Source organism: Budorcas taxicolor, chromosome 7 (genome assembly GCF_023091745.1).
Source record: "Budorcas taxicolor isolate Tak-1 chromosome 7, Takin1.1, whole genome shotgun sequence".
In the NCBI taxonomy this organism is placed as follows: Eukaryota; Metazoa; Chordata; class Mammalia; order Artiodactyla; family Bovidae; genus Budorcas; species Budorcas taxicolor.
In genome coordinates this window covers 100,426,067-100,570,245 of record NC_068916.1, presented here as the reverse complement: position 1 = coordinate 100,570,245, position 144,179 = coordinate 100,426,067, and the positions used below count along the sequence as shown (strand labels likewise).

The window sequence follows — 144,179 nt, the reverse complement described above, 5'->3', positions numbered from 1 at the left end:
CAGTCCAGCGTTTCTCATGATGTACTCTGAATGTAAGTTAAACAAGCAGGGTGACAATATACAGCCTTGACATATTCCTTTGGGGGGGTGTTTCCCTGACAGCTCAGTTGGTAAAGAATCCGCCTGCAATCCAGGAGACCCTGCTACAATTCCTGGGTCAGGAAGATCCCCTGGAGAAGGGATAGGCTACCCACTCCAGTATTCTTGGGCTTCCCTTGTGGCTCAGCTGGTAAAGACTCTGCCTGCAATGCTGGAGATCTGGGTTCAAACCCTGGGTTGGGAAGATCCCCTGGAGAAGGGAAAGACTACCCACTCCAGTATTCTGGCCTCGAGAATGGGGTCACAAAGAGCTGGACAAAACTAAGCGACTTCCATCTTTTACTGGATTTAAATTAGTGTTGCTCTGACGTGGCATTTGAGCAGAGATCTAAATAGACTGAGATGTGAAACCCAGGACTATCTAATTAGAGTGTCTCAGACAATTTACACAAAGGATACAAGGCAGATGAGTTGGGTTTATTGAAGGAACAGAGAAAGCAGGGGTGAAGTTGACCATGGAGGGAAGCTTATGACTCAATCACTTCAACACTTTTGGATTTTTAAATATATCATGTGATCATATGGGCTTCCCTGGTGGCTCAGATGGTAAAGAATCTGCCTGCAATGTGGGACACCCAGGTTCAATCCCTGGGTCAGGAAGATCCCCTGGAGGAGGGCATGGCTACCAACTCGAGTTATGCCTGGAGAATTCCATGGACAGAGGAACCTGGTGGGCTACTAGTCCATGGGGTTGCAAACAGTCAGACAAAACTGAGCAACTAATGCACACACACACACACTCACCACACACGATCCTTAATAATTATTGTATTGGTCAAGTTCATTGTTTCTTATTTGTGTTAAGGGATAAAGAAGGTGTCAAATGAGGCAAAGGTAATGTTGATAATATGTAATTGAGGAGTCCAGCACCACACCAAAATCCTACTTGTGATCTCTCAGGTCCAACCATTCATAATTAAAAGGCTTTACCTGGAAGGTGTCATGGGTCAAATCTGCCCTCTGCACCAGGGTTGGTACCAAGTCTGGAGGGAGTTACTTTCAAGGACTCAGCCCCTCGGTTGGCCAGCATGCTCTTCTTTGTACCTTATGGGTACCTGTATTCCCAGCCCAAACACCTCAGTTTGGAGATGTCTGTATCAGGAGACTTTGGTCAATGCCACCCTCAGATGCCTCTGCTCAGGTCACATTATTGAAAGGTCTTGAAAATATTTTTCTTCATCCTAACTCAATATTTAGTACTTCTCGACTCCCAGCCATCTCTTGAAAGCGAAAGTCACTCAGTTGTGTCCAACTCTTTGCAACCCCATGGATATACAGTCTGGGGAATTCTCCAAGCCAGAATACTGGAGTGGGTAGCTGTTCCCTTCTCCAAGGGACCTTCCCAACCCAGGGATTGAACCCAGGTCTCCTGCATTGCAGGTGGATTCTTTGGAAGACCAGCTGAGTTACAAGTGAAGCCCCATCCTCCCCTGCAAACCCCTGGTCTGTATAAGTGGCAGGAGCCCTTTTTCTGGGTTTTTATCTATTTAAATTTAGTAAAATCTAAAACGTTAAAATAAAGAACTTCTGCTCTGCAAAAGAACAGGAAAAGACAAGCTACAAACTGGAGGAAAATATTTGAAACAGACACATCTGATAAATGGCTGTTCTCCAAAATATAAGAGAATTCTTAAAACTCAATGAGAAAGCAAACTGATTTTTTCCCCAAACCTTTTAAACTTTTTATTTTGTATTAGGGTATATCTGATTAGCAATGTTGTGGTAGTTTCAGGTGTATAGCTAAGGGACTCAGCCATACATATACTTGTATCCATTCTCCCCCAAACCTCCCTCCCATCCAGGCTGGCACATTTTAACATCCAGCAGAGTTCCATGTGCTATACAGTAGAAAACAAACTGATTTAAAAATGAGTCAAAGACCTAAACAGGTATGTAACCAAAAAAGATATACGATCAACAAATAAGCATGTGAAAAGATGCTCAATATCATATGTCATCAAGAAAATGCAAATGAAAACAACAATGAAACAGAATCATGGAGATAGAGAACAAACTTGTGGTTTCCAGGGGAAGAGGGTGGTGGTTGAGGAAGTGTGGATTGGTAGTTTGGGATTAGCCAACGCAATCTATTATATAGAAAATGGATAAACTATGTCCTACTGTATAGAACAGGGAACTACAATTACTATCCTATAATAAACCATTAATGGAAAAGTATTTGAAAAACAATGTATATATAGATATGTATAACTAAATCACTTTGCTGTTCAACATAAATTAACATAACATTGTAAATCAACCATGATTCCATAAAATACATTTTAAAAAATGAGATACTACCGTACAGCCTGTTAGAATGGCTGAAATCTGGAATAGCAACAGCAAGAAGTCCTGGGAAGAATGTGGAACAGCAGGAATTCTCATTCATTGCCAATAGGAATTCTGAGTGGTGCAGCCACTTTGGAAGGCAGATTGGCAGTTTCTTACAAAACTAATGATACTCTTACCATGAGATTCTGCAATTGCACTTCTTAGTATTTACTCAAATGAGTTGAAAGCTTACATCCACATAAAAATCTGCACGTGGATATTTATAGCAGATTTATTCATAATTGCTTAAACCTGGAAGCAAACAATATACCCCTCAGTAGGTGAGTGGATAAATAAAGTGTGGCATATCCAGACAGTTATATTATGCATCACTGAAAAGAAATGAGCCTTCAAGCTGTGTGAAATGACTGGAGGAAACTTAAATTCATATTATGAGTGAAAGAAGTCAATCTGAAGAAGCTACATACTATATGATTCCAGCTTACATATCATTTTGAAAAAGGTAAAATTTGGAGACAGTAAAAAGATCAGTAGTTACCAGGGGAGAGGAGGATCCTTAGGCAGAAAACAGATTAATTCTAAGGACAATGAACCTGCTCTGTATGATACTATAATGGTGGATATATGTCATTATGCTGCTGCTGCTGCTGCTAAGTCGCTTCAGTCGTGTGTGACTCTGTGCGACCCCATAGACAGCAGCCCACCAGGCTCCTCCATCCCTGGGATTCTCCAGGCAAGAACACTGGAGTGGCTGGCCATTTCTTTCAATGCATGTAAGTGAAAAGTGAAAGTGAAGTCGCTCAGTCGTGTCTGACTCTTAGCGACCCCATGGACTGCAGCCTACCAGGCTCCTTCATCCATGGGATTTTCCAGGGAATAAGTTTGTCCAAATCCATAGAAAGTACATCAAAAGAGAGACCTAAAGGAAATGATGAACTTTAAGTGGTAATGATTTGCCAAGACAGTTTCACCAGTTGTAACCCATCTACCACTCTGGTGGGGGCAGTTGATAATGGAGGAGGCTCTGCATGTATAGGACAGAAGATAGGGTTTATGGGAAATCTCCATACCTCCTCTTATTTTTGCTTTGCACTGAAAACAGAGCTCTAAAAAATAAAGTCTATTATTAAAAAAAAATACTTACTCTTCTCCAATCAGACATTTCTTTTTGACATAATTACTCATTTTTCCTTCTGATATGGTTCTCATAGCATTTAACTAGAAGGCACTTTTCTGCTTATTTCACGCTAGGTGTAGCTAGTTATACCTTTATGTGTATGATTTTATCACTCCAAATAAATGTTATGCTCCTTGAGGGAAGGGATTTTTCTTCATTCCTCTGAATATTCTCTTTCCTGACAATATGCATGCCTTGATCTCTATATGACTGAAAATAAAATATAAGAACAACTTCATTCTGTAGAAAATATTCAAAATGTGTTTTTCCTTTCACTTTGCATCCAATATTTTATAATTTTTTAATTCAACATTATTATTCTATTTTTTATTAATACAAAATATATTTTTATTTAAAAGCATTGGAAGCAACAGGAAACATTTATTTTAAGGAGAAATAAATTATAAAACTACCTAGGAGTGCAGGATTTGCTTGTTTAAAAAAAGTGACACAAATTCATATGGCAATGCATTACTGAATTTAGTTTTCTTCCTTGTCTCTAAGACTACAAAGAAAAGATGTTGTGTTACTTTGTTCCTATGAATTGCTGAAAAGGAAGTTTTCATAGTTTTTTAAATGAAAATTTTATATAAAATTCACTACTTAACATAATAAACATTGTGCATACTCAGTCAGTTCAGTCGTGTCCAACTCTTGGTAACCCTATGAAATGTACCTCTCCAGGCTCCTCTGTCCATGGGATTCTCCAGGCAAGAACACTGGAGTGCATTGCTGTTTCCTTCTCCACGGAATCTTCGTGACCCAGGGATTGAACCCATGTCGCCTCGTTTCCTGCATTGCAGGTGGATTCTTTACCTCTGTGCCACCAGGGAGCCCAAAAAGAAAGGTACTTACCTTAGTGGTGGTGGCGGTGGGGTAGTTGCTAAGTCGTGTCTGATTCTTGCAACATCATGGACTGTAGCCCACCAGGCTCCTATGTTCATGGGGTTTCCCAGGCAAGAATATTGGAGTAGGACTTCAATAGCAAATATGACAAAACTGCACATATTTTTTCATATCCTACTTTGATAGGCAGAATGAAGCCCCTCAAAAATGTCCATGTTCTTAACTCTGGGGCCTGTGAGTATGTTTCAGAACGTGGCAAAGGAGAACTAAGTTTGCAGATGGAATTAAGGCTCTAATCAGCTGACCTTAAAAATAGAGAGAGTATCCTGGCTTTTCCAGGTTAAATGTCATCATGAGAACCCTGGATTGTGGAAGAGGGAAGCAAAAGAGTTAGTGTCAGAATGAAGAGATGTGAGAAAATCCAAACTGCCCACATCTTGCTTCAAAGATGGGAGATGGAAGGCGACCATGGGCCAAGGAATGCCAGCACTTTGATTCTAATCCAGTGAGACCATTCTGGATTTCTGATCTTCAGAGACTGTAAGGTATTATATTGCTTGTTGTTTTTAAGTCACTAGTTTGTGGTAATTTGTTAAAACAGCAATAGCAAACAAGTGTATCTATCAGATTTAGTTCTCAAAAATTTACAGGAATGGTACTGTCACAGAGATAATATCCATCAAATATTCCCTCCCCTCACTTACATTTTCCAGTCCCCTCGAAGTCAGATGTTAGTCTTTCTGGCCAATGAAATGTAAGCAGAAATGAAATGGGTCACGTTAGCACCATTGCTGTATGGTTTAGGTGGTACAGCCCTAGGACAGCAGCCTCTCAGTCAATGTGGGCCCCCGAGGGCCTATGTATAACAGAGAAAACATTTCCAAATCCTCTTTGAACATGTAGTGAAGCTAGAAATAATTTTTTAAAATTATGTTTAGCCACCACAGTTGGGGTGGTCATTTGTGACTGCCATTTGACATACTTTATTCTAAAAAAAAAAAAATGCAGATACTAAATATAACTTAGTAAAAATAGTTCTGTCAGGAACTAAGTTTCTTTAATTTCTAGAGTTCTGGCTTAAAGATAGAAATTACAGAATTTCCAAAGACTTAACACTGCTCTTAGACTGTAACCTCTCATCTACACTTTTAGCACATAAAATTTCCAGATCTAACTTGTGTCTCTTCTAGTGACTGGAGTAAGGACTGTGTATCTTATTGAAAAGATTCATATGTTCCTTATGGATGATGGTCAATAGGCAGAATAAGATGCAGTTACACAAATTAAAGAGGTGGTTTTATTTTTGCTTAGAGGTAATCCCACCTCTCATGGAGGTGCCTGGGACAGAGTCTACAGTAATGCTAGGAGAGGAGCCAATATTTTTCTCAAAGAATTTTGAGCCTCTCATAAGCCTGAATGGGCTTCCCTGGTAGCTCAGACAGTAAAGCATCTGCCTGAAATGTGAGAGACCTGGGTTTGATCCCTGGGTCAGGAAGATCCCCTGGAGAAGGAAATGGCAACCCACTCCAGTACTCTTGTCTGGAAAATTCCATGGATGGAGGAGCCTGGTGGGCTACAGTCCATGCGGTCGCAAAGAGTCAGACATGACTGAACGACTTCACTTTATGCCTGAATAATACTTCTGTGGCAGTTGTTTCCTGTGAACTAAAAGTTATGGTTTCACCTTAGCCTAGAGATCTTTAACGGCAAGTTGTTCCCATTTGACCCAGTTAATAACAGAAGAACTTTAGTGTGAATCTGTTTTATAAAGTAATCAAAGATGTTTCCTAGGTTATTTATTCACAGCAGACTGGGTTCTGTTATCCTAAAGGTCACTGGTATCAAACTAAAATTTTTACACATTAATAGGTTTTCAACATAATAGATTTTTTTGTCAGTTTGAGTTGGACTGCTTTCTGTATCTTGGGACACTATGCCCAACATCTGCTAGTCATAGATAAAATAAACCTTATAGCTTCAAAAACCTGGAGGAAGAAATGGAAACCCACTCCAGAATTCTTGCCAGGATGATCCCATGGACAGAGAGGCCTGGCAAGCTACAGTCCATGGAGTCACAAAGGCTGAAACGACTGAGTGCACGCGCGCACACACACACACACACAGAGCTACAAAATCAGAGCTGCTGCTACCCTTTGGAGCTCTCTGACCCCAGCTCCCTGCTGGGCTCCTGCGGGATGTCACTGAGACATGTCAGTCTCCTCCCTGAGCCCCCTCTCCCTTGGAGTTCACTTGCCTCCCTTCCTCTAGATAGTCTTTTCACCACTTACCCCAGCGCTTTAGGCTCCAATACTATCACTATCACTTTATTTTCCTGGGCTCCAAAATCACTGCAGATGGTGACTGCAGCCATGAAATTAAAAGACACTTGCTCCTTGAAAGAAAAGTTATGACCAAGCTAGACAGCATTAAAAAGCAGAGACAGTACTTTGCCAACAAAGATCCATCTAGTCAAGGCTATGGTTTTTCTAGTAGTCATGTATGATGTGAGAGTTGGACTATAAAGAAAGCTGAGCGCCAAAGAATTGATGCTTTTGAACTGTGGTGTTGGTGAAGACTCTTGAGAGTCCCTTGGACTGCAAGGAGATCCAACCGGTCCATTTTAAAGGAGATCAGCCCTGGGTGTTCTTTGGAAGGACTGATGCTAAAGCGGAAACTCCAGTACTTTGACCACTTCATGCGAAGTGTTGACTCATTGGAAAAGACTCTGATGCTGGGAGGGACTGGAGGAAGGAGGAGAAGGGGACGACAGAGGATGAGATGGCTGGATGGCATCACTGATTTGATGGACGTGAGTCTGAGTGAACTCCGGGAGTTGGTGATGGACAGGGAGGCCTGGTGTGCTGCGATTCATGGGGTCGCAAAGAGTCGGACACGACTGAGCGACTGAACTGAACTGAACTAAAGACCTTAGTCTTTGTCTCTGAGAGACCAGTGTTTGAATTCCAGTTTTGTCACTTATTTATGTAAATTTGGGCAAGTTACCTAATTTCTTTAAGCAACTTTTCTTCTTCCTGCAGAAAGCAGGAATGATAATTGTATAGAAGCATGTGTCTTACCTATTATTGTGTAATACATTAATCTAAAATTTAGTGATTTAAAACATTTATCACCCAGTTTCTGTGGGTCGGGAATCTGGGAGCAGTTCGCCTGTGTGGGCTTCCCTGGTGGTTCAGATGGTAAAGAATTCCCCTGCAATGCGGGAGACCTGGGTTCAATCCCTGGTTTGGGAAGATCCCCTGGATGGCAACCGCCTCCAGTATTCTTGCCTGGAGAATCCCCATGGACAGATGAGGAGGGTGGCCTACAGTCCATGAGGTCACAGAGAGCTGGACATGACTGAATGACTAAGTGCACAGCACAGAATCCTGGGTTCTATGGCTCAGGGTCTCACAGGGGTGGAATCAGGGTGTCAGCGTGGCTGCAGTCAACTCATGTCTTACATAGAGAAGAACCTTCTTCCAAACTCAACCATGATAATCATACTGTTTTTGTTTGTAGGATTCAGCTCCTCAAGGTATGTTGGACCAATGGCCTCAGTGACTGCACTGGCTTTTGACCAGAAGTCCTTTGCCATGTGGCCCTCTCGATGTGGCTTACACCATGAAAGTCGCTTCATCAGAGCAGCAAGCAGGAAGAGTCCAAGAGTAAGTACAAGCTAGACGGAAGTCAGGGTCTTCAGTAGCACAGTTTCAGAATTGACAGCTCATTCCTTAAAAAAAAAAAAAACAAAAACTAAACTACAACTTTATTCAGATTTCAAGAGTTTCTCCACCTAGGGTCCAATTCAGAGTAGTCATGTCTCCTTAGTCTCTTTGTAACCTTTCATCTCTTAGTAACCATTCCTCAGTCTTTCCTTGTGTTTTGTAATCTTAACATTTTTAGAAGAGCTAGTTATTTTGTAGGATTGCCCCTCAATTTTGAATTGTTGATATTTTCTCATGATTTTGTTGAGGTTCTGTATTATTAGAAAGATAACACAAAAGTGATATCCCTTTCCATTTTATCATAACATGAGTATAAGATGTCAATACATATTGCCAGTATCCATAGGTCTGATGGTTTGGTCAAGGTTGCATGCATCAGGTTTCACTTCAAGGAATTTGCTATTTTTTTTTAATATCATCCTGCCTCTACCACCAATTTTGACATATTCTGTTTGTTAGAGATAAGTCACTAAGTCTAGCCAGGACACACAAGGGAAGGAAATGACATAATGGCATAAGTATCAGGAGGTAGGGGTCATTGTGAGTCATTTCAGAAATCGCCCATGATACTGTGAAAGGAAAGTAAATGTCCATCGACAGGTGCGTGGATAAAGAAGATGTGGTGTATGTGTGTGTGCGTGTATACACACAATGGAATATTATCCAGCCATTTAAAAGAATGGAATAATGCCATTTGCAGCAATATAGATGGACCTGGAGATTATCATACTAAGCGAAGTTGGAGAAAGACTAACATCACATAATACGGCTTATATGCAGAATCTAAAAAAAAAAAATGATACAAATGAATTTATTTACAAAACAGAAACACTCACAGACTTGGAGAACACATTTATGATTACGAGGGGGAAAGGAGTAAGGAAAGAAAAATTAGGAGTTTGGGATTGATGTGAACACTCTATTATATTCAAAATAAATAACCAGCAAGACCCTATTGTATAGCTCAAAGAACTCAGCTCTATTCTGTAATAAATTAAGTGGGGAAAGAATTTGAAGAATACATACTTGTATGGGTATAACTGGGGAGAAGGCAATGGCACCCCACTCCAGTACTCTTGCCTGGAAAATCCCATGGATGGAGGAGCCTGGTAGGCTGTGGTCCATGGGGTCACTAGGAGTCAGACATGACTGAGTGACTTCACTTTCACTTTTCACTCTCATGCATTGGAGGAGGAAATGGCAACCCACTCCAGTGTTCTTGCCTGGAGAATCCCAGGGACTGGGGAGCCTGGTGGGCTGCCGTCTATGGGGTTGCACAGAGTCGGACACGACTGACGCAAGTTAGCAGCAGCAGCAGCAGCATGGGTATAATTGAATTACTTTGCTGTACACCTATAACTAATGCATCATTGGTAATTAACTATAATCCAATATAAAATAAAAATTTTGTTAAATAATAAAAAAGAAAGGTAAGGATACAGTGGTCAGTAAAATAAGGTTACAATAATGCCCATAAAGGACTTAGCATGTCACTGTCAATAATGATCATTATAATAATTATTTTGTGGCTTTGTTTCAAATTGATTTATTTGACAAAAGTTTATTCAACTTTTATAATGCTAGAACGGGAAATACAAAATTATTTGGTTTAGGGCAGCAATGATAATAAAAAGGTAAAGAAAATATTTGTGAATTTTGATGAATGATAGAAAGAAGGAAATCAGAGCAGGTGATTGCATGTGTGTGTGTGTGTGTGTGTGTGTGTGATGACTATTTCAATTCAGACAGGGAAAGCCTACTTGATATAGTACTTATGCAGAGATTGAACATTGAGAAAATATCAGCTTTATAAGATTCTGGAAAGTAATCTTGTAGGCAGAGAGATTAGCAAGTTCCAGGACAATGAGGCAGAGAAGAGTTTGGCATGTTGAAAATATAGGAGGAACTTAAGAACAAAGTACACTGCGTGTATGTGCGCTAAGTCCCTTCAGTCGTGTCTGACTCTTTGTGACCCAGTGGACTGTAGCCCACCAGGCTCCTTTGATCATGCGAATTGTCCAGGCAAGAATACTGGAGTGGGTTGCCATGTCCTCCTCCGGGGGATTTTCTCGACCTACGGATCAAACCAGCATCTCTTAGGTCTCCTGCATTGGCAGGTGGCTTCTTTCCCACTAGCACCGCCTGGGAAGCCCAAAGTATACTGAGCAAGAGGAAGTGTCATAACGTTGGTGACGTAGTCAGGGACGAAAGTGTATAGGACCTCGTAGGCTGTGGGAAGGATGCTATTTTATTCTAAGCATGATGGAAAGGATTGGACTGTTTTATGAAAGATCTTATTTTTAAAATTTTTACTCTACATTTCTATTTCTACAAATTATAGAAAACTCGCAAGAATAGTGTAAGGAAGTTCATATATGAGAGGTGAAAAATAAAACAGTGTCAGTTCTCTCTGATCAAATCTATTGTCTTCAAAACATCTAAAATGGTATACTGGCCTTTCCTTTTCTAGGATTCAAAGAAGATAAGATTTCTATTCCTACTGTAGAAATACCAGGCACCATCACAATTAGGTCACTTTTCAAATATTCAGATAGTAAATGCAAAAATATTTGGGGACTATTAAAATTATCTCAAGTGTTTAAATTTGGGAGAGTCATAAAATAACACTTATTGACTGGTAGGAAATTACATTTCAGTAGGAAATACTGGTAGGTATCATTGCAGGTATCCTATGGGCAATTTTATTTTACTGCTTTAATTTCACCTTAGGATTTTTGCCTTAACACTTAACATTTTTGGGGGGGTGGACAAGGAAATAATAGGCACAAGTTTCTGAACCATGGCCATTTTAAAAGAATGTGTAATTGATCCAAAACTTTGATACCAACAATACTTGAATATTTTGACACATATATGATTAACACACATATAATTAACATTTGCGCCTACAGTATCTCCACGCTTACACCATACCATACTTACTGACTTTTCACGCTTAGTGTAGAAAGTATTATATGACATTTATTGAATACATCTTTTATATTCAGGTTCATTGTTTGGGCAAGGATTTGTGGGTGTACAATTGAATGTGCTTTACTGGTTCATGACTCATTGCACTCCATGGATGACCTCGAAACTAGGTAGTATTTCATCTGGCTTCTTTCTTGTTTTCTTCCCACCCACATCTCAGAACTGAATCTTTCTTTCTTGGCTAACATGTACCTTGAATGCCTTAGACATAAATAGAATAAACGGTAAACAGTACACCAGAAATTAAGAAGTCTATTGTTTATTCAGTCAAGGACAAGGAGTGCTAAGAAAGGAAGATGGTCACAATAAGCAAACATCTTAGCTGGTGAGCTCATGAATGCTTCTAGTTAGAATAGAACATTTATTTGCCTGGCCAAGGCCTGGAAGTAAACATAAGGTTGCTAGCTATGGGAATAGGATCACGGGAAAAAAGCGGCCTAGTAGAAAGACAAAATTCTAAGTCTGGCCCTGACGTGAAATGGATGTTAGATGAAACAAATTTTAATTAAGTTTATATTTTATCAGTATTTTATGAAATTAATGGATTGCTGGAAAGGGGTTCAGTGGTTATCTAACCCAAATCTCTGTAGTATGAATGCTAATATATTCCCACAACATCCCTATTAACTAACCAGCTAGTCCCTTCAGTGACAGAGAATTTTTTACCTACTGAGGCAATCTGTCCCATTTTGTATACCTCTATTTCAGTGGGTCAAATTTTCTTTCTGTCTCAGGTCCATTTATACTGTTAGAACTTACTGAATAGAATATGACAAACAGCTTTTTGTTTATACGGGATGCATCTATTGAAAGTTATTATATTAGAAATTAAAATGAGGCTTTTAAAGAATTAGTTCATATAAAATAGTGACAATATGCCCATTAAATATTAGCATAAATATTTTAAAATTTTAATAATTATGACCTAGACACAGGAAGGCAACTGCTGCATGATCTCACTTACCTGCGGCACTTTTTTTAAAGCTGAATTCATGGAGACAGAGTAGAATGGGACCAGAGACTGGAAGACCTGGAGAAATAGAAGAGGTATTGGTCAGAGTACAAGCTTTCAGTTATAAGATGAAGAAATTCTGGTGACCTAATGTACACCACAGTGACTATAGTTTATGCATGGTATACTTGAAATTTGCCAAGAGAATAGATCTAAAGTGTTCTCATACACAAAACACACACACACACACACACACACACACACACACACACACTAAGGTAACTCTATAAATTGATGGGTATATTAGCCTGGGCTTCCTTGGTGGCACAGATGGTAAAGAATCCACCTGCAATGCAGAAGACCTGGGTTTTATCCTTGGGTTGGGAAGATCCCCTGGAGAAGAAAATGGAAACCCACTCCAGAACTATTCCTTAGGAAATACTGTGGACAGAGGAGCCTAGCAGGCTACAGTCTATGGGGTTGCAAGAGTTGGACACAACTTAGTGACTAGACTACCACCACCACACCTTAAATATATACCACTTTTATTTGTTACTAATATCTCAATAAAGTTTAAAAATATATTTAAAACAATGATAGTGAGGAGAATGAAATGGTTTTATCTCTGTTCAAATCTCTTAAATGTCTAGCTTAACAAGGGGTTCTTATGTCTTCTTTTTTGTGATTTGATATGTCAAACAGCCTCTGGAAAACTTCCCTGTTCCTTTATAAGACAATGGGAATCTAAAAGGCAAGAAACATCCTACTATTATTTAAATATAGCTGTGAACTTGCAGACCCCTTGAAAAGCTCTCAGATTTTCCTGGGGTTCCTGGATCACATTTGGAGAATCACTGTTCCAATTACTTATAAAGGATTTTCTTTATTTTGGACTCATGTTTTCCTTCTACATGAAAGGTCCTTTTACTAATCTTAAGAACCATAAAGAATAAATGTGATCTCTGTTTCAAATGGTCCCCTCACTCAAATATTGTATAACAGCTAGTTATCCCTGTATCTTTCCTTCAGGATAAACTCTCATACTTTTTTCAACTAATTATCATGTGAAAAATTATAATTTTTCATTCCATTTTATTTATAACATCATTGGGCCTGCTCCCATTAGTCAGTTGTTTCCTTGGTGCGTGAATCAGGGTAGTAAACAATGTTTCAGGTCAGTCTGAATGATACAGAGAGAAAATCTTAACCTGGATTTCATACTTCAATTATGTTTCTTAAAACACACATTTGATCCATACTTTAACTAGCTGATATTTAGTCAAGTGTTTATTTTCCAGTTTTAAGTTGATTTATAGAATTTTTTTTAAACCTATGTCATCTTGTTAGATAAGGATCATGGTTTTAGTTTGTGAATCTTGATGCTGTTATACAAAGTTTTCATAATAATATTAATGGCAGATATAATGCAATATGTTCACCAAACTGTTTTATACACTGAGCTCCTTTTGCATTGAAGCATAGGTCTGAGTTTGATCAGTGACATATGGACAGAAGTTCCCTATGATCTGTTTCAGTGGTAGCCAGGAACAGGCAGTACGGAGGTGTACTCTCTCTCCAACTGACTGACTGCAAGGAAAGACTTCAGAGGGAATGAGAAAGTGGGAGGAACTTGGATCCCTGAGTTCTTCATTGGAAGGAGAACATTCAGGAGAGCCTCCTAAAGAGGAAAAGTCACACTGAACCTTTCACGAACCAGAAAAAAAATCTGTTATTTATGAACCAGAAAGAATCTGCTTTAAGTTCATGGAATTATTTGGCAGCCTATCCTAATGCATGTTCTCAGCTTCTGTTAAAATTCTCTACGGTTGACATTAGTCTGTTATTCATTCCCTGTTGTGCCAGAGTCATTCAACCAAAAAAGGCCATAATGCCTCAATAATACTAAGGAGACTAACAGTACTGTTATTTACCTCACATTTGTTTATCATATCCACGTGAATATAAGATAACTGTTGGTAGAGGCTACAGTGAAATTTAGATAAATGATAAGTGATGCTGGCCTCAGAATAAGTTGGATTGTGTTCCGTTATCTTTGATTTTCTGAAAGGGTTTATGTAGAATTGCTTTGCTGTTTAGTTGCTAAGTTGTGTCTGACTCTTGCAGCTCCACGGACTCTAGCCCACCAGGCTCCTCTGTCCATGGGATTTCCCAGGCAAGAGTACTGGAGTGGGTTGCCATTTCCTCCTCCAGGGGGTTCTTCCTGACCCAGGGATTGAACCTGTGTCCCCTACATTGCAGGAGGATTCTTTACTGCTGAGCCACCAGGGAAGTCTAGAATTGATAAAGTTCTTCCTTAAATGCTCAGTGGAATTCCTTACAGAAGTTGATGGGTCATATAGCAAATTCCTATTGGCTATCTGTTTTACATATGGTAATCTATGTTTCCATGTTACTCTCAGTGAACTCAAACCAGGGCTTGATAACAACGTAGAGAGATGGGATCAGGAGGAAGGTGGGAGGGATGTTCAAGTGGGAGGGGACATGGGTAAACCTATGTCTGATTTATGTTGATGTTTGGTAGAAACCAACGTAACACTGTAAAGCAATTATCTTTCAATTAAAAAAAAAGTCAATGGGACTGAAGTTTTCTTTGTGGGAAGATTTCTAATTACAAATTCAATTCCTTTAATAGACCTTGACTTGTTCAGATGATCTGTTACCTCTTGAGTTCTTTTGTAATTTGTCTTATAGGACTTTTGTTCATGTCACCCAAACTGTCAAATTTGTAGGCATAGGTTATTTATAACTATATCCTTCTATACATGTAGAGTCTCTAATGATATCACCTCTTTTGTTCCAGATATTGGTGATTTGTGCCCTTTTTCTGGTCAGTTGGACTAGAAAATTTTCAATTTTATCTTCTAAAAAAGTTGGTTTTGGTCCTGTTAAGTTCTCTGTTGTTTTCCTGTTATCTATGCCATTAATTTCCTCTCTGGTCTTTATTATTCCAAGGTTTTAATTAGATACTATACATTTAATTTGTTCTTTATTTTTCAGTTTCTTATGGTAGAACTGAAGTCACTGATTCAAGCTCTTTCTTCTTATAGGCATGTTCTAGCATTGTTTTACTAGCATTCTGCAAATTCTGATGCTTTTTTTTTTTATTCGGTTATTTTCATTTTGATTTTGTTTTTGACCTGTGGATTATTTGAGCTGTGTTATTTTGTTATTTGGTTTTCACACATTTGGAGGTTTTCTACATATCTTTGTTACAGATTTCTGATTTGCTTCCATTGTGATGAGAGAACATATTTTGTGTGGCTTGAATCATTTAAAAATTACTGAGACTTTTTTCATGGCTCAAAGTCTATCTTGATAAACATTCCACATGCACTTTGAAAGAATGTGTATCCTACTTTTATTGGCAAGAAGTTCTATAAATGTTAATTAGATCAAGATTGCTTATAGTGTTGTTTGAATCTGGTATACTCTTGAGTTTTCTATTTGTTGTATTAATCATTGACAGCGTATTAATTATTGCAAGCATGATTGTAGATTTGTGTATTTTTCCTTGCAGTTATATCAGTTTTAATTTTCATGCATTTTGACACTATTTCAAGTGCATAATTATTTGAGATTAAGTGCTATTGATGAATTTAACCCTTTATCAGTAAGAAATAAACTTATTTATCTCAGATAATATTCTTCTCTGTGAAGTCTATTTGGACTGTTATTCATGTATCCATTCCAGCTTTCTTTTGATTAGTATAAGCATAATATATCATTTTCAATCTACTTTTACATTTATATTTAAAGTATGTTACTTGTGGGCAGTATTTAATTGGTGCTTGTGTTTTTATCAGACCTGATTATCTTTTCCTTTAAATTTTAATCTTTATTTACATTTAGTGTGATTATTAATATATTTAGGTGTAAATCATCACCTCGTTTCTTGTTCTCTTTTTGTCTTATCCATTCTGTCCCCTTTCGTCTCTTATTCTGCCTTCTTCTAGATTAATTGAATGTATTTCCACTTTATTTTTTTCCCTTGGCTTTTTTATTATTATTGCTATTTTAAAGGCTGCTCTATGCCTCATGGTGTAAGTCATCATATTAAACATTTGACATGTTGTTACTTCACATATATGACATTTACAATAGCATACTTCCATTTCTTTTTATCTGGTCTTTGCATTATTGTTGGCATATGTTTTGCCTCTACACAACTATGAATCCCACAATACTTCTTTATTTTTGTTTAAACAGTAAATTGTCTTTTAAAGAGACTGACATAATAAAATCACACGTATTTCTCCATGGGTCTTAAGCTCCATCTCCTCATTTCTGGTGCTCTTTATGGCTTTGCACAAATCATTATTTTTACTTGTTATCATTTTCCTTTAGCCTGAAGGACTTCTATAACATAGCTGCAGGTGCTCTGGAAGATAAATTATTCATATTTCCTTTTTTTAATGTCTGAAAACTTGTTTCACATTCATGTTGCCTTACTGGCCACTGTCCTTCTAATCTGTTCAGATGGTTCTTTTCCTGGACTAGGACTGTTTATTTACACATCTCTCTGGGCTCTGCTAAATACTAGAGGGAATCCTCTGCCCCTCAACACAGTCCAGCTTTCCCATTCCAGTGTTTTGTCTTGCATATTCTAGCTGTCTTGGACCTTCAGCTTTGTCGCCTCAACTCAAGAGAGTCTGCTGGGTTTTCTATGGATCTCATATCCTGTCCCACCCTACCCACACACACCATCACTTGAAAACTCTCTCAAGGCAGCAAACTGCTCACCTAGTTTGTTTCCCGTCTCTTTGAGATTACTCCCCTTCATAATTTGTTATCAGGTGTCTTGAAAACATTCTTTTTTTTTTTTGTCTTCTTCTTTTAGGTGTTTAAGAAGAGATTAAATCTAGTCTCTGTTACCCCATCCTGCCTAGAAGCGGAAATCCCTTTACTGACTGTTCTTTTAATGCCAGTTTTTGTATTCTATTTTTCATATTTTTAAAAAAATGTTTTTGTTTCACAACTGCCTCAGAAGTTTTTACTTCTTATAGTTCTTTAGTATTTTTTTCTTCTTCTAGTCTAGCAAATTTCCATCTCCCCTCATAAGTTGGAGTATGGAGAGCCTTGTACCTTCTCTTTAACTGAAGAGACAGTTAAATTGTGTTAAATTGTCTGTTAAATAAACTGTCAATCAATTGACAGTTGATTCTGTGTATTTCTTTGGATACTCACTTAAGCAATTCTCTATTTTCATATCTCTTTTTGCAGAGTGTACATGTTGTAGAGTGGAAATGTAAGGGTTTTATTTTACCTGCGTCTCCTGACTTGAACTTTGTTTATTAAGGCTCTTGCTTTATTTATAAGTAAATTATTATGCTAATTAATAGCATCTTGCTAGCTCCCTTCATCTCACACTAGACGTCTCCTAACTCCCAGTGAATTGTAAAAAGATTATTGTGAAAGAATATATGAAAATTCCTCACTCACCACTATCACTTTTTCTGTTACTGGCCTATTTCTGCCTCTGAATGCATTGAGATTTTGGGTGTATTGGACATTAATCTTGATAGAAGCAGGCTTCTAGAACAAATAAAATCATGTCTCATATAGTTTTATAAATCTAAATTCTATTAACTTTCATTATCTCCTTTCTTTTGTTAAAAAGTGAGAGAGTGGTTAAATTGTGGGTGTCATGGGTACTATCAAGAGTGATAAGATGGCTGTTTCTCTATTCAATAAAGAAGGCATTTTGTTATGATTATGACATTGTGGTTATGTAAATCCTACAGAACTGGACATGGAACAACGGGTTGGTTCAAAATTGGAAAAGGAGTCAAGGCTGTATATTGTCACCCTGCTTATTTAACTTCTATGCAGAGTACATCATGAGAAACACTGGGCTGGATGAAGCACTAGCTGGAATCAAGATTGCTGAGAGAAATATCAATAATCTCAGATATGCAGATGATACCATATTTATGGCTGAAAGCAAAGAGGAACTAAAAGGCCTCTTGATGAAAGTGAAAGAGGAAAGTGAAAAAGTTGGTTTAAAGCTCAACATTCAAAAAACTAAGATCATGGCATCCGGTCCCAACACTTCATAGATGGGGAAACAATGGAAACTGTGAGAGACTTTATTTTTGGGGGCTCCAAAATCCCTGCACATGGTGACTGCAGCCATGAAATTAAAAGACGCTTGCTCCTTGGAAGAAAAGCTATGACCAACCTAGACAGCATATTAAAAAGCAGAGATATTACTTTGCTGATGAAGGCTTGTCTAGTCAAAGCTATGGTTTTTCCAGTAGTCATGTATGATATGAGAGTTGGACTATAAAGAAAGCTGAGCCCTGAAGAATTGATGCTTTTGAACCGTGGTGTTGGAGAGGATTCTTGAGGGTCCCTTGGAGTGCAGGGAGATCAAATCAGTCCATCCTAAAGGAAATCAGTCCTGAATATTTGTTGGAAGGTTGATGCTAAAGCTGAAACTCTAATACTTTGGCCACCTGATGCGAAGAACTGACTCATTTGAAAAGACCCTGATGCTGGGAAAGATTGAAGGCAGCAGGAGAAGGGGATGACAGAGAGTGAGATGATTGGATGGCATCACCGACTCATGAGTTTGAGCAAGCTTCGGGAGTTGGTGATGGACGGGGAGGTGTGCTGCAGTCCATGGGGTCGCAAAGAGTCAGACACGACTGAGAAACTGAATTGACTGATAGAATCATAGCATGTTGAAGACTGCTTCCGGGGATCAAAATCAGACCTTGAGTATAAAAGCAATGTATTATAGAAATAATATCATAATTATTAATTTGGTATTGTTGTACAGTCTGAGGTTGTTGATATTTCTCCCGGCAATCTTGATTCCAGTTTATGATTCATCCAGCCCAACATTTCACATAATGCACTCTGCACAGAAGTTAAATAATACAATATACAAGACAATATACAGCCTTGTTGTACTCCTTTTCTAATTTGGAACTAGTCCATTGTTCCATGTCTGGTTCTAACTGTTACTTCTTGACCAGCATACAGCTTTCTCAGGAAAGAATTAAGGTAATCTAATAGTTCCATCTCTTTAAGAATTTTCCAGTTTGTTGTGATCCACACAGTCAAAGGCTTTAGCATAGTCAATGAAGCAGAAGTAGATGTTTTTCTGGAATTCCCTTGCTTTCTCCATGATCAGAGCGACTGAACTGAACTGAATGTTGTAATACTTGACCATAAGTATGCTTTTAAGAAATTCAGTGTTTTGAATGAATTATAATAACAATCACTTACCAATGAAAGGCTTAACTTGATACTATATAGTAAATTTTATACTAATAGTTCATTTTTCACTTCTGAGTTTGCTTTCTTATGAGATTTATTGTACTAAATGTTTACCTTTTTTATTTTAAAAATTATGATACCCGTGGTGGATTGATGTTGATGTATGGCAAAACCAATACAATATTGTAAAGTAATTAACCTCCAGTTAAAATAAATTTATATTTAAAAACATTATGATCAGTCCTATTTATAGATACTCTCATTGTGATTTATGATTTGTAATACTGAATGAAAAGTACAGCTGTCTTCCTTATTAATATAAACATATTTTCCTGTGAAAATGCAATTCAAAGCAGTATTTTACAAATCTAGTCAGCATTAAATTTTTTCTTGGATATAATTTGTAATTTTTAATTATACATTTTGGAGAGAGCTTAAAGTGAAGAATACTAGGAGAATCACTACTCTTCTTGAATGAGGCAATGAAACAATCTTTCCTGCTTTTGTTTAGTTAATATAAGATCTAGTGGTGTCAGGGCCTCCCTGGCGGCTCAGAGGGTAAAGCGTCTGCCTGCAATGTGGGAGACCTTGGTTTGATCCCTGGGTCGGGAAGATCCCCTGGAGAAGGAAATGGTACCCCACTCCAGTACTCTTGCCTGGAGAATCCCATGGACGGAGGAGCCTGGTGGGATACAGTCCACGGGGGTCGCAAAGAGTCGGACATGACTGAGCGACTTCACTTCACTTCTAGTGGTGTTATAAATCTTTAATTCTGGGAATTTTTCTTAATTTTTTCTGGTGTTGCTTCACTCTTCTTTGTTTTGTTCTGTCCTTTAAAAATTTTTTATTGGAGTGTAGTTGATTTACAATGTTGTGTTAGTTTCTGCTGTAGAGCAAAGTGAATCAGTTTTACATATACATATATCCACTCTTTTCCCATAAAGGTCATTACAGAATATTGAGAAGCATTTTCTGTGCTATACAGTAGGTCCTTACTAGTTACCCATTTTATATAGTAGTATGTATGTGAACGCTAGGATTTTAAGTTATTTCAAAAATATCTGCATTTGACCATCTTTCTCTTTAGGCTTCCTCAGGATCCCTCCAATTTGAACATTCTGTAAGTCTCATAACGTTATACTGCCAAAGATTTCACATCCTGCCTCAAAGTGGAAGGGAACTGATGGAGTATTACAAGCAAATAAAGGAACATAAAATATTCTAGATAGGCAGATAAGTACATTTTCACCCTATAAGTGTATCTACATAGAACACAAAAATATAATCATTAGAATGCTTTTAAGCATGGGATCAGAGCAAGGGGAGTTGGTGGGATCATCTCGAAAGCTTCTGTCACTAGTCCAGTTCCCTTGGGTTCACCCAGCTCCTGATATGGAAGATCCACTACTCCACACGCCAGAAAATGGAACTCACAGGCAGGTACCTCTGCTCCTGTGTACACTGGGGGGCGGTTTCTACTTTAAAATCTAGATTCTGTTCTTTCTCTCATTCTCCACAGTTTAAAAATATAGCAAATAAAATCTGCTAAAAGAATAGCAATTTATTAATTACTTCCTGAAAATTAAGATGGCATTTTGAATATGCTCACTAGATTTACCCTAGGTGGAACAAAGAATTTTCAAATGACAATGTTCCACACAATTATCAGAGACAAAAATCTATGAAACTGCTTGGTTTTTGCAAACTTCAACCCCCTTCGTTTTAAAATTGCAGCATAAAGGATGTGAGGGAACAGGAAAGTACTTCTTGCATTTTCATGAAGAGCAAGAACTTAAGATGAAGCAATGGTACTTTGCTAATCTTTCAGCAAAATTCTACTCTTCCTCACAGCAAGAGTGGCGATTTCTCCTTAGCCAGCATGGATTTAAGTGCATGAAGATTATGCTTCTTTGATTTTGATAGTTTGAGTTTGTTCATTCAAAGCTGCAAAATAGTCTTAAACTACGAATGTACTTAGATCTCATCAAGCAAACTTGGCTGATTGGTTAAGTTACTTTGTATTTCAGAGATAAAATGGTGACCATATCTATTTATACATTTTTTTCTTTTTTTTATTTATACATTTAAACACCACTTATTTTTGTCGAAACTCAATTCTAATTTGAATATTTGCAAAATATGGGGAATTCAGAGCAGCATTAGTCTTCTAGACCTCATCAATATGAAGTAAATATGAGTTTTGATCTCTCAGAATTGCTATGCAATAATTGTAACCACAAATACAGGCTATAGCCATTACAAGAGAGAAAACGCAGAGGCCAGAGAAGAGATCTAACTGAAAGAAGTACATTCAAATCCTTAATAAGTGGTTGACTATTTATTAGTTATATGACTTTGGAAGAGTTGCTAATCCTTTCTGGAGTGTAGTTTCTTTAATATGTAGAATGAAGATGATAGTAGATACTACTGTTATAAGGTTTAAATGATGGGACATTTAAAAAATGCTAGTTTCTACTTCTACTCTTTCCTTAGGTTTTAGGCCAGGGTAGACTTTTTTTGACTGTGAGGGGATAAAAAACAGAATGTACGAGTGTTTGTGCTCAGTTGCTTCAGTCGTGTTGAACTCTTTATGACCCCATGGACTGTAGTGACTTCCCTTTCACTTTTCACTTTCATGCATTGGAGAAGGAAATGGCAACCCACTCCAGTGTTCTTGCCTGGAGAATCTCAGGGACGGGGGAGCCTGGTGGGCTGCCGTCTATGGGGTCGCACAGAGTCAGACATGATTGAAGTGACTTAGCAGCGGCAGCAGCAGCACTGAATCTAGATGTAGCTTCTTGGGCAGGCAATTAGCCTGAATGAGGATAGGAAGACTTGAAAACTGTCTCTAGAATTGGTTATAAAAAGCATGTGCTTTTTATGGTTAGCATGCACTAACTTTTTTATAACCAATTCGGCAGCATGCACTACTGAATTATTGCTGTTTGAGCGGCATTAGCACTGAATCTAGAAGTGGCTTCTTGGGCAGGCAATTAGCCTAAATGAGGATAGGAAGACTTGAAAACTGTCTCTAGAACTGGTTATAAAAATTCTCAAACAATATGTCTGAACTACATTTAGCAAAGTTAGTAGAGGTCTCAGATATTACTGGATACTGTACTGCAGGTATTGCTGTTGTTCAGTCTCTCAGTCATGTCCGACTCTTTGCAACCCCATGGACTATACAGTCCGTGGAATTTTCCAGGTCAGAATACTGGAATGGGTAGCCTTTCCCCTTTCCAGGGGATCTTTTTTGTATATTCAAAAGCAGAGACATTACTTTGCCGACTAAGGTCCGTCTAGTCAAGGCTATGGTTTTTCCAGTGGTCATGCATGGATGTGAGAGTTGGACGGTGAAGAAGGCTGAGCGCTGAAGAATTGATGCTTTTGAGCTGTGGTGTTGGAGAAGACTCTTGAGAGTCCCTTGGACTGCAAGGAGATCCAACCAGTCCATTCTGAAGGAGATCAACCCTGGGATTTCTTTGGAAGGAATGATGCTAACGCTGAAACTCCAGTACTTTGGCCACCTCATGTGAAGAGTTGACTCACTGGAGAAGACTCTGATGCTGGGAGGGGTTGGGGGCAGGAGGAGAAGGGGACGACCGAGGATGAGATGGTTGGATGGCATCATGGACTCGACACCCATGAGTCTGAGTGAACTCCGGGAGTTGGTGATGGACAGGGAGGCTTGGCGTGCTGCGATTCATGGGGTCGCAAAGAGTCGGACACGACTGAGCGACTGAACTGAACTGAACTGAACTGAACTTACCAACCCAGGGATCGAACCCAGATCTCCCACATTACGGGCAGATTCTTTACCAGCTGAGCCACAGGGGAAGCCCAGAACTTGATAGCATGATTAATTAATATTTAGTGAAGTACTCCAGTCCAACTTTCGATAAAAGGGCCCTTACAAATGAATAATAGTACTAATGTACTGAAAATGATATCATATAGCAGTGTAGAGGAAAAGACTCATTGGAAACGACCCTGATGCTGGGAAAGATTGAACAGGGGGTGGTGGCAGAGAAAGGAGAAGCAGATGGCAGAGAATAAGATGGTTAGACAGCATCACCGACTCAACTGACGTGAATCTGAGCCAACTCAGGGAGATAGTGAAGGACAGGGGAGCCTGGCGTGCTGCAGTCCATGGGGTCACAGAGAGTCTGACATGATTGAGAGACTGAACAACAATGACAGCAATACAGTATCCAGTAATATCTGAGACCTCTACTAACTTTGCTAAATGTAGTTCAGACATATTGTTTGACAATTTTTATAACCAAGAATTGGGGCTTCCCTGGTACTCAAATGGTAAAGAATCCGCCTGCCACTCAGGAGACCCCAATTTGATTCCTGGGTCGGGAAGATCCCCTGGAGAAGGAATAGGCTACCCACTCCAGTATTCCTGCCTGGAGAATCGCCATGGACAGAGAAGCCTGGCGGGCTGCAGTCCATGGGGTCTCGAAGTCGGACGCGACTGAGTGATTAGGCACAGCACAGCACAGCATAACCAATGGTCAGATCTGAAGAAGCTGGTTCCTTACCAGTCTGCAGTCTTATGAAGCCTAACAGCTTTGTGTATGTAGCCCTGATTACGCAGCACATAGCATTTGTGGGTTTTATTATGTTCCTTTTTGGAATAAACATTTCATTTAGGGAAAGATAAACATTCCAAGGTCATAATGTCTTTGTTTAAAATACATTACTTTCAGATGCACTAGTTTACCTTCGGAAGGGGAGAGAGAATGGGTTCTTTGAAAACCTAATCATACCATGATCGTGTCACGCCTCAGCTCCAAACCTTCCTGTTTAATCACAATAAAGCCAAAGTCCTTATAATGGCCTACAGGGTCTGGCCCCTGCCACTTCTCTCCCACCCTGCCTGTGCCCTCTTTACACCCCTGCCGTGAACTTCCAGTGCTCTCCAATCATCTCATGTGAGCCCACTCTACTTCCCCAACATACCAGACTCCCTCCTTTACTTTCTTCAGGTTTTTGCTTAAAAACCTGAGGCCTTTCCTGTCCACCCTATTAAAAATTGCATCAAATTCTCCCCCTTCCCCGAAAACACCCTTCCCAGCCTGTCCTTGCTCTACTTTTCTCCAGAGCATTTGTAGAGAGGTACTCCATTATTCTTGTCTGGAAAAGTCCATGGACAGAGACTGGTGGGCTAAAGTCCAGAGGATCTCAAAGCCTGCCTGCAGGCACTACATACGCAGGGGTTTCCCAGGTGGGCTCAGTAGTAAAGAACCCACTTGCTGTGCAGGAGACAGGGACTGCAGGTTCCATCCTTGAGCCAGGAAGATCCCCTGGCCCAGGAAATGGCAACCCACTCCAATATTCTTGTCGAGGAAAATCATCCCACAGTCCACAGGGTCACAGTCACACGTGTCTGAGAACACACGCACTGCATATTTATTACTTATTGTCTGTCTTCCATCAGAATGTAAGCACAGTAGGCCTAGGGGTGTTTGTCCGTTTTTGTGCACTTTTTCACCCCTGGGGCTTAAAACAGTGTTTGCAGTCTGGAAAAGAAATGTGTTTTGTTGAATGAATGAAAGGACAATTGAATGAATTGTAACTACAATTAGCATAATGGTGTTCAGTTGTTCAAGGTGTTATTCTTATTTATTCCACAGATAGAAATTATTTACACTGCTATCAGCATTGTTCATCTGAAGGTATGCAATGTACAGCAGAAAGAATGTTATATAGATACATGGCTTTAAAGTTTTCTAATTTGTATTCCTTCACTTTGGGGGAAGTGAAAACTACAAAGAAGGTGGTTATCATGCCAATGGCTGTGGTGGTGAGGGCTGGTAGGTATTTTCGTTTCTAGGGAGGCTGACAGGTACAAAGTCTTTTAGCACGATGCTCACGGAATCCAAAATACTGTACCTGTGGCGGCTCAGATCCTTGGGAGTCCAGACCGAAGCCTGATTCGCTAAGCAGCAAGGGAAGATTTCCCGGGTGGCTCAGCCGGTAAAGCGTCTGCCCGCAAGCCGGAAGACCCAGGTTCGATCCCTGGGTCGGGAAGATCCCCTGGAGAATGGCGACTCCCTCCCGTAGTCTTGCCTGGAAAATTCCATGGACGGAGGAACCTGGTGGGCCATACCGTCTATGGGGTCGCAAAGAAGGGGACACGACTGAGCGACTGGTTCAAGGGAAGAAGGCCGCTGGAGAGTTTCTGGAATTATCTCCTGAAGCAGGTGTGTTCACAGCCTTCCCGTCAGCGGCCCGACGACTCCCACAACGTCCTGTTGGTTCCCAGTCCCCGGGAAGGGGCGCGGGGGGACCCGGGGGCCCCTCTCAGCCTCCTAGCAGGCTGACGGGCCGCGCGACGAGAGAGGCCCTGAGGCGGACGCCGGGGAGGCGGGGACTCGCCCCGCGCGGGCGGCCACAGGCGGGCGAGGCCGAGGCCCGACCGCACCGCCGCTCCGGGTGAAGACGCCGGGGAGCCCCTGAGCGGACGCCCGGGAGGCGGGGACTCGCCCCGCGCGCGCGGCCACAGGCGGGCGAGGCCGACGGCCGGCAGCTCGCTGAGGAGGCTCCCGGCGACGACGGCGGCGGCGGCGACAGACCCCCTGAGAGGGACGCCGGCGAGGCGGGGACTCGCCCCGCGCGGGGGCGCTGCCACCTGCCCGGAGGAGGAGCCCCAGCGGAACCTGGGTGTATGTTTTATTTATTTTGATGATTATTATTATTTTGCGGCTCCGGCAGTGCCGGGGAGTCGGGAGGACGCGCCCGGATCATGAAGAGCCTCAAAGGCATCGAGAACCCGGCTTTCGTCGCCTCCAGCCCAGACACCCCGCGCCGCGTCTGTGCGTCGTCGCCTTCCATCGAGATCTCCGTCCTGCCCGCGCCGGCCGCGGGCTCGCCGCCGCCGCCCGCGCCTCAGGAGCCCCCGGAGCGCCCCGAGCCGCCTCAGCCCTCGGGGGTTGCCGGCGCCTCTGGGCCCGGGTCGCTGTCCGAGTATGAGGAGGGGCCCTGCGGCTGGGGCAGCTTCCAACCCCGGGCTCTCCAGCGCTGCAACACGCCCCGGGGCTTTCTGTTTCACTACTGCCTCCTGGCCCTCACGCAAGGTGAGGACCGGCGCCGGCTCCGGCGGGCGGTGGGCGAGCGGGGGGGCGTCGAGGGGCGTCGAGGGGCGCCGGGGAGGAGAGTGGGGGCGGCAGGTGCGCCGCCAGCCCCGGGGGTGACGGGGTCTGCGCGCCCGACAGGGGTGGTCCCGGGCTCGGGACTCGCTAGCGCTCGCACAGACGCCACCCAACCAGGTTCACGCTTCTGCATTTTTAGCTTCTCTTATAGCGACACATTGAAAACTTGCCAGGCAAGCTCTTTCTCTTCTAAGTGTTCTACCTCCAGCCTAGCAGTTTCCTGCAGAGAAGGTGGAAATGAGGGGAGCCCTCCTTCGGGAACTGGGTGCTCGAGGTGGGGTGGGGTGGGGGAGCGCCTCTGCTTTACAAAAGCATGCATTTTGCTAAAAAAAAAAAAAGAGAAGTATTAAAGGGATTTGTCTTTACATCGCTTCTGGAAGAAAGTGGATGAATGTGCAGCTGAAGGTAGGACGATTCGCCAAGGAGAAACTTTTTGGATATACATACGATTGGTCAGATCTACACATTCAAGTTTTTGTGAGTGTAACTGGAGAGCATTGGATGTTCTCGTGAGTCCAGGGAATATAAATCTGCAGAGGCTTCAGGCGTTATTAACTGGTAAGTGTAAGTGAAGTCGCTCAGTTGTGTCCAACTCTTGGCGACCCCATGGACTGTAACCTACCAGGCTCCTCTGTCCATGTGGTTTTCCCAGGCAATAGTACTGGAGAGGATTGCCATTTCCTTCTTCAGCAGATGTTCCCGACCCAGGGATCGAACCCTGGTCTCCCGCATTGTAGAGAGACGCTTTACCGTCAGAGCCACCAGGGAAGTCCTGTAAGTGAAGTGAAAGTCACTCGGTCTTTGCGACCCCCATGGACTGAGAAGTCGAAGTTCATGGAATTCTCCATGTCAGAATACTGAAGTGGGTAGCCTTTCCCCTCTCCAGGGGATCTTCCCAACCCAGGAATTGAACCCAGGTCTCCCGCATTGCTGGCAGATTCTTTACCAGCTGAGCCACAAGGGAACTGTTAAGGCACTTCAAACCCTGTATCTGTTCACGGATCTCTCTTAGATTCTCTTAGGAGTTACTGATGGAGAAGGCGCTGGCAACCCACTCCAGTACTCTTGCCTGGAGAATCCCATGGCTGGAGGAGCCTGGTGGGCTGCAGTCCATGGGGTCGCTAAGAGTCGGACATGACTGAGCGACTTCACTTTCACTTTTCACTTTCATGCATTGGAGAAGGAAATGGCAACCCACTCCAGTACTCTTGCCTGGAGAATCCCAGGGACGGTGGAGCGTGGTGGGCTGGCGTCTGTGGGTTCGCACAGAGCCCAACAGGACTGAAGTGACTTAGCAGCAGCAGCAGCAGCAGGAGTTACTGATAAAAGCCCAGGATTATACCCTCAGGAAGTTGCAATCTCAGTCTCGATTGGAGGGGTAGATAGGCAGAGGGACAGTGATTCTCATGAAGGAAAGCATGCAGAGAATGAAAGAAATGGCACTTATGCTAGGGTGACAAATTAAGGACAGGGAGCATTGAAATGGAACATCTTCAAGGACATGCTATAAGTTAGCTGGAATTTGATAGTATGTAGATTTTTTTGGGGGGGTCACAGTTTAAAACTTTTGTAAAGAGGCAATTAAGTACTGATGGAAAGAAATGTAATTGGAAAAAAAAATTGGGTTTGAAATAGCTCTTTTTTAAGATTAACAGAAGACTGAATCAAAATATATTCTACCTGTTCTATTCCTGCCCCACTGTCTTAAAGCAACTCAGTGTCGCTTGCACAGGTTAGGTGCTGAGTAAATATTTGTTGATTGCAAAGCAGCTGCAGCTCTTCTCCTAGTGACAGTTTTGTGCTCCAGTTACTTCCTTTTCCACCTTTCTTGTCCCAACCAAAGTTGGCCCTCTCTCAGCACCTTAACCTTAGTTGTCCAAAATCAGTGATTACCAAGCATCTTAAGGTCAAATGTAAAGTTCAAAGAAATTCAGTTCAGTTTCTCAGCCGTGTCCGACTCTTTCACAAGTAAAAAATTTATCTTATGTTTCAAGACATATTCTGAAACTGCAATGTTATTCCAGAATATATAATTTTATGTTTAATATAAAATATTATTTAAAATTATTATCAAATGTAATTGAAATTCTTAGAGAAATGTGTCAAGTTTAACCTGGAGTTACCCTATCTAGAAATCTCCAACTTCAGAAGCGTAATCTGAGACGAAAATGATTCCATAAATTCTTATTTCAGCTTAAGTTTGAATGACTGAAAACATTATCATGTTTCTCAATCTTGATTCTTAGGAAGACTGTTTCCAAGATATAGTATTGTAATAGGTGATTAATTGGTGAAAAAAGACCCCAAACTTGTCAAATGAGTTTACTTAACCCAGCCACTCATCAAAAATAAACAGTATTTCTCTTAGCACTGCCTTTCCTGGTGGCTCAGACGGTAAAGCGTCTTCCTGCAATGTGGGAGACCCAGGTTCAATCCTTGGTCTGGGAAGATCCCCTGGAGAAGGAAATGGCACCCTACTCCAGTACTCTTGCCTGGAAAATCCCATGGACAGAGGAGCCTTGTAGGCTACAGTCCGTGGGGTCGAAAAGAGTTGGACACGACTGAGCGACTTCATTCACTCACTCACTCTTGGCACTGAATTTCCTAATGTACCTCCTAGCTTCTTGCATTTACGGTGGACATAGTATGCAGTCTTTCAAGCAATGTCTTTTTTAAAATAAGCAAAGTTCTTGGAGTTTATGTAGTGTAGAATTTACTTTGGGATCCTAGGCTTAAAATGCTATCTTTCCGTCAGGGTCTACAAATTTACTTTCTCAGAATTTTTTTTTACTGTAAAAACAATGAATTCTAATGACTGATTTTTAATCAGTATAGCACGTGTTGGGAAGTTGATTTCAGATGGGAACTTTTCAGATTCTCAGACAAACTTGGTGGTGGTGGTTTAGTCACCAAGTCGTGTTGACTGTTGCGACCCCATGGACTATAGCCTGCCAGGCTCCTCTATCCATGGGATTTTCCAGGCAAGAATACTGGAGTGGATTGCCATTTCCTTCTCCAGGGGATCTTCCTGACCCAGGAATCGAACCCAGGTCTCCAGCCATGCAGGCAGATTCTTTACTGACTAAGCTATACCTCCTTATAAATCTGTCATTCCTAGCTATTTAGAAATTTTCCTTAAAACATCAAGAGCTATAAATTGGCATATAGATTTATTAAACTGATATGAAAGTAAAAATCATGTTAGGACTTTTAAAATTTGTAAAGTTTCTTGCAATATATTCCCAGTTACAGTCTTGATAAAGCAAAATTTGAAGAGATTACAGAGATAATATCTTGGATATACTCTTTCTATTCATTAATGACTGAAAACAATTGATGGTAGCCTCTTAAGTAAAAAGAATAATCAGTTTGAAACTTTGTAATTTGATTAGATGGTTTTTATTTTCACTTTATAGTAATATCTCATAGAAGGCAATGGCACCCCACTCCAATACTCTTGCCTGGAAAATCCCATGGATGGAGGAGCCTGGTGGGCTGCAGTCCATGGGGTCGCTAAGAGTCGGACATGACTGAGCAACTTCACTTTCACTTTTTACTTTCATGCATTGGAGAAGGAAATGGCAACCCACTCCAGTGTTCTTGCCTGGAGAATCCCAGGGATGGGGGAGCCTGGTGGGCTGCCGTCTCTGGGGTCACACAGAGTCAGATACGACTGAAGTGACTTAGCAGCAGCAGCAGCAGCAGCATAGTAATATCTTAACTTCTGTATAATCAGTATCCTAATTGGACATTTTTGTTGTTAGTCAGATTTGAATTTTCAGCGTTTTCTGGTTTATCTTATATTATTTCATCACAGTTATAATGAGCAGATGAAGTGTAAGTTGTTTGTTTTTTATTTTCTGTCACGTTGCCTATGATTTAGAATGCTAGTAATTGAAATAGACTTTTAGTTTGTTTGTTTTTGCCCCAGGAACTTTTAAATGATGACTTTAATGACTCAAAGAGTGCTAGAAGAAGATAGAGGTTTAAGAACTCAATTGCACCTTTCATAAGACTAAGTCAAGGATTTGGTGATTTGAACAGTTTTAGCGTTTGACCTCTCAATCACCTATATGTTTTGTAGTCTTCCAAGTGAGGCCCATGGGAATATACTATACCTGGAAACTCTCTAATGAATCAGCTTCATGAGACTTTACCAGTCTCTTTTGTAATTTAAAGAAACATGGTTGACTGTAATTCAGTATGTGATAAACATCAACTTATGTAACAACTGAAAATTCACAAATGAATAATTTAAAAGAGAACTGATTTGTAAATATGTTTGGCTTGCTTAGTTTTGAAACGTTGAGATTTTTAAAATTGGACATTTAAAAATATCAAAAGAAATGAACAAACTTTAGTAATGTCATGTTAATGATCATACTCTATATGGTAAAGTTGTAAACATAAATTTCCTCTTTTCTCTTTTAGGTATTGTGGTGAATGGCCTAGTAAATATTAGCATTTCCACTATCGAGAAGCGCTATGAATTGCAGAGTTCCCTGACCGGCTTGATATCATCAAGTTATGACATTGCCTTCTGTTTGCTCTCTTTATTTGTATCATTCATTGGTGAAAGAGGACACAAACCAAGATGGCTTGCGTTTGCATCCTTTATGATAGGGCTGGGAGCGCTTGTGTTTTCACTGCCCAAATTTTTCAGTGGAAAATACCAATTTGGGTCCCTTTTTGAAGGTAAGTTTCTCTTCCCTTCTTGCTTGTATTGGCTCTGTATTGCACCTCACTTGTATGGGTACGTAGGGTAAGGGCTTAGCCGTCTTCCAGTGTTCACTGCTGTGTTATGATGTGATTTGTGTGGAGCAGGAGATTATAGAGACGGATTGGGCATTGTTCATTGCTTCAGTGGATCTCCAAGGTTTTAATCTTCTAATACTCATTCCCCATATTATACACAATCTTCCTTAAAAAAAAAAGACATGACCTGTTGTGCTTTGCTGGTGGTGTGGCTTCGCTGGGGCTTTAAGATCTAGTTTTTCCTCTTAGTCCTGTTTGCTGTGCTTACAGCTTTTCACCCTGGACCTGTTGACTCCTGATTTGAGAATGAGAGGTGAAACTTACAGGAGCAGGGCTTTTCCTGAGTACTGAAACTAGCTTCACTTTTGACTCTGATTTAGAGACGCAGAACTTCATGAGTTACCTAAAATGTTGCTCTGCTCGGTACATTATTTAAAGGCTCAGAAAGGAAGTTTGGTTTTTATATTCCTTCTTTTTTTCCCCCAAAGTATCTTTTTTTTAATGGAAAACCAATTATGGTAGAGCCCGAGAAATGTGCAAATGAAAGTAGACTTTTTAAACACTTTTGTCCTTCCTGAGACTTTTAATAGCAAATATTGAAAAAAAATCAGAGAGCTACAAAATCAGAAGCTTTCAGAGGTTAGGTAAATGAAAGAAATGCTTATAGTAAGAAGAAAGGGGAACTGGGGCCTGCTGCATGCTAGTCATTATTTTTAAAAAGTTAAGATTTTATATTTGTATTAGTACTGAAGATTCATGTTAAAGTGTTAACATTTCCCAGGATCTATTTCCAAGTTGTAGACTGACAACAAATAGGACAGTATTTTCAATAACAAAGTGTATATTATCATGCAGCATGGTTTTAGGGGTGCACATACTAAGTAAGCAGACTTCATTTTAGAAATAAAAATAGAATGTGCAAGTATATGGATCAAGAGAAGATGTTTTAAAAAGGTGCTACAGCTTGAAATGAATGAGATAAGGTGAATGTGTTATCTATAGAAAGAACAGTTACTGGGTTCTACTATATTATCTAAGATTCCATAAAATTTTATTAGGTCAACTGCACATACTTTCTCTGGGAGTAGTTTTAGAAAGAAGACATGCATGATTTAGTATAGTATCTTTGATATCTTAATGGTAAGGGAAAAGCTGAATTTTTGTCTGTCACAAGAAATACAAAACTGATTCTGAGATAGCAAAAACAGTTTTGTATCGATAGCCTTTAGGTGGTGCTCTTTGTCCTGATTTTAATCCCTCATTTTTCCAGTTGATCAGATACCCTACTGTTATTAAAGTATACAGACTTTGTTTACAAAAAAACCACTTTAACTCTTTGAACTAAAACATAAACACCTGCTGCAAGTGCAAAAGCCTGATCTGTCCTCAGCTTTCTTCTTATCTTCCTCTCTTCCATACACCGGTTGTATTGCAGCCAGTTTGAATAATTTCTATTTCCCAAAGGGAAATTGCCGCAAATTAAGGAGTGTGTGGCCAGAGATGAAGCCAAGAAGGTTCTTGAAACCAGATTATAAACTTTTAGTATATTATTGTATATCATGCAGGTTTTCACCACATTCATGTTGATGTTTTTCATGATTTTAGTCGAAGTAGATTAGGTAGAGGAATTGGATGAGCTGTAAAATTTTTACTCCAAAGTGACTCATAATTTAAATAATAATTTCTCTATGGAAAATAAAAATAAAAATTCAGTTTGCCCTTATTCTGCCATTGGTATGATGAATATTCATTGATATGGACTCTACCTGATGCCGAAATAATAGCAATGAAACAGTTTCATGCCCTCTGGATTGTATATACTAGTGGGAGGAAATACAAAATAAAGCAACAAACATGATAACTAAAAATTGAGGGGAGTGTGTAAGGGGAGAAATAGTATGAAGTGATAGTGCACACAGGAAACATACGTGGGCAAGGAAAGGCTATTGTGATAAAAACTGGATAATGAGGAGCCAGTCGTGAAAGATGATTTCCAGGCAGGAGAGAAAATGATCGCAGGCTTTGGAGCAGGAAACAGCTTGGTAGATTTTAGGAAGTGTCAGTTTTGGCCAGCATTCTCAAAGGTAGGGAAGAAGTAGCTGAGATGAACTTGAGAGGCAGGCAGACCACAGCGTGAGTCATTTGGATTTGTCTTTAAATGCAATGGGAATTCATGAGAGAGTTTTACACAGGGGAGTACATGATCTTATTTATGTTTTTAAATGATCATTTGGCATCTGTTGTTCTGAGGGACAAGAGTATTTGTGAGGAAATCACCCAGGAGATTTTCACTATAGTTCAGGTGAGCAATAAAGGTGGTTGGGGTGGGGTTGGTAACAGCAGAAATTGAGAGGAGTGATTGATTTTCAGTCTGTTTTAGAGGAAAAAGAGATGGGTCTTTATAGTGGGTTGATTGTGAAGAAAGAATGGATAATGAGTCCTTCATATTTGGTTTGGCCAACTGGGGCCGTTTACTCTCGTGTGGAAGACTGGGTAGAACAGAATTGGGAGTGCAAATCAGGAATTCAGGTTTGGACCTAAGTATGAACTGCATACTGTATATCCAGTGTTGCAATGTATATCTCTAGACATGAATGTTTATGTAAATGTTCAAGTCATTCTTTAGTCTTCATTCCTAGAAATGAAAACACTGGTTAGAAGGGCTTCCTTATTCTAATTATTGATAGGTAATGTCACACTGACTTTTAGGAAAGAATATACAAGTTACTCTTCCACAGTCAATATATGAAAAATGCCTGGTTGCTATCTTGAAATTTTTACATTCTTTTTTTCCTGAAACTTTTCCTTAATAGAAATGTCACTGGGGTGTGTTTGTGTGTAAGTGGAGGTGTTTACAATGTAACAGATACAAAACTCAGGGTTGAAATTACATTAAATATGTAAAGGAAACTGGACACTTACAAATAGAAGGAATGTTAGAAGTTGTGAATCCCTTCTTTTACCATGAAGAAGCTTAGGACAGGGCTTCCCTTGTGTCTCAGATGGTAAAGAATCCACCTGCAATTCAGAAGACCTGGATTCTATCCCTGGGTTGAGAAGATCCCCTGGATTGAAGATCTCAGTCCACTGGGTTGAGAAGGAAATGGCAACCCACTCCAGTATTCTTGCCTGAAGAATTCCATGGACAGAGGAGCCTGGAGGGCTACAATCCATGGGGTCGCAAAAAGTCAGATACGACTGAGTGACTAACAAGCGCACACACACACGCATATGCACACACCCCCTAGGAAAAGAGGTGAAGTGACTTTATAGTGATTTCATAGGTGGTCAATAACAGCTAAGATTAATACTAGTTTTACGGGCTGTGAAGAAAGCTGAGCGCTGAAGAATTGATGCTTTTGAACTGTGGTGTTGGAAAAGACTCTTGAGAGTCCCTTGGATTGCAGGGAGATCCAGCCAGTCCATTCTAAAGGAGGTCAGTCCTGGATGTTCTTTGGAAGGACTGATGCTAAAGCTGAAACTCCAATACTTTTGCCACCTCACGTGAAGAGTTGACTCATTGGAAAAGACTCTAATGCTGGGAGGGATTGGCGCAGGAGGAGAAGGGGACGACAGAAGATGAGATGGCTGGATGGCATCACCGACTCAATGGATGTGAGTTTGAGTGAACTCTGGGAGTTGGTGATGGACAGGGATGCCTGGCGTGCTGTGATTCATGGGGTCGCAAAGAGTCAGACATGACTGAGTGACTGAACTGACTGACTGACTGATGCTTTGTTTATGTTTTTAAAATTTTTTATTTATTACTGGTGGTTAATTAAGTGTATCAAATAATTTCAACATTTTTACGAAATTAAACCATTTCTTCCCTAAGTTCATATAGCCAGTTTAATTTTAATTTTTATTGTAGTGTAGTTGATTTCCAATGTTGTGTTAGTTTCTGCTGTATAGCAAAGTGGATCATGTATGTGTGTGTGTGAGTTTTCAGTGTGTCTGACTCTTTGTGACCCCATGGACTATAGCCCACCAGGCTCCTCTAGCCATGGAATTCTCCAAGCAAGAATACCGGAGTGGGTTGCCATTCCTTTCTCTGGGGGTCTTTCCGACCCAGGGATTGAACCCAGGTTTCCTGTGTTGCCAGCAGATTCTTCACCGTCTGAGCCACCAGGGAATCCCACATTTACATCTATCCACTCTTTTTTAGATTTTTTTCCCACATACACATAGGTCATTACAGAATATTGAGTAGAGTTTCCTGTGCTATACAGTAGGTCCTTATTAGTTACCTATTTTGTATATATAGTGTGTATATGTCAGTTCCATCTCCAAGCTTATCCCTTCCCCCTTCTCCCTTGTGAAAGTTGCTCATTTGTGTCTGACTTTTTGCAACCCCATGAACTATACAGTCCATGAAATTCTCTGGGCCAGAATACTGGAGTGGGTGGCCTTTCCCATCTTCAGGGGAACTTCCCAACCCAGGGATCTAACCCAGGTCTCCCTCACTGCAGGTGGATTCTTTACCAACTAATTTGTCAGAGAAGCCCCTTGGTTACCATAAGTTTGTTTTCTACATCTGTGACTATTTCTGTTTCGTAAATAAGCTCATCTGTACCATTGTTTTAGATTCCACAAGTAAGTAATATCAAATGAAATTTCTTTCTCTGGCTTACTTCACTCAGTGTGACAATATCTAGGTCCATCCATGTTGCTGCAGAGGGTGTTTTGTTCTTTTTTGTGGCTGAGTAGTATTCCACTGTATGCATGTACCACACCTTCTTTATCCGTTCCTCTGTCAGTGGACATTTAGGTTGCTTCCATGTCCTTGCTCCTGTAAACAGTGTTGCTATGAACATTGCAGTATATGTCTATTTTTGAGTTATAGTTTTCTCCATACATATATCCAGGAGTAGGATTGCTGTATATGGTAGTTCTGTTAGTTTCTTAAGGAACCTCTGTGTTCTCCATAGTGGCTTTACCAGTTTACATTGCCATGAACAATGGAGGAGGGTTCTCTTTTCTCCACACCCTCTCCAGTATTTATTGTTTGTAAATTTGTTGATGATGACTATTCTGAACTGCCTGCGATAATACCTCATTGTAGATTTAATTTGCATCTGTATACTGATTAGTGATGTTGACCATCCTTTTGTGTGCTTTTGGGCCATCTGTAATAGATAGCCAGTTTTAATGGTCTGTACTAACTTGTCTGCTCAACTGAATTAATCCACTTTTGTAAATACAGGATCGCGTAACCACAAATCTGAGTTATTTATCCAACTCTAAGGAGAATGTTGAAAAAAACTGGAGATTTAAGTGAGAAAAGGAAAACAAATGAATTTGAAAGCTTTTGGAAATAAATTAGAAGGAAATGTGTAATCTTCTTAGGTAATTTTATGTAAATAACCTAAAGAGCATAACATTAAGAAATCATATTATTTGAATCATACATGTCATTTTAAGTTAACTTGCAACTGACACTGAGAAAATTAATATATTCCTTTGTATGCTTTTTTAGTTGCTGTTGTTTTGAACTTGAGGGAAACCAAACATCAGTTGGGATGAAATACTCTCTGTAAGAGGAAATTAAAGTAATGTAATATAATTGGTAAGCAGAAGAAAACAAAATATGAAATATGATAAGCATGTATAATTTCCACAGGTGTGAGAATAACACAAAAGGAGGTTAAGAATTAGCAAAAAGGAAGAAAAGTGTTTGGGAACAGCTTGAATTTTCTATTCTATAAAAAATAAGTTTAAGTAGGTTTGGGAATTATTTTCTTAAAGAAAATTTTAGTGGAGACATAAGCCTTAGAGGCAATTATCTAACTTTGAATGGAGAAAATAACATTTATCAAAGAGAAGTTTTGCTTGTTGTTATTGGACAAACACAAGAAAAAAGGAAGAATTACTTTCAAAAAAGGAAGGACAAACACGAGAAAGGAAGAATTAATTTCAGGGAAACAAATGCTTCTAGGGGCTAATTTCCTTATATGTTAACCTGAGAATAGAATAATGTCATAAACCGTTTCCAAGCAGATCATACTTGCCACTCATTTTTGCTGCATTTTGGGCTTCCCTGGTGGCTCAGACGGTAAAGAGTCTGCCTGCAATGCGCGAGACCCGGGTCAGACCAATAACAGAACATAACATATTTTAATATAGCTTTTAAATACTGTTAAATTGAAATAAATAATCAAAACTTTGCCACATAACATTTTGTTTTCACCCAAGCACTTTTTAATTTCCTTTGGATGAGTGTTAATTTAATGTTGGTAAATAAAATTATCTTTTCTTCTCTTTGAGACTTTGTGACAGGAGTCGTTAGTAAACACTTAAGAATTATAGAGAACTAATTGCTAAATCCAGTAAAGCAGTTTTTCTGTATTGATCAGTTAGTTGGATACATTTTCTTAAGTTGTATTATTTTCTTGTTTCTCTTTCATATCCTTTTCTCTCTCTCAAAAAAGAAAAAAAAATATATATATATAGCTCTCAACACTTCCCATTTGCTTAATCACTAAATTTCTAATGTTTTAGAAATGGTATTTCAGGGAGCATTTTGCATCAAAGGACTTTAGTTGAGCAGGCTGACTAAAAATGTTGAATTAGGAAAATGATTAGAGCAGGAGTCAAAATTGCACTTAATTTTTAATTACTGTTTTGTCTTTATCTTGTGTTCTTAAAGCTTTTTTTTTTTTTTTTTGAATATGGAATGCTTGCCTGTGGAATACAGGATGCTTTAATTTTGCTTGGCCTCTGAATGTTCCTCCTTCTTCATATTGCTTCTTTCTTATGAAAATCACTTTTTATTTTTCTTAGATTTAAATTTTACTATAATGAAATTAAGAGGGGAGGTGATTTCTCAGGTTAAAATATGTAGTAGTGTAATAAAGTGAATTATTTAAAATGATCTTTAAATTTAATATACAATAGTGAAAGAGCTAGAGCTAACTGTTAGGGATATTCAGTGCCGTAGAAGAAACTACTACCGTTTTTAATATCACTGTTTTTACTGTTTCCCAGACTACCTACCTTAATGTAGCCAGCTTTGTTGAAATTCACATGACCTAACTTCTGAAATAGAGGAAACTCACAGAGAAAAATAAGTAGGGAGGCATGTTTCAATGAGATGTTAACACAAACTCAGTTCTGCCCACAGTTATAGTTTGCAGACAGATACACATTTTAAAGTTCATGGTCTTGATAGTAAGAATTATCCTAGATGGTTGGTACCCTTATTTAATGCCCTGTGGGGATCCTAATTCTAATTCAAGAAGTGAGACTCAGGAATTTATGTTTTTAAAAATTACCCAGGTTATTTTAGAAGTCCATTTTGGGAAATGCGTGTCCAGTTTAGAATTTCCTTATTTTGTAGCGTCAACTGTGGACATGTAAATAAATGGTTTTTTTTTTTTTCATTTCAGGATTATTACTTTATATTTTCCTTTAAAACAGGAGTTTCACAAACATCAGGAAATACTACCTACTTCACTGTAGCCAGTTTTGTTGAAATTCACATGACCTAACTTCTGAAATAGAGGAAACTCACAGAGAAAAATAAGGAGGGAGGCATGTGTCAATGAGATGTTAGCACAAACTCAGTTCTGCCCACAGTTATAGTTTGCAGACAGATACACATTTTAAAGTTCATGGTCTTGAACAAGAGAAAGTAATGTTGCTACATTTACCAAAATATGATCTGCCAAGCCGAGTTTCTGACGGTATCAGGGATATGTTAAGCTTGGATTCCCCCAGTTCAGTGAGTTTGGGAAAAGATGAGTTAGGGGATATGAAATGTACAGTTTTGAACTTATTGACCAAAGAACTCCATAGATATGCTTGTCCCTTTTACCCTGCTTCCACTGTTCACTTTACATTTTCTCCTCCAGATTATTGAATTTAGAAACTTCATTACGGCCAGCACCTGTAACAACATATGATGGATAGTAGGTACCTTAGAAATGTTCGTTGAGTTATCAGACATATAAATGAATGACTGGACCCCTTCAGAAGAGGCATGTTAGGAGTATGATGACTTGTCCTTTCACAGAAGGCAGTAAGAGTAGGTAATGGCAGATAAAGGCAGTCTGGGATTCTCTGTCCACATTTTCTATTAGCTTGGCCTTATGGAACCCAAAATTACTCCATAAAGAATAATTTTCCTTTCTTTTGGCCACTGACTTGGAAAGAATTGTAAGTTATCAGAGTCAAAGATTATTTGCCATAAATGACCTTTATGGATAAGATTTGGGATCTGAAAAATTTGCAACATGAAAAAGGAAGCTAAAATGAGAAGCATATTCAGAAATAGAAGCAAAATGCATTGATATTCTATTTTTGGCTTTCATCTTAATTTGCTTGCTAAAATATTGATTTCACTATCTACTGTACTTCTAAAGTGATACTAAAATGTCCAGTGTTTTTGGATAGACTTTAGTAGTGATTATCCTTATTTATTTTCATGTGTGAAATAAAAGGAAATGTTCTGATAGGGCATTCAAGCGGACCATAGGCATAGTTGTGTCTAACCAGATGTAATATATGGGAGGTAATGATTAAGCAATGCCTTTTGTAGCTTCCTCAGAATGGTTGGTAAAAATTGTGGTAAGAAAAAATGAGGAAATTCAATTTTATTGGTCACTAGTTCTTTAAAATGCACAAATTAGCCAGTGTGTTTTACTGTATTTTTTCTTTTATTTTAGTGGTATTAGCACATTACATTGAATGAAAGTTTCAGTAGTATAACAGGGATGTTAAGGTCAGACAAAATAGTTTAAATTTTTGCTTGAGCACTGGATGATAGAGCTATGTGATCCTGCACAGGTTTTTTTCAACTATAAATCATGATGGTAGTAGTAACTGCTACTTCATAGGAAATTACACACAGTGCTAAGGCAGTGCCTGGTATGGGTAAGTTCGCATCAAATAATAGTAACGAATAAAAATTATGTTCATGCTAATTAACAGCTATTTTAATGCAAAAAATTGCCTTTCTTGGTTTGTTTTAGTTATTATCAATGGTAGTAACAATAAGGACAACTAAAAATCTTTCAGTCTAATACATATGTTTTTGTAGGTGCCATTTGATATCAGCATATCCCAAAAGTCTGGCTAAACTTGATTTGCTGTAGCTAAATTAATTGGGGCTACTCAATATAACATACTGAAATATTACCTTTTAAATAACCAAAGTGCCTCTTTCTAAATAGTTTTAATTTTTTCCTAATTTTGAATATGATATGTCCCTTTGGCAGCCAATCAGAAGATAGAAAAATTAAAAAAAATGATATAAAAGGAGAAAAACTAGAATATATGGAATAAAAGGAAGTAAGTCTGCATGATAACACATCCTAGATAGCACACTACCAGTAGTTCAGCCTTTTAATGTATATACATATTCAAATGTGTATTCACAAGTAGTTATGCATGATTGCACTTTTACATTACATAGTCATTAATATCATAGTCCTTGGATCCATCCATAGTCATTGGATGGCTGGATGCCATCACTGACTCGGTGGACATGAATTTGAGCAAGCTCCAGGAGTTGGTGATGGACAGGGAAGCCTGGTGTGCTGCAGTCCATGGTGTGGCAAAGAGTCAGACACTACTGACGACTGAGCTGAACTGAGTCATTAGTACATTCTCACGCCTTCTTACTAACCTTTATACATATTCATATATCTTTATATCACATTTTCATATATATATTCCAATGCACATTTTAAGGGAAACAATATTTTGAACTTATGAGTATCTATTTTTTAACTTAGAATATATGTGGGATATTGTAAATATTAAAAAAGACAAAACTGAAGAATATTTATGCTTTTATATTGTTTCATTTTATAGATAATCTATTTAACCGACCCTCCTTTGTTGTGATTTTTATTAATGCATTTTATTTTTCTGGTTAGAAAAGTTCTATTGGCCATGGCAGACAATTGGAGTAATACTAAATAGTAGAAAGAGGGGGGAAAAGTTCATTATTATTCTTTCCTCAGGAGAACAACTTTGGGATTGTCTTAATATTTTTATTGTGTATGTCTCTTATAGAGTTAGTATAATATTTTTCATAGTTTACAATGTGTGAGCGTTCTTGTTCTCGTACCATATTCAATTATATATATTAACCATTCTCACAGAGCTAAATAATTACATTTTAAAAGTTTTCCATAATAAATCATCTCATAACATTTTTATGTTTAAAAATTGTACTATACTTTGGTAGTTATACAGTTCTTAACATTTTGAAATTGACTTTTTTCATTCAGAATAATTCTGTAAAGACTCATCAGAGTTGAGTTTATTAATTACTCTTTCCTTTTTATTGCTAATTAGTAAATTTTTCATGGTATCGATTTACCATGTTTTGTTCAACCATTCATCTGCTAAAGGGCATTTGAGTTGACCTTAGTTTTTTGGCAAATTATAAGCATTTGTATACGGATTTTTGTGTGAACATACTTTTCAGTTTTCTGGGATGGACGCCTCGGAGTAAATCTGATGGGTCGTATGATAGTTCTCTGCTTTGTTTATTACTGTTTTCCAGAGTGACAGTACCATTAGCAAGGTATGAATGATCCAGTTTATCTACATCCTTGCCAACATGTCTTGCTGTCATTACTTTAAAAGTTTTTTTTTCAGTATTTATTTTTATTTATTTGGCTGTGCTGGATCTTAGTTGCTGCACACGAGATATTCAATCTTTGTTGTGACATGTGGTAATTTTTAGTTGCAGCATGTGATCTCTTTAATTGGGCCATGTGGGATCTAGTCCCTGAAAAAAAGATGGAAACCAGGCCCCCTGAATTGGGAACATGAAGTCCTAGCCACTGGACCACTAGGGAATTCCCCCTCAGTATTTTTTACTTTACCCATTTTGATAGGTTGTAGTGAAATCTTGTTATGCTTGTAATCTGCATTTCCCTAATGGCTAATGATGTTGAGCATCTTTGCTTGTGCTCTTTTGCCATCTGTTTGTCCTTCATGTAATATCTTTTTTTAAAATTTTTTGTCCATGTTCTAACTAGATTGTTTATTTTTTACTGTAGAGTTTTGAAAGTTACTTATGTATTCCGAGTACTAGATCTTTGTCATATAGGTAGTTTGCAAATATTCTCATCTTGTCTGTAGCTTATCCTTTTCAATATCATTAACAGAGATTTTCACAGAGCAAAAAAATTTTAATTTGAGTGAAATTCAATTTCTCTCTTTTTCCTTTTGCTGTCAAGCCTAAGAACTCATTTCCTAGTCCTTGATCTCAAAGGTTTTTTATTTCTTTTCTTCAAAAAGTTTATCAGTTCAATTCAGTTCAGTTGCTCAATTGTGTCCGACTCTGCAACCCCATGGACTGCAGCATGCCAGGCCTCCCTGTCCATCGCCAACTCCCGGAGTTTACTCAAACTCATGTCCATTGCATCGGTGATGCCATCCAGCCATCTCATCCTCTGTCATCCCCTTCTCCTCCTGCCTTCAGTCTTTCCCAGCATCAGGGTCTTTTCTAAGGAGTCAGTTCTTCGCATCAGGTGGCCAAAGTACTGAAGCTTCATCAGTCCTTCCAATGAATATTTAGGATGATTTCTTTTAGGATGGACTGGTTGGATCTCCTTGCAGTATAAGGGACTCTCAGGAGTCTTCTCCAACACCACAGTTCAGAAGCATCAGTTCTTCGGTGTTCAGCTTTCTTTATAGTCCAACTCTCACACCCATCCGTGACTACTGGAAAAACCATAGCTTTGACTAGAGGGACCTTTGTCAGCAAAGTAATGTCTGTGGTTTTTAATATGCTGTCTAGGTTGGTCTTAATTTTTCTTCTAAGGAGCAAGTGTCTTTTAATTTCATGGCTGCAGTCACCATCTGCAGTGATTTTGGAGCCCAAGAAAATAGCCAGTTTCTGTTTCCATTGTTTCCCCTTCTATTTGCCATGAAGTAATGGGACTGGATGTCATGATCTTATTTTTTTGAATGTTGAGCTTTATTCCAGCTTTTTCACTCTCCTCTTTCACTTTCATCAAAAGACTCTTTAGTTCCTCTTCGCTTTCTGCCATAAAGGTGGTGTCATCTGCATATCTGAGGTTATTGATACTTCTCCCAGCAGTCTTGATTCCAGCTTGAGCTTCATCCAGCCTGGCATTTCACATGATGTTCTCTGCAAATAAGTTAAATAAACAGGGTGACAATACGCAGCCTTGATGTACTCCTTTCCCAATTTGGAACCAGTCTGTTTATAGTTCTCCATTTTCCATTTAAATCTGTGATACATCTTGAGTTGATATGACTCTTTATATTTGTATTATTTGTTTTTTTAACTCTTCTTTATATTTCCAATTAACATTCTGTTTATATTTTAAAAACAGAAATGTGTAACTAATGTACTTGCCACAATAATCATTACCAGTTTTTTGTTCATTGTTTAGTTGTTCAGACCTGTCTGATTCTTTGCAACCCCATAGACTGCAATGTTGACTGCACGCCAGGAGTCACTGGTTCAGAGAAATCCTGAAATCCCACTGGGAAGCTGTCATGCTTGTTCCTTGAGTAAACTCTCTTCCAGCTTCTTGGGAGGGGCTTCACAATTCATTTTTCTCTGTTGGTGCTGTTTTATAATTATCCCTGGCTATATTTGGATGCTTAAATGTTGTATTAGCCTGTTTCTTGCTTATAAAGATTAGGGAACTGAGGGTCATTTTAATACTTATTCAGTCATAATTTCTCCTAGAAGAGGCTAATGGTTCATTTAATAGTGTAGATGTTTCAGAAACTAATTGATTCAAGTATTGTTGTTGTTTAGTCCCTCAGTCGTGTCCGACTCTTTGTGACCCCATGGACTGCAGCACGTCAGGCTTTCCTGTCCTTCACCATCTCCCAGAGCTTGCTCAAACTCATGTCCATTGAGTCAGTGATGCCATCCAACCATCTCATCCTCTGTCGTCCCCTTCTCCTCCTGCCTTCAATCTTTCCCAGCATCAGGGTCTTTTCCAGTGAGTCAGCTCCTGGATCAGGCGGCCAAAGTATTGGAGCTTCAGCTTCAGCATCAGGCCATTCAATGATTATTCAGGATTGATTTCCTTCAGGATTGACTGGTTTGATCTCCTTTCAGTCCAGGTGACTCTCAAAAATCTTCTCCAGCACCACAGTTCAAAAGCATCAGTTCTTCGGCACTCAGCCTTCTTTATGGTCCAACTCACATCTATACACGACTACTGGAAAAACCATAGCTTTGACTATACAGATCTTTGTCGGCAAAATAATGTCTCTGCTTTTTAATATGGTTTCTAGTTTTGTCATGGCTTTTCTTCCAAGGAGCAAGTGTCTTTTAATTTCATGGCTGCAGTGATTTTGGATCCCAAGAAAATCATTTCACATGATTCAGGTTTATCTGCCAATAATTACACTCTAAGTTTTGCACTGTGTATTGTCTCTTTGGACTTAGCTTTTCAGAGTAAGGAAGAGTCAAACCCTTTGGCACTTTTCCCTGAGCCTTATTTTCCAATTAAAAGTATTTGCTTGAAGTGCTGGTCAATAAAATCAAGTAGGTTAGTAGTATGAGAGATATGCCTATGGTTACTTGTGCCTTCCAAATCTATTTCCATCCATGTACAGTAGGGAACACATACTTCATGATGGAGAGTTCAGGTTGCAGAGTCTATAATCCTGTTTATGTCTAACATACCAGCATCTAAGAGCAAACCAACAGTTGCTTTTCAAAACAATAATGTATGCCAAAAAGCTTAGTCTTAGCTGCAAAAACCCAGGGGTCTTCCCTTTGGAGACTGGCCAGAGGCTTCCTACATCTTCCCAGTCTGCCATAAACACTGCCCAAACCTGCTGTAAGAACTTTATCATGTTCCAGAACTCAGAACTCAGAAGGCTTCTGAGCAACACAGGTCAATTAAAATAGACTGTGGAGTAGATAACACCAAGGCTAAGGCCCCACTCCCTGTTAATGGCATGGGATGTATTTTGCTTGGGGTCACCTTAATCCACTCAGTGCCATTAACAGCGAGTGGGGCCATAGCTTTGGTTTTATCTACTCCACAGTCTATTTTAATTGACCTGTATTGCTCAAAGGCCTTCTGAGTTCTGGAACATGATAAAGTTCTTAAAGCAGGTGTGGACAATGTTTATGACTGTTTATGGCAGACTGTCCAAAGAACATGGTCATAAATATTGTCCATACCCATTGGCCATACCTGAAGCTGAAGCTCCAAATACTTTGGCCACCCGATGGGAAGAACTGATTCCTTAGAAAAGACCCTGGTGCTGGGAAAGATTGAAGGCAGGAGGAGAAGGGACAACAGAGGATGAGATGGTTGGATGGCATCACTGATGCGATGGGTAGGAGTTTGAGTAAGCTTCGGCAGTTGGTGATGGACAGGGAGGCCTGGTGTGTTGCATTCCATGAGGTTGCAAAGAGTCGGACATGACAGAGTGACTGAACTGAACTGGACTGGTGGCAGACTGGGAACATGGAGGAAGCCTCTGGCAAGTCTTCACAGGGAGGACCCCTGGGTTTTTAGTAAGGCTGAGCTCTTCTGCCTACATTATTCTTTTGAAAAGCAACCATTGGTTTGCTCCTCAGTGCTGGTGTGTTAGACATAAACAGGATAATGATCACTGTGCAACCTGAACTCCTCATCATGAAGTATGTTACTACTGTGGTGGTGGTGGTTGAGTTGCTCAGACGTGTCTGACTCTGACCCTGTGGACTGTAGCCTGCCAGGCCCCTCTGTCCATGGGATTCTCCAGGCAAGAATACTGGAGTGGGTTGCCATTTCCTTCTCCAGGGGATCTTCCAGACCCAGGATTTAACTTGAGTCTCCAACACTGCAGGCAGATTCTTTACTAGCTGAGCTACAAGGGAACAAATCATAAAATTAGATGTGAAAGTTGGACATTTTGTTATTAAATGAAATGGCAGATGAAAATAAATTTGAAAAGTGCAAGTAACTATAGGCATATATCTCATACTACTAGCCTACTTGTTTTTTATTGACTTGCACTTCCCTTTTTTCTAATGGAGAAAGGTTGCTATAGGCAGGAGTAAGCATGATTTTACTACAAAACCCCAGATGTCCTCATTACAAGGATCTCACTGAGTTCCTTGTGACTGGCTAACAGAGCAGGAAAAGGTGTAGCCTGGTTTACAGAGGGTTTTTGCTGGCACCTACCAAAAGTGAAGATTTTGTAGAGAAACCCCACTTAGGCATGTCCCTAAAAGCCAATCGACTATGGAAATCCTGTTTTGATAGAAGAGAAGGCCTGAGGTACAGATTTTCATTGATTCACACTCAATAATCTGGGCTTCCCTCGTGGCTCAGACAGTAAAGAATCTTCCTGCAGTGTGGGAGACCAAGGTTTAACTCCTGGATCAGGAGGATCCCTTGGAGAAGGAAATGGCAACCCACTCCAGTATTCTTGCCTAGAAAATCCCATGGACAGAGGAGTCTGGTGGGCTACAGTACATGGGGTCACAAAAGAGTTGGACACGACTGAGCGACTAACTCTTCCATGCACAGCACTCTAATAGATAAGCTGGCCAGTCAGAAGCTTGAAAACAAAACAAAACAAAAATGAAAGTTGTTAACAAGGTAATTTTAATAGTATGCTGTGAGATAATACATATGTATAGTGGACTGCAGCCATGAAGTTAAAAGATGCTTGCTTCTTGGAAGGAAAGCTATGACAAACCTAGACAGCATATTATTAATAAAGATCAGAGACATTACTTTGATGGCAAAGGTATCTTTTGTCAAAGCTATTGTTTCTCCAGTAGTCATGTACAGATGTGAGAGTTGGATCAAATAGAAGGCTGAGTGCCCAAGAATTGATGCTTTGTAACTGTGGGGTTGGAGGAGACTCTTGAGAGTCCCTTGGACTGCAGGGAGTTCAAACCAGTCAGTCCTAAAGGAAGTCAATCCTGAATATTCATTGGAAGGACTGATGCTGAATCTGAAGCCTAGCACGTAAAGGTGTTTTTGCCACTTGTTAACTTGAGGGCGTCCTTTGTAGAAGACTCTCTCAATCAGGAGGAAAATATGGTCTGTCCAGTGAGTGTCAATCAGTGTTTTTCCCCAGCCACTGTACTTTTTGTGGAATTGACCCATATTAAAAATGACCACGTAGTATAGAAGGAAGCTAAACATGGGTTCAAAATGATATTTCCCTCCTCATAGACTGGTCTAACTCCTGTATTGCAGATGCATTACCCAATTTACCAACTTCAGGGTCCAGTCCTGAGAGCAGTGATTTGGTAACATTCCCTAGGGCAACCGATATACCCCAGAACAGCCAGAATATATCTATCCTGGTTGCAGTTTGTCTTCCTAAGACAAATATATATTCTAGACATGAATTTATTTTTACCACCTGTGATGCTTCTAGCAACACTCAATGTTGTTTGACTTACTCAATTCATTATTATAGCTAACTTCTGAAGTTGCATCATTTCTGATGAAGAAATTCATTTGCAGCAGAATTATGGTAACAGATTTCTGCTCATGAAATTCACTTGTGTGTCTTACTATGTACCCCAGCACCCAGAAGTCTCTGACTTGGTAGAATAGTGTCAGTTTTTTTATAACTTGCAGAATAAGATTTCCTTCTCTACAGAACACGGTATATTCATTAAGTGGGGCAGAATGCATTCTGTGTTGCTGGGACCTCCACAGCCAGCATACATAGGGTTCTGAACCAGGGAGTGGCAGTGGGTTGGAGCCTTTTAGTACTGTACCTGAAAATCTACTTACAGAATTTGTTTCCAGCCTTAGTCTTCATACTAAATAATCAACAGGTAGAGAAGATGACCACTGAATTTGCAGAAGTGATGGATCCTTGTTAAGAAGGGGAAATTGGGTTGTTTTTAATCACTGGCAAGGCAGAGTGTATTTTGGACCGAGGGTTCCTGTTAATATCCCCGTACCCAGTCAGTTCAGTCACTCAGTTGTGTCCGACTCTTTGCGACCTCATGGAGTGCAGCATGCCAGCCCTCCCTGCCCCTCACCAACTCCTGGAGCTTACTCAAACTCATGTCCATCGAGTTGGTAATGCCATCCAACCATCTCATCCTCTGTTGTCCCCTTCTCCCACGTTCAGTCTTTCCCAGCATCAGGGTATTTTCAAAAGAGTCAGCTCTTCGCATCAGGTAGCAAAAGTATTGGAGTTTCAGCCTCAACATTAGTCCTTCCAATGAACACCCAGGACTGCTCTCCTTTAGGATGGACTGGTTGGATCTCCTTGCAGTCCAAGGGGCTCTCAAGAGTCTTCTCCAACACCACAGTTAAAAAACATCAATTCTTCAGTGCTCAGCTTTCTTTATAGTGCAACTTTCACACATCCAGTAGTACTTGTTAAGAGGAAACCCGTGGAATGTGGCCGACTGGGCACAGAGCCCACTCGCGGGCTGCCAGACCTTGCTGAGCAGAATGTGCGGCTGGCTGGCCTCTGCAGCCCTGCTGAGGGACACGTGCTGCTGTCCGTGGTGGTCTCCCCGAGGTGTCTGCTCGCTTAGGGGTCCGGCCCTCCACAGACAGGGGCGAAAGGATGGAGAAACAGCCCTGCGTCTTGGACCAGGCGTTGCTGCAGTTCCTGTTGTGTCCTCTCTCCAATAAGCTGCTCAGTGAAGCATTAATGAATTGATGAATGAAGAATTAGGAATAGCCTATGCAATTACTGATGGGGTCCCTAATATGATACCACAGGCAGCTAGGATGACACATCAGAATAGAAGCAGGAAGAAGTGGAGCAGCAAAAGCAGCACACACAAGTCAATATGCTAAGTACCATCTACCTTTTAAAAGGTCAGAGTGGCAGGGAAGAAGGTTTCTGTCTGTCCGTGCACTGACTGTCCTTGTTCTGTTGGTATCTTCAGCAGGGGTTTACTCGGGCTGTGTGGAGGAGTACTTCCCCCAGGGCTGCACTGGCACCACCAGCCTGTGCTTTTACTGTCAGCTGTTGCCGATTACCATATCTGTTTATGTGTTCTTCCACCTTTGGACTTGGATGGGTATTAACCTCTTCTGGCATAGATAAGGGAACCAGAGCCAAGATGGTATATCCTCATGATATACTTAAGTGTCTGTCTCTGAAAGCCTGACCACATGGAAATATTGGAAACCCATTTACTGTGCTGGAAAGATGCTTTACCTAGTGTCTCTCAGAGGTCTAGGACTATGGGAAACTTAAGCTGCAGAGGCTTCTTTAACATACCTTGGTTCTGCCCTGTGGTTTTCTGAAGGTTCTCATTTATATACTAGGGGTATCAGAAGAAACATGTCAAAAGAATGTCTTGTTGGAAATTAACAGCCCCAGCCATCAACTTGTGACTTATTCCATTCGTAATGAAATGTTACTGATTGAAAATTTTATGTTTATTTTAGATTCAAAGTCTTTGGTAAAGTCATATGACTTTATGACTGAAATAGTTCTGAAGAAGCTATGTTGGAATAGTTGTAGAGAAATGCATTTGAACTCATGTCATTTAAAGCTATAAATAAAATGGAAATTTCATGGACGTGCCAAAATTCTGAGTTGTAAAATCACCTTCACTTCTTTGGCATCAGATGCTTACATTAATTATAATAAAATAAATAAAAAGATACTGATACTTTGCATTAAAAAAAAAAGGAGCCCTGTGGCAACCTAATCGAGACAGAACAGCTGAAGACTTATAAATACTGTAAAATCCCTCATCAACTGAGAGACAGGCAGGTGGTAAGGAAATAGCCTGGATGATAGAAGAAGTGATTACAGAAAGGAGAATTACCAAGCTTGTCAGCTGTCTGATTTATTAGAATAAGCCACATGGACTGTATTGCCATGTGGCTTCTAGTTGGATTCAGCCAGTGGGAGTTTGCATGTGGGAAAGGAGGGATTCTCCTGCTTATTCTCCTGGTGTGAAAGTTGCTATGTGTCTCTGCCTAAGGCCACATTGCTGCAATTTCAGTAACTGCCCAGTCACACCCAGTGTTTCTTCCTTTAACTGCCTTTGTAAAAAAAAAAAAAATCACTCATAAAGCATCCATATAAAAATCTTAAATTTGCTTGTTATCTCTTTTATCTGTGCCCTACTGCAACCTTAAATCATATATAAAAATATATACATATTCTAACTTGACTCTTAACAAATATTTTGATTTAAGCTCTTCTTTGCAAATGGCTGTTGTTTTGAAGTGAAATTGTGCTAATGTTGCCGTTTAGTCGCTAAGTCACACTGGAATCTTTTGCAACCCCATGGACTGTAGCCTGCCAAGCTTCTCTGTCCATGGGATTTCCCAGGCAAGCATACTGGAGTGGGTTGCCATTTCCTTCTCCAGAGGATCTTCCCTGCCCAGGGACTGAACCCAGGTCTCCTGCACTGACAGGTGGATTCTTTACTGCTGAGCCACTTGGGAAGCCCAGTTGTGCTAATACTTCATACAAAGTGAGAAACTTTTTATTTTCTTCCCTATATTGGAACAGTTTAAATAGCATACATGGATTGATTGTTCTTGATGGAGCTTTGATATACATTTTCTAGAGAAACTGTTTTGAATACGTTGATTTTAGAAGTACACTTTTGATTCCTATTTCAATTTATTCCTGAATCATGTGAAAGTGAAAGTCACTCAGTTGTGTCCAACTCTTTGTGACCCCATGGACTATACAGTCCATGGAATTCTCTAGGCCAGAATACTGGAGTGAGTTCCCAACCCAGGGATCAAAACCAGGTCTCCCACATTGCAGGCAGATTCTTTATCAGCTGAGCCACAATAGATTCATTCAAATTTTATATCATTTGTAGTCAATATTTTTAAGAGATTTTAAATTTATTGGTATATGCTTATACATATAATTTTCTAATGTTTAAAAAAATCTTTTATGCATTTATAGTCATTCCTGTTATATTCATGATATGCAATTCCAATTTTCTTATCTTTTAATGGGTTAATGGCCTGTTAGGTCCAGAGTTTCTATTGTACTTTAGAGATGATAAGGAGATCAACTTTTAAATCTTATTATTAAAAAGTTTTTGTCTCTTTATCTTAAAGTCAGGAGCTCTTATAGAAATGTTTTGTATTCACATCCCAAACTATTCAAGAAACTGATTAATTTTACTTTATGTCACCATTAACCATGAGATGAATCTCTTAAATACATAGGATAGGCTCTTAAATCTTAAGAAATTTTGAAGTTGATCTAATCCAGACTTTACTTATCTGTAAAAGAGGAAAGCAATAGTATCACTTTCACAGGATTTTTCTGGGGATTAGATAAGAAAATGTTTGCCATTGAAGGACCTTGCTTAAGATAAGCACCCAGTGTGTATTATTTTTATTGCTGTTAACATAAATGATAAGATAAAAGTAATGTATGGTAATTAAGAGCCCAGTGAGTCATACAGGCCTAGTCACTGAATAAAGAAAAATACTAGTAAATGAAAATCTCCTTAGGGCAACTCAGGTGACTAGACTTGAACAATGGGTGTGGTATCAGGAGAAAAAGCATTTGACATGGTCATTATAGCCAGGGACTATATTATGAATGCTTTTCATGTTTCAGACTTGATGACTAGAAAATGGATGTTATGAACAAATATTGGAATATCAGGTGGAGAAGTCTGGTTTGTGGTGAAGAATTTTGTCTTAGATTTAGAGGTATAAGCTTGGCATTAGAAGTATAACTCTAAATAAACAAAATATAGATTTCTCTAAATAAATAAAATATAGATTTCTTCTTTTTAGAAAAGTGTAATTCTAGAGCATAAAACACTGGAAGTTCAAATTGAGATTTGGAGTCATCCTCACAGTTTCTACATCTGTATGTTCATTTCAAAGGAGATGGGTTATAAGACAAAAGATGAGAAGCAAAATCCTGAGCCTTGGCACTCAGTTCAGTCTCTCAGTTGTGTCCGACTCTTTGCAACTCTATGGACTCCAAGACTCCAAGACTCAAGAGTCTTTTCCAACACCATAGTTCAAAAGCATCAATTCTTTGGTGCTCAGCTTTCTTTATAGTCCAACTCTCACATCCATACATGACCACTGGAAAAACCGTAGCTGTTACTAGACGGATCTTTGTTGGCAAAGTAATGTCTCTGCTTTTCAATAAGCTGTCTAGGTTGGTCATAACTTTTCTTCCAAGGAGCAAGTGTCTTTTAATTTCGTGGCTGCAGTCACCATCTGCAGTGATTTTGGAGCCCCCCAAAATAATAGAGTCTTGGCACTAGGAATCACTAAGTGATTATTATGGAATCACTAATCCTTTCAAAATTATATCTGTCAATACAAGAGTTATTTTAAAACTTTTAATTACCTAGGGTTGTTTTGTTTTACCTGACACCTTTGTTATACTTCAAACCAAAGTGTGTTTTATGGAACACTAGTTCTGTGAGATGTTAGACATTAATGGAGAAAAGAGACACTTGAATGTATGACAGATCATGTATAAAACTTTATCATATTACTTATAAATGCATGCTTATTAATCTAAGAGGAGAGGTACTATAATACAGTATTTCCCACACTGATTTCACCATAGCACCCTTCCATTCATGGAAATTCTCAGAAGCCTAGGATTCCATAAATTATACTTGAGGAAATCTTGCTTTGTATCTCTTTAGATAATGGTTCAGCTCATTTAATTATAGCTCCCAAAGATTACAGAGAATATATTGGAGGATCAGAAGACTAGAAATCTAATTTTTAGGCCATGTTGCAAAATCTGACTTTGCATAGCATGTGACTTTGGTCTTCAATTTCTTCATTTGTAGAATGATTGCAGAATGCTGTAAAGATTAGGCTAGAAATGTATGTGAAAGCTTATAGTTTTTTCCTTTGGAATACTACATTGTGAGTAAAATAGGATAGATTTCATTGTAGTTAAAAGTGAGTGTTATTTGGCACAGGGTATAATTCAGATTTGTAATTTCAGTGTTTCTCTTTTTTAAAAAATGGTCGTAATTTGATCTTTGCCTTTTTGGGACTTTCTTACTCATCCATATATTTAAGTTCTTAATGGCCCTTTTCCACCTGTGTATTCTGAAAGCATCTAGAACTGCCTGTGACACTGGGTGTCCAGTATAGTGTTAGTCACTCAGTCATGTCCAACTCTGCAATCCCTTGGTGCGTTGCCCACCTGGCTCCTCTGTCCATGGAATTCTCCAGGCAAGAATACTGGAGTGGGTTGCCATTCCCTTCTCCAGGGGAGCTTCCCAATCGAGGGATCGAACCCAGGTCTCCCGCATTGCAGGCAGATTCTTTACCAGCTGAGTCACCAAGGAAGCCCCAGATATACAATATAAATGCTCATATTTTCTACCAAGAATATTCTCAAGAGTCCATATGGTCTGTGCACTTTGGAGTCTCTTCAAAGTCCAGTTGAAGCTGTGTCTTAGGATGACTATTGATTTCACGGTTCCCTGGCACCCATTTATGCAGATTGAAGCATATAGGTTTACATGCATATTTTCACATTTTAGGGACATTTTCTTAAACTACATATCTGAGTATTTTGTTCCTTGATGTTAGTTGGTTCCCCACCCCCTGCCCCAGATACTTCAATTATGTGTATATATAATCTTCTTCGGCCACCTTATATCCTTCGCATTTTCTCTGCCTTTTTCTTTATCTTTCATTTTACTCCCTTTTCTAATTTCTGTATTATGTGCCCATGGCTGTGTTTTCTCAACCTGTTCATCCTTGTGGTCTTACCTTCCTTTCCACGCAGTTTTGGTTATTCCCTTTTACTTTTTTCTTGGAGTTTTGCAGTGCAAACTTCATCTCTTCTTTCTCTCACTACTTCTTTTCTAAGTTATTTCAATTCTGCTTTGCCATTACGATGTGCTCACATTTTTCATCTGCTCCATGAAAATATATTTTTTAGTCAATGTCCAAATCTTAATTTGAATGAAAGTATGTTGCTCTTTTTTCTTAACAGCATTTTTGTATGGATGCTGTGATAGTTTTTTTTTTTTTTTTAATCCTTTTATTGGTTGAGCTAGGTTCTCATGGGAGATGAGTGATCAGCTCAGCATCCCAGGTGGGTTAGTTGAAAAACAGGTAGAGGCTCTCCAGGTCTTCAGCTCCCACAAATGCAGAGCCCTAAACCATCTGTGAGATTCCCTGTGATGTCTCTCCCCACCCACTCGCTCTATATGAACCAAAGCAGCCCAAGAATACCCTGCTGCAACCTGACTTATCACGTGTTTCTCCATCAGTTGTTTCAGGAACTCTCGGGAAGCCTGGGCTTCAGAGTGTTGCTGCCCACCTTCAGAAAGAGTATTTTTCCCCCTCCTCTTACATAAATCTGCCGCCAGCTGCCTGCCATTGGGCCTGGGTAAGAAGGGTCCTTCCCTGATCCCTGTGCTTACAGGGATGCATATTACAGACACTGAAACTCAGAGATAATTTTTTCTTCCCTTGAAAGTTTTGTAAGAAAGATTTTTGAGAGAGTGATAGTAAGATAAGTGAACAGAGGTTATAGGAGAGGGAGCTAGGGATGAGCTACCATCTCCAGGTCAGAAGATGCTGTGTGGACTTGTTCATTTGCTAAGTCATGTCTGACTCTTTGCGACCCCATGAACTGCAGCACACCAGGCTGCCCTGTCCTTCACTATTTCCAGGAGTTTTCTCAGACTCATGTCCATTGAGTCAGTGATGCCATCCAACCATCTCATCTTCTGTCGTCCCCTTCTCCTCCTGCCCTCAATCTTTCCCAGCATCAGGGTCTTCTTCAAGGAGTCAGTTCTTCTCATCAGGTGGCCAAAGTATTGGAGCTTCTGCTTTAGCATCAGTCCTTCCAATGAACATTCAGGGTTGATCTCCTTTAGGGGGCACTCTGAAGTCTTCTGCACCACAATTCCAAAGCATCAGTTCTCCAGTGCTCAACCTTCTTTATGGTCCAACTCTCACATCCATACATGGCTACTGGAAAAACTATAGCTTAGACTTATATAGACGTTTGTCAGCAAAGTGATATCTCTGCTTTTTAATACACTGTCTTAGGTTGATCATAGCTTTCCTTTCAGTGTGCATACATCTTTTAATTTTGTGGCTTTCGTCACCATCTGCAGTGATTTTGGAGCCCAAGAAAATAAAATCTGTCACTGCGTCCACCTTTTCACTTTCTATTTGCCATGAAATAATGGGACCAAATGCCATGATCTTAATTTTTTGAAATGTTGAGTTTCAAGCCGGCTGTTTCACTCTCCTCTTTGACCCTCATCAAGAGGCTCTTTGGTTCCTCTTCAATTTCTGCCATAAGGGTGGTGTCATCTGCATATCTGAGGTGGTTGATGTTTCTCCAGGCAGTCTTGATTTCAGCTTGTGATTCATCCAGCCCGGCATTTCTCAGGATATACTCTGCATGTAAGTTAAATAGGCTATATGGTATATGGCTTTGTCGTACTCCTTTCCCAGTTTGGAATCAGTCACTTGTTTCATGTCTGGTTCTAACTGTTCCTTCTTGACCTGCATACAGGTTTGTCAGGAGACAGATAAGATGGTCTGGTATTTTCATCTCTTTAAGAATTTTCCACAGTTTGTTGTGATCTACATAGTAAAAGGCTTTACCATAGTCAATGAAGCAGAAGTATATATATATTAATTTTCTTGCTTTCTCTGTGATCCACTGAATGTTGGGAATTTGACTTGGGGATGGTCAAGTTCAAATAAAAGCAGGAGCTCGTTCTCCTTTTTCAGGGCAGGGGTTAAGGTGATGGGATGTGGAGCCTTGGGAAAAAAATTAAAGTCACTCCCTGGGGAGAAAGAGAGGTCGCTTTTCATCCAAGTCAGCCACCTCAAAGTACAGGTAATTGAAGCAGACAGGGTTCCCCATAAAACTCCTTCTCAGGAGGTTCAGGCATTTCCTGGAAATACTGTCAGGAAAGTGTGGTTGGGGGAGTGGATTGCACTCCTTCCCAATGCTCGACAGCAGGATGGGCCAGAGGAAAAGGTGGTCTCTTTACATTTAACAGGTGTTGAAGGTGAACGCCCGCCAGGGTGGAGGTGGGGTGGTGGGGTGGAGCAGGCTGGGGGCCTCTGGGCGAGGCTGAGGGATGCTTTGAGCTTCATATTTAAGTTCTGAATATTCTGGATTATGGATTTCCTTTTGCCCTTTAGCCTTTAGTTCCTGCACGTGTGGCTGGGCAGAGCTTGGTACCAGTTTGTTCATTAAAGAAAATTTGAGTCTTAATTTTTTTGGCAACATGCCTCTGCCTGTTATGTTCTTAAACGACATAGAAGCTCCCTCTTGTGGTGTCTTGTCAAATCACATACCTTTAATTTAGCGTTGAAAATATTTTGTCAGAAACTTTTTGATTTCACATCAGAAGTTGAAATTCAAGGTTCAGATAGTTCCCTCAATTATTAATACCACAGAAGTCATGTAATAGGTAAATCTAGCTATCTTGTAAAGCTGTGTTGTAACAGATGCAATTTTATAAATTGATATTACTTAACATGAATGGTCTTTAGGGACCTATAGTACATCTCTGAGTGAAATACTGATGTTTCACGGTAGGCTGAAATGTATCCTCTAGTAGGTTTTGTTTGTTTGTTTTAAGGAAAGGTTAATTCCATGAGATTTTAAATATGTTAAATATTTGTATTTTATATATGTTTGGATAACAGTTTGAGCGTAAGATTTCTGAGTCACATTATCTTTCACTGATTTTCTATGTCATTCCTTTACTGCCTTTATGAGATTAATTTTTGTTTAAAGTAGTCTGAGTCTAGCTAAGTGCTTTATTTTTTTTCAAATTTCCCTCTGCCTAAGTGACTATCTTTTTTCCTGACTGTTCAAAGAAGTCTTTCTTCATCATTAAAATCTAGTAGCTTTACAAGGGAATGTCTTGTTGAAAGTTCTACATCAAAATCACCAGGGCTGTTCAACACCTTTTAAAATAATAGATTACTCTTTAATTATTACAGGACAGCTTCCTACTTGAGAATATGTATTTTTTTCTATTCTTATGGATTCTGCATATGTTTGATTTTCTTTGTCTGGATATCTTTTCTATAATTTTCTCTCTAGTCTTTTAAGTCTTGGTTTTTGTTCATATAATTTATTATTATTATTATTATTGCATTTCTCAAGTGTTTTCTGTCTGTCCTTGTAATTCTCCGTCTCTGCTCTCTCTCTTGACCACTGCAGTCTGACTTCTATTTCTGTGGTAGTTTTCTTGTGTATTTCAGTTGTATTTCATGTGTTTCCAGAGCTTTCAGCCTACTTTTTCTCTTTTTAAAATCCCGTATCTCACCACATTTATGAGCTTATTAAATCCCTGTTTTCAGCTTTTGATTTTAAGAACCAATTGTTTTCATCACTTTGAAGGCTAGCAATATGGTAATTGTTCTGTTATGTATTTGCTTTTCCTTTTGGATTATAAGGAAATTATTTTGAATGAGGTGAATTATTACGTTGGAGAGCTTTTTGTATGAAGTTTGTATTAACTTTCTTTTGTTGTATAGGATATTATGTGAATTTACCAGCTTGATAAAGCACAAATATATTATCTTCTTGCCTTGAGAACCCCATGAACAGTATGAAAAGGCAAAATGATAGGATACCAAAAGAGGAACCCCCCAGGTCATTAGGTGCCCAATATGCTACTGGAGATCAGTAGAGAAATAACTCCAGAAAGAATGAAGGGATGGAGCCAAAGCAAAAACAATACCCAGTTGTGGATGTGACTGGTGATAGAAGCAAGATCCGATGCTGTAAACAGCAATATTGCATAGGAACCTGGAATGTCAGGTCCATGAATCAAGGCAAATTGGAAGTGGTCAAACAAGAGATGGCAAGGGTGAACGTCGACATTCTAGGAATCAGCGAACTAAAATGGACTGGAATGGGTGAATTTAACTCAAATGACCATTATATCTACTACTGCAGGCAGGAATCCCTCAGAAAAAATGGAATAGCCATCATGGTCAACAAAAGAGTCCGAAATGCAGTACTTGGATGCAATCTCAAAAACGCCAGAATGATCTCTGTTCGTCTCCAAGGCAAACCATTCAATATCACAGTTGTCCAAGTCTATGCCCCAACCAGTAATGCTGAAGAAGCTGAAGTTGAACAGTTTTATGAAGACCTACAAGACCTTTTAGAACTAACACCCAAAAAAGATATCCTTTTCATTATAGGGGACTGGAATGCAAAAGTAGGAAGTCAAGAAACACCTGGAGTAACAGGCAAATTTGGCCTCGGAATGCGGAATGAAGCAGGGCAAAGATGAATAGAGTTTTGCCAAGAAAATGCACTGGTCATAGCAAACACCCTCTTCCAACAACACAAGAGAAGACTCTACACATGGACATCACCGGATGGTCAACACTGAAATCAGATTGATTATATTCTATGCAGCCAAAGATGGAGAAGCTCTATACAGTCAACAAAACAAGACCAGGAGCTGACTGTGGCTCAGATCATGAACTCCTTATTACCAAATTCAGACTGAAATTGAAGAAAGTAGGGAAAACCGCTAGACCATTCAAGTATGACCTATATAAAATCCCTTATGATTATACAGTGGAAGTGAGAAATAGATTTGAGGGCCTAGATCTGATAGATAGAGTGCCTGATGAACTATGGACTGAGGTTTGTGACATTGTACAGGAGACAGGGATCAAGACCATCCCCATGGAAAAGAAATGCAAAAAAGCAAAATGGCTGTCTGGGGAGGCCTTACAAATAGCTGTGAAAAGAAGAGAGGTGAAAAGCAAAGGAGAAAAGGAAAGATATAAGCATCTGAATGCAGAGTTCCAAAGATTAGCAAGAAGAGATAAGAAAGCCTTTGTCAGCAATCAATGCAAAGAAATAGAGGAAAACAACAGAATGGGAAAGACTAGAGATCTCTTTAAGAAAATTAGAGATACCAAGGGAACATTGCATGCAAGGATGAGCTCGATAAAGGACAGAAATGGTATGGACCTAACAGAAGCAGAAGATATTAAGGAGAGGTGGCAAGAATACACAAAAGAACTGTACAAAAAAGATCTTCATGACCCAGATGGTCATGATGATGTGATCACTAATCTAGAGCCAGACACCTTGGAAAGTGAAGTCAAGTGATCCATAGAAAGCATCACTACGAACAAAGCTAGTGGAGGTGATGGAATTCCAGTTGAGCTCTTTCAAATCCTGAAAGATGATGCTGTGAAAGTGCTGCACTCGATATGGCAGCAAATTTGGAAAACTCACCAGTGGCCACAGGACTGGAAAAGGTCAGTTTTCATTCCAATCCCAAAGAAAGGCAATGCAAAAGAATGCTCAAACTACCACACAATTGCACTCATCTCACATGCTAGTAAAGTAATGCTCAAAATTCTCCAAGCCAGGCTTTAGCAATACGTGAACCGTGAACTCCCTGATGTTCAAGCTGGTTTTCAAAAAGGCAGAGGAACGAGAGATCAAATTGCCAACATCCGCTGGATAATGGAAAAAGCAAGAGGGTTCCAGAAAAACATCTATTTCTGCTTTCTTGACTATGCCAAAGCCTTTGACTGTGTGGATCACAATAAACTGTGGAAAGTTCTGAAAGAGATGGGAATACCAGACCACCTAACCTGCCTCTTGAGAAATCTGTATGCAGGTCAGGAAGCAACAGTTAGAACTGGACATGGAACAACAGACTGGTTCCAAATAGGAAAAGGAGTACGTCAAGACTGTATATTGTCACCCTGCTTATTTAACTTCTATGCAGAGTACATCATGAGAAACGCTGGACTGGAAGAAACACAAGCTGGAATCAAGATTTCCGAGAGAAATATCAATAACCTCAGATATGCAGATGACACCACCCTTATGGCAGAAAGTGAAGAGGAGCTAAAAAGCCTCTTGATGAAAGTGACAGAGGAGAGTGAAAAAGTTGGCTTAAAGCTCAACATTCAGAAAACGAAGATCATGGCATCTGGTCCCATCACTTCATGGGAAATAGATGGGGAAACAGTGGAAACAGTGGCTGACTTTATTTTTTGGGGCTCCAAAATCACTGCAGATGGTGATTTCAGCCATGAAATTAAAAGACGCTTACTCCTTGGAAGGAAAGTTATGACCAACCTAGATAGCATATTCAAAAGCAGAGACATTACTTTGCCAACTAAAGTCCGTCTAGTCAAGGCTATGGTTTTTCCAGTGGTCATGTATGGATGTGAGAGTTGGACTGTGAAGAAGACTGAGTGCTGAAGAATTGATGCTTTTGAACTGTGGTGTTGGAGAAGACTCTTGAGAGTCCCTTGGATTGCAAGGAGATCCAACCAGTCCATTCTGAAGGAGATCAACCCTGGGATTTCTTTGGAAGGACTGATGCTAAAGCTGAAACTCCAGTACTTTGGCCACTTCATGAGAAGAGTTGACTCATTGGAAAAGACCCTGATGCTGGGAGGGATTGGGGGCAGGAGGAGAAGGGGACGACCGAGGATGAGATGGCTGGATGGCATCATGGACTCGATGGACGTGAGTCTGAGTGAACTCTGGGAGATGGTGATGGACAGGGAGGCCTGGTGTCCTGCGATTTATGGGGTTGCAAAGAGTCGGACACGACTGAGTGACTAAACTGAACTAAAACTGAAATCATCTCCATGGTTCAAGAGTCTGGCACATCTCTGAGTTCTCTGCCCGAAGTCTCCATCTCAGGGTGTCAGCTGGCTGCATTCTCATTTGAGGCTCTAAACAAGAATTCTTTTGCAAACCTATTAAACTTTCATGAAGTATCCATTTCTCAGAATTGTTGAACTAGGATCTTGCATTTCCTTGATGATTGTCAATGGGGGTTTCTCTCAGCTTCTAGAAGCTCCTCACCTTTCTTGGCACATGGTCCTCTCCATCTTCAAAACCAGCGAAATTTCACAGAATCTTTTTGCTAATTTAAATCTCTTGTCGCCTCTTTTTCCTGCCAGAGAAAGCTTCTGCTTTTACGATTAGATTGTTGAACACAGTCAGTTAATCTTCTCTCAGACTAATTCAAAATCAAGTTAAGTTAGTAACTTAAGTTAGTTAATTAGTAAGATGGATTTACTCTGAGAGTTCCCTTTGCCACTGTTACATAATCAGAGGTGTGATGTTGTCATAGTCAGTTCAGTTCAGTTCAGTTCAGTCGCTCAGTCGTGTCCGACTCTTTGCGACCCATGAATGGCAGCATGCTAGGCCTCCCTGTCCATTGCCAACTCCTGGAGCCCACCCAAACCCATGTGCATCGATTCAGTGATGCCATCCAGCCATCTCATTCTCTGTCGTCCCCTTCTCCTCCTGCCCTCAATCCTTCCCAGCATCAGGGTCTTTTCCAATGAGTCAACTCTTCGCATGAGGTGGCCAAAGTACTGCAGTTTCAGCTTCAGCTTTATTGGCTCCAAAGAAATCCCAGGGCTGATCTCCTTCAGAATGGACGGGTTGGATCTCCTTGCATCCAGGGGACTCTCAAGAGTCTTCTCCAACACCACAGTTCAAAAGCATCAATTCTTCGGCACTCAGCCTTCTTCACAGTCCAACTCTCACATCCATACATGACCACTGGAAAATCCATAGCCTTGACTAGACGGACCTTTGTTGGCAAAATAATGTATCTGCTCTTCAATATGCTATCTAGGTTGGTTAGAACTTTTCTTCCAAGGAGTAAGCGTCTTTTAATTTCATGGCTGAAATCACCATCTGCAGTGATTTTGGAGCCCCCCAAAATAAAATCTGACACTGTTTCCACTGTTTCCCCATCTATTTGCCACGAAGTGATGGGACCAGATGCCATGATCTTCGTTTTCTGAATGTTGAGCTTTAAGCCAACTTTTTCACTCTCCTCTGTCACTTTCATCAAGAGGCTTTTTAGCTCCTCTTCACTTTCTGCCATAAGGGTGGTGTCATCTGCATATCTGAGGTTATTGATATTTCTCCCGGCAATCTTGATTCCAGCTTGTGTTTCTTCCAGTCCAGCGTTTCTCATGATGTACTCTGCATAGAAGTTAAATAAGCAGGGTGACAATATACAGTCTTGACGTACTCCTTTTCCTATTTGGAACCAGTCTGTTGTTCCATGTCCAGTTCTAACTGTTGCTTCCTGACCTGCATATAGGTTTCTCAAGAGGCAGGTCATAGTTAGGCCCGGGAATTAGGATTGGGAGCCCCGGGCACTGTTTTAGGACCCTGCCTCACTTCACATGCACTCAGGAAATGGCCTCCATCTCTGTTCTGGACAAACAGGAGTTGTTTTCTGGCTGAGATGGATGTTCCCCCTGAATGAGTCATGGAATGTTTCTTTCTTTCCCACACGGAAAGATTGCTGTTTAGATTTAGAATTTTTGTCTGGCTCCTCACCTTTATAACACATTCTTCCTTGTTTTGTTCCACCTTTCTGACTTCTCAGTGATGCCAGGCAGACAAGTATTCTTCCTATAAGATGTTTAGATTTATTTTTAAGTGTTTAGTGTTTTTCTTTCTATATGTATATTTTTTCTCTTGTCATCTAACTTACACATTGAAGCTTACTTTGTTTTGTATATTCTTTTTTTTTTTAACTAATTTTGTATCTTACTGCTTTACTAAATTCCCTTACTGTTTTTAGTAGTTTTTCCATTGGTTCCAGAATGAATTCAGTGTCCCAAAAAGAAGTTATAATTTCTGCAAATATGAGTGGCTTTACCTCTTGATTTCCCGTTCATATGCTTCTAGTTCTTTTCTCTTTCCCTCTAGTACAATATGAAAATTTGCAGAGTTAGTGTGTATCCTTGTCTTAGCTCCTGATTTTAGCAGTCTGTATGTGTGTGTATACACACTTATATGTTTAATTATGTTAAATACCTAATCATGTTTTATGTTGAATGATATGATTTAGTTGACATTTGTCAATTGTCTATTTAAAATCTACGAAACTGGTCACTTGATTTTTCTAATTAGGCGTAATATGTTAAATTTTAGTAGACTTCCTAAAACTAAGATCATGGCACCTGGTCCCAACACTTCATAGAAAATAGATGGGGAAACAGTGGAAACAGTGTCAGACTTTATTTTTTTGGGCTCCAAAATCACTGCAGATGGTGATTTCAGCCATGAAATTAAAAGACGCTTACTCCTTGGAAGGAAAGTTATGACAACCTAGATAGCATATTCAAAAGCAGAGACTTTACTTTGCCAACAAAGGTCCATCTAGTCAAGGCTATGGTTTTTCCAGTGGTCATGTATGGATGTGAAAGTTGGACTGTGAAGAAAGCTGAGCGCCGAAGAATTGGTGCTTTTGAACTGTGGTGTTGGAGAAGACTCTTGAGAGTCGCTTGGACTGCAAGGAGATCCAACCAGTCCATTCTGAAGGAGATTAACCCTGGGATTTCTTTGGAAGGACTGATGCTAAAGCTGAAACTGCAGTACTTTGGCCACCTCATGTGAAGAGTTGACTCATTGGAAAAGACTCTGATGTTGGGAGGGACTGGGGGCAGAAGGAGAAGGGGACCACCCAGGATGAGATGGCTGAATAGCATCATCAACTTGATGGACGTGAGTTTGGGTGAACTCCGGGAGTTGGTAATGGACAGGGAGGCCTGGCGTGCTACGATTCATGGGGTCGCAAAGAGTCCACACGACTGAGCAACTGAACTGAACTGAACTGAATGTGCTTCTTTATAGAGTCATGCTGTATTTTTTATACGTTATTGGATTTTATTGCTAATATTTGGTTTATGACTTTTTTGTATTGATATTCACATATAAGATTGGTCTGTGGTTTTCTTTGGTATTGTTAATCTTTTTCACATTATCAGTTTGTAGTCAAAAATATTTTGGTAATTTTTAATCCTGTTTTTATGTATTGGAGTAGTTTAAGTAGCATTGGACTTATTATTAATATATAAAGTTCTGATAAAATTCATCTCTGAAACTAACTGGGTTGGGAATTAGCCATTTTAGGTGTTCAAATTAATTTGCTAGAATTTTTATTTAAGTAGTCTCTTATGAATTTTAAAAGATTTCTTCTCTTTATAGTTTATTTCCTTCTTTTCATGTATTATTTGTATATATGTTATTTCTCCTTTTTCATTATGTTAGTAAATATATTTTGCTGGTTATTTCAGATGATTTTTTTGTGTGACTTTTCTTATTTTATATTTTATTAATCAGATGTCTATTCATTTGTTAATTCTTTATTGCTTTTTATTAGAGATGCTTCTTAATTGCTTGCTTTTTTCCAGTATTTCTTTTTCCTGGATAGTCTTTTGTGTGTTATTTTTCTCCATTGATATTCCACAATAAACTCATCTAGTGCCAGTAGTGTTAGTGCTAGGGGCAATTCATGATATTAATATGTGATTTATTTTAACATGTCTCTTATTTTGACTTCTTTCTTTGGGGAGTGTCTTTTTTGTTTGAATGAGATGCTTTTTCTATGGTACTACTTTAGTTATAGCATATAAATTTGGATGTGGATGTAAATTTACAGAAATATTGTGAAGATAGTATAGTTTGCATTTATACCACAACCATTTTTTCCTGTTATTAAAATCTTGCTTTGTATGCTACATTTCTTATGATTAATGAACTAATATTGATACATCATTTATTAACATTTCTACTTGTTAAATGAAGTACAAACTTTATGTAGATTTAGTCCCTTGGACTGCAAGGAGATCCAACCAGTCCATCCTAAAGGAGATCGGTCCTGGGTGTTCATTGGTAGGACTGATGTTGAAACTCTAATACTTTGGCCACCTGATGTGAGGAGCTGACTCATTTGAAAAGACCCTGATGCTGGGAAAGATTGAACGTGGGAGGAGAAGGGGACGACAGAGGATGAGATGGTTGGATGGCATCACCGACTCAATGGATATGGGTTTGGGTGGACTCTGGGAGTTGGTGATGGACAGGGAGGCCTGGTGTGCTGCGGTTCATGGGGTTGCAAAGAGTCGGACACAACTGAGTGACTGAATTGAACTGAACTGAACTTAGTTCTACCTAGCTTTTTCTATTCTATGATCTCATCCAGTTTGCCTTATTACATTTAGTTGTCATTATCCCTCTGGCTCCTCTTGGCTTTGATAATTTCCCAGATTTTTCTTTTTCTTTTTTTTCTTTTGATAACCTTAGCAGTTTTGAGGCAGATATTTTGTAAACTGTCCCTCAACTAGGATTTGTCTGATGTTTTTCCTGTGATTAGACTAGGCTTATGGGATTTTCAGGGGGAGGACCACGCAGCAAAATGCCATTTTCGTCACATCATATCAAAGATATGATATAAGCATCACTTATCACTCTTGATGATAACCTTGATTACTTGACTCAGGTAGTATTTTTCAGGTTAATTTGCTGTGAAGTTGCTCTTTTCCTACTTTCTATAGTATTCAGTTCGGAAGAAAGTCACTAAATGTACCTCACACTTCAGAAATGGAGTGTTATGTGCCGTCTCTTTGAGGATGGAGTAACGGCATAAATTACTTGGAATTATTCTGGATTAGGATTTGTCTCTCCTCCCACTTTTATGTATTTATTTATTTAAGTAAAATAAAAATTAAAAAATCCACTTCTTTTCAGTGTGGATACATGGATATATATCTTATACTTTTGGTTATAATCCAATGCGACTTTATTTTGTTGTTCAAATTATTCTAGCTTTGTCTGCCTGGAGTTTTTCCATTTGGCTTCTGTGTACCTTTGACTTAACTCCATTATTGTAGATGTTTTTGTTTGTTTTGAGAACTTCCTTATGTCCTGGCACTCTGAGATGCTTCAGGCTCATCCTGTATATTTCCTGCTCCAGTTCTAGGATTAACTGTTTCTCTCATGGGCCCTGGTTTCTTTATTACAGGATGGGAAATAATATCATTGAGAGTATAGAGATTATATATAGATCCTTTTGTCTTTAGTCTTGAAGACTCCACTCATTTCCAGAGTTATTCAGGACCCATCCTCTTTAGTGAGTGTGTTTCATGCATTTGTATTAGTTAGATCCTGTTGTCACATTCTATATTTCCTCCTGAAACCTTTTGGCCTTTTAAATGATTTTTTAAAATTTGTATATTTAAAGTTTACTCTTTGTACTATGATGTTCAAATGCACAGTGCCATGTATCTGCAATCAAGCCATCATATATAAGAGTTTCACTACCCTAAAAAAATCCTGTGGTGCTTCATGTATTCAACCCTCCCTGCCCTCTTCCCTTGGCAACTATTGTCGTGCTTTTGCTTTTACAGATTGTCATATATTTAAAATTATAACGTGTGTATCCTTTGTGGACTGGATTCTTGCACTTAGAAATATGCATTTAAGATTCTTTGTCTTTCTGTGGCTTGACATGTCACTATCAATTTTTATCAATTTTAGGAAAAGTAGTAGAAGGAAATATTCAAAAGGAATGTGGAAAGCAATCCAGTATATTGGATACAATAGTTTTATAAATAACTCTTAGGCCTTGTTTATTTGGGAAAAATGATAAAATAATATCTTAAATGTAGTAATGTAAAATGGGTTGTAGCTGGGCTGAGCTTCTAATACCCACAGACCTTGGACAGATGAAGTACTTACAAGAGATCTGGGGAGAGGGGCTGCAAAGATCAGTGACAAAACTGATTGTCAAGAAATAAACCCACGCATAAGAAATTTAATGAGATCTACTCTTTGATTAATTAACAGAATGCTGTACCCTGGTTTTTTCCCACTAAAATATATTACATGTATGAATTAAAAGTTAAAGTAGTAAAAATGATAGGATAAAACCTAGCATAAATGAATTTATATGTAATCATGGAGAAAGGAAGACTTTTATAAATTACATATCAAAATTAGAAGCTCTGAAGTGAATTTGAAAAGTTAGTTCACCGAAAAACATGCAGGAGGACAATAGGCATATGGAAAAATGCTTACTTTCTTTGCTGATTTTTTCAAATGAAATTTAAAAATTGTGTGTGTCCATATATATTTTATTTATTTAACCAGTGAAGTTGGGAGTGATTCAAGTTTTTTTTTATGTGAAGTGTTCCTTCATTGCTAATGGGATTGAATATTTTTATAACTTTTTGATAAGGCAGTTTGGCAAATCAAATATAAAGATTTACACCTGCTGACCTAGAAATTCAACTTCTGTAACTTGTCCTATAGATAGGCTTGCACAGATATGCCAAAATAAATTTTAAAAATATTCATCATGGCATTATTTTGACCTAAATGTATGCATAACAGGATAACACTAAAAATTTATGTTATATTGTTGTTGTCTAGTCACTAAATCGTGTCCAACTCTTTTGCACGCCTACGGACTAGCTTGCCAGACTACATTGTCCATGGGATTTCCCAGGCAAGAATACTGGAATGTGTTGCTGTTTCCTTTTCCAGGGGATCTTCTCAACCCAGGGATCGAACCCATGTCGCCTGCTTTGCAGGTGGTGAATTCTTTACCACTGAACAACCTGTGAAGCCGTATATGTTATATTATTAGTTATTAAGTGGTAGTTGTGGACTTGGTAAATAAGTCACAAGACATTTATTCTGTGGAATATTATAACACTGCCAACAGAGAAATTTTACTATAGCTTTAGGCTTCAATATCAATATCAAGGATGTCTAGAACATAAGAAGTGGAAACTGGAAGTTGTTGAATATAAGAATAGTATGTTTAATAAGATCATGTATAAAAATACATGTGTACACCTGTGGCAGATTCATGTTGGTGTATGGCAAAACCAATACAATATTGTAAAGTAATTAGCCTCCAATTAAAATAAATAAATTTATATTAAAACAATAAATGGATAAGGCAATGTGAATGTCTGAGAAAATGTCTGAAAACCGACCAAAGAAATTGTTGACAGGGGTTATTGCCTCCCTCTAAGTGACATGGGAGAGCATCACATGGAGGAACGTAGAGGTACAGGAGAGTTTCTTTTCTTTTTTTTTTTTTTTGCATTGTTAACATTTTCTCCATTGCCTTTTTTAAAAAAAAATTTGATCACAGGATAATTGCTTTACACTATTGTGCCTCTTGAAAAATCTGTATGCAGGCCAGGAAGCAACAGTTAGAACTGGACATGGAACAGCAGACTGGTTCCAAATAGGAAAAGGAGTACGTCAAGGCTGTATATTGTCACCCTGCTTATTTAATTTCTATGCAGAGTACATAATGAGAAATGCTGGACTGGAAGAAACACAAGCTGGAATCAAGATTTCCGGGAGAAATATCAATAACCTCAGATATGCAGATGACACCACCCTTATGGCAGAAAGTGAAGAGGAACTAAAAACCCTCTTTATGAAAGTGAAAGAGAGCGAAAAAGTTGGCTTAAAGCTCAACATTCAGAAAATGAAGATCATGGCATCCGGTCCCATCACTCCATAGGAAGTAGATGGGGAAACAGTGGAAACAGTGTCAGACTTTATTTTTTTGGGCTCCAAAATCACTGCAGATGGTGACTGCAGCCATGAAATTAAAAGATGCTTACTCCTTGGAAGAAAAGTTATGACCAACCTAGATAGCATATTCAAAAGCAGAGACTTTACTTTGTCAACTAAGGTCCATTTAGTCAAGGCTATGGTTTTTCCAGTGGTCATGTATGGATGTGAGAGTTGGACTGTGAAGAAGGCTGAGCGATGAAGAATTGATGCTTTTGAACTGTGGTGTTGGAGAAGACTCTTGAGAGTCGCTTGGACTGCAAGGAGATCCAACCAGTACATTCTGAAGGAGATCAACCCTGGGACTTCTTTGGAAGGACTGATGCTAAAGCTGAAACTGCAGTACTTTGGCCACCTCATGTGAAGAGTTGACTCATTGGAAAAGACTCTGATGCTGGGAGGGACTGGGGGCAGGAGGAGAAGGGGACGACCAAGGATGAGATGGCTGGATGGCATCACTGACTCGATGCACATGGGTTTGGGTGGGCTCCAGGAGTTGGTGATGGACAGGGAGGCCTGGCGTACTGTGATTCTTGGGGTCGCAAAGGGTCGGACACGACTGAGTGACTGAACTGAACTGAACTGATTGTGTTAGTATCTGCCTTACAGCAACATCAGCCATGGGTATACATATGTCCCCACCTTTTGAACCTCCTTCCCACCTCCTACCCATCCCAACCCTCTAGGTTGTCACAGATCATCAGGTTTTAGCTCCCTGCATCATACAGCAAATTCCCACTGGTTGTCTGTCTTATGCATGGTGATGTGTATGTTTCAGTGTCACTCTCTCAATTCATCCCTCCCTCTCCTTCCCCCATTGTGTCCAGAAGTCTGTTCTCTATGTCTGTGTCTCCATTGCTGCCCTGCAAATAGACCCATCAGTACTATCTTTTAGATCCCATATATATGCACTGATATATGATGTTTGTTTTCTCTCTCTGACTTATTTCACTCGGTATAATAGGCTCTAATTTCATGCACCTCATTGGGACTGACTCAAATGGGTTCTTTTTTATGGCTGAGTAATATTCCATTGTATGCTTGTACCACAGCTTCTTTATCCATTCATCTGTAGATGGAATCTGGGTTGCTTCCATGTCCTCAGTTCAGTTCAGTCGCTCAGTCGTGTCCGACTCTTTGCGACCCCATGAATCGCGGCACGCCAGGCATCCCTGTTCATCACCATCTCCCCCAGTTCACTCAGACGCATGTCCATCGAGTCTGTGATGCCATCCAGCCATCTCATCCTCAGTCATTCCCTTCTCCTCCTGCTCCCAATCCCTCCCAGCATCAGAGTCTTTTCCAATGAGTCAACTCTTCGCATGAGGTGGCCAAAGTACTGCAGTTTCAGCTTTGGCATCAGTCCTTCCAAAGAAATCCCAGGGTTGATCTCCTTCAGAATGGACTGGTTGGATCTCCTTGCAGTCCAAGGGACTCTCAAGAGTCTTCTCCAACACCACAGTTCAGAAGCATCAATTCTTCGTCGCTCAGCCTTCCTCACAGTCCAACTGTCACATTCATACATGACCACAGGAAAACCCATAGCCTTGACTAGACGGACCTTGTACTATCTAGGTTGGTCATAATTTTTTTTCCAAGGAGTAAGTGTCTTTTAATTTCATGGCTGCAGTCACCATCTGCAGTGATTTTGGAGCCCGAAAAAATAAAGTCTGACTCTGTTTCCACTGTTTCCCCATCTATTTCCCATGAAGTGATGGGACCGGATGCCATGATCTTTGTTTTCTGAATGCTGAGCTTTAAGCCAACTTTTTCGCTCTCCTCTTTCACTTTCATAAAGAGGGTTTTTAGTTCCTCTTCACTTTCTGCCATAAGGGTGGTGTCATCTGCATATCTGAGGTTATTGATATTTCTCCCGGCAATCTTGATTCCAGCTTGTGTTTCTTCCAGTCCAGCATTTCTCATTATGTACTCTGCATAGAAATTAAATAAGCAGGGTGACAATATACAGCCTTGACATACTCCTTTTCCTATTTGGAACCAGTCTGTTGTTCCATGTCCAGTTCTAACTGTTGCCTCCTGACCTGCATACAGGGATGTTGGCGATTTGATGTCTGGTTCCTCTGCCTTTTCTAAAACCAGCTTGAACATCAGGGAGTTCACAGTTCATGTATTGCTGAAGCCTGGCTTGGAGAATTTTGAACATTACTTTACTAGCATGTGAGATGAGTGCAATTGTGTGGTAGTTTGAGCATTCTTTGGCATTGCCTTTCTTTGGAATTGGAATGAAAACTGAGCTTTTCCAGTCCTGTGGCCACTGCTGAGTTTCCAAATTTGCTGGCATATTGAGTGGAGCACTTTCGCAGCATCATCTTTCAGGATTTAAAACTGCTCAACTGGGATTCCATCACCTCCACTAGCTTTGTTTGCTGGATCATCGAAAAAGCAAGAGAGTTCCAGAGAAACATCTATTTCTACTTTATTGACTATGCCAAAGCCTTTGACTGTGTGCATCACAATAAACTGTGGAAAATTCTGAAAGAGATGGGAATACCAGACCACCTGACCTGCTTCCATGTCCTAGCTATTGTAAATAGTGCGACAACTGTCACTGGGATACATGCATCTCTTTCAGTTATGGTTTTCTCAGAGTGTATGCCCAGTAGTGGGACTGTTGGGTCATATGGTCGTTCTGTTCCTGGATTTTTAAGAAATGTCCATACTATGCTCCATAAAGGCTATATCAGTTTACATTCCTACCAACAGTGCAAGAGGGTTCTCTTCTCCATACCCTCTCCAGCATTTATTGTTTGTCGATTTTTTTGATGATGGCCATTCTGACCCTAGGAGGAGATACCTCACTGTAGTTTTAATTTGCATTTCCCTAATAGTGAGAGATGTTGAGCATCTTTTCATGTTTATCAGCTATCTGTATGTCTTCTTTGGAGAAATGTCTGTTTAGATCTTCTGCCAGTTTTTTGATTGGATTGTTTGTTTTTCTAGTATTGAGCTGTATGAGCTGCTTGTATGTTTTGGAGATTAATGTTTTGTCAGTTGTTTCCTTTGCTGTTATTTTCTCCCATTCTGAATGTTGTCTTTTTACCTAGTTTATAGTTTTCTATGCTATGCAAAAGCTTTTAAGTTTAGTTAGGTCCCACTTGTTTATTTTTGTTTTTATTTTCATTATTCTAGGAGGTGGGTTATGGAGGATCTTGCTGTGATTTATGTCAAGGAGTATGCTGCCTATGTTATCCTATAGGAGCTTTATAGTTTCTGGCTTTACATCTAAGTCTTTAATCCACTTTGGTTTATTTTTGTGTATGATATTAGGAGGTATTCTAGTTTCATCCTTTTACATATAGCTGTCCAGTTTTCCCAGCACCACTTATTGAAGAGGCTGTCTTTTCTTCATTGTCTAATCTTGCCTCCTTTGTCAAATAAGGTGCACATAGGTCTGTGGGTTTACTTCTGAGCTTTCTATCTTGTTCCATTGGTCTGCATTTCTGTTTTTGTGCCAGTACCATAGTGTCTTGATGACTGTAGTTTTGTAGTTTAGTCTGAAGTCAAGAATGTTGATTCTTCCAGTTCCATTTTCCTTTGTCAAGATTACTTTGGCTATTTGATGTCTTTGTGTTTCCATGAAAATTATGAAATTTTTTGCTGTAGTCCTGTGAAAAATACTATTGGTAGTTTGGTATGAATTGCATTGAATCAGTCAGTTGCTTTGGGTGGTATAGTGAGTTTCACAAAAATGATTCTTCCAATCCAGGAACATGGTATATGTGTCCTTCTGTTTGTATATTTTTAATTTCTTTCATCAGTGTCTTGTACTTTGCTGCATACAAATCTTTTGTCTCTTTAGGTAGGTTTATTCCTAGGTATTTAATGGGACTGTTTCCTTAATTGTGCTTTGATTTTTCATTGTTACTGTGTAGGAAAGCAAGGGATTTCTGTGTATTAATTTTATACTTGCAACTTTACTATATTCATTGGGCAGATCTAGTAATTTTCTGGTGGCATCTTTAGGGTTTTCTATATAGTATCATGTCATCTGCAAACAGTGAGAGTTTTACTTCTTTTCCAATCTGGAGTCCTTTTATTTCTTTTTCTTCTCTGATTGCAGTGGCTAGGACTTCCAAAACTATGTTTAATGATAGTGGTGAGAGTGGGCACCCTTGTCTTATTCCTTGTGTTTCCTTGATCTTAGAGGAAACACTTTCAGTTTTTCTGCACTGAGAGTAACGTTTGCTGTGAGTTTGTTGTCTATGGCTTTTATAGTTTGAGGTGTGATCCCTGTGAGAAGCTTCCCTGGTATGGCTTTGGTAATGTTGAGGTGTGATCCCTATGAGAAACTTCCCTGGTATGGCTTTTATAATGTTGAGGTGTGACGCCTGTGAGAAACTTCCCTGGTATGGCTTTTATAATGTTGAGGTGTGGTCCCTGTGAGAAGCTTCCCTGGTGGCTCAGTCTGTAAAGAATCTATCTGCCTGCAGTGCAGGAGACCCAGGTTTGATCCCTGGATCTGAAAGATCCCTTGGAGAAGGTAATGGATATCCACTCCAGTATTCTTGCCTGATGAATTCCATGGACAGAGGAGCCTGGCAGGCTATAGTCCATGGGGTCGCAAAATATCAGACACAGCTGAGCAACTAAATACACATGCACACACGATCCTTCTGTGTCTAATCTTTGGAGAGTTTTTGTTATAAATGAGTGTTGAATTTTGTCGAAATCTTTCTCTGAATCTATTTAGATGATCTATGGCTCTTGTCTTTTGATTTGTTAATATGGTGTGTTACATTGATTATTTTGCATAGACTGAAGAATCCTTGCATCTCTGGAAAGAAGCCCGCTTGATCATGATGTGTTGTTGGGTTCTGTTTGCTAGAATTTTGTTGAGGATTTTTGTATCTATGTTCATCAGTGTTATTGGGCTGTAATTTTCTTTTTGTGGCATCTTTGTTTGGTTTTGGTATCAGGGTGATGGTGGCCTTGTAAATTGAGTTTGGGAGTTGTCCTTCCTCTGCAATTTTATGGAAGAGTTTGAGTGATATAGGTGTTAGCTCTCCTCTAAACTTTTGGTAGAATTCACCTGTGAACCCATCTGGTCCTGGGCTTTTGTTTGTTGGAAGAATTTTTTTTTTAAGTTTTAATTCTTTAAATTGCATATATAATTTATTTTTTAAACCATTTATCATTTGTTTATTATTATTATTTTACTTTACAATATTGTATTGATTTTGCCATACATCAACATAAATCTGCCACGGGTGTACCTGTGTTCCCCATCCTGACCCCCGCTCCCTCCTCTCTCCCCGTACCATCCCTCTGGGTCATCCCAGTGCATGAGCCCCAAGCATCCTGTATCCTGCATCAAACCTGGATTGGCAATTTGTTTCTTATATGATATTATACATGTTTCAATGCCATTCTCCCAAATCATCCACCCTCTCCCTCTCCCACAGAGTCCAAAAGACTGTTCTATACATCTGTGCCTCTTTTGCTCGCTCACTCGCATACAGGGTTATCGTTACCATCTTTCTAAATTCTAACGCATATATATGCATTAGTATACTCTATTGGTGTTTTTCTTTCTGGCTTACTTCGCTCTGTATAATAGGCTCCAGTTTCATCCACCTCATTAGAACTGATTCAAATGTATTCTTTTTAATGGCTGAGTAATACTCCATTGTGTATATGCACCACCACAGCTTTCTTATCCATTCGTCTGCTGATGGACATCTAGGTTGCTTCCATGAACTGGCTATTACAAACAGTGCTGCGACGAACATTGGGGTACACGTGCCTTTTTCAATTCTGGTTTCCTCGGTGTGTATGCCCAGCAGTGGGATTGCTGGGTCATAGGACAGTTCTAATTCCAGTTTTTTAAGGAATCTCCAGACTGTTCTCCATAGTGGCTGTACTAGTTTTTTATTACAGTTTCGATTTCTGTGCTTGTGATTGGTCTGTTCATATTTTCTGTTTCTTCCTGGTTCAGTTTTAGAAGGTTATACTTTTCTAAGAATTTGTCCATTTCTTCTAGATTGTCCATTTTATTGGCATATAATGTAGTTGCTCATAGTAATCTCTTATGATCCTTTGTTTTTTGTGTTGTCTGTTGTAACTTCTTTTTCACTTCTCATTTTATTGATTTGAGTCTTCTCCCTTTTCTTCTTAATGAATCTGGCTAATGGTTTGTCAACTTTGTTTATCTTCTCAAAGAACCAGATTTTGGTTTTATTGATCTTTGCTGTAGTCCCTTTTGTTTCCTTTTAATTTATTTTTTCTTTGATCTTTGTGATTTCCTTTATTCTGCTAACTTTGGTGTTGTTGTTGTTGTTCTTCTTCTTTTTCTAGTTGCTTCAAGTGTGAGGTTAGGTTGTTTATTCAATGCTTTTCTTGCTTTTTGAGGTAGGTTTGTATTACTATAAACTTCCCTCTTAGCATTGCTTTTAGCACATCCCATAGGCCTTGAATTATTGTGTTTTTATTGTAATTTGTTTCTAGGTATATTTTTAATTCTTTTTTTATTTCTTCAGTGATCTCTTGGCTATTCAGAAGCATATTGTTTAGCCTCCATGTGTTTGTGTTATTTTACAGTTGTTTTTTTTTCCCCCTGTAGTTGATATCTAATCTTAAAATGTTGTGGTCAGAAAAGATGCTTGGAATGATTTCAGTCTTCTACAATTTGCCAAGCCTTGATTTGTGACCCAAGATGTGATCTATCCTGGATAATGTTCCATGTGCACTTGAGAAAAAAAGTGAAATCTGCTGTTTCGGAATGAATTGCCCTGTAGATATGAATTAGGTCCAGCTGGTCCAATGTATCTTTTAAAGCTTGCGTTTCATTATTAATTTTCTGTCTGGATGACCTGTCTATTGGTGTGAATAGGGTATTAAAATATCCCACAATTATTGTTACTATTGATCTCCCCTTGAATAGTTGTTAGCATTTGCCTTGTGTATTGAGGAGCTCTTATATTGGGTGCATTTATAATCATTATATCTTCTTTTTGGATTGATCCCTTGATTATTATGCAGTGTCCTTCTTTGTCTCTTGTCACAGTCTTTTTTTAAAAGTCTATTTTATCTGATATGAGTATTGCTACTCCTGCTTTCTTTGATTTCTGTTTGCATGGAACGTCTTTTCCTAGTTCCCTCACTTTCAGCTGTATGTGTCCCTAGGTCTCAGGCATATCTCTTGTAGGCAGCATATATAGAAGTCTTGTTTTTGTATGTATTCAGCCAATCTGTGTGTTTTGGTTAGAGTATTTCATCCATTTACATTTAAGGTAATTATTGATATGTATGATACTATTATCATTTATTGTTTTTGGTTTTTTTTGTAGACCTTTTCCTTCTCTTGTGTTTTCTCTCTAGAGAAGTCCCTGTAACATTTGTTGTTAAGCTGGTTTGGTGGTACTGATTTCTCTTAACTTCTGCTTGTCTGTAAAGCTTTTCATTGTGCCTTTAAATATGAATGAGATCCTTGCTGGATAGAGTGATCTTGGTTGTAGGTTTTTTCCTTTCATCACTTTTAAGTATATCCTGCCATTCCCTTCTGATCTGCAGAGTTTCTGTTGAAAGATTAGCTGTTAGGTTTATGGGGATCCCCTTTTATGTTACTTGTTGCTTTTGCCTTGCTGCTTTTAATATTTGTTTTTTTGTGTTTAATTTTTGTTAGATTGATTAATATGTGCCTTGGCATGTTTCTCCTTGGATTTATCCTGTATGAAAATCTCTGAGCTTTCTGGACCTGGGTGGCTATTTCCTTTCCCATTTTAGGGAAGTTTTTGGCTATAATCTCCTCACATATTTTCTCATGCCCTTTCTTGTTGTCTTCTGGGGCCCCTATGATTCAAATGTTTTTATGATTAATATTGCCCCCATAGGTCTCTGAGACTGTCCTCATTTGTTTTTAGTCCTTATTCTTTAGTCTGCTCTGCCTCAGCCACTTCCACCATTATATCTTCCAGCTCATTTATCCATTCCTCTGCCTCAGTTACTCTGCTATTGGTTCACTCCAGTGTATTTTTCATCTCAGTTATTGTGTTGTTCATTGCCAACTGTCTATTCTTTAATTCTTCAAGGTCCTTATTGATCATTTCTTTCATCTTCTCTATCTGTGGCTCCAGTCTATTCATCCATGCCTCCATTTTATTTTCAAGATTTTGGATCATCTTTAGATATTATTACTCAGAATTTTTTTCCAGGTAGACTGCCCATTTCCTCTTCATTTGTTTTGTCTTTGTGGTTTTTACCATGCTCCTTTATCTGCTGCATGTTTCTCTGGCTTTTTATTCTGTTTAATTTGCTGTGTTTAGGGTCTCCTTTCTGCAGGCTGGAAGGTCATAGTTCCTCTTATTGTGGAGAGAGACCCCCATGGGTAGGGTTGGACCAGTGCCTTCTGCAGATTTTCTGGTTGGTGGATGGAGTTGGTCTTGTCTCTCTGAAGGGCAGGGCCATGTCTAGCAGTGCTTTTTGATGTGTCTATGGGTTTGGTATGCTTAGAGCGGCCTCTCTGCTAATGTGCAGAGCTGTACTCCTGTCTTGCCGAAGGATTGCCATGGAGCATCTGTCCCTGGAGCTTGCTGACCTTAGGGTAGGGTTTGATCTTAGTGTTGAGATGGAGACCTTTGGGAGAGCTCTCATCAATTAATATTCCATGGGGTTGGGAGTTCTCTGGTCGTTCAAAGTCCTGGACTCAGCTCTTCCACCTTAGGGGTTCAAGTCCAGCTGTTTACTGTGGCACTAAAACCTCATAAGCCACACAGCATAGAAGACAACAACCCCAAGACTGTTGATAAAAGTAACACTCAACAGCCCAGAGCACTCAGAGAAGCACACACCAAAGCCCTCCAGTATTTCCAGGAAGTTCTCTAGAACTGTTGTGGGCCCTGTGGGGTCCGCTCAGTCTCAAATCTGGCCTTATTCCAGCTTGTACTTTGTCCCAAAGTCCAGAGTCTCTAGAGTCCACTGATGCTGCTGCTAAGTCACTTCAGTCCTGTCCGACTCTGTGCGACCCGATAGACGGCAGCCCACCAGGCTCCCCCATCCCTGGGATTCTCTAGGGAAGAACACTGGAGTGGGTTGCCATTTCCTTCTCCAATGCATGAGAGTGAAAAGTGAAAGGGAAGTCGCTCAGTCGTGTCTGACTCTTTGTGACCCCATGGACTGCAGCCCACCAGGCTCCTCCATCCATGAGATTTCCCAGGCAAGAGTACTGGAGTGGGGTGACATCGCCTTCTCCACTAGAGTCCAGTCTCAGGCTAATTGTGGGTATTTGATCCGCTGCACCTGTGGCTGCTAATTCTCTTTTTCTTCTTTGGTCACACAGCTCCTGGTGTTCTGCTTTGGTTTTGGGTCTGGCTCTGCTTGGAGGTGGGCTTCCCAGGTGGCTCAGTGGGTAAGAATCCTACAATGCAGGAGACACTGGTTTGATCCCTGGGTCGGGAAGATCCCCTGGATGAAGGCATGGCAGCTCACTCCAGTATTCTTGTCTGGAAAATCCCATAGACAGAGGAACCTGGTGGACGGCAGATCACCGGGTTGCAGAGTCAGCCACGACTGAAGTGACTAAGGACGCACGCATGTGCTGCTTGCAGGTTGCCCTCTCATGACTTCCCTCCTAGACACGAGGAGGCAAAGGCTGAGACTTTTTAGGACTCACTTGCTCACTCTGTCTGGGAAGAGGGAGGGGGTATGGCAGCCACCATTGGGATATGAAAGTGAAAGTGAAGTCGCTTAGTTGTGTCCGACTCTTTGCGACCCCATGGACTGTAGCCTACCAGGCTCCTCTGCCCATGGGATTTTCCAAGCAAGGGTGCTGGAGTGGGTTGCCATTTCCTTCTCCAGGGGATCTTCCTGACCCAGGGATTGAACCCAGGTCTTCCGCCTAGCAGGCAGAAGATACCGTCTGAGCTACCAGGGAAGTTCTAGGGGCTACCTGTGGGAGTAGAGACCTGCTGGATGTTCTCACAGCCTGATATGGGTCATGTGCACTTAGAGCAATTGGCTTGGCCCCAGACTGTGGGTCCCTGGGAAGAGCCAAGCTGCTTAGCCTCTCAGCAGTGTGCAGGCAGCAATGTGTGTCCACTCACAACCTGGTGGTGATTGCCACCTCTGGGGTCTGGGCCACATCACTGGCAGTTTGTCTGCTGCTTCAGGCACTTTCCCTGGGTTTGGTAGTGGCTTGTTGTTCAGTCATTCAGTCATGTCTGACTCTTTGAGACCCATGGACTGCAGCACGCCAGGCTTCCCTGTCCTTCACCATCTCCCAGAGTTTGCTCAAACTCATGTCCATCGAGTCGGTGATGCCATCCAACCATCTCATCCTCTGTCATCCCCTTGTCCTCTTGCCTTCAGTCTTTCTCAGCATCAGGGTCTTTTCTGATGAGTCGACTCTTCATATCAGGTGGCTAAAGTATTGGGGCTTCGGCGTCAGAATCCATGCTTCCTGTGAATATTCAGGGTTGATTTCCTTTAGGATGGACTGGTTTGATCTCCTTGCAGTCCAAGGGACTCTCAAGATTCTTCTTCAGCACCACAATTTAAAAGCATCAGTTCTTCAGTGCTCAGCCTTCTTTATAATCCAACTCTCAAATCTGTACATAACTACTGGAAAAACCATAGCTTTGACTATAAGGACCTTTGTCAGCAAAGTGATATCTCTGCTTTTTAATAGACTGTCTAGGTTTATTATTACTTTTTCCCCAAGGAGCAAGCATCTTTTAATTTCATGGCTGCATTCACCATCCACAGTAATTTTGGAGCCCAAGAAAATAAAGTTTGTGAATGTTTTCATTTTTTCCCCAACTATTTGCCCTGAAGTGAAGTGATGACACCAGATGCCATAGTCTGGTAGCTTGCATTTCGTGCTGTGGAATTGTAAATTGCAGTCAAGTGTAATTCTGCCTGGGGCCCTGACTGGTTTGGTTGGCAAGCGCTCACTCAGCTGCTGTCTGAGTGCAGAGTTAGCGTGTCCCAGTGACAAGGACCTCTTGCCCCTCTGGGATGCCCAGTCTTTCCCCTGACTCCCTGCACTGTGTCATCCCAGCTCCCTTAGAGAATGGAAACCAGCCCAGGTCCTCTCCCTGAGGTCCACCACCTGCACCTGAGCCAACACCCTGCTCTAACCTCTGCTGCAGGCAGAGGCATCCAAGCTGCTTCTTGGTCATGGCGTGCTGTTGGCCATGATCTCTGTGGTGGATTCCTCCACTGTGCCTTCTGAGCGCCTGCCACTGTGCTCCCCTCTGTGGTTCTGAAGCTTTCCCTGACCCCAGCCATGAGAGTTTCCTAGTGTGCAGAAACTTTTCTTCCTTCAGGTCCCTGTCCTGAAATCCTTTGTCTCTTTTATTATTTTTATCTTTTGCTTTGCCTTGTTCTAAGGAGATTGGCTTGCTTTTTTGAAAGCTTGGGTGGTTCTGCCAGCATTTAGAACTTGTTCTGTAGGTGTTGATCCAATACTGATGAATTTTTGATGTATTTGTGGGGAGAAAGGTGATCTCGCCTTTTTATTCCTCAGCCATCTTCTCTCCTAACCCTGGATACTTTTCTTGATGTTCTTCAAGCATGTTGAAAATTTATTTAAACAAGCAAGTTGAAGCTCGTTGATTACTTCCTCTGGGAAAAACAATAAAACGCCAAACCCCATAGAATACTCATATAATCAAAATGTCTAACTGGATTATTACAACAAAATATTTTCCTAAGGGCAATTTACCTATTATAAAAAAGGAAGTAGGAGAAAACAGTAAAGCAGTAATGCATATACATAAGTTCAGTTTTGCGGTGTATCAAGTAATAAGAGATTGATAGTCTAACCTACTACCTCCAGGAAAATGAATACTGAAATCAGGAAATATAATTCAAAGGTTTGACATGGCCAGGGAAATATCACAAATAATGCAGACTTAGTCCCGTTGTAAATACAGATTACCTGCCAAAATATCCGCAAACCTCTTATAGCATGAATATACACAATATTATTATAGAGAATATTTTAAATACAAAATTTTAAGACTTATTTTTATGCACTGAATTTGCATCTGAAAATTTGATGACTATCAACCAGTTAAAGAATATTCAGAATTGGTGCTTTAGGGGCCCTACGTCTCATCAATTTGGAAATAGTAAATCTTGATCTGATATCAAGAAAATGAAAATAGAATTAGTTAAAGTCATTGTTAAAATACAAATTCCTGGATGCTACACTGGATTTAAAGTGAGAGGGTTGGGAATATATTTTTAACAAGTCTCTTAGTTCATTAATATAATATGATGAGTTTGTGTGTGTATGTTAGTCACTCAGTCATGTTTGACTCTTGGTGGCCCTGTGCACCATAGCTTGTCAGGCTCCTCTGTCCATGGGACTTCCCAGGCAAAAATACTGGAGTGGGTAGCCATTCCCTCTCCTCCAGGGGATCTTTCTGACTCAGGAACTGAACTCAGGTCTCCTGCATTGTAAGTGAGTTCTTTACTGTTTGAGCCACTAGGGAAGCCCATGATGAAGTTAGAAAATATGGATTTATTATGTCTAGCCTTTAAATATGATATTTTTTATAAAAGGTTTTATTTAATCAAACTTAAAGGTAACCATTTTTAGATATCTAAATTGGAAAGAAAGAGATAAAATTATCATTTTATGCAGATGATATGATATGATGTGTAGAAAACCTTAAAAGAGTCCACACAAAAACTTCTAAAATTGATAAATGAATTCAGCAAGGTAGCAGGATACCAGTTTAACACACAGAAATCTGTTGTATTTCTTTGCACTAGCAATGAAGTATCAGAAAGGAAAAGTAAAAAGACAATCCTTTTAAAATTTCATTATGAAAGTAAAATAAACCTGACAAAGGAGGTAAAAGACTTGTATTTTGAGAACTATGAAACATCGATAAAGAAAACAGAAGATAATTTAAAGAAATGGGAAGGTATCCTATGGGCTTGGATTGGAAGAATTAATGTTGTTAAAATGGCCACACTACCCAAAGCAATCTATAGATTTAATGCAGATACCTATCAAATTCCTTATTACATTTTTCACAGAACTAGAACAAATAATTCTAAAATTTATATGGAGCCATGAAAGATCCAGAGTTTCCAAAGCAATCCTGATGAAAAAGAACAAAGCTGGAAGTATAACCTTCTCAGATTTCAGACAATATTGCAAAGCTACAGTGATCAATACAGTGTGGTACTGGCAGAAAAGCAGATGTGGATTAATGGAACAGAATAGAGAGCTCAGAAAAAAACATAAACATATAGGGTCAGTTAAAAAGGAGACAAGGGTATATAATGGAAAAAAGACAATCTTTCCAGTAGGGGATATTGGGAAAGCTGAACAGTTACATGTAAATCGATGAAATTAGAACATTCCCTCACACCTGACACAAAAGTAAACTTAATGGCTTAAGGAGTTAAATATAAGACATGACACTATAAAACTTCTAGAAGACAACATAGATAAGACATTCTTTAACATAAGGTGCAGCAATGGACGAAGGAGCCTGGTGGGCCTCAGTCCATGGGGTTGTGAAGAGTTGGACACGACTGAGTGGCTTCACTTTCACTTTTCACTTTCATGCATTGGAGAAGGAAATGGCAACCCATCCCAGTGTTCTTGCCTGGAGAATCCCAGGGATGGGGGAGCCTGGTGGGCTGCTGTCTATGAGGCTGCGCTGAGTGAGACACGCCTGAAGCGACGCAGCAGCAGCAGCAGCAGCAGCAGCAGCAGCAATGTTTTCTTAGGTCAGTCTCCAAGTCAATTGAAATAAAGGTGAAAATAAACAAATGGTGCCTAATCAAGCATATAAAATTTTACCTAGCAAAGAAAACCATAAAGAAGACAAAAAGACAACCTACAGACTGAGAGAAAATAGTTGCAAACGATGTGAACAACAAAGGCTTAATTTCCGAAATACACCAATAGCTCATACAACTCAATAACAAAAAACAACCCAATCAAAAAATGGGCAGAAGACCTAAATTTCTCCAAAGAAAACATACAAATGTTCAATAGGCACATGAAATATGCTCAACATCACTGATTACTAGAGAAATACAAGTCAAAACTAAAATGAGGTATCCCCTCATACTGGTCAAAATGGCCATCATTAAAAAAACACAAAAACAAACTACAAGTATCAAATGCTGGAGAGAGTGTGGAGAAAAGGAAACCCTCCTACACTGCTGGAAGGAATGTAAGTTGATGCAGCCAGTGTAAATTGGTGGAGACAGTTTGGAGGTTCTTTAAAAAACTAAAATGATCCAGAGTCTACTCCTGGGCATTTATTCCTAGAAGACGCTAACTTGAAAAGATACTTGCTCCCCAATGTTGATATCTACATTATTTGCAATAGCCAAGACAGGGAAGCAACTTAAATGTCTATCAGTAGGTGAATAAGATAAAGAGGATGCAGGGTGTGTGTGTATGAATAGATATATACACACATACATACAATGGAATAATATTCAACCATTAAAGGAAAGGAATAATGGTTATCTGTCTTAGTGACATGGATGAACCTAGAGATTATCACACTAAGTGGAGTAACTCAGAAAAGTGAAAGTGAAGTCGCTCAGTCGTGTCTGACTCTGTGCGACCCCATGGACTGTAGCCTACCAGGCTCCTCCCTCCATGGGATTCTCCAGGCAAGAGTACTGGAGTGGGGTGCCATTTCCTTCTCCAGGGGATCTTCCCGACCCAGGGATCGAACCCAGGTCTCCCGCATTCCAGGCAGACGCTTTAACCTCTGAGCCCCCAGGGAAGCCAAATGCCATATGACATATGTTGATTGATAAAATCAATATCGTGATAAAAAAAAGTATATATATATATTTAAACTTTATTTGGTGTTGGAGTATAGCCGATTAACAATGCTGTGGTAAGTTTCAGTTGAACAGAGAAGGGATTCAGCCGTGTATACACGTGTAACCATTCTCCCCTAAACTCCTGTCCCATCCAGGCTGCCATGTAACACTGAGCAGAGTTCCCTGTGCTATATAGTAGGCCCTTTTTGGTTATCCGTTTTAAATGTAGTAATGTTGTACATGTCCATCGCAAATGCCCTAACTATACCTTCACTCAATCCTTCCCTCCAGCAACCATAAATTCATTTTCTAAGTCTGTGAGTGTCTTTCTGTTTTGTAAGTAAGTTCATTGGTATTGTCTCTTTTTAGGTCCCACATGTGTGGGATGTCATAGGATACTTCTCTGACATCACTCAGTACCACGGTCTCTAGGCCCATCCATCTTGCTGCAAATGACATCATGTCCTTCTTTTCAATGGCTGCGTACCATGTCATTGCATATATGCACCACGTACTTTGATGCTGTCATGCTTTGAAGCTGTAATGTTTCATATGGGCATCCTAGGTGGCTCAGTGGTGAAGGATCAACTGCCAGTGCAGGAGATGCAGAAGACCCAAGATCTATCCCTGGGTTGGGAAGATCCCCTGGAGGAAGAAATGGCAACCCACTCTAGTATTGTTGCCTGAAAACTCCCACAGACAGAGGAGCCTGGCAGGCCAGTCCATGGGATTGCAAAGGAGTCAGACACACCTGAGCAATTGAGCATGCATCCAATGGTTCATGTATTTTCTTTAATAATATGTATTTTAAATATCTTAATTATATTCTAAGTATTTTTTAAGTATAATAAAGTGAAGAAGGAAGGTTATGTTAGGCAAGTATAATTTCTGAAATTTAGAGTATTAGGTAACATTTTGATAAGTTCACAATCTTATTTTATTTTTTTCCCTAAAGATACTTGCTCAACAGCAAAGAATAAACGCAGCTGTAGCACTTCAAGTTCTCCACTTTTCTACTACTTGTATGTCTTTATTTTGGGACAACTGTTGCTGGGAACAGGGGGAACTCCTCTGTATACCTTGGGAACAGCCTTTATTGATGACTCTGTGCCCATCCACAAATCTTCTCTCTATATAGGTAAGTTTGCTGCTAATACAAATGTCTCAGTGCCATTTCATGTTATTGCTTATTGAATTTATAAGTAATGTACAACATACACTTTTTAAGAAGTTAGTTGTGATTTCATAAGTATTTACACTAGGTAAATGCAATATTACTTTTTTTGTTGTTTAACTATTTGCTGAAGTACCAGTTGAATGTGGTTGATTTTTATTGACATCCTCCTTTCTCTCCTGTGCTGGGCATTTCAAGCCTTCCTTGAAGTGCCATCCAAGAAGTAGGTCATCTTGATTGCTGGAATGTTTCCCAGGCTAATTTACACAGGTGTGGGGGTAGAGTTTTGCTGTTCTGTGTGACTTACTTCATCCTACATGGAACTGACTAAAGTCAACAAAAGAAACCACACAGTGGTACTCAGAAACTTCTGTGGAGTTGTCCGTTTCAGATTAATGCTTTTTACATATGACTCAATATTTTCCCTTTGTAATCTGATTCTTGACAGCACAAGTTTCTCTTAAATTCCATCCCTGGAGTTCCTGGAAGGTAGAGCTGACTAAATCATGGATGGCCTACATCCAAGTTAATGTGTAATAAATTTGCATGTGAGTTTTCACTTTATTGAGGCTTCCCTAGTGGCTCAGATGGTAAAGAATCTGCCTGCAGTGCAGACCTGGATTCAATTCCTGGTCAGGAAGAGCCCCTGGAGAAGGGAATGACTCCTTATTCTCTTACTGGAATGACTCCAGTATTCTTGCCTGGAGAATTCCAGGGACAGAGGAGCCTCGTGGGCTATAGTCCATGGGGTCTCAAAGAGTCAGACACAACTGAGTGACTGACACTTTCACTTTTCACTTTCACTTTACTAGTATTACTCAAATGTAGGGGATTTTGTCCACTTGGACTGCTCAAAGAGAATACTATAGACTAGTTGGCTTACAAACAAGAGAAATTTATTTCTCACAGTCCTGGAGGTTGGCAAGTACAAGATCATGGTGCCCAGAGATTTAGTATCTGGTGAAGGTCCATTTCTTGATTCGTGGGCAGCTGCCTTTTAGCTGTGGCAGAGGGGACAAGTGAGCTCTCGGGCCTTCTTTTAAGGGCACTAATCCTGTTCTGAGGGCTTCACTCTTATGACCTAATCCCTTCCCAGAGGCCCCACCTCCAAATGCAACTGCACTGGGAATTGGGTTTCAACATATGAATTTTGGGGCGACATCAACTTTCAGTGTATAAAGAGACCTGTTGCCATAGTCGCTGGAAGTCACCTGTGTTCAGTGGAGCCCTGAATCTCTGATATAGAAACCACTACACTCCTACCTGTTCGCTTGCTTTGCTTTGGTCTTTGCACAAGATCTGATGCTCTCTCGCACATTCTGGCTGATCTGTACAACCCCATGTAACTAATTTAACAGTGCTTTTATTTCAGCTAGCTACCAGTGCTGCTTTTCAGTCTTCCAGTTCACAAATTTCCTCTCTGAAGTCCTCCTCTAATCAGTGCTTCTCATAAAACAACTTCAGTCTTTATATTTTAGTAACACACAGAATACAGAGTTTTTCAAAGACTGTTTAAGAATGGAAGGGTGGGGTGAAGGCCCAAGAGACCATCCCAGATTTTATATTCCCCGGGACTGACAGTTTTCAGGGCTACAATTTATTACAGCAGAAGGATACAAAGGAGAATCAGCAAAGGGAAAAGGTGCCTGAGGTAAAGTACATACACAGCCACGCACAAGCTTTAAGCACCCACTTGCTCCTAGTGGAGGCACAGAGGCCAAAATTAGTTCTTCCAGCCAGGAGTTGTAAGAGCATATATGAAATGTTTTCTACCAGCTAAGTTCATTAGAGATTCAATGCTCAAGGATTTTACTGGGAATCGACCGTATAGGAACCCTCTACCTTGCACATAGGAAAGTTCTAGACTCTCGGAAGGAATACAAGTGTTGGGAAAAACCACATTGTTTGTACAAACAGTTTCAGCACAATGATCCACCTTTATATGGGAATAGTGGCATCCCTCTGGACATTTAAGATCCCAGATGCAAACCAAGGGTCAGCCTCACAAGCATGGTCTTTCTTTTTTTTGTTGTTGTTGTTGTCTTTTTTTTTTTTTTTTAAATTTTAAAATCTTTAATTCTTACATGTGTTTGGGAAGCATGGTCTTTCTAAAGATTACAGCCACAAAGCCCGCTGCTGTAACTCTTCTCAGTACTGTAGGGATTCACTGAGTGGTAATTTTTGAGAGTAAAGGGAAAAAAAAAACAAAAGTGATAAAACTTGGAAACTCATTTTAATTGTTTTCAATGTCGGGTAACTGATTCTTTTCATTGGATAATTAGGTTTTGTTGAGTGAAATCCTTTAAGCTTTTTGTGTTTATACATTTCCCCATTTCCAAAATCTTCCCCCATTCTATCTTTGTTTTACAATAGTATCTGTTACTGATAGGATGCCTCCCTCTATGTGAAGCAGTTTTAGGCAGCAAGGCAAAAATGGGCAAAATGAAAACAGTCAAAATTTGGTACCTATTAGAATGATGGGAAAATTGTAGTCACACAGCATGTCTAACCTCACAGCCATCTCCATGCCATTCACTCGTTATGTCTGTCTTTAAATGCTTTTTGGGGTTTACAATTTTTGTTCTTTAATTAAACTTTTAAGTTCATTTAATCTTATTTTGTGTTAAAATCTTTCATCTTAATATGTACTTCTTGTTTACTCTACATTCTTATTTAGTGCCCTTTTTTCCTTTCTTTTTGATAATTTGATATTTATTATTTTATTTCTCCCCTCTATTAACTTCCTAGGTATATGCTCTTTTACTGTTCATCTACTAATTACCTTATATGCAAACTTGATTTTATGAAATTCTAATGTTAATTGATACTTTTATCACATTCCTGATCATCACATAATCTTAAAACCTTTGAACTTTACTCTTGTCCCAACATTTAGTTATTTCTGTGTCCTGTGATCCCTTCTATATTTAAGCTCCTGAAATAAGTATTATTAATGATTTATTTGGGATTCCTAGGTGGCACCCTGCCAGTGCAGGAGACGTAAGAGATGTGGGTCCGATCCCTGCGTTGGGGAGACCCGCTTGAGGAGGGCCTGGCACCCTACTCCAGTATTCTTGCCGGGAGCATCCCATGGACAGAGGAGCCTGGCGGGTCATGGCCCACAGGGTCGTGAAGATTCAGACACGAACTGAAGTGACTTAGCAACAGCAGCATCACAGTGCTTTATTAAAAAATCATTTTCCTTTAACTTGAAGAACAATCTTAAGTCAATAAGTTGAAATTATACTAATAATCATAGGAAAGGAGCAGGAGTGAACACAGTAGAATAGTGCTTTTAAAGTACTGAGTAATGGGCAGCTAGTCTTCTGTTTCCAGTGAAAATACTCCAGGGAAAAGAGTAAAAAAAAATCATTTTCAGATGGAAAAATAAGAGAATTCAGCACAAGCAGACTGCTCCAGTGTATTAACTTCAGCTTTATTTTCTCCTCTCCTATTCCAGTTACATGTATGCTAGGCCTTTTTTTTTTAAATGTATTCTTTGTCCTTTAATGTCCTTTCTATACTTTCTATCTTTATTTTTTTCTTGCTTCCTGATAAATATTTACTGATTTAATAATATATTCTCCAGTTTCATAATACCCAGTTTAGTTCTAAGTAATCTACTGTGGATCCATTTCATGTTTGTTTTGACAGATCTATTCTCTAGTTCTAGAATTTTTTTGAGAATCACTCCACGTGTCTTTTAATAACTTTCTAGTCTCTCTCATATGCAGGAACACTGCAGTGGGATGCCCTTTATCTAATTTCAGGGATTGAGTTTGTTTGAAGCTAAGCTGCACTTGTGCTGTGAACCAGTCTACCTCTAACTCGTCCTTGCTTTTAGAGTATAACCTCCTCGGGGCCAACTTAAAATGTAAGGCAGGGAAAGTTTACAAGATGTACTTTGAGCCGCATCGTTTGTATCCCTCCTTCCTAAAGCCTAGCAAGGGACAGTTTCCCCTTCCAGTGCCTCTTGTAGAATCAGCCAGTGTACTCAGCGGGGGAAAAAAAAAAATCAGTCTCGATTTTTGTTAAACTTCTCTCATCTTCAGAATCTTAACACAGTGATCCTTCACTATTTTTATCTCTTTGCCTTCAAGTGTATATTTAAAAATGATTGTTACAGTTTTTAGAAGTTTTACTTAGTGGGCAATTTGGTTGGAAACACTAGTCTACCTAGTCCATCTACCATTCTTATAAATGTATCAATCTAAACCCAATTGGATATAATTTATAAAAAAGATCTGTCACTAAAGATAATTTGGGAATCATCGATTTCCAACATTTTAAATCGTGTATTTCTGTCCATAAAGGTTTTGTGAGCATGAATCTTAGATATACTTAAAATTTTCTACTAACACATTTTTTACATTTAAAAATATATATCAGTCACTAAGTCGTGCCGAACTCTTTTGGTGACCCAATGGACTGTAGCCTGCCAGGCTCCTCTATCCATGGGACTTCCTGGGCGAGAATCCTGGAGTGGGTTGCTATTTCCTTCTCCAGGGGATCTTTCCTACACAGGGACTGAACCCACATCTCCTGCGTTGGCATGCGGATTCTTTACCACTGAGCCACCAGGGAAGCCCATACATTAGGGTAGGACAGATAAATAAAAGTCTTATATGTTTTCAGATCATCTTGCATGACCTCTACTTTGGAGCCTTAATCTAGTATAGTACATAAATCAGTTTTGCCACTGATGTATGCTTCACTTTGTGTTTGGTATATTCCTTTCCTTCCGTGTATGGGAATGAGAATTTCAGTAGTTAATAATCATTTCAGAAGGTGGTGCCATAAGAGGATATAATTTTTTGTATGAACAATTTTTTAATAAAGAGTAAAAAGTTGTGTATGGCAAAATTTTAAATATCAGAAAAACAAGGTCCATTTAATTCTGCTGCCAGTTAAAATGGGAGATTCACTAAGAGCAAGAGTTTACTGGTTTACTTTTAAGAAGCAGACTAATGACCAGATCCAGGTTTTAAATCAGCTGCCATAGTCCAAAATAAAGAATGCTTTTGGAATGTGTACAGCAGGCTACAGTCCATAGGGCCGCAAAGAGTCAGACAGGACTGAAGCAACTTAGCATGCATGTATGCACAGAAGATAAAAGGCTTCTCATTTCACCCTGCTTTCTTCCATGAGCATTGTAGACAGAAATTACCATCACTGTTCACAGAGGGTAATGGTAGATGAAGACTATCCCTGCTGTGAGTTCACATGACATAGCTTTCCATATATTTATAATTATTGGATTTGTTGCAGTCATTATTGTAGTCTAAAAAATTTTATATAGATTCATGTATTTGAAGCTCCTTGACAGTGGTACCACTCAAATGGCATTTTTTAGTTAAAAATGTGTAATTGTGATGTAATTTGAATCATTTTGTTTTTCTGTAGTAAAATATTTGTCTTTCTTAACTTGTCAGACATTCAAAGCAAAATTGCACAGATGATCATGTTCAGTGTCTTTGCTTTTTTCTAGGAATTGGCTATGCCATGTCAATTTTAGGCCCTGCTGTTGGCTATGTGCTGGGAGGACAATTGCTAACCCTGTACATTGATGTTGATTCGAAACACAGGCAAGGCGATATCTATTTTTCTTTTATTTAGGTTTATATTATTTTAATCATGTTAGTACCACAGGCAGAGCATTTTTATAGTATTTCTTCAGAATAACATGAGGGATTTTTCTGGAAAAAAAACTGAATGCACACAATTTTTATGTAGTATTTTGGCTGCATTGCTTCATGAATTAATGCCACATCATCGCTTGGTATAGTGTATTTATTCATAAATAAGGATGACTGATAGTTAGCTGGTCTTATTTTTCAAAATATACAACCAAGATGCTATGCATTGTTCAAAAATAATAATTTAATTAAAATTAGTTGTGCTTTCAGTAGATGTTGCTGTGGGTAGATAGCCTGAAAGAGTCTTAATAGTTTATGGTTCTCAGACAAAGTGCTGTAGTAGCTCTGCTAATACCATAAGGATAACAGTTGTTCAGCTTTAACAATTGTGACACTGGAGGATAATAATAGATAATGTTTATTTATCCCATACTATGTTTCAGACAATATAGGTATTTTTGTGTATATAAGATGTATAATATAGGTTTTGTGTATATTATATATATATATATATATATATATATATATAAAACTTTATTTTAGATGCCATTTTATTTAATTCTCTCACTTATCTTATAAGGTAGTTGATATACAGAACTGGGTAAGTGGCCAAGGCATGAAATGAAGTAGGTCTTTTTGACTCTGAAACCCCCTTCTTACCCACTGAGTTACCTTCTCCTTTTCTTGAAAAGAGAAGTTAGTAACCTTTGATGAGGGCATGTTATCTCATTTTACTGTAGCTACACAGTCCTTTGCATCACTGTGAACAATGAATAAGAAAACATAGTCACAGCGTATGATCTGTTCTTTAGCTATTAGTCCTAGGTTAATATTTTCAGAGACGAAGCTAATCTTTTAGAGACCGTAGGTTAATAAAAACACTCAGAGGTTGCACTGTGCAGCGATGCTGCTGTGCGCAGCCCTAGGTTAACCTTTTAGAGGCTGTCTAAAAGGTCTGGAGGGGAGTCCTGCAGTCGAGAGCTGGGCTTTCATTTTGGTGGGGTGAAATGCGTTGTCGGAATAGTGTGTTTTAGGGGAAAGCTTGTTGATATAAAAACGTGACAACCATCTTAAGAAACTGTTATGGCAACCCACTCCAGTATTCTTGCCTGGAAAATCCCATGGACGGAGGAGCCTGGTGGGGAGCCTGGTGGGCTACAGTCCATGGGGTTGCAAAGAGTCAGACACGACCGAGCAAGTGGCTTAACTTAATATATATCACTTTAAGCAGAGTTTTTACATTCAAATGAATGCCACAATTGAAGCACAGTGTATTGGCTTTTAACAAAAATTGGTGATTTGCTGTGAGATGTATTTAGTATTCTATATATATGTTACATATTATAATGTGTGAAGAAGAAAAAGTTAGCCAAGATTGAAGAATGTTCAGAAATTCTGTGTATGCCTTCAAATAGTTAACATACTTATATTTACTATTAAATAGCTAAAACTTTTATGCTGTATTTGTCATGTGAAATACTTGTAGGCCATTATTCTGAGACCATTTATGCCTGCTATCCATTGGGATTCTTCAAAATGGCTCCACTTGAAATTTTGAATAATATAGTTTATCTGTATGTGCATTTGAATTATAAATTATGTAGTTATCAGGGCTGAGTTCTAATTAACAAGACAGAGTTGACGTCTGCCTCTTGTTTTTCTGTCACACAGCATTGATATCACTGAGGATGACCCTCGATGGCTGGGGGCATGGTGGATTGGATTTCTTATATCTTGGCTGCTTGCTTGGTCTTTGATAATACCTTTTTCTTGCTTTCCAAAACATCTACCAGGTAAAAATGTCTTCTTTAAAACCAAAGTTTTATTCCAACTCTAGGCCAAGTGGTGCTTCCTAAATGATTAATAAGAACCCTGGAAATTAGTAAGAACTCTGGAAAATTCAATGTTTTTTTTTTTTACGTAGAATCTCAGTTGTCTGCTTATGCAAACTTTTGAATATGCCTCTATTTTAGGAGATATTGGGTAACAATCTTAATATTCATGGCTTTTGTTGGTTTTTCATTAATACCTAATAAAACTGTACATATTCACCTTTTTATTAAATACTTGCTAAATTTGTAACTTATGTGTCATCAGAATCTTGTTTTATGTTTATTCAAGATATAATATCTTTTAAACTATTAGTTTGTATTTAGTTGGTAACTTCAGGACCCAATCTACGTTAAATTATTGATGTTAGTTATTGGTTAATGATAATGCAAGTACTTTTTTTTTCAGTTGTCACCAAAGTCATGCTGTAGTATACTTATTTTCCACTAAATTTCAATACTAAAAATTTGTACAAAAATAAAAGATTAATGGAAAAAATATACATTTCTTTCTCTGTGAGATTTTGCTTCTTTATAATTGTGTGGTTCATACACGTATCTATAGAAGTATTTTTCTCTAAGCTGAAGACATTTCATTGTTTCTATTGTTATATGTACAAGAATAGATGATTAACTTTTGGAAACAGGCAAAAGAAAAGTAGGAAGTGTAGCAGTAGATGGACTCATTGATTTTTTTCTGCCCTGGGCCATTCAGCTTCTGATTCCACATAGTGACTTTTCTCAACTTTATTCACAGTACTGTTATTAAAAATTAAAGGACATGATAATGGTTACTAAATATTATTTCATCTAGAAAGTATGTTAGAATTAGAGTAAAAGAAAAAAGCTTTTAACTCATTTTGTTTAATGTGGAGATGATGAGTCAGAATCATTTGAAAGCAAGAAGACAGAGTGAGTATATTTACTACTTTTTTAGGTACAGCAAAAATTCAAGAAGGGAAAGTTTCCCAAACTCATCAGAGTGATTCCTTACAAGCTACAGATGGTAATTTTGGACAAAGTTTTAAAGATTTTCCAGCTGCTCTAAAGGTACAGTGTGTACACACACACGCATACAAACACACATACTCCACACACAAATACATATGTATATATATATCAATATCAGTATCAGTTCAGTCACTCAGTCATGTCCAACTCTCTGCAACCCCATGAACCGCAGCACTCCAGGCCTCCCTGTCCATCACCAACTCCTGGAGTTTACCCAGACCCACGTCCATTGAGTTGGTGATGCCATCCAACCATCTCATCCTCTGTTATCCCCTTCTCCTCCTGCCTTCAATCTTTCCCAGCATCAGGGTCTTTTCAGATGAGTCAGCTCTTCACATCTGGTGGCCAAAGTATTGGAGTTTCAGCTTTAACATCAGTCCTTCCAATGAACACCCAGGACTGATCTCCTTTAGGATGGACTGGTTGGATCTCCTTGCAGTCCAAGGGACTCTCAAGAGTCTTCTCCATCACCACAGTTCAAAAGCATGAATTCTATGGTGCTCAGCTTTCTTCATAGTCCAATTCTCACATCCATATATGACTACTGGAAGAACCATAGCCTTGACTAGACAGACCTTTGTTGACAAAGTAATGTCTCTGCTTTTTAATACACTGCCTAGGTTGGTCATAACTTTCCTTCCAAGGAGTAAGCGTCTTTTAATTTCATGGCCGCAGTCACCACCTGCAGTGATTTTGGAGCCCAGACAAATAAAATCAGCCACTGTTTCCACTGTTTCCCCATCTATTTGCCATGAAGTGATGGGACCGGATGCCATGATCTTCATTTTCTGAATGTTGAGCTTTAAGCCAACTTTTTCACTCTCCTCTTTTACTTTCATCAAGAGGCTTTTTAGTTCTTCTTCACTTTCTGCTAGAAGGGTGGTGTCATCTGCATATCTGAAATTATTGATAAAAATGTAAAACAAATAATGTTAATAAGCAGTATACCCATACACAGAAGTATTATCACAAAGCATTCTTGCTTGCTTATTTACTGTAGTTCTAGCTCTTATACAGACTTCTCCAGATATAATTGTATTGTGCTTTGAGTAAATGAAAAGTATTCCTCAGTAGAATGGTTAGAAGAACGTGAGTTATCTTATTGGCAATATCAATATTCAGTAGTTATCCCATGCCATTTCTCTTATGTGATGGGTGGATCAATTACCAATGAATTGTAACTATGTTTTTGAGAATGCCAAACCAGTATTTTTCCTTTGTGGAAAAAGTGGCAGTTAGAGGTTACTTCTTTTGAATTTGAGGTTAAAGAAACAATAATGTTATGGTCTATTTTATTAAACTTGGCAGAGTATTCTGTTTAGCATCATAAAAGTTTTGTACATAAGGGAGTTTATAATTTTACCTTTTCAAGATTTGAACTTAATTGCTGCTGCTGCTGCTAAGTCGCTTCAGTTGTGTCCGACTCTGTGCGACCCCGTAGATGGCAGCTCACCAGGCTCCCCTACCCCTGGGATGAGCTTATTTACTTTTCATCATTTTTTTTCCTCCTCAAATGAAAGCCTTAAAATATTTTTACATCATCCATCCTACCTTTTAACTCTCCTTCCTCCTCTCCCATATAGGCACATTCTTGTGTTTTGCTGTGGTTGTTTATAATTTTAAATTCCAACTTTTTATAGTAGTTTCGTTTTATTTCATATGTTTCTGTTTAGATTTATTTTTATAAATTCTCACATGTATTGCCATCAAGACTCATTACTCACCAATGCTTTTTTTAATCCTTATGTTCTCATGCTTGAATATCTCAATTCTGATTCAAATCTCTATAGATACAGCATTTTATCACTGTCTTCTCAGATAGGATGCCATCTAAGTATCCTTGAATGTCAGAATGATATTTCTAACTGGATGAATACTTTCAGATCATACTTCTTTAATTTTCATTGTCTGTAGATAGTGTTTGGCTCCTTTCGAGTTAAATATGTTGAAGTTGAGAAGTCTCAAGTTAATGTGATTCTTAGCTATCCTTTCCATCTGCCAATTTTTGAATTTCTCTTTGATTTCAGGAACTTTACTAGGTCCTATAAGTCTATCATTTTTCATTAATGCTTACTAGGAGTCCATTATCTTTTTCAATCTGAAAGCTTAAATATTTTCTAGTCATTATTCTAAAAAACTATTTCATTTGTTCATTCAGGTGTATTTTTCCTTTTGTCATTATTGTTATTTTTATGTTGCATCATCTGGCTCTGACTTCTAAATCTTTTGTGTTACCTTTTTGTGCCTTCTCTGTGTGTGTGTTTGTGTTGTTTAGTTATGGATTTTTTTTGCATTGAATATTCCAGAACTCTACTTTGTAGTTTTTCACTTTATGGTTACATATGGTGAAATAAGTGAATCTCTCTACTCTCCTCTGGTAGATTAATAGATTCTGAGAACACCAGCAATATAGACCCTTGTTTAAAATTGCTTAACTCTATACCCAGCTAAGGTTCTTAACTAATGATTGCTTCACTTGTGGAGCGAAACTATAAGTATGGTACTTAGGAACCACTCTCATCTCTGCTTACAGTCAATTCTTCATTTATTGAATATAGGAATAGAGCACAATAAAAAAATTGAGTAAGAGGTAGATTTATTATATGGAGATTTATAGTAAGACTGGGAAAGGGAACTTTCCAAACCAGCTTTCACCTCCTTTCCCTAGTCCCTTGCTTGTGATCAGGGCACGTTCACCCTACTGATTAATTATCTATCAATTTCCTAGGTGCTCTATGTATAATTTTTATCAACATTTTATGTAGAAGGCTATCAATAATCAATATTTATTTTTGTGCTAATGGAAATGCTGAAATTTTAGAAAAATTTATTTAAAATGTGCTATTTCATCAGGGAACTTACCATTCTAGTGCTACGTTTTACAGTATAATCATAGTTATTCATTTGGTGAACTGTATTTTTTCTTTAGAATTTGATGAGGAATACTGTCTTTATGTGTTTAGTTCTATCAACTTGTTCAGAAGCCTTAATTACTACTGGATTTGCTACCTTTTTACCTAAATTTATAGAAAATCAGTTTGGATTGTCTTCTAGCTCGGCAGCTACTCTTGCAGGTAAAACATTCTCTTTTGTTGTAGCTTTATCTAGTAATTTTATTTTACCACATTAGATGTTTATTGAATTTTATGTGTGTAAAATTTTGGGTGCTGCTGCTGCTTAGTTGCTTCAGTCGTGTCTGACTCTGTGCGACCCTATGGGCTATAGGCCTCCAGACTCCTCTGTCCATGGAATTCTCCAGGCAGGAAGACTGGGGTGGGTTGCCATGTCTTCTCCAGAGGATCTTCCCAGCACAGGGATTGAACCCTGGTCTCCTGCATTGCAGGCAGATTCTTTACCACTGAGCCACCAGGGAAGTGAAAAATTTTGGATAGCTACTTGTTGAAGTTTATACTGATTTTGATATGTTTCTGATTTTCTGATATGAGACAATTTGTTGTATGAATTTGAGAGCTACAAAGTCTATATACATATTGATCTTAATATTCAAAGCATTAATTTTATTAACTTTCATTTTAATATGACTATTAACTCATTTATGCATATTATTTCTAAATCACATGAATGTTTCATATGTTAGAACCAGAGTAGTACTTGTTTTTGATGTTTTCTAATTTTTGGTATGAGGGAAGTAGAAGGTGCCATTTTCTATTGAGTTAAAATGGTATAAATTTTATTAAAAATTATATAAAAATTGACTGGGTGACTAACACACACATATATAAAAATTATAGTTTTAAAATGGTATAATTATTGGTATAAATTACTGAGTATACTTGTATGTTTTCTCACTGTCTGTATCTTTTTTCTCATTAGGGACTGTTTTAATTCCTGGAGCTGCTCTTGGTCAGATTTTAGGTGGCATTCTTGTTTCGAAATTCAAAATGACGTGTAAAAACATAATGAAGTTTGCTTTGCTCACATCTGTAATTTCACTTGTACTGACTTTTGTGTTTGCTTATGCCAACTGTGAAAATGAGCCATTTGCGGGTGTGTCTGAATCATATAATGGGTAAATATATTTCATTGCTTTTTGATGTTAATATCAGAGTAATAAACCGTGTGTGTATGTCTAAGTGTATGCTTTCTTAAAGAAAATGATGAATAATTGGCTTTAAAAAAAATTGAAAGACTGCTTTTACTATGTAAGAATATGTAGTTTTTCTATTTAGTTTCAGTAATTGATATCATATTAAAAGTTGGATAGTTTCAGGAAGAATTTGAGGAACAACTGTTCTGTACTGAGTACTATGCTCAAGGATACAAAGATCAATATTACAGAATCTTTGTCCATAATGGATTCAGCATCCTAGGGAGAATTTCATGTTATATGTTCCTGTTGATTTAAATTTTGAAACTCCTTACGATGAAATTCTTTCATTAGGTAGATTGAACATAGAGCAGGAGAGAAATTAAAACGAAGCTAGAACTAGGTGATGGTAATCATTGTATTTACTTTAGAAGTTTGTTTGTTTTAAAGAAATAAGTTCTCATTTTTCTGACCTATAAACATGTTTCTGCCTTTAACTGGTTTGACTATTTTATCTTTCTTTGCCTGGTTTATTCTGCTTTAAAATCCTAAGCCATAAGTAGAGGATCAGGGCATTGTTCAGCAGAGTGTTTTACAGCCCACAGTACTGCTTTAATTGTTTGAATATATGTATTTGAGACTGTTGAAGGGGATGGTGCACCAGGTCAGGGACTCTATAATTCTGTATTAATATAGATTCAGATAACATAAATAGAGAGAAAAGTTTGTCAATAACATTTATCATGATTTCTAGCTACTATTTATGTCTGTCATTCTATTAATGAAAAATGGCAAATCTTCTAAAGCAGTGTTTGGTTCAGCTTTATTACCATTATTCAGCATTTATTGACTGCTTCCTCTGGTAGACTTTTACAGCAAAATTCCTACTCTAAAGGATTTTCCTGGGTAGCTGCATAGATTGGGAGACAGAACAGTGAATGAAAAGTGTGTTAGGTGTTGAGAGATATAAAGGGCTATGGAATTCAAAAGAGAGCTTTTCAGTTTCTTTAATTTAGATTTAGGTAAGGCTTCATGGCACAATAGAGGAATAGGGCTAATATATCCTCTTAAGTATACAAAAAGTTAGAGAGAGAAAGATTTGGAGAGAGGGAATGCAGAGGAATATGTTAAGCCAAAGCATAAATGCTAGAAAGTGAAGTCTAGGTTCAGGCACCGGTTTGAATGGGACTTAGGTCATGTGTCTGGACATAAGAGGGAAATACCTGGAAAGGTTGAAAGGTTGATAGAGGGTAATTGACACCCATAAACTTCACCCAGAGGTGCTCCAAGAAACCACAGTTTTTTGTATGTTCCTTTTAGAAGTACAGAAATTTACTACTCTATCACCTTGGCAAACAAATGATGTGGATGTGAGTCCATCTGGTTCTTTCTACCTTAAACAAGAGTCACTACCCAATGAGTTATCCTTAGCTTACTCAGAAGGGAGGGCAAGTGAGGTGGTATCAGTTTGAGGTGTCTGTGGGGACTGGTCATGGAGAGATATCAAGATCTGGGACATAGAGATTGTGCTTAATTACATACACATTCTTAGTGATGAAAAGACTAAAAGTGAGTACACACACACACACACACACACACATGTGTGTGTGTGTGTATGTGTGCTCAGTCATGTCTGACTCTTTGTGATCCCAGGGATGGTAGCCCACCAGGCTCCTCTGTCCATGGAATTTTCCAGGCAAGAGTACTGAAGTGGGTTGTCATTTCCTGCTCCAGGAGATCTTCCCAGCCCAGGGATAGAACCCATTTCTCTTGCATCTCCTGCATTGGCAGGTGGGTTCTTTACCACTGAGCCATCTGGGAAAACCCATACATACATACACACATACATTCATATGCATGGGATGTGTGTTGTGTGTGTAGATTGTACTAATATAGAGATAAAGCCAAGCCACAACAGAGGTGTGACAGCGTCAGATCATTTTTCTCTGTGGCCCTACATTCTTAATTTACCTCTGTACCCTGCATATTAAAGTGTCCATATCGTGGACTGCTGCTGCTGCTGCTGCTAAGTCGCGTCAGTCGTGTCCGACTCTGTGCGACCCCATAGACGGCAGCCCAACAGGCTCCTCTGTCCCTGGGATTCTCCAGGCAAGAATACTGGAGTGGGTTGCCATTTCCTTCTCCACTGCATGAAAGTGAAAAGTGAAAGTGAAGTCGCTCAGTCGTGTCCGACTCTTCGAGACCCCATGGACTACAGTCCACCAGGCTCCTCCATCCATGGGATTTTCCAGGCAAAAGTACTGGAGTGGGTTGCCATTGCCTTCTCCGATATCGTGGACAGTTTAGTCATAATAACCTTATGCAAGAAACTCACTCATAAGAAAAAGTATATGGATAAAACAGACTTGGAAGCTCAAGAAATACCTCCTTAGTGAGTGGGAGAAAGAGAGGTAGTCAAGATGCAGGATTTCTAGTAGAGTGATGCCAAGAATCTTCATCCTTTGCTCTGTAACCATAGATGATTAGAAAGCTTTTATAACTGAATTAATGAATTAGGCTTATTGTTAGGTTCATTCAAAGTGCTATATAACAGTATATCCAAAGTTTAAGATCAGTAATACTGATCATTTCAGGGGATATTTGTAATATTCATAATATTTCAAATAAATGTGTTATTAAATGTTTGATATGAGCACAACACTGGGCTTCCCAGGTGAGGCAGTGATAAAGAATCTGCCTGCCAATGCAGGAGACACAGGAGACGCAGGTTTGATCCCTGGGTCAGGAAGATCCCCTGGAGGAGGAAAGGGAAACCCACTGTAGTTTTCTTGCTTGGAAAATTCCATGGACAGAGGAGTCTGGTGGGCTGCAGTTCTTGGGATCTCAAAGAGTCAGACACGACTGAGTACACACACACATGAGTACAACACTAAATTCACTTGGAAGGAGATTGTCAAAGAATATTTCCAGAACTCTAGTAGTTATTAAAGTTTGCCATTGTCCTGTATCATCTTGGTAATCTATCTGTTAAGATCTTTGGGTCTGTTTTGGTAATCAGTATTGGTTATGGTGATTTGCATTTTACTTTATACTTAGTAAGTACACACAATATTTTTTCCCTTTATAGCCTAAAGCTGTAATTTCATTGCTTATCTGAAACAGCACCTTAAAGTGGCATATCCATCAAGGAGTTGCAATAGATTTAGGGAAATCTTTGCTTTTTATAGAAGCATATTTTTAGAATAATAGTTTGGATTCAAATAAAACATTAATGATTAAATTCAGCTATTTGGATTAAACATGTTTCATATCTACATATGTATACGTATAAACACACAGTTACGTGCATTTTTAAAATACTTAAAATATAATTTGTGTATATTTAATATTAAAAATTTTAAAATATTCAATTTTTTAAAATAAAATATTTTACATATTTTAAAAATTTAAAAAATCCATAAACTTAACAAACATTGGCTATTTTCCTGATAATAGTCCCCCCTTCACTTCATGAAATAAATGTTTACAAATATATAGGCTACAGTGACTAATCCTTGATAATAAGGAATATATTTTATATTTCTTTGTTTCTATGGTAGTTTACATGACTGTCTTAAACTTTGATGTTCTTAGTAATCATTTATCAATAATATGGGAATTATAAGAATATTTTAATTTAAAAGTTACTGTGTAGAGACTATTTCTAGAGTTGCAGGGATAGTTTTTCTGTCACCTTATTTCTACATATATATTATGAACTAGATGAGAGCAGAGATTGCAATGCTTGATTTCATGAATGGAATCATGCTTGATCAAGAAATTTAGCAGCAGCTGGTAGAATAGATTTGAAGGAGAGGCTCCAAGAAGCAGACGGATTACCTAAAATTGACTCTTTGATCACCCTTTCCTTCAGATTCCCCACTGGTGATCTTCCTGTTTATGTCCTTCTCCTTAATCTATTTCCTGTATGAACTTCTTGTTTTCCACCTACTCTTTAAGTGTCACCTTTCTGCAATATAGCAGTTACTCTCTGCTAATAGTTAGATAAATCACTCATTTATGCTTTTCATCCCCAGTGCAAGAAACTTTGCTTCATGGTGGCAGGAAAGTTTATTCCCCCCTGACTTCCATTATTTTTCCTTCCTTCCTTTCTCTCTTTCTCTATCTTTATTTCTATCTCTTTATTTATTTTGGATCTGTGTCCACTACTTCAAGGCTGCACATAATTGGAGCTCATTATGTATTCATGAAATGCATGAACCCCCAGGACCTCTCTGTACTCTTCCCACTCTTTACATGGTTGATCTTATCATTCTCGTAGTTTCAACTACATCCATATGCAAATGGATATTAAGAAACCTGGCTCCAGACCAAATTTCTTCACCGAATTTGGGACTCTTAATCTTAATATGCATTTATAAAGCCACACCCACCGTCTCTTCCCCAAAACTAGTTCTTTTCTGCCAAAATGCCAGGTTAGACACTAGGAGTCCTTCTTAACTCTTCCATTCGGTTCCTATCTCCAGTCAGCCAAACACCGAGTATTACTGATTCTACATCCAAAATATTTCTCAAATCTGTTTTCTTTCCTCAGTATTCTATTTCAGTTCTACTACACATTGTCATAACTTATTGCCTGGGGTATTGTAACTGGAAACTTTGTGTAACTCCTAGGGTTATTTCTTTAAAATGTACTTTTAACAGTGTCATTTTTCAGTCTAAAATACTTGATTACTTTTTCAAAGTAAGTTAAAGCCCTTTGTTTTCAACAAGGCTCATGAGGCACTCAATAATCTGATCCATGACTATATTCCGACTAGATTTCCTGTTACTCTCTGCCTTAGACGTCATTCATATTTCTCCATATAGAATGTAGAATGCTGTTTCCCATCCTTATGCCTTTTATCAGCTTCTCTGAAGTACCTTTCACCTTCCCCATTTACCCAGCTAACTGACTCACTGTTTAAGACTCGAGTAGCACCCCTTCAACCCTCTTACCTAAACTGTGGCTTGTTTTAAGCATCCTTCCTCAGCGCAGGTATCTAAAATGCATGTTGTTGACATCTATAACCACAGTCTATAACCGTCTTATTGTATACATTTGGTCCATCTCTTCTCCTGAACTGTGAAATCTTTGAGGATGACAACCACCTTATCAGCTCTGTAGTCCCAGTTCCTAGGACAGCGGCTTGCACTTGCTCAATGTATGTTCGTTAAATGAATAAATAGATAAGGGATTGGAGAAAGACCTTTGTCTATGCATGTGTGCTCAGTCATGTCCAGCTCTTAGCAACCCCACAGATTGTAGCCCACCAGGCTCCTCTGTCCGTGGAATTTTCCAGGCAAAAATACCGGATTGGGTTGCCATTTCCTTCTCCAGGGGATCTTCCCAACCCAGGGATCAAACCTGCGGTTTCTTGTGTCTCCTGCACTGCAGATGGATTCTTTACCACTGCCCCGCATGGGAAGCCCAGCTTTGCTGAGGGTAACCCTTTATATCTTAAAAGAGGCTGCCTCCTATTAAGAGGCAGGATGGAATAACAGTGAACCTGGGAACCAGGAATATTAGATGGCAGAGAAAGTTAAGTCAATTAATTTCTCTAGGCCTCAGTTTTCCCATTGATAAAGTGAGTATGCTCAACATTATAACTGTATTCATCCTTCCAGGTTTAACATTTTACCCGTTCCCTAGAGAAATACCCTGGAGAAGGAAATGGCAACCCACTCCCGTATTCTTGCCTGGAAAATCCCATGGACAGAGGAGTGTGACAGGCTACAGTCGATGGGGTCACGCAGAGTCAGACACGACTGAGCAACTTCATTGTCTTTCATGTTAGGGAAATACGGTAGTGTCTGGAGCCATTTTGGTTGTCATAGCTACGGGGATGCTACTGACATCCACTGGGTAGAGGTCAGGGATGCTGCTGAACGTCTTACAATCCCCAGAACCAGACCTCCTCAATCCCCACCAAAAAAAAAAATGTATTATCTGGTACCAAATGAGAAGCCGCTTTGCTTACTCTGCCTATGTTTTTTAAAACATTGACAGACATTCTATTATATAGCTGTTGTTTCTACTTCCCATCTCTTCCACAAGAAGTTAAGCTCTATGTGAAAAGGCAGACATTTTGTTTATTTGTTTGCTAATTAAATAAGCATTAAGTGAATGAATAAATGACTGAATGGCAGGATACAGCAATGCTTGCTTTGATCTGTTCATTGAAAGTTATAACGTAGATAATTTATCCATCTTTTATTTCATGCTGACAGGACAGGAAAACTGGGGAACTTGACCGCGCCTTGTAATGCTGACTGTAACTGCCTGCGATCGTATTATTATCCCATCTGTGGAGGAAATGGAGTCCAGTATTTTTCTCCCTGCTATGCAGGTTGTGCACAGTCTGTTTCCAAAAGACAGCCGAAGGTAACTTGTGTTTGCTCCGTTACTCCCGTGTGCGGCAGTATGTTTATGTGTTTCTGGATGCCCTCCTGTCTTCCTCTAGTGGAGCTATGCTACGACCAGTCCCTTCTCCCTGGCCTACCTCCTCCATTCAGAAGCCAGGCATGAAGTTTCAGTCGGGCGAAATGAGTCAGCTCTAGAGCTCTGCGGCACAGCACTGTACCCACAGTCAACAATAATGCATGATGCACTTAGAATTCATTGCTGTTCTTGCCTTAATTTTTAAAAAAGGCCCCAACCACTCCCACGTTTTATGCCTCAGATTCAATTACCGTCATGGCAGTTCTTCACATACATCTTTAAACATCACTTCCGAAATATTATTTACCTTTTTACATTGTTTTTTTTCTTTTTTTAACTATACTGTATGTCCCTTGAAGTCAGGAAACTTCTCGTATTCTTACTAAGTACGTTGTATATAATAAAAACTTAATAAATATTTGTTTTTAATTGATAAACGATGGACACATTAAAAAATATACAAATTACTAACCCATTCTCAAGTGCAAAGTTACTTTTAGTAGTGGATTAGAATGCATATTAACTTACCTGAATATGATTTATTTTAAATTCAATTAAACAGTTTAAAAAAATTCCATAGAATTTTGTTATTCTACATCTACAATCTAAAAATTTTATCTTCATTAAATTTAAAAGCCTTGGGAAAAATAATATTCACATTACTAGTATTACATAATAGGTTATGTTATATATTAACAGATAATGTGATAACTTTGAAAAGATCTGAGGAAAATATATGATACAAAAGACTATAATGAATAAGATACGTAAGAATTATATGACAAAACAGCACAGTCTTGGTTATTTGAAATATGGATTAGTGATATGGCATTCTTTTTTTTCCTATATGAAGATAAGTTTAAGATCACAAAATTACTTCATATTTCTTTTAAATATAAATTTATTTATTTTAATTGGAGGTTATGGTACTATAGACCAGTTAGACCTAATTGATATCTATAGGACATTTTACCCCAAAACAATGATTCATATTTCTTTTAGCACTAACATGGATATCTGTGTGTGTGTGGTTATACATATTTATATGTTCATATATACACACACATAAATATGTCTGTGCATATGTGTACATATCTAATGATTTTGTGTGTGATAAATACATTGAGCATTTATCTCAGGAGAGATGTAGGATTTCATTTTCCTGCTGGGAGTAAACTAGAATGTGAGAAAGAATATGCATTTTTTTTCATATTATCTAGCTTCAGTTCAGTTCAGTCGCTCAGTCGTGTCTGACTCTGCAACCCCGTGAACTGCAGCACGCCAGGCTTCCCTGTCCATCACCAACTCCTGGAGCTTACTAGATTTAAAAATAGTTTAAATTTTGCTTACTAGATTTAAAAATAGTTGTCTAAGAATATTGAAAATATGGCAGAAAAAATGTGATAAATCATAGCAGATTTCATAGACTTCATTGACATGTGCAGTTTTAATCCTTGGAATAAAACTAATTAATTAGATCACTACCATAAAGTTCCTATAAAAACTTAGGAAAGACATCAGGAAGATTTTTAAAGTCCCAGAACTGAGGGTTATCATACCTTCAAATCTGTGGACATCTGGGGAGGCTTTAGTTTCAAAACAGGTTGAAAAATTTAGGTATTTGTGTCAGTTATAAAGAATCAAATTCCACAAGTGAGCATGGTACATATCATAGATTCAGAACTATCTAGAAGGTAAACGGTTCCTTTGAGAAGCAGATAAGTAGGTAGCTTTTTCCTGTATATTAAAATAATCAAAAAATTTCCATAAGTGCTACTGATTAACTTCAATTAGAAGATTATGACAAAGAATTAAATTGTTGGAAGGGTTTTATCCACATATCAAAATGTATAGACACAAATAACATCCTGCACAAGGAAACCAAAATAAATGAATAAATAAATAAGTAAATAAATAAAAAATTCTAATACCCAGAGCACACCTGAAATGGTATTGGTCATTTTGACATGGTTAATTCAATATTTGTATTTGTCAGCAAATATTGTCATTACCGTTTTAAACAGTAAATTGTCTTCTAGGGATTGTTTTAGAAAAACAAGTTAGTTTGACTTCCAAATTTTCTATTTTCCAAAAAAACCAGTTCGTCCTGGTTTTTTTATGCCCAGATAATCCATGTAACAACTCATTTTTTTCACTGGATTTTTTAAATGAAATATTTTAGATAGGCAAAAATGCATTGATAATAATGTAATAAAGAACTGTACACGTTTGTTCACAGAAATAGAATATATTTCGTACCAGTGGTCTAAATGACAGAAACAGATGTTAACTAACAGCTAGCTAGTAATAGGCAACTGTATATTTTTTTATGTAAGGGAGTTGTAAAAATTCATTAGGATAGAAAATACTGTTTTCAGTTTTTCTTCTTAATATTTCTAAAGGCTCCATTATTTCATTATTTGGTATATCTGGTTGCTGAGTCCATAACAGTCATTTTAGGAATGCCACCTCCACATCTGGGTTTCCTGAATCAGTCCCAGGGGTTTCTGGCCTTCGGGGCAATAGAAGCGCTGATTCACCTTGACTTCTCTAGCTCTGCTCTGACTGTACTGTGGCCTTAAACATAGCAAAAGATTTATAGTGAGGATAAAGTTGAGATGTAAAAAGCCTTTGCAAAATGATTGTGCCTCACTTTTCATACACCTGAATTATTTTCCTACAAAAGCAATACTTATGATTTTTAAAACATTTTACTTTCCAACACATCATGCTATTATAGTATACATGTATATATATGTGTATATGTGTATACATATATTAACTAGTTAATTTTTTATATGTAAAATAGCCTTTAGGATAATGTAATAACTTCCGTTTTTTGTTTATGGTAAATATGTCACCTTAAGAGGGATACAATTTGCTTTTTTCAGAAAATTACAGTAAAAAGTTCTGTTGAAAGCAGTATTTTTTTTCCCAAACTCTTGTGATGTATTATTTAATTTTACTGTGGCAATGGTTAAAATTATATTGTGTTCATTCTTTCAAGCTAGCATAGACAGTGAGATTGTCACAATGCATGCTTTTCTTTGTGTCATAGTAATGGAAAAGAAGAAAATTAGCAGGAAAACTGTTTGAGCAATTGAATAGTTCTATTGAAAGTAGTCTAGAATGTGTGTGTGTGTGAGCACTCCATTGTGTCTGACTGTTTGTGACCCCATGGATTGTAGCCCACCAGGCTTCTCTGTCCATGGGATTCTCCAGGGAAGGATACTGGGGTGGGTTGCCATTCCCTCTCCAGAGGATCTTCCCGACCCAGGGATTGAATCTGGGTTTCCAGCATTGCAGGCAGATTCTTTACCATCTGAGTCACCAGGGAAGCCCCCTAGATCATCTAATAGTTATATTCTTGTCAATTTGTCTTATAAGACATGAATCAACACCAGATTACAAATTAAAATCATAGACACATAAGTCAAATACAGAGTATTCTACTTTGTAAGTATGGTCCCTTGTTTTCACTTGCTTAATTTCTTAAGGGCGATTACTGTTTCTCATCACTGTTTTTGAATTAAGATTGTATAAGAGTGTTTGCCATATCTAGAAATCACTTAATTTGCAATGATAAAATATGTTTTCAAGATAAGCACTTTCCATATGTTTATGTCTAATATTTCTAGGTATATTATAACTGTTCATGTATTGAAGGGGAAATTGATATAACACCTACTCCATCAAGTGTTAGTCTTGAAGCTCAAGCTGGAAAGTGTTCAAGTCAATGTAAAAACTTGCCCCCATTCCTTGGCATTTTCTTTGCTGCAATAGTTTTTACCTTCATGGCTGGTACTCCTATAACTGTGTCCATCCTAAGGTATGTGTTACATTGTGAAATTTGCTATCCCTAAGGCAACATGTTGAATGAAAAAGAAAATGGACTCAGGGATGCATTTGGGGTTTATATTGACTTTTGGTTCCAGTACTAATTCAGCCCTCACTAGATCATTAGTTCTATGGCATTGGAAGAGCTACCTCATTGAACCCGAGATGTTTGAGGCTTTAATGAGATCACGGTTGTGAAAGTGTCTTAACGTTACCTGCTTGACATCTGTTCAATGCTATTTTCTCTGCTCCTGTAATGAGGCTTCAGTTGTAAGCTGGGGTCATGATCAATTGTATTTCAGTATGATGGAAATGGCAGTGCGTTCCACATGTCAGAATCAGAATGACGGGCATTCTGCCTTATACAGTAGGTGCTGTTATAGTAAACCTTCCCATAAACAGTAAAAACGCTGCCTGTCGCCGGGCTCTTCACAGTGTTGCACGGTCTCATTGCCTCTCCCTTCTTTTTGTGTGCGTGTTAGTTAGTCATTCAGTTGTGTCCGCCTCTTTTATTTTACTTAATTTACTTTTTTAATTGAAGGATAATTGCTTTACAGAATTGTGTTGTTTTCTGTCGAACATCAACACAAATCAGCCATAGGTGTACATATATCCCCTCCGTCTTGAACCTCCTCTTTGTGACCCCATGGACTGTAGCCCCCCAGGCTCCTCTGTTCATGGGATTTTCCAGGCAAGAGTACTGGAGTGTGTTGCCTTTCCCTTCTCCAGGGGATCTTCCCAACCCAGGGATTGAACCCAAGTCTCCTGCATTGGGATGTGGATTCTTTATCATCTGAGCTATAAAATAGTTCCTGTTTGCCCTTTTATAAGCTCGTCAGCCTTTCTTTTATATTTCCTAACAAACTAGTTTTTTTCCCTCTTCAGTCTTTGCATCTTGATACTCAGTCACTACCTTTCCACATAGTTTTTGACAAATGGAAACTTTAGAGATTTTGTCTAAAAACATTAAGTTGTCTGTTAATATTACACCTATTTTATCTATGTCACGATTTACCTACATATTTGTTTTTTAAAGACTGCTTGATCTCCTTTATCTCCTGTCTAACTCTCTTGTGTGCTAACATCACATCTCGTCCATCTTTGAGAGTTATTACTGAAAAGACTTATTGTGGAATCAAATTGAGTATCAAAAACTGTTTTACACTGACTCTAATTTGTAACTGTAACTCACAGGTATAATTTCTGTCTCAATGTTAGTAAGAGAGTAAGAATTATTTGCTTGCAACTTAAGTCATGTGACTTGTAACATACAGAATAATCAAATAGTCAAGAAGAAATAGTCTGGTTAATGAATGTCCTTTCTCCTTTATGTTTGGTGTTATTCCTACATATTCTGTATATTTGTTAAAACTCATTTGACTCTTTTTGGTATTATTTGCACTATTTTAGTTTAGATAAAATTTTTCTTCTCTTACAGTTCTAGAAAGGTTGACCTGTATATAAGCTGTTATAAATAATTGTTTACTTCTTGTGTATAATGTTTACTTTAATCTGGAAATGCTAAGCTCATATAAAAATGAATTTTCTCAAAGAGTAAATATACTATACAACTATTTTTTGTTTCCTATGCATTAAATATCTCCAGGTGTGTTAATCAAAGGCAGCGATCTCTAGCATTGGGAATACAGTGTACATTGCTTCGATTATTAGGTATGTCATTTTTCTAAGGGCATTGGTAACTGCTGACTATTTTTATTCCTTACTGTTATTAATTTATTTACTTATAATATGTGCCAATAAAACAATTAGTTTATTTGCAATGGACAACTACATAATTGTCTTTGAACAAAACTATCTTCCACTATTCAAGATGTAGTATTTATATATCACATAAAAAGATATAGACTTTACTTTTTACCTGATTGATTCCCTATTGTTTCCAATTCTGTCGCAAATATAACCCTAAAGGGTATATTATATTTATTTAAAATACGACATATGATCACCAGCACATTTCTAATAGAGCACAGTAAAAGACAAATTTTTTGTTTATTGACATAAAACCTACTACCAACATAAATTATAATAAAATATTATTTATAGTCATTGTAATTCCTTTTTCTCCCTGTATTTAACTTCATTTGGGACATAATCTTGCATTAGCAGTGAAAAATAATGAGTTTGTATGTTTCAATAAAAACTGCACTGTAAATATTGTGTCTAGTTAAAAATTGATGAAAGAAATAACTTAAGCCCCCCAAAATTTAAGATTCCAGATATAAGAAGAATAATAAGACAGAAACATGTCTTACACATAATTAATTGTGTGTATAATTTTACATATAATATTATACACATAATATTACGATTGTTTATAAAAACAAAAACCAAAAGCATGGAACATTAGAGATCCCCTAGACTGATTTTCCCCTTTTTTAGATGAATAAATTAAGGACCTGAGAGATTCAGGGATTTGCCTGTAGTTGCACAATTAATGGTGAACTCAACATGTTAGTGTGAACGTGTTTGTGCATGTACACTCCCATGCACATACATGTCAGTGTATGTATGTATATACAGTATATATATATATGTATACTCAAACATCCATATTAGTTTACATGCACACACACACGTATCAGTTCAGTCGCTCAGTCGTGTCCGACTCTTTGTGACCCCATGAATCGCAGCACGCCAGACCTCCCTGTCCATCACCAACTCCCAGAGTTCACTCAGACTCACGTCCATTGAGTCAGTGATGCCATCCAGCCATCTCATCCTCTGTCATCCTCTTCTCCTCCTGCCCCTAATCCCTCCCAGCATCAGAGTCTTTTCCAATGAGTCAACTCTTCGCATAAGGTGGCCAAAGTACTGCAGTTTCAGCTTTAGCATCATTCCTTCCAAAGAAATCCCAGGGCTGATCTCCTTCAGAATGGACTGGTTGGATCTCCTTGCAGTCCAAGGGACTCTCAAGAGTCTTCTCCAACACCACAGTTCAAAAGCATCAATTCTTCGGCACTCAGCCTTCTTCACAGTCCAACTCTCACATCCATACATGACCACAGGAAAAACCATAGCCTTGACTAGACAGACATTAGTCATCAAAGTAATGTCTCTGCTCTTGAATATGCTCTCTAGATTGGTCATAACTTTTCTTCCAAGGAGTAAGCATCTTTTAATTTCATGGCTGTAATCACCATCTGCAGTGATTTTGGAGCCCCAAAAAAACAAAGTCTGACACTGTTTCCACTGTTTCCCCATCTATTTCCCATGAAGTGATGGGACCAGATGCCATGATCTTCGTTTTCTGAATGTTGAGCTTTAAGCCAACTTTTTCACTCTCCACTTTCAGTTTCGTCAAGAGGCTTTTGTGTTCCTCTTCACTTTCTGCCATAAGGGTGGTGTCATCTGCATATCTGAGGTTATTGATATTTCTCCTGGCAATCTTGATTCCAGCTTATGCTTCTTCCAGCCATCGTTCCTCATGATGTACTCTGCATAGAAGTTAAATAAGCAGGGTGACAATATACAGCCTTGACGTACTCCTTTTCCTATTTGGAACCAGTCTGTTGTTCCATGTCCAGTTCTAACTGTTACTTCCTGACCTGCATACAGATTTCTCAAGAGGCAGGTCAGGTGGTCTGGTATTCCCATCTCTCTCAGAATTTTCCACAGTTTATTGTGATCCACACAGTCAAAGGCTTTGGCATAATCAATAAAGCAGAAATAGATGTTTTTCTGGAACTCTCTTGCTTTTTCCATGATCCAGCAGATGTTGGCAATTTATGTACACATAATACATATGCTGAAGTTTAGAAGACTTATTCCATGCATTAGATATTTATTTTGATTTTTTAAAAATATAATAGGTATTTCAAAGACATTTATTAGAAAAGCAGTGAACAAAAATATTTCCTTAACTAAATATTAATCCAATACATTAATATTTATTAATGTATCAATATAGATTAATAAGATGTTTATTAAAATAAAATTTTTAATTGAAATATTTAATAATTATGTGTAATTATTTTAGAATGTTTTATCTGTGTTTCTTTATATTCCTATCACTTGCACATGAACTGATGGATTTGTAGGATAGACAGATTAATACCTGTTTCCCATTTATGTAGAAAATATATGTAGAAAACCCTGTTACTGTAAACTATAATTTTCACTCATGTATTTTACATGTGATTTCTTTTAGGCACCATACCTGGACCTATTATATTTGGCAGCACAATAGACAGCACATGTATTCTCTGGGATATTAATGAATGTGGAAGTAAAGGAGCTTGCTGGATTTATAATAACGTCAGGATGGCCTATATGCTAGTGGCCATAAGTAAGTGGTGACTTCTTGATAATTTTACAGTAAATGGAGTATGACAAGAGATAGATATCTTATTGTTACTTACTTAGGTTTTGACATGTTTTGGTCCAGGCAGTTGGACTGTGCTTTAGTCCTAAAGCAGAGATTAGTTATCAAAGCATGTTTTAAAAGGCCATACCTAGAGTCTGTGAGGCACAGCCCAAGATAGGAGGGAGTAACATTTTAGCTGTCCTTGCATCACATATTATATAATTTTCTTTTAACAATTTTTCTCAAATTTTTTTGGAACGTATAACAAAAAGCTAAAAGAGAATTCTGAGAAAGTGGAATGACTGTCATCTAAGCACCTGGGCTTTGGAGAGCACATATAGCCTAGGTCAGGATGTATTCTTGGCTCTAAGGTACTTCCTAAAAGACCTTTTTATGATATAACAGTTTGGCCATGATGTTTAACCCGTTTTGCCTTCAGTAGATAAAATTAGAAAATTTTAAAAACAACCTAAGAAATTGTGCTTAGTTGCTCGGTCATGTCCGACTCCTTGTGGCCCCGTGGACTGTATCCCACCAGGCTCTTCTGTCCAGGGGGATTCTCAGGGCAAGAATACTGGAGGGGGTTGCCATGCCCTCCTCAAGGGGATTTCCCAACCCGGGGATTGAACCCAGGTCTCCTGCACTGCAGATTCTTTACTGTCTGAGCCACCAGGGAAGCCCATGAATACTGGAATGGGTAGCCTGTCCATTCTCCAGGGGAGCTTCCTGGCCCAGGAATTAAACCAGGGTCTCCTGCATTGCAGGTGCATTCTTTACCAACTAAGCTACCAGGGAAGCCCCTTATTTCTCCTACATGTGTTTAAATTCAGAGTATGCTCTCTGAATTTATAATGACAGAATAATAAATTATCCACTGAAGAAATAAATACATAAATCTAGGAAAACAATGAGATGATAAATATTGACTAAAATGGGCAAAATTAATCTTCCCATCACTTTTACCTGTTAAGAAACATTTTTTATTCAGTGTATTTTTATGTTAAAAAATTATTTACGTGGTTATGTTTATACTTTTTGACCAAAAATGTAGATAATTAATTTTTCTTTTACCTACTCAGTGATAAATATGAGAATTCCTCCACCAGAAACATATGTACCTTTAAATATTCCAAAAATATTATAATAATAGTACCTATAATTACTCTAAATATAGAAATGCTTAGCTCAAAGAGTATTTCTGTTTCTCAAATACCCAGTTTGAGTAAAATATTAATGATTAATACAAATTAGCTACTGCAGAAACTACAATGTGAGGTCATTTAATATATTTAGTTAGCACTTAGATGCTTGTACTATGACCAGAACTAGTTTCTTTAAAGAGAAAGAGCCTCTTTTAAAATTTTTGAAACTTTGGTAAGAAAGGTGATATTCTTTCAAAGAACCCTCAGAGTTCTTTGAAAATAAATTGAAGCCTGTGACGTGAATCTAAATGTTTAATATTTTTAGTTGATGCTTAAAGGTAAATATTAAGTATTGAATATTATATATTCCCAAAGACACTTTCTCCTAAGAACTCTGAAGCTTTTTTTACTTTTAGAATTACTTTTCATCATGGACACAAAAATGTTGCAACTGTTTATTCAGGTGCAATGATGATGTAAGCTATCAGTATCTTTCCTTGGTTAAGAATGCACATGCTATGTATGCTATGCTATGCTGAGTCGCTTCAGTTGTGTCTGACTCTCTGCAACCCCATGAACTGTAGCCCACCAGGTTCCTCTGTCCATGGGATTCTCCAGGCAAGAATAGTGGAGTGGGTTGCCATGCCCTTCTCCAGAAGAATGTACAATCATAGCCCAAAATAGAATAGTTATTATATATTTTCATTGTTTAGAAAAATAAGACTCATTCATTGATTTGTAGACAATGTTCTATTGAAAACTATCACCTTTCTTACTAAAGTTTTAAAAGTTTAAAAAAAAAAAACTAATTGCCTGTATACTCCGTTTTTTTTACATGAAAGTGAAAGTTTCTTTATGTAGTGAGATTCTATTCATGAAGAATTTTCAATGAGGATCAATTTTTGTAATAATTAAAGCCTAAAATCCATGATTAATCATTGTTTTTCTATGTAGGTGTTATTTGTAAAGTTATCACTGTTTTCTTCAATGGACTTGCAGTCTTTTTGTATAAACCGCCACCATCAGTCAAAGATGTGGCATTTCAAACTCAGAATTCAGTTTTGACTACGGTTTCATTAGAATGTGATCTCAGCAAAGCAGGGAATGACGGATGAGACAGCAAAAGAGAAGATTGAAAATCGGCCTGCATTTGTAAGAATGCATGTTATCATTGCAGCATTAACTATCCAATATGGACAATCATAGTTTAGAAATTGGTTTTTTATAATTAAATGTGTTTCCTGCGTATGTGTGAACTCTGAATTTGTTTTTGTTTTAATATAAGAAACAGACCTGTGCCTTCAAAGCACATCAAAAGCCTCAAAACACACACACACACACACACACACACACACACATACAGATGAAATCCTCAGCTAATAAACAATACTAGAAAGAAAAAGCCAATGTTTAGTTATCAGTTTATATTTTAAAACCAAAGTGATGTTTCTATCCTTCTTACAACTTGTTTTATTTTAATTATCATTGTCAGAAGTTTGGCCTTTTTAAGAAAATTCATGGTGTAAAAATTTAAATATATCTAGTCTAAGTTCTAAGTTTCAAGAACTATTATTGAAAGAACATGAATTTAAAACCATCTAAATAATATTATTTGTTTTTAAATTTATATGTACTAGTCTGTCCTTGATTTATTATAGACAGTTAGTGAACTGCTAGAATGTTGGTTAATTATCTTTTTTGTGTCCCAGTACATAGTGCATTCAGAAATATTGGCATTCTGTACACATAACTTCACTTTAACTCAAGAATTCCAGGAAGTGATTTGTTGATATTGCTGATTTTTAACATTTTTATTATTCTGTGATAGTATTATTCAGTTCCATGTCATCCATGTTCCAGGATGGTGCCAGGTTCAGTAAAGTGCCAATTAGATAGGAAAAGATTTCTTTTTTTAAAAAAAATGGCTTATGTCCATTTTATTGATTTTCTTTAAAAAGCTTTCTTCATGAACTATGATCAGTGTTTATATACTCAGTAGCTCAACTTTTCTCGTTTGAAAAACAGATCACCTAATATATTACTTATAGCACATAAGCAGTGCTTTGCTTATAGTAGGCATGTATTATTGTTAAAACATTAAACTCTACTTTTAACTAATCTGCTTATTTAAAGATTAAGTATTTCACATATATAGCATTATAATTCCATTTTTTCAGCTCAGACTTCAGCTAACTTTGTGTACTCAGAATTGTGGAGGAAATGCATCAGTAAACATCAATAAAAGTAACTTCTACCTGGTCAAGAACTTTACTGATTAAGAAAACAGGTAGCTGTTTACAATCAGTGTTATTGAGTAACGAAATGGGTAAAGGCCTGATTGGAGACCAGGATCAGAAGCACTAGTAATTCACAGAGTTTTGAAGAATTATATTTTGTAGTAATTGGTGGCCAGAGGTGATTCAAGAATTGAGTAGCGTTTATAGATTGAGGTGCAAGAAGGAGTGAATTTGAAGTGAGGCAAGCAAGCACACGTGAATATTAGGGAATTGGAGGAGCAGTGGGTCACTCATCAGAGAGACAGATCCACTTAAACTAGGAACACATAAGCACCAAAGGCTGAAGCCAGAATGGGTGGCCAAAACCCAGGTGCTTGAGAAACAGGAAATGTGTAACAACCAAAGAGACAGTGCAAGGTAGACAGGGGAACAAACACGTGGTACTCCCAATTCAGAAGCAGCCTCCCTCCTACCCAGCCAGACGCATTTTAGCTTACTGTTTATTTTTAGTTCGGCTGTGTGGGTCTCCGTGGCTGCTCAGGCGTTTCCCTAGTTGCTGGGGGCAGGGACCGCTCTGCAGTGGCAGTACTCAGGCTTCTCACTGGGGGGGCTTCTCTTCTTGCAGAGCATAGCCTCCTGGATGCACTGAAATACTGCAGACCCGGGCTCTAGAGCAGAGGCTCAACAGTGGTGGTAGATGGGCTTAGTTGCTCCGTGGCACGTAGGGTCTTCCTGGACAAGGGATTGAACCCACGTCACCTGCATTGGGAGGCAGATTCTTTATAATGAGTCACCAGGGTTTAAATGTTTCTTAGAGCTAAGGCTAAAGGCAGATTTTAGGCTTTCTATATCCTATGTGTGGGGCTTCCACAGTGGCTGAGTGGTAAAGCATCTGCCTGCCAATGCAGGAGATGTGGGTTCGATCCCTGGGTTGAACAGATCCCCTGGAGAAGGAAATGGCAGCCCACTCCAATATGCTTGCCTGGAAAATCCCATGGACAGAGGAGCCTGGTGGGCTACAGTCCAGGGTGTCGCAAAAGAGTTGGGCACGACTTAGCGGCTAAAAACAGCAATCCTATATGTGGAAACTAGGAGTTGAGTGGAAACATTTTCTAGATGTAAAATAACAGCACATCCTCAATAACTCATTTATAGAGTGGAAACAAAAGCTATAAAACATATTAGTCTAAAGCCACTTGAGAGAAAAGAAAAAAATCACACCACTCATAGAAATAGTTGAATGAATAAGTCACTAAATGATTGGCATTCACAATGATTTTTAGTTATCAAGGGTTTCACTGTGTTCAGCATACTCATTTTATTAGATGATAAACATTCTTACAAAATTTGTAATGAAAATGATTAAAGTGAAAATAATTTTGGCACTTGAAAGAAGTCAGACTCATTTATAACATACATATTTACCAAGAATACCTCCTCTTATGCTAGGGCAATATAGACACTACTATAATTTTTAAACATTGTTTATTCTTTTGGAGTTACCTGGATTATATGAATTGGTGTAATGCTACTTTCAGAACATAATTTTTTATAATATGTATTTTTCACAATTTATAATAATTTTTATGTTTGTAATTTGGTGATTTTTTTTGTACCTAATTGAAGGTATGTCTTAAAATTTAACATTTGAATTTTCTTAATTGTAGAAAATACAAATGTAAAACCTTTATATATGGAAAGAACCGTACAATTGTTTAGCTGTGTAAATTGGAGGAAAATGCAAATAAAATTTTAGCTCTATTTTTTCAATTTTTATTATAAATAATTATGTAAAATCTATATATTTTTAAATATCAATATGTTTGTACTTGTTTAAGTGTTTAATCTTATTAAAGTCACAGATTTTAAAATATGATTTATCTCTGTTTATGTATACACACACATTTGTTGGTTGGGAGAGGGAAAATCTGACCTGTTGAACTTGCGAATGTAATTTAATGCAATGATTTCTGCTGTCTCAGTGGATGTATTTAATTCAGTATAAGCCATTCATTGTGAAATATACACTAAGATTCTTTCACACAACAGTTTCCAGGTAAGGCAGATGAAGATATAGGATTGATATAATAAGGGTGTGTGTTACAGATGGTTTGTTTTGAAGTATCTGACACCAAAAGTAATGTGTCTTCAAAAGGTTATACATTTAATTCATCATTCATCATTCAAAATACTCAGTATAATATCTTTAAACCATTGGTCATTAACTTGAGATGTAATGATATTTTCCCTTCACTTTAACACATTCAGGTTCCTTTAGCCTATTTGTACTCCAGATAATAACATTAACATATGTTAAACTTGTTTTTCAGTCACTCAGTCATGTCTGACTCGGTCATGTCATGACTGCAGCATGCCAGGATTTCCTGTCCTTCCAAACCCATGTCCACTGAGTCCACCCAAACCCATGTCCACTGAGTCAGTGATGCCATCCAACCATCTCATCCTCTGTCGTCGCCTTCTCCTTTTGCCTTCAATCTTTCCCAGCATCAGGGTCTTTCACTTGAATGAGGCAGCTCTTTGCATCAGGTGGCCAAAGTACTCAGATCTGGTGAAGTGGATCAAAACATTTTAGCATTTTAGCATGATTATAAGTGTATCAGTGGTCTACCTCTGTGACCAGGTGACTGACTGGGAGCGGTTGCCATTGCTGTTCATGTGGCAAGAGCACGTCTGCCCCATATCACTAACCCAGGAAAAGATCCAAAGACAAAATGCACAGTACAATTTTCACCAACGAGTGTCACTTTTACACCATCCGAAGGTTCGAAAAAACTATGTTGAACCATCCTAATTTTGAGACTGTCTGTAGTGATGGAATGTAACCTACTCTGCTTCAGTTCAGTTCAGTTCAGTTGCTCAGTCGTGTCCGACTCTTTGCGACACCATGAACTGCAGCACACCAGGCCTCCCTGTCCATCACCAACTCCCGGAGTCCACCCAAACCCATGTCCATTGAGTCGGTGATGCCATCCAACCATCTCATCCTCTGTCGTCCCCTTCTCCTCCCACCTTCAATCTTTCCCAGCATTAAGGTCTTTTCAAATGAGTCAGTTCTTCACATCAGGTGGCCAAAGTATTGGAGTTTCAGCTTCAACATCAGTCCTTCCAATGAACATTCAGGACTGATTTCCTTTAGGATGGACTGATTGGATCTCCTTGCAGTCCAAGGGACCCTCAAGAGTCTTCTCCAACACCACAGTTCAAAAGCAGCAATTCTTCAGCGCTCAGCTTTCTTCACAGTCCAACTCTCACATCCATACCTGACTATTGCAAAAACCATAGCCTTTACTAGATGGACCTTTGTTGGCAAAGTAATGTCTCTGCTTTTGAATATGCTATCTAGGTTGGTCATAACTTTCCTTCCAAGGAGTAAGCGTCTTTTAATTTCATGGCTGTAATCACCATCTGCAGTGATTCTGGAGCCCCCCAAAATAAAGTCAGCCACTGTTTCCCCATCAATTTGCCATGAAGTAACGGGACCGGATGCCATGATCTTCGTTTTCTGAATGTTGAGCTTTAAACCAGCTTTTTTACCCTCCTCTTTCACTTTCATCAAGATGCTATTTAGTTCCTCTTCACTTTCTGCCATAAGGGTGGTGTCATCTGCATATCTGAGGTTATTGATATTTTTCCCAGCAATCTTGATTCCAGCTTGTGCTTCTTCCAGCCCAGACTTTCTCATGATGTACTCTGCATAAAAGTTAAATAAGCAGAAGCTTGTCCAAGATAAGGAAAAATGGAATCGCTGATTCAAACGTGTCTGAATGTTTTCCCCTTCTCCTTTCTCTTTTCCTTGTTTCATATATATATCCCTCTTTTGCCTTGGTTAGGTTAAATCAGTCTATTGTTAGCTTTCTGTTTCTATAAGTGGTATAATGATGATTATCATGAATCTTTGACAAGGAATTTCAAGGTCTGAAATTAGCAGCAGCAAAATCTGTTGGATAACACTACCCATGAAAACACTTTTTAAAAAAAATAGCAGAGATCAGATAATTCTAGTGAAAATGAGGCTGCTCTTGCCTGAAAATATCAGTTACTATTATCTCCTGGGTATGAGCTGGACATACATATGGTTTATACTCACTACAGTTCTGCTGTTTGACATGTGAGACAGCTAACATGCAGGGAAATTAAGTTTTCAAGGCCGAAAAGCTAATAAGTGGTCAGAGCTAGAACTTGAATTTTGGCTCCAAAATTTTTATGAAGTTACTGTTGGTAAGCAAGTATCAGGCACACAGACATGAAAATAGTTTGGTCTCCCTGGTGGCTCAGCCGGTAAAGAATTCACCTGCAATGCAGGAGACCCCGGTTGCATTCCTGGGTTGGGAAGATCCCCTGGAGAAGTGATAGACTGCCCGCTCCAGTACTGCGCTTCACTGGTATCTCAGCGTGTAAAGAATGTGGGAGACAGATTTGATCCCTGTGTTGGGAAGATCCCCTGGAGAAGGGAACTGCTACCACCTCCAGTATTCTGGCCTGGAAAATTCCATGGACCGTATAGTCCATGGGGTTGGAAAGAGTCAGACTGGATCGGGTGGCTTTCACTTCACTTTCCAGAAAAAGTGTTTAGTTTAAACCCTTTCATATCCTTTCCAGGCTTGCAATTTCTGTTTTTACCAGCAGGTGGTAGTATTGACCTGGCTACTGCAGTAAAAGTGCGTTTTCGTGAGTGAGAGTTTTACTACTCAGAGCAAGGAACCCACTGAAGTTAGGCTCCACTCTGCACTCCTTTCAGAGGGCGTTGGAGGTCACCAGCTGCAGGGCGCATGACACAATCCTTGTAGAGGTAGATGGCAAGCACCCAAGGATGGCAAGTACCAATATGTAGTTGGTACAAGCAACCATAAAAACACGCTATATAAAATTGTGCTCAAACAGGGTTAAGGAAGATCTAAATAAAGTCAAAAAAAAAAAAGAATTTGCCTCCTTTTGACAAGGACAGCCTCAACATATCCCTCAGCTTGACTGCTCTTAAAAAAAGCTTCTTCCTAATTCTAGGCCCTACCTTAGAACATTTACTTTTAGAAAATCGGTCACTGTAAATTCTTTCTCTGCTCATTTGACATGTAAACATTTTCTTTCTTTTTTTAGTTTTTTTTTTTGCCTATTTTACAACCTTACATTGTCTTTCTCAACGACTTGAGAGATTTCCCCTTAAAATGCGTTATCAAGGAAGAGTCTATTCATAATGAGTTGAGATGAGGTTGATAGAGAACTGTTAGAAAGGATCTCTTTCCCACTGAAATGGAATGATAAAATATGGTATTATTCATCCCTCCTTCACCCATTTCTGTGTAAGGATTGGAGCCTAACTTCAGTGGGTTCCTTGCTCTGAGTAGTAAAACTATCTCACTCAGACTCATCTCCATTGAGTCGGTGATGCCATCCAACCATCTCATCCTCTGTTGTCCCCTTCTCCTTCCACCTTCAATCTTTCCCAGTGTCAGGGTCTTTTCATTTTGCCCCAAATAAAACTTTACTCCCAGCTCTCACATTGTACCTTTCTTTTTTAAATTCAACACTTGGTATTGGATTTTGAACTTAGGGACTCTGTAATATAGTAATAACCTTTCATAAATTCTAGTGTAATTTAACCTTTTTTTTTTTAAATTAAATGATATATCTGTCAATGGATTTGTGTTTTTACTCAAAGAGTTGTGGAGCAATTAGTTCCCCGAAGCTGTATAATGTCCTTAGCAAATATTGATCCTACTCTGACTCTTTAAAATTCTGATATGAGAAGACTACATATAAAAGACTGCTGTGAACAGGCAGAGATAACACAGGCTCAGACACACTAAAGCTAATTACTTACAGAAAATGGTTTGAATGTGGGCCAATAAGAGATTGGGGAGTAAGCATATTAAAGCCACTATAATAGAAGACATGAAATGAGACAAAAGAAATGAGGGATGGAAATGCAACGCGTGGAAGGAAAGCCATTCAGGAGATTAAGAAAATTACATTGCTAGTGTGCTTCATTCCAGCTGAAATGAATGACCTTCTTTGGCAATGGTTCATGAATCCAGTATTTATAAGAGAACACAAGACACATTGGTGGTATACAGGTGAGCTTTTTTTTTTTTTTTTTTGCCTTTGTTTCTTTGATTTTTCTGTTTTCTTTAATGCTTAAGATAATTAATTACCTGCAGATACACAATTCTGTACACTGAAGCCTTAAAGAATAGAGACGCTATGAGCTGAAGACAGGACTTGCCCAATGTTATGTCCTCTTTACCAAACAAAACACTGCTGGATGTGGACGTCAATAACTATTTAAGGAAGGAGATCAGTCCTGGGTGTTCATTGGAAGGACTGACGCTGAAGCTGAAACTCCAGTACTTTGGCCACCTGATGCTAAGTGCTGACTCATTGGAAAAGACCCTGATGCTGGGAAAGATGGAAGGCAGGAGGAGAAGGGGACAACAGAGGATGAGATGGTTTGGATGGCATCATTGACTCGATGGACATGGGTTTGGGTGAACTCCGGGAGGGCTGGCGGTCGCAAAGAGTCGGACATGATTGAGCGACTGAACTGAACTGAACTGAACTGAAGTAATGAAATGATGGGTTGTCAGAGCAGGGTTTTCTTCTCAATTTTCAATGAATTATTAGGCCCAGGAAGTCAGGCCCGCTGTTGGGTAGATGTCTGAGTTTTGGGGGAAAATAATTTTTTTTCATTAATTCATTCTCATGCACATATAAATGTGAGTAATATGCTTTATTATTCTTATGAAAAGATACAGTGGCACTTCCCTGGTGGTTCGGTGGTTAGGACTCTGCTCTTCCACGGCATGTAGCATGGGTTTGACCCCTGGTTGGGGAACTAAGATCCTGTATGCTGCGGATGCAGAGTGTCCTCCCTCCCCCCCAAAAAAGAGGATATATATATTCACATGCACAAAAAGATAAAAAGATGGCAGTGGACCTGGTCATTAGGGAGGGGAAACAAAACTTAAATGTGGTGCCATTTCTTACCTGTCCTAAACAGAAAGATCAATTCAGTTCAGTTCAGTTGCTCAGTCATGTCCGGCAGCACACCAGGCCTCCCTGTCCATCACCGGCTTCTGGAGTTTACTCAAACTCATGTCCATTGAGTCGGTGATGCCATCCAGCCATCTCATCCTCTGTTGTCCCCTTCTCCTCCTGCCTTCAATCTTTCCCAACATCAGGGCCTTTTCAAATGAGGCAACTCTTCACATCAGGTGGCCAAAGTATTGGGGTTTTACCTTCAACATCAGTCCTTCCAATGAATATTCTGGACTGATCTCCTTCAGAATGGACCGATCTCCTTCAGAATGGACTGGTTGGATCTCCTTGCAGTCCAAGGGACTCTCAGAAGTCTTCTCCAACACCACAGTTCAAAAGCAACAATTCTTCAGTGCTTAGCTTTCTTTATAGTTCAACTTTCACATCCATATATGACTACTGGAAAAATACTGAGAAAAACAAAACAAAAAGATAGTCTTAGAATTATTCCCATTTTAATGAATATGCACTTGAGTCTCAAGAGGCACAGACTGAGGTGACTTTGCTGTACTTCTATAGATAGCACAGTAGTTTTGCAGAGATTGGGTGCTGATCCAGAAGGTCCCAAGCTTTCATGGTTCACAACCAACTTAGTATCTCAGTAAATTTTTCATGGCACATCTAGATCCAGAGAAACAGCTAACAGTTGTGTTTATTAACTAGACAGATCCAACATTTAATAAATATTTATTTCCTGTAAATTTAACAGTTATTTGGGGACTTCCTTGGTGTTCCGGTAGCTAAGACACTATGCTCAAAATGTAAGTTGCCTGGGTTCGGTCCCTGATCAAGGACCTAGATCCCACCCACTGCAATAAAGAGTTCATGTGCTTCAACCAAGAGTTCATGTGCTTCAACCAAAGATCCCACATGCTGCAGCGAAGATTAAAGATTCCATGTGCTGCAACTAAGACCTGGCACAGCCAAATAAATAGATATTTTAAGATAGTTATTTGAAAAAAAGCATATGTAAATTAAAAGAAAAATTATATTTTTATTTCATTCTTCAAAAGTAATCAGAATTACTGATGTGTTGGGCACATCTTCTTAAAGCTTAGCATTGGATTGGAAACTGCAATCCTTGTTTGCTTTCCTACTTTGTTTTTCACAGGTACTTGCTTTATTATCATTGTTGTTGTTGTTTGGTTGCTCAGTCATTTCAGACTCTTTGGGACCCCATGGACTGTAGCATGCCAGGCTTTCCTGTCTTTCACATCTCCTGGAGCTTGCTCAAACTCATGTCCATTGAGTTGGTGATGCCATCCAACCATCTCATCCTCTGTCGTCCCCTTCTCCTCCTGCCGTCAGTCTTTCCCAGCATCAGGGTCTTTTCTGATGAGTCGGCTCTTTGCGTCAAGAGGCCAAAGTATTGGAGCTTCAGCTGCAGTTTCAGCCCTTCCAGTGAACATTCATGGTTGATTTCCTTTAGGATGGACTGGTTAGATCTCTTTGCTATCTGAAGGACTCACGGGAGTTTTCTCCAGCACCACAGTTTGAAAGCATCAATTCCTAGGTGCTCAGCCTTCCTTATGGTCTAGCTCTCACATCTATACTACTGGAAAGACTGTGCAGACCTTTGTGGGCAAAGTGATGTCTCTGCTCTTTAATAGTGACTGCTGAAAACCCGGCTTTGCAAGGATATGTCATCATGTAAAGGAATATAGTACAATCAAATATTAAGACTTTTTGAATTCTCAAGCTAGCAGTTTGTACAGAGTACAACAGATACTGAGTTCAGACCCCATGAATCACAGCACGCCAGGCCTCCCTGTCCATCACCAACTCCCGGAGTTCACTCAGACTCACATCCATTGAGTCAGTGATGCCATCCAGCCATCTCATCCTCTGTCGTCCCCTTCTCCTCCTGCCCCCAATCCCTCCCAACATCAGAGTCTTCTCCAATGAGTCAACTCTTCGCATGAGGTGGCCAAAGTACTGCAGTTTCAGCTTTAGCATCATTCCTTCCAAAGAAATCCCAGGGCTGATCTCCTTTAGAATGGACTGGTTGGATCTCCTTGCAGTCCAAGGGACTCTCAAGAGTCTTCTCCAACACCACAGTTCAAAAGCATCAATTCTTCGGCGCTCAGCCTTCTTCACAGTCCGACTCTCACATCCATACATGACCACCGGAAAACCCATAGCCTTGACTAGACGGACCTTAGTCGGCAAAGTAATGTCTCTGCTTTTGAATATGCTATCTAGATTGCTCATAACTTTTCTTCCAAGGAGTAAGCGTCTTTTAATTTCATGGCTGCAGTCACCATCTGCAGCGATTTTGGAGCCCAAAAGAATAAAGTCTGACACTGTTTCCCCATCTATTTCCCATGAAGTGATGGGACCAGATGCCATGATCTTCGTTTTCTGAATGTTGAACTTTAAGCCAACTTTTTTGCTCTCCTCTTTCACTTTCATCAAGAGGCTTTTTAGCTCCTCTTCACTTTCTGCCATAAGGGTGGTGTTATCTGCATATCTGAGGTTATTGATATTTCTCCCAGCAATCTTGATTCCAGCTTGTGTTTCTTCCAGTCCAGCGTTTCTCATGATGTACTCTGCATAGAAGTTAAATAAGCAGGGTGACAATATACAGCCTTGATGTACTCCTTTTAAACTTTAAATATCCCACTGGGCCTTTGAAAAACAAACTTGTTACTTCCTTCCATCTCCTCCTGTATGGAGAAGATTTTGCTTTTAATTGTATTTTCTAAGATTTTTCCTCTTTGCTTAGTTAGATGCAAAGTTTGTAATCTGCCATTGTTGACCTGATTCAAGTATTACAAGTTATTATTATCAATTTATACTTACAGGCATTTTCACTTTTTTATATGTTAGATAATTCATATGCCATAACATTACCACAACCTTCTATAAGTTAGAAGGGAGATATCACACTTTTTTTAAAAAAAATTCATTTTGGACACAAAGGGGAATCTAACAAGGATGACATTAGTTGCCAGAAAAGGTACAAGGTGTGTACCTAGGATGAGTATGATAACCATTGTTTCACATTATTACATTGTTTTAACAAACTCAGAGTATGTGGCTTGCCCAACAGTCCAACTCAATACCTAAATTTCAATATATCATTATACTTTCCACAGCTTCATGAAAGAATGTTCTTTTCTTAAATGACTAGCAAAGAAGACATATGGTTAAATTATGACCAAGAAAATCTTCCTGTGTGTTAAAATATGTAAGACATCAGAACTCAGGTTCAAGTTCAGTTCAGTTCAGTCATACAGTCATGTCTTATTCTTTGTGACCCCATGGACTGCAGCACACCAGACCTCCCTGTCCATCACCAACTCCTGGAGCTTACTCAAACTCATGTCCATTGAGTCGGTGATGCCAGGTTCAAGAAAGTTTCTGGAATTTTCTTTTCAGGAGACTATATTTTCTGTATTAGTTTAAATTATAACATTTTTATGTGACTATTGACACAAATCAAATAATTTTTTTATCCCTTCACCATTCTTTGCTCAGTCTTCCCACGTCTCATGATTCAACTCCGTTAATTAACTGCTGTGAAAATGCATTAGGTTTTCAAATTTTTTCCTAGTCACACACACACACATTTGCAGAGAGTTTTCTGACTGATTCATTTGTCTATTTTATTTTATAAAACTCTAAAGCAAATCTTATACTACTTTCCCCCATTTTTTTTATTATGTTATGGGCAAAGTCAATGTCTCGCTAGATAGATCTAACCTATTAGATTTTTTAAACACTCTTACAGATTTCTAATGTGTGACTATCATGATTAATTTACTCTTTCTTTCCATAATATAGAAAAATAATATGACAGGTCAATATATTTAAATGGGTTTGAGTGAAATACAAGATGCATCAGACGTCAGAAATGAATTTTATGAGTCTATCAGTTACTATGAGATAAACAATCGTACCTGAAGATATACAATACAGCCTAAACTGGTAGATGTGATACTTTAGAACATAAAGTGATTTCAGAACATGAAAATGAAGGAAATCAACAGAGGAGAAAACATTTTATTTTGAATAGTTTTGAAACCATGTCATCCAACTTAATAGATCTGAGATAGATATCTTAGAAAAATTTCTAAGGAATAACAAGTTTTAAGCAGAACATTCAGGGGAAGAGACTACAGTGGAATAAAGATGAATTAGCAGCTTTTGAAAATCATCCAGCAGTCATCATGCAAGAACGTACTAATTTTTTAAAAGCATGTAGTGATCATGCAAGAACGTACTAATTTTTTAAAAGCATGAAAGATACTTTCTTGCAGGACGGTGTTTGCCAAATTCAGAGCATTTTAAAAAACATTACATAGATGGGACTCCATAATGATTTGACTTACATACATCATAAAATGATTATCACACTAAGTTTAGTAAACAAGCATCATCTCATATAGAAACAGAAATAAAGAAATGTGAAAAGAATTCTTTGTGTCAAGAACTCAGAATTCCCTAATATTTAAATGTAACATGCATCTGTATGCTGATTATATATACCTTGTTGTACATTACATCCCTAGTATTTATTCCAATTATAACGGATACATCTTACAACTTGTACTTTTGACCACCTTTCTCCGGTTCCCCCTGCCACCCTGCCAAGCCTTTGGTAACCACAAATCTGATCTCTTTGTCTAAGAGTTTGTTTGCTTGTTTGTTTTTGAAGTATAATTGACCTACAACTCTGTGTTCATTCCTGTTATATACAGTGATTTGATATTTCTATATATTTTAAAATGATCACCATGATAAGGCTAGTTATCATCTGTCACCACACAAAGGTATTACATACTTACTGACTGTCTTCCCCAACTGTGCAATTTTTCCTGCCAATGATTCATTTATTCTGGAACTGGAAGATTACAGTTAATCCCGCTCGTCCCAGCTTCCTCCCCTCTGGCAAAACTCCTGATTGTTCTCTGTATCTGTGACTCCATTTTGTTATGTCTGTTCATTTGTTTTTTATTTTCCTCATAGAACTGAAATCATGCATTTTCTGTCTTTGTCTGACATTTCACAAACCTTGCTTTTATTAAGTTTGTAGCCCTATTTGACATTTCAAACTCTCTGTGTATATTATTTATACAGAGATTAAAGTTTAAAGCCTTTTGATTCATAACAGGAAAATGGATTATTTTTGCAAAAACATAGACTTACAAAGAGTTTTGTGGGTTTTTCAGTGGAAGGTCTAACATTTTCCTTCAGTACAATCACCTAAACTTTGGTAGCCCTTTCACAGTGAATCCTTCTTCATTCTACTCACCCATGTTTTTATGATAAAGATGCAGAGACTGATGGATCTCAAAGTAAAACACACAGAGTGAAGATTTTCTGAAATTTGTTATTTGTCTAAAAATTTGTAATAGATACACTATGTCTGCACAGGATGCCAGAATAATCAGCTAAAAAGGGAAGAATTTAGTCGAGGGAATGCGAAAAGTCTTGGTTCATTGCCAAGTTTTTTTCATCTTGTATAGATACCAATTTAGTGCTTTCTAGCATTTATACTAATGTGTTTTAAATACATTTGCTATGGAATAGTTAAATAGACCTCCAAGCTTTTTTTTTTTTGCACTGCACACACAGATGCATGGGTGTACATGTGCACACACACACACACACACACACACACATGTTTTTTCTCATAGTCAAATCCTGAGTTTTAAAAATGCTTCTTGACCACGGTAATATAAGCCCACATAAATACAATATTTCATTTTTATGCTTACAGGCACAACTCTAAATTCATTTGATTGAAAACCTAATACTGGCAGCTTATGGCATGAAAATAATCAGAGGTTGGTGAGAAAGGCAAGCTTTGTGATTCACTCACATGGGGTAAATTTTAGGCACTGCGTGCCTTAAAGTTATGTGTTCCGCAGCTTTGTTAATAAAAGAAATGTGTATGACTTTAACATACTCTGAAAATCAAAGTAATCATTTTTCTTTGTTACTGAGAAGCACCCTTAAGCTATATAACACTGAGAAAATTAGAGTCTAGTAAAATCATCACTGAGTTCATGTAATATCTAGATATCAGAAGTTTTATCATTAAACTAATACGAGGAAAACAGTTCATTATGCTGTTAAGACACGATCACGAGAGATAGTAAGCCTAAAGAATCTCCCTGGAAGAGCCTCCTAGTCTTGCTTCTCTTTCCTCTGCGGGTACATTTCTGACATGCTTTGATGGCGTCATCTATTTTCCGTCACAGAAATGAGATGCATCTGGACCTGAAGTTTGATCCTGGCCAGGAGAGCAAACTTTGCAATCCCAGCGGCGGCTGACCTTGCCGTGGCAGTGTTATACAGGCGGGTTTTGCAGTAGGAACAACTGGCGCAGCATTTTTATTAAACCAAAAAGAGGGAAAGTCATTTGGACGAAATGACTCTGTTATTATGGGGTATATGATAATGAATACAATAACTAAGTTTACAAACAGCTTTCAACAAAATACCGTATTTGCAATCACTTGGGATGAACTAAAATAAAACCTAGTTTTGACTTGAGTTTTTCACATTTGTTCTCAGGCTTTCCTGAGGGTATGGTTTCTGAAAGTTGAAGAAGTATTTATTCAGCAGTGTTTGAAAACTGAAGTCTCAGGAAACAATGTCCACTTTTGTAAAAATTAGTCTGTGCATTTCCTCTTATAGATAATCGTGCATCAGTGATGAATGAAACTTAATATTGTAGAAACTTAACTTTCAATACTTCTCCAAATTAATGTTAGAAGCAAATTATCTTGGATAAAAAATTCTAAAATTGTAAAACTGGCATAGTACTACAAGTTCAATGCCAATTCGTTAATATCTGGTTCCTCCTCAACCTTTCAGCCTGCTCTTTTTTCTGGGGGTGGGGGAAGGTGGCCCTTCTTGCCTCCTGGATGCCAGCTTTTCTCTTGTTCCAGACATTTGGTGTTTTTTTGGCTGTGCCACCTGGCATTTGGCATATTTAGTTCTTCAACCAGGGATCGAACCTGAGCCTTTGGCAGTGAGAGCATGGAGTCGTAGCCACTGGACTGCCAGGGAGTTACCCCCAGCCTATCTTCTGGTTTACGCTGTATCAGACTCAGCCACATCAGTTCTCAAGTCCCATCCACGCATTTTCAAATGTTCCATTAGCATCACATACCTGGTGCTATCAAAACTGGGTTAAGAGTCCACATGTACTCTTCTTTCTGACCATACTTATTCCATCATTTGCTTCAGATCACACAAATCCAAATCATCTGAAGGCACAGACTCCACCTTACCGTGCCAGGATACAATCAGCACCCAGCCCCTTCCTTCAACCCCCTGAGGAGTTACCTACCATCCATTGTCTTTCTTGTTGGTCATGGAGCAAGTCTGACTCAGGTATGAAGCAGGCCAGAAGTACCCAGGGATTGATTGCTTATAATTGAAACTAAAATATATGAAATATGCATACTTTGAAAATTCTGAAGTTAGTCACCTAAAGAAGTTTTCATTTGATTTTGCAGAGACTACATAATCACAATTTTGTATACTCAGCCAGCGATTTATGGAAATATTAGAAATTTGCAAAATATTTGTCAGAAAGTGAAATGTGGAAGTGTCCTCATAGTCCTAGCATAACATATGTATGTCTTGGATCATATAATCCATTCTTGTTAAAGAAGATGTGAAAAGTTCTGCCTTCAGTCATAAAAATTGCACTTATTGTCACAGAGATCCAGTGTGTGGGTCCCCTATCCTTCGGCTTCCCATACCAGGGAGTTGTCTGCGGGTCATTTTGTTCCATGACATCTTTATTACGAGCTTGCTGTTTTCTGTAGAGCTTATCTATGGCTGGTTAGTAATCTTTTCCTAAGCAGGAAAGCCAGGTGGTGACTAGAATGATGAAGGAGTACCACGAGTGGAGAGAAGGGAAGCGTGGGGAACCTCAGTGCTGGCGCCTTGCATAGACTCCCCACCCAGGGGATCTGGGGTCGTCCTGTGCAGAGAGAGTGCTGTTATTGCTGGCCAGTCAGTGCTGAAAGAGTCCTGAGCTCCTGGCAGAAAGTATCCCCATAACCCCGGCAGGAAGTATAGAAGAGACCCCTTACAAATCATCGTCAGGGACAGAATGCTACTGTGGGCTCAGTTTATTTGGAGAAGGCGATGGCACCCCACTCCAGTACTCTTGCCTGGAAAATCCCAGGGTTGGAGGAGCCTGGTGGGCTGCAGTCCATGGGGTCGCATGCTTTAAGTTCTGTCACTGACCTAGTCATGAATGTACCTCAGAAACTTAGGGCAGAGAATCCATCGTGTATATCTTTGCATTGATTCAAGTCACTTATCTCATAGCTGCTACTTCATGATTCAGTAAAGTTTAGAAAAATTCAGAACCCGTATGTTCCTGAAACCAAGTGTCTTCACGTATATTAACTTCTTTAGTCCAGACAACCTTTCGGAACGGGTTTAATAAATGAAGAAATGGAGATCTGAGAAGATTAAATGACTGTTATTCAAACTAACCACTATAAAAGAAATGAATGAACACACTCTAGAGGTATGTTGGCAGAGTAACATGAAGATCTCATTGTCTCTTTATTGCCTACAACACACATAGAAGGTATCTTTTATGGGGCAGCCTTAAAGCCAGTAAATAATAGTTCTGGTCAGCTCTGTAACTAAGCATGTTTCAGGAAACGAGTTTCAATACTTAGACATAATAGTATACATCATAAAATTTACTGCATACCAACAGAAACCCTGGGTAAGCAGAAGAATATAGGAAATCATTTAGATTATTTTGCAACATTTGGCTTCCCCCCACCCCCGATAACCTGAAAAACAGTGACATGAAGTACATCAGTTATAACCACTATTTGCCTGTCGTAACTTTCGGTTCTCTGCATAAAACTAATCGATCATGAAGTTGTATATCATTGAAGATAAATAACCTGGCATGGCCCCAGTCAGGGGACTTTAGAATGGAAATAGGAATGCTAGCATCCGTGCCAGAAACCTTTTCATCTTCCCCCAATCGCCAGTTGAACTTCTCCCCACCCTCTCAATCCATTCTCTTGAATTCTCACTTCACATGACAAATATGAAGAGTTGGAAAATACTGAAAATTCTTAGAGGTACTCTGTGGGACTGGCAACCCATGCCAGTACTCTTGCCTGGAAAATTCCATGGACTGAGGAGCCTGGTGGGCTACAGTCCATGGGGTCGCAAAGAGTCGGACACAACTGAGCAACTTCACCTTCACCTTCACTCTGTGGGACATTGTCTTCTCAGAGCAGAAAATGGCACTATTTTGACTTCTTTTCCCTTAGGTTTGCTTCTCAATATACCACTTTCCAATACTGAGGGTTGTAATCCTCTGGAAGATTTGGCTCTTTCCTCAACTCATCTCATTTTAAGATAATCTCTTCATGTGGTTTGGTGGTTTAGTTGCTAAGTCGTGTCCGACTCTTGCAACCCCGTGGACTGTAGCCTGCAAGGCTCCCCTGACCATGGGATTTTCCAGGCAAGAATCCTGGAGTGGATTGCCATTTCCTTCTTCAGGGGATCTTTCCGACCCAGGAATCGAACCTAGGTCTCCTGCATTGCAGGCAGATTCTTTACCAACTGAGCTAGGAATCTCTTCATAGGCTGACATTTTTCAAAGGAAAGAGGAAAGACTTGAGTTGAACAAGATTCTGTTTTCATACCCTGCAAATATCTCTTAGGAAGAATATCCTACAAACTTGAAACTGGAGAAGGACCTGTTTTACCTTATCTTATGCCTGAAAACAAAATTAATTGAAAATTTCAAATTCCAAACTTGAAGGATCTGATGATTTATCTTTCTTTTCTTGTGATTAGATATATTATTTTCTGTGGAATTAGGTAGTTAAGAGGAATAAATATTAGGAAATTGAGTTCTCAATTAAGGGCACTCTTATTTTTAATTAACTATGCCCTTAAATACAATGAATTCTTAAATCATTCTTTATTCCTTATTTAATGGTGAGATTTAAAAGGCTTCATTAAGAATAGCCATAGATCAGAGCCTAGATGCTTGCATGCCATTCACCCTTCAGTTAGAGTGAAAGTATGAGAAAATATATGGATTTATGTAACTAAATATGGTATTATCATAACAATACACTATTAATTTTTGTCTATGATAATAATTACCATAATAATATGGTATTGATTTTTTGTTTTGAATATTTGGCCCTGTTTCCTTCATATACTATTAGTTACCTGTCACTTAAGGGATCCAGGGATCTATTCTTTTTATTTTTCACAATATCCTGATGGCTTAGAAAAATCAAGTCAGAATGTCTGCTTTCAGGAATAGGCCTTCTCTTCATGTAGCAAATAAATAAATAGCAGGAGTCTTTACAAAAAGAGTATGGGGTTTCTGGAAAGTTTGCGACATCACTGACTAAGCCTTTAAAGGAATGCCTTTTTGAAAAACAGACAAACTTGAATCTACTTGTTTTCGGCTGTGCTGGTCTTTGTTGCTGTGCAGGTTTTCTCCAGTTGTGATGAGCAGGGGCTGCTCTGTAGCCGCGATGTGCAGACTTCCCGTGTCCGTGGCTCCTCTTGTCGCCGAGCACGCGCCCCAGGGCTCCTGAGTTTCAGTAGCTGCGGCGCGTGGGCTCAACAGTTGCGGCTCCCGGGCGCTAGAGCTCAGGCTCAGTAGATGAGGCTTATGGCTTCCTCGCTCCATCTATGTGGGATCTTCCCGGACCAGGGATCAAACCCGTTTCTTCTGCGTTGGCAGATGGATTCTTTACCACGGAGCCACCAGCGCAGCCCTAAAGGAACATCTTAATGGAGAAGCTTCAGAAATAAAGAAAAATAAATAAATAAATAAATAAAAAATTCTAGCTGTAAAGCATTGCCATACCTCTTGTTGCTTATCTCTATCATTGACATTTTACAAGTCACTGGGAATACAGATCTTGATTTCTATCTTCAGTTATACTACGTTAGAAACTGGCCCATCAATGGATAATTAAAGAAAGATTGCCTTTAGAATGATATGACTTGGTGTTTTCTTTCATAACATCACTGTGGTACAATGACATGGAGAGCTGTCAGGAACAAGGACCAGCCTTGCTTAATCTAAAGCGGAAACCAAGTGCCTTCTTAGTGCAGCAGAAAGCCCACTAGTGTCTTAAAAGCAAGGACCAGCCTCCTGCAAATGGAAAAGCTACTTTGTCAAATCAAACTTTCCCTTTCAGTTTAATGTATCATCTAGCTTTGATTAGAATCATGTGCTTAAAAAAATTCTTTTGACCTTCCCAATATTCCTGAATTTGCATTTTATCACTGGAAATTTAGAACAGAGAGGCTAGTATTAAAAGTAAAGCAGATCCCTAAGTTTGAAAGTAAATAAAGCTATTTGAATATTTTTTTTCTTCTTCTCTGTACCACATTATTTGTTCAATTTTTCTCCTCCTGTGAGAGTCTAAGCCTTGATCAGTCTTTGACCTGAGGATGAAAAGTTACATAGGGATTATTTTTCTATTTTGGGAGCTTCCCAGGTGGCTCACTGGTAAACAGTCCGCTTGCCAATGCAGGAGATGCAAGAGACACAGGTTCAATCCCTGGGTCAGGAAGACCCCCTGGAGAAGGAAATGGCAACCCACTCCAGTATTCTCGCCTGGAAAATCCCACGGACAGATGAGCCTGGTGGGCTATAATCCATGACTGAGCGCACGCGCGCGCGCACACACACACACACACACACACACACACAGGAAGGATGCAGAATTTTGAGGATACACATTGAACTAACATCCTTTTTTCACAAAATAAATTTTCAAGGAATAAGAAATTCCTTGTGTGAAATTCTGTACTAGGGTTGAATATTTTTGATATTGATCTTCTCAACTAACAATGTTTCTTTACTTGCTATAATTTGTCTGGCTTTCCTTGCAATGCCTTGGCTGTAGGGTAGAACAGAGGCCTCGGGTCCGCCCTCTCCTCCCTTACTGTGTTAGTTTACGATAGCAGTGTGTGCGTGTGCGTGTGCTGTTGCTCAGTTGTATCTGACTGTTACGGCTCCATAGCTCTTCCCTGGTGGCTCGGCTGGTAAAGAGTCTTGTCCATAATGTGGGAGACCTAGGTTCAAGCCCTGGGCCAGGAAGATCCCCTGGAGGAGGAAATGACAACCCACTCCAGCATTCTTGTCTGGAGAATTCCATGGACAGAGGAGCCTGGAGAGCTACAGTCTATGGGGTCACAGAGTTGGATATGACTAAGTGACTAACATTTTCACTTTCACTTATGGCCCCATGGGCTGTAGCTCACCAGGCTCCTCTGTCCATGGGATTTCTCAGGCAAGAACACTGGAGTGAGCTGTTGTTTCCTCCTCCAGGGGATCTTCCCCACCCAGGGATTGAGCCCACATGTCTTTCCTTTCCTGCATTGACAGCCAGATTCTTTACCACTAGCCCCACCTGGGAAGCTCTTACAGTAAATTCATTCAAATTCAGCAATTTAAAGTTTCTTTAAAAAAAAATTATTTATTTATTTTAATTGGAGGCTAATTACTTTACAATATTGTGGTGGTTTTTGCCATACGTTGACATGAATCAGCCATGGGTGTACATGTGTTCCCCATCCTGAAATCCCCTCCCACCTCCCTCCCCTTCCCAGCCCTCTGAGTCATCCCAGTGCACCATCGCCAAGCATCCTGTATCATGCATCAGACCTGGACTGGAGATTTATTTCACGTATGGTAATATGCATGTTTCAACGCTATTCTCTCAAATCATCCCACCCTTGCCTTCTTCCACAGTTTCTTTATATAATCTGGTAACATTTCCTTTGGGATGAATTGATATTTCAATTTTTTTTTATCATTTTCAGCTGTTTGCCAAGATGCCTTCTGATACACGCAACATTGGGCTTAAGTGACTTCATGGTGATTCAGGAGACAGTTCAGTTCAGTTCAGTCGCTCAGTCGTGTCTGACTCTCTGCGACCCCATGAATCGCAGCACGCCAGGCCTCCCTGTCCATCACCAACTCCCGGAGTTCACTCAGACTCACATCCATCGAGTCCGTGATGCCATCCAGCCATCTCATCCTGGGTCGTCCCCTTCTCCTCCTTCCCCTAATCCCTCCCAGCGTCAGAGTCTTTTCCAATGAGTCAACTCTTCGCATGAAGTGGCCAAAGTACTGGAGTTTCAGCTTTAGCATCATTCCTTCCAAAGAAATCCCAGGGTAGATCTCCTTCAGGATGGACTGGTTGGATCTCTTTGCAGTCCAAGGGACTCTCAAGAGTCTTCTCCAACACCACAGTTCAAAAGCATCAATTCTTTGGTGCTCAGCCTTCTTCACAGTTCAACTCTCACATCCATACATGACCACAGGAAAAACCATAGCCTTGACTAGATGGACCTTAGTCGGAAAAGTAATGTCTCTGCTTTTGAATATACTATCTAGGTTGCTCATAACTTTTCTTCCAAGGAGTAAGCGTCTTTTAATTTCATGGCTGCAGTCACCATCTGCAGTGATTTTGGAGCCCCCCAAAAATACAGTCTGACTGTTTCCACTGTTTCCCCATCTATTTCCCATGAAGTGATGGGACCAGATGCCATGATCTTCGTTTTCTGAATGTTGAGCTTTAAGCCAACATTTTCACTCTCCTCTTTCACTTTCATCAAGAGGCTTTTTAGCTCCTCTTCACTTTTTGCCGTAAGGGTTGTGTCATCTGCATATCTGAGGTTACTGATATTTCTCCCGGCAATCTTGATTCCAGCTTGTGTTTCTTCCAGTCCAGCGTTTCTCATGATGTACTCTCCATATAAGTTAAATAAGCAGGGTGACAATACACAGCCTCGACGTACTCCTTTTCCTATTTGGAACCAGTCTTTTGTTCCATGTCCAGTTCTAACTGTTGCTTCCTGACCTGCATACAGGTTTCTCAAGAGGCAGGTCAGGTGGTCTGGTATTCCCATCTCTTTCAGAATTTTCCACAGTTTATTGTGATCCACACAGTCAAAGGCTTTGGCATAGTCAATAAAGCAGAAATAGATGTTTTTCTGGAACTCTCTTGCTTTTTCCATGATCCAGCGGATGTTGGCAATTTGATCTCTGGTTCCTCTGCCTTTTCTAAAACCAGCTTGAACATCAGGGAGTTCACGGTTCATGTATTGCTGAAGCCTGGCTTGGAGAATTTTGAGCATTACTTTACTAGCATGTGAGATGAGTACAATTGTGTGGTAGTTTAAGCATTCTTTTGCATTTCCTTTCTTTGGAATTGGAATGAAAACTGACCTTTTCCAGTCCTGTGGCCACTGCTGAGTTTTCCAAATTTGCTGCCATATTGAGTGCAGCACTTTCACAGCATCATCTTTCAGGATTTGAAATAGCTCAACTGGAATTCCATCACCTCCACTAGCTTTGTTCGTAGTGATCCTTTCTATGGATCATTTGACTTCACTTTCCAAGATGTCTGGCTCTAGATTAGTGATCACATCATCATAACTATCTGGGTCATGAAGATCTTTTTTGTACAGTTCTTCCGTGTATTCTTGCCACCTCTCCTTAATATCTTCTGCTTCTGTTAGGTCCATACCATTTCTGTCCTTTATCGAGCTCATCCTTGCATGCAATGTTCCCTTGGTATCTCTAATTTTCTTAAAGAGATCTCTAGTCTTTCCCATTCTGTTGTTTCCCTCTATTTCTTTGCATTGATCGCTGACAAAGGCTTTCTTATCTCTTCTTGCTATTCTTTGGAACTCTGCATTCAGACGCTTATATCTTTCCTTTTCTCCTTTGCTTTTCGCCTCTCTTCTTTTCACAGCTATTTGTAAGGCCTCCCCAGACAGCCATTTTGCTTTTTTGCATTTCTTTTCCATGGGGATGGTCTTGATCCCTGTCTCCTGTACAATGTCACAAACCTCATTCCATAGTTCATCAGGCACTCTGTTTATCAGATCTAGGCCCTTAAATCTATTTCTCACTTCCACTGTATAATCATAAGGGATTTTATTTAGGTCATACCTGAATGGTCTAGTGGTTTTCCCTACTTTCTTCAATCTGAGTCTGAATTTGGTGATAAGGAGTTCATGATCTGAGCCACAGTCAGCTCCTGGTCTTGTTTTTGTTGACTGTATAGAGCTTCTCCATCTTTGGCTGCAGAGAATATAATCAATCTGATTTTGGTGTTGACCATCTGGTGGTGTCCATGTGTAAAGTCTTCTCTTATGTTTTTGGAAGAGGGTGTTTGCTATGACCAGTGCATTTTCTCGGCAAAACTCTATTAGTCTTTGCCCTGCTTCATTCCGCATTCCAAGGCCAAATTTGCCTGTTACTCCAGGTGTTTCTTGACTTCCTACTTTTGCATTCCAGTCCCCTATAATGAAAAGGACAACTTTTTTGGGTGTTAGTTCTAAAAGGTCTTGTAGGTCTTCATAAAACCGTTCAACTTCAGCTTCTTCAGCATTACTGGTTGGGGCATAGACTTGGATTACTGTGGTATTGAATGGTTTGCCTTGGAGACGAACAGAGATCATTCTGGCGTTTTTGAGATTGCATCCAAGTACTGCATTTCAGACTCCTGTTGACCATGATGGCTACTCCATTTCTTCTGAGGGATTCCTGCCCGCAGTAGTAGATATAATGGTCATCTGAGTTAAATTCACCCATTCCAGTCCATTTTAGTTCGCTGATTCCTAGAATGTCGATGTTCACCCTTGCCATCTCCTGTTTGACCACTTCCAATTTGCCTTGATTCATGGACCTGACATTCCAGGTTCCTATGCAATACTGCTCTTTACAGCATCGGACCTTGCTTCTATCACAGTCACATCCACAACTGGGTATTGTTTTTGCTTTGGCTCCATCCCTTCATTCTTTCAGGAGACAAGTTCTGTGGAATCAAGTGATTCTTCTCTTGACTTTCTCTAGTCTCTTGTGGGGAGACTAGTCCTATATATTCCTTGAGTTAGTGACCATCATGCATGGTTGATCCATGGATGTTTCAGGTGTTAAAACATAATTGGAGGCATAATGAAAATTTTCAGGACTTTATTTGAGTAAAAATAAATTTCAATTGGGCAGTTCCAAACCAGAAATTGTTAGGAGTGTTCCACTGACAGGATTTCGGGGAGAGGTTTTTATAAAGGTGAACACAAAGAAAGGAAATTACTGATTATCTATAGCTTAAAGCCTATTTTCTGTTTGTGATTGGTTGTCCTTAAGTTTCAATTTTGTAACCTTGAGGCGCTTATCAGTTCAGTTCAGTTGCTCAGTTGTGTCCCACTCTTTGCGACCACATGGATTGCTGCACGCCAGGCTTCCCTGTCCGTCTAGGCTTAGATTTTGGTTTGCTTACACAGGAAGCCAGGACATTAAGCCCCTTCTGTCTAACAGCCTCTTGTTTGATTAATTTAACAGGGCACTATGCTGAAACTTACTACTGGGGTTCATGGTTGCCACTTTTGCCGCCAGTCACGAGGTTTCTATGCTTAGCTTTCTCTGATCCCAGTCCCACATGCTTTGATAGTCCTTCGAGTCTCTGTATCAGGGTAAGACAAAGCTGATGCCCCTTCAGAGACGAGGGGGTACCTTAGCCTCTCTGCTTCCCTCTGCTAATAATGACATCGGATTCCGTACATGTCAGGTTGCGCGTGGCCCCATGCAAATCTTCCCTAGAGCAGAGAAATCCAAACCATGGCCTTAGACCCAGTCCATCTGCCAGCTGGTCTTGTAAAGAAAGTTTTTTGGCCCATGGCACTTGTTCATTTATGTGTTGTCTGTGTCTATCTGCACACTACAATGGCAGAGCTGAGTGGTTGTGGCAGAGAAGATAAAGGCTCCCAACCTAAAATATTCAATATCTGGGCTTTTACAGAGACCATTTGTTGACTCATGCCCTACAGTCTTGCAGCCTTACTCAGTGACTGTAGACTAAAAACTTGGGGGTATTACCACCAACCCGAGTAGGATTTAAGACCAAAATTCCATGCGATAATCATTTTCTGTGTTATAAGTGATACAAGTTGTAGAGTTGAAAGGAAGAAATACTGCTTCACCCAATTACATTCTGGAAGACAAGACCTCTAGACCTAAATATAACATGTATGCAATGGTGGGCTGTCACTCCAAGGCTTGTGTGGATTGTGGCCATCAATCTATACATTTAATGAATAAATTTCTACCTTTTTTGGTTTAACTTTCCCACTATAAAGAATAGCTTCACACAATTACACCCAGTGTGTAATATCTTCATTTTATGAAAAGTTCTGTTATATGAGGCCACTGCCTCACTCCAGTGTTTCTGATCCAATCTACTTACATTCTTATGCTTTTTTTTTTTTCAGTTTATCCTGAATGATCTGTCTCTCCACTGGAAACAGTCAAGATAAGGAGAAGCTCAAAGCTCTCTTTACTAGATCTCTGATGAGGTTTTGGATTGTTAAGGTGAATCATCCTCATGCCTGGCCCCAGGCAAAGGTGGGGAAATCAATGGAAAATCTTTGAGAACATCCTGATTGCTCTCCATCCCTATCAGGCATATGGCCTGAGGACAGTGAATTTCTTTCTTGACTTTATTTCCTCCTATGATCTTAAATTATAAGTTAAATTATAATTAAAGGGAAGCCTGGCATGCTGCAGTCCATGGGGTCACAAAGAGTCAGACACAACTGAGCGACTGAACTAAGCTGATAATCTTAAATGATGTGACTCATTTAAAATGATTTCAGTTCTCATATATTTCTCCTTGATGTCCTTAGACTGGAAAATGGGAGGCAGGCAGCATGAAAGAAATGAAACTGAAAACCAAAGTATGTGAGAAGAACTGAATTGCAGATAACAAAAAACAGTATCTCCAGCACTGTGAAAATTTTGTATATATTTTGCTTTAAAAACTAAAGAGAGGAAACTTCATTATTGTAATAGCTCATCCCTGTGGCTATTACCGTGTGTACTGGAGAATTAAAAAATATTCACAGCCTAATAGTTGAGAGTTATATTTTATTCGGTGGGAGTTTTTAGGATTTCAAGGCCAGGAGACAGCATCTCAAGTAATCCTGACAGAACTGCTTGGAAGAGATGAGGGGAGAAACCAGGTTACACAGGTGTGTTGCAACAAAGGGCAAGTAGTTTGAACATCAAAACGTTATGGTGAATTAAAGTAAACCAGATATCCTAAGTTAGGGAATTTGGCATTTTTCTATGTATGGGAGGATGCAAGAGTCTGGGCTCAGTAAAATCATTCATTTTGTATATATCCCTGCTCTTCTGGGCTGGTATCCTGTTTGCTCACGTCCTAAGTTCCCTTGGGGCTCAGCATAAGGAGTGGCTACAGTCTGAAGGCTGTTAGATCAGAGGTATTCTTCTCCTTCCTGAGTGCCCTTAAGGATCTGGAGTTCACATTGGGTTACTACAATCTCTGATGACTGGGACATTCTTTACTTGATATAGCAGGAAATTTCTCAGTACTCTATTTCCATTTCTCAGTACTATAACTACCTTAACCTCATGTCTTGAGGTTATTTCTGTTTAAAAAGCTGCTTATAATCCTCCTCCATGTAGCAAAATACTGTATGGTTCCTTTTTTCCAGTAAGTACTTACTTATACATTATTTCAATTTATATTTTGCTTGATATCATTCAACATATAAGAATATTTCACTGTTAAAGTAATTAGGTCATAATTTATTACGGAAAGTGAAGATGCCTTTAGGAAACCATAACCCTATCTGGTGAATTCAGATTTTATCGTTAGAGTGTAACACAGTGGTAAAGACCATGAAAGGCTTTCGGTCGTTAACTCATCCATAAAACGGAAGCGCGGGCTTCTCAGGTGTTACTAGTGGTAAAGAACCCTCCTGCGAATGCAGGTAGACATAAGAGATGTGGTTTCAATCCCTGAAAATCCCCTGGAAGAGGCCATGGAAAGCCACTCCATTATTCTTGCCTGAAAAATCCCATGGACAGAGGAGCCTGGCGGGGTACAGTCAATAGGGTCGCACAGAGTCAGACAAGACTGCAGCAACTCAGCATGCCAGCATGCAAAATGTTCATTTTCATTTGATTATTGTTTTTTTTTTTAGTGGATCCTCATGATTTGTGTTTTTAATCCTTTAGGTCCCATAGAGCCTCTCATATTTCTTTTTGCAGTTTTTCATGGTCTTAGGTTATTCCTGCCCTGAACTGTGCATGCTAGAAAATGTAGACTAACAGAGTTCCTCTCTGTGCATCTCATCACTTCTTTTCTCAGACTGCCACCTTTCCTTCAGTGAGAGACTTAATCTCACGTATTCCTGGGGTTGTGTTTTCTTATACTGCATGTTCTGAGAGGAAGAAGTTCTTTTCCAGCAACAGTAAACCCATCAGGAAGCATCCATTTAACGTGGCCTATATTCCACGCCCAAAGAAAGAGATGATGTAAAGAGAAAAAAATAGATGCAAGACACAGGCCTGCTTCAGAGCTCTGTGCCTTGCCAAAAACTTAGATGTCCCTGGAGGTTTTGATTCCACTCTGAAAAGCATGATTTTACATGAAAACCATTGCTTATTTCAAAGAATAGGAATGAGATTTTGCTAAAATCATTTTTGAGTATTGCTACTTGACTGTATGTTACTGAAAATGGTATTATCCTGTTAAGTATTTCATAATGAGTAGTGAAATGTGTCATGAACTCCACCCCTTCAGCTCAGTCTATACCCTTGTTTGCAATGAAAAGCTAAGCTCCAGTGCACTTTGTGCAGCTGGTTTTAGAACCACAAAGAGGAAGAAGTGGTCTGTTGATCTGCCGCATATGACATGACAATGCGAAAGACAACTCCCCCTCAGATATTATCCCAGTTACGAATTCAACAAAACCAAAGAGGTTGACGTCAGTTATCATCTAATGGACTTCATCCCACCTTAAAGTGGGTACCTCGAGAGGCTAGTAGACACATACTTACTTGGTTGTTTATGTGAACTCAGTTTCAATAACCATAAATGTGTTGCCTCATAGAAGGGAGACTGAAAGTCATGTGGCTTGCTTTGGGCTTTATGGGCATATTGACAACAAGATACTACGTACAAATGTACTGTGAAACATATTACACTGAGATTTTTGGCAAGGTATTCCTTTCTGAACATCAAGCCTAAGCTTACAACATTAGCATTACACCATGCTGCAGTGAGGACTTCCCTTGAGCCTCAGCTGGTAAAGCATCCTCCTGCAATGTGGGAGACCTGGGTTTGATCCCTGGGTTGGGAAGATCCCCTGGAGAAGGGAAAGGCTACCCACTCCACTATTCTGGCCTGGAGAATTCCATGGACTCTATAGTCCATGGGGTTGCAAAGAGTCGGACACAACTGAGCGCCTTTCACTTTTCCACGTTCATGCTGTCGTGAAACTCTGGCACTGCTTCGTTTCGGACTGCTGTAAGGCAGATCTAGAACATTAGGAGTAAGGGTCCAAGATAGTCACTTAAAGAGATCATCATTTGATTACTCAGTTTTAAAAATGATTTAAAAATTTTAGGACAGTTTTAGATTTATAGTGTTTTGCACAAAAATTTGAGCAAACCAGAGGATTCCCATAGATTCTCCACTCACTCTTTCCTATTATTATTTTAAACTATTAGTGTGCATTTGTCATGATTAATAAACTAATTTTGAAACATTATTATTTACCAAAATTCATATTTTACTAAGACTTCCTCAGTTTTCTCCTAATGTTTTCTTACCAAGATCATCCAGTAGTCATGTTTCCTTGGGATCCTCTTGATTGTGATATTTTCTCAGAATTTCCTTATCTTTGATGACTTTAATAAAGTTCAAGTTTTGAGAATAACCATTCAAATATTTTGTAGAATGTTTCTCAACTGGGATATGCTTTTTTTTTTTTTTTTTTTTTTAAATCAAAATAAGACTGCAGTTATGGGTTTGGGGGGAGAAATACCATGAAGTTAATTTGACATTTACATCACATCATATCAAGATAGCATTATTGTTGATGTTACTTTAATGTTATTTGTCACGGGTCTATTTTATTTTTTAAAAGAGATTGCACTCTGCCAATCTCTGTATTTTAATCGGTATTTATAAGTCATTTACAGTTTTTGATATGTGAGGATTTAAGTTTGCCATTTATTTATTTTTATTTTTTGCTTTTGTTTCTCATGCCAAAGCTCAGCTTCTTTGTACACTGGTGCCAAACTGAGACAGAGTTTTGGGTGAAGTAGAAAAAGAAAGTGAAAGCGAAGTTGCTCAGTCGTGTCCGATTCTTTGCGATCCTCTGGACTGTAAGCCTACCACGCTCCTCGGTCCATGGGATTTTCCAGGCGAGAGTACTGGAGTAGGTTGACATTTCCTTCTCCAGGGGATCTTCGTGACCCAGGGATCGAACCCAGGTCTCCCACATTGTAGGCAGACACTTTTCTGTCTGAGCCACCAAGGGAGTCTGCTGAAGTAGAGGAGGATCGGCTTATTATTTTGCCAGGCAAAGGGGAGCAGAGCAGTTGATGCCCTCAGAAGTGCGTGTCCCAACTTGGGGAAGGTAGTGAGAAGTTGTACAGTAATTGTTCACAGAGGGCGTGATGCGCATGTGGACAGTTCCGATGGGTTGGTGGTGAGAAGTCAGCATCATCAGCCTTCAGGTCCAACTGGTCTACATGCTTTTAGGCGGCTTCCCATCATTGATTGCTAACTTCTCCCACCCGGAGGGGGTTTCAGGATCAGCCAGGTAGCTCAAAGACATTGTTACATGTATCCGTTGATGGAGAAACAGGAACTTGGCCCAAGGCTGCTTGCTCTTTGACTGTTTCTCCCTGGTCTCCCATCTCCTCCTTCCCTAAGGAACTTCTGCTTGATTCTGCACAGTGGAACTCAGGGAAGCTCTTGGAGGCTGAATGAAGGCTGTTTCCTATAAGCAAAGAAACGGGGGACACCAAAGGACCCTGCAGAGTATCGTTTCCTCTTCTTTGGCTACTCTTTTCATGTCTTCTTGTGAGTGAACTGAACCTGTTTTAGAATTCTACCTTGACTTATTTGTAGTGTTTTTTAGTGTAGAGTTTGTACCGCTTTCTTAGTGGTTACTCCAAGCATTGCAGTCTGCACGGACAGCTTATCAGAGTCCCCGGGTATCAGCCCTCTACCATTTCAAGAGACCTGTCTCCTCTCCCCGCGTTAAAGCATCATCGTCGTTGTCTTGAGTATCACTCGGTATTCAGATTTTTA

General features: G+C 39.0%; 1 protein-coding gene across 1 annotated transcript; it reads left to right on the top strand.

The window, feature by feature from the left end:
- The first annotated feature begins 26,081 nt into the window (after positions 1-26,081).
- Positions 26,082-113,865, top strand: SLCO4C1 (solute carrier organic anion transporter family member 4C1). The gene is made up of 13 exons (XM_052643957.1): positions 26,082-26,412; positions 30,919-31,182; positions 84,263-84,445; positions 89,970-90,066; positions 91,789-91,910; positions 92,884-92,996; positions 95,887-96,031; positions 96,792-96,987; positions 103,237-103,390; positions 107,086-107,276; positions 108,891-108,955; positions 111,453-111,590; positions 113,705-113,865. The coding sequence occupies exons 1-13, from the start codon at positions 26,082-26,084 to the stop codon at positions 113,863-113,865; spliced, it is 2,160 nt and encodes a 719-aa protein (XP_052499917.1).
- Positions 113,866-144,179: the final 30,314 nt, after the last annotated feature.

Excerpts from the sequence above, each read along its gene's own strand:
- SLCO4C1 (XM_052643957.1), top strand. The coding sequence starts at position 26,082 with ATGAAGAGCCTCAAAGGCATCGAGAACCCGGCTTTCGTCGCCTCCAGC. Across the intron at positions 92,997-95,886 it reads ATTTTCCAGCTGCTCTAAAG|AATTTGATGAGGAATACTGT; the intron begins GTACAGTGTGTA and ends TTTTTTCTTTAG. Across the intron at positions 108,956-111,452 it reads TACATTGCTTCGATTATTAG|GCACCATACCTGGACCTATT; the intron begins GTATGTCATTTT and ends GATTTCTTTTAG.